General features: G+C 43.4%; 3 protein-coding genes across 16 annotated transcripts in view; 1 reads left to right on the top strand and 2 right to left on the bottom strand.

Moving 5' to 3' along the window:
* Nucleotides 1-34,446, bottom strand: part of PLEKHD1 (pleckstrin homology and coiled-coil domain containing D1) — a 47,620-nt gene extending 13,174 nt beyond the window's left edge. The window contains exons 1-6 of one of the 2 annotated variants that reach the window (XM_005561609.5): nucleotides 34,061-34,446; nucleotides 17,860-17,953; nucleotides 17,402-17,491; nucleotides 17,154-17,230; nucleotides 16,270-16,361; nucleotides 15,183-15,235 (exon numbers count right to left, since the gene is read on the bottom strand). In XM_005561609.5, coding sequence (XP_005561666.1) covers nucleotides 15,183-15,235; nucleotides 16,270-16,361; nucleotides 17,154-17,230; nucleotides 17,402-17,491; nucleotides 17,860-17,953; nucleotides 34,061-34,209 — 555 coding nt within the window. In that variant the 5' untranslated portion in view covers nucleotides 34,210-34,446. Of the gene's footprint in view, nucleotides 1-15,182; nucleotides 15,236-16,269; nucleotides 16,362-16,470; nucleotides 16,554-17,153; nucleotides 17,231-17,401; nucleotides 17,492-17,859; nucleotides 17,954-34,060 lie in introns of those variants that run through there. The other variant, XM_073997625.1, reaches the window with a different exon arrangement.
* A 23,020-nt stretch (nucleotides 34,447-57,466) lies between these two features.
* SLC39A9 (solute carrier family 39 member 9) lies at nucleotides 57,467-121,717 on the bottom strand. Of its 13 annotated transcripts, XR_012415896.1 has the most exons (10): nucleotides 120,259-121,037; nucleotides 94,613-94,721; nucleotides 93,908-93,999; nucleotides 79,058-79,198; nucleotides 78,764-78,961; nucleotides 67,258-67,326; nucleotides 65,276-65,361; nucleotides 64,318-64,452; nucleotides 61,111-61,476; nucleotides 57,467-58,174 (listed from the first exon to the last, which is right to left on the bottom strand). XR_012415896.1 is itself a non-coding variant. In XM_073997623.1 (9 exons), the coding sequence occupies exons 5-9, from the start codon at nucleotides 78,810-78,812 to the stop codon at nucleotides 61,246-61,248; spliced, it is 570 nt and encodes a 189-aa protein (XP_073853724.1). In that variant the 5' UTR covers nucleotides 78,813-78,961; nucleotides 79,058-79,198; nucleotides 93,908-93,999; nucleotides 94,613-94,721; nucleotides 120,259-121,037; the 3' UTR covers nucleotides 57,467-61,245. The 13 variants fall into 13 exon arrangements, 9 of the variants coding, with proteins under 9 accessions (XP_073853724.1, XP_065405029.1, XP_065405028.1 ...); XR_012415895.1 differs by lacking the exon at nucleotides 79,058-79,198; XM_073997623.1 differs by having other exon boundaries at nucleotides 57,467-61,476.
* On the top strand, nucleotides 121,412-139,755 carry ERH (ERH mRNA splicing and mitosis factor). Its single transcript, XM_005561608.4, has 4 exons — nucleotides 121,412-121,493; nucleotides 124,806-124,893; nucleotides 132,410-132,530; nucleotides 139,244-139,755. The coding sequence occupies exons 1-4, from the start codon at nucleotides 121,491-121,493 to the stop codon at nucleotides 139,344-139,346; spliced, it is 315 nt and encodes a 104-aa protein (XP_005561665.1). The 5' UTR covers nucleotides 121,412-121,490; the 3' UTR covers nucleotides 139,347-139,755.
* Nucleotides 139,756-144,179: the final 4,424 nt, after the last annotated feature.

The raw sequence follows: 144,179 nt of genomic DNA, 5'->3' as shown, positions 1-144,179 counted from the left end.
ACGCCACTGCACTCCAGCCTGGGTGACAAAGTGATGGATGCCCTGTCTCAAATAGATAGATAGATAGATAAATAAATAAATAAATAAATAAATAAATAAATAAATACATACATACATACATAAATACATAAATAAAATAAAATCAGACCAGGATTTTAGATCAAACTCAAACATCAAATATTACCAAAATAATCAGATACATTAGAGTAGCATTACAAACCAAGATACATGATATGCAGGGCAGGGACATGGTTCTATGTGGAGCTACCCTGATGGGCGCGAGGCAGGTATGCCATGTGAGGTTTGGGAAGATCAGATGATTCTTCAGCTGACAGATGAAGGTGAATCAATAGAAGGAAAAAGAAGGAGCATTCCAGGCAGAAGGAAAGGTAGGTACAAAGGCCCTGTGGAAACCTGCTGCCCTGAAAGAACCAAGACTGGCCCACATTGCTGGGCCCAGAGTGAGAGTGAACAGGATGCGAGGGAAGCTGGATGGACTGACAGTGGCTGTCATTTATTAAGCACTTCCTATGTTGCAAGCAGTATGTATGCAACCCTCCCAACAGCCCTACCATGAAGTACTCCCTCAGTTCAGAGAGTGCTGCCCGTGCCTTCTGTCTGTCTGCACTAGATCCAAGGCAATCTAGACCACTCCCACTCCCCTGCCCCTCCCTGCTTCATTTGCCATTTATGTGCAAACAACTCCCATGTTGATACCTGTAGTCCCTACTCTTGGTTGAGCTCCATCCTCTTATATCCAACTGTTGGCTTCACATCTCCAGCCAGATATCCAAAGATATCACAAACACATGTCCAAGAACAAATTCATGATCTTCCCCACCAGAGCTTGTGATCTTCCAGTGCACCCTGTCTCAGGGAATGCACCACCATCCACTGTTTATGCAGGTGAGAAACTTGGGAGTCATGCTTCACCCCGTCCTTCCCCTCTCTAGTCTTTCTCATTCCACCCTCAAGTCCAGTTCGTATTACCCCCCACCCCAACCCCCACTCTAGAACCCGCCAGGCAACTTCTCTTCATCTCACTGCCCTGCTCTGGTTCACACTGCTATTAGGTCTTGCCTGGACTAATGCAGTGGCCTCCCACCTGGGCTCTTTGCACTCTTTCTGGCCCCTCTTCATCCTTTTCTCCATATTGCAGCCAACATCACTATTTAAAATAGAAATCACTGTAATCCCAGCACTTTGGGAGGCCAAGGCAGGTGGATCGCCTGAGCTCAGGAGTTCGAGGCCAGCCCGGGTAACATGATGAAACCCCATCTCTACAAACAATACAAAAAATTAGCTGGGCGTGGTAGTATACACCTGTGGTCCCAGTTACTTGGGAGGCTAAGGCAGGAGGATCACTTGAGCCCAGGAGGTCGAGGCTGCAGTGAACTGAGATTGTGTCATTGCACTCCAGCCTGGGTGATAGAGGGAGACAGCCCTCCCCCTCAAAAAGGAAATCAAATCACGTTACCCACCCTTTTTCCTTACTCCCTGCTCAAAACCTTCATTGCTTCTTCTTGGTCAGTAAGAAGGATCAAAAATAGAAGATTATTTAAATAAAACATCACATATAATGAATCAGTACATTGCCATTAAAATTGATGTTTTCAAAGATATTGAATGACATGAAAAATGTATAATGTTAATGAAAGTATGATGAAAAGTATAATGAAAAGGCAGTCCATAAAACTAAATATCCAATATGCTCATAATTATATTTAAAATATACCATATATAAGAATAGTACATAGGGGAAAAAAAGACTAAAATGAAAAACATCGAAAAGTTTGGTGACAGTTGTCTGTCAATTATGGGATAAAGGATAAATTTTATTTTCTTGGCCGGGCGCGGTGGCTCAAGCCTGTAATCCCAGCACTTTGGGAGGCCGAGACGGGCGGATCAGGAGGTCAGGAGATCGAGACCATCCTGGCTAACACGGTGAAACCCCGTCTCTACTAAAAAATACAAAAAACTAGCCGGGCGAGGTGGCGGGCGCCTGTAGTCCCAGCTACTCGGGAGGCTGAGGCAGGAGAATGGTCTAAACCCGGGAGGCGGAGCTTGCAGTGAGCTGAGATCCGGCCACTGCACCCCAGCCTGGGTGACAGAGCAAGACTCTGTCTCAAAAAAAAAAAAAAAAAAAAATTTTATTTTCTTATTCATGTTTTACAAATTTTCTACAAAGAGCATGATATCTACAATTAAGGGAAAAGTTATATATTAAGGAGGAAAAAGAAAGGGAATTGAAGAACTTCAGTTTCCAGCTCAGCATGTAAGGAATTTAGAAGTTGTCACTTCATTCTAATAAGTAAAAAGCTGAACAAGCCAGATGCAGTGGCTCACGCCTGTAATCCCAACACTTTGGGAGATGGATCACTTGAGCCCAGGAGTCTGAGACCATCCTGGGCAATATAGTGAGACTTGTCTCTAAATAAAATAAATTTAAAAACCAAACAAACTGAAAAATCAGCAAGTCTTCTTACATCATCAGAGAAGTGAGGTCTTAAGAAGGAATTACCCAGTCTCAGGTATTCCTTTATAGCAATGCAAGAATGGCCTAAGACACAGACACAGAGAGTCACACTAATGAGGCAGAAACTACCAGCAGAAACCTCCATGGGAACCAGTACTGGAGTAGGAAAACCTGAACTGTAATTGACAAATTGCTGGAGGTTCAGTTTGAAGAGTTAAAACTCCAGTGGGCGCCAATCTTAGGGAGGTCTCCTCCCTTCTGTGAGTTATAACTCCAGGAGCCCTACCAGGTTCTCAGTGAATGTAAAGGGAAAGCAGCCATTTGGAAATGCAACACAGCATTCTGTTTTTTTGTTTTTTTGTTTGTTTGTTTTTTGAGACAGAGTCTTGCTCTGTCACCCAGGCCGGAGTGCAGTGGCGTGATCTTGGCTCACTGCAACCTCTGCCTCACGGGTTCAAGCGATTCTCCTGTCTCAATCTTCCATGTAGCTGGGTCTACAGGCATGCACCACCATACCCAGCTGATTTTTGTATTTTTAGTAGAGACGGGATTTTGCCATGTCGCCCAGGCTGGTCTTGAATTCCTGACCTCAGGTGATCCACCCACCTTGGCCTTTCAAAGTGCTGGGATTACACTGTGCCTGAGCCCATTCTGTTCTTCTTTACAAAGCCTGCCATACATAAACTATTATATCAGAGCCTAACCTGTTTTATCAGAATGTAACCTACTTGGGAGAAGGGAAATACCAAATTCCAGCCCACTGTACTCATGCTGTTCTGCCTAAGGTGGAGGAAAGCACTGAGAAGCACATTAGGTTCACAGTCCAAAGGCGCAACTCACCAAAAAGCTAAGATCTAATCATAGGACTGTAGAATGCTTCCCCTCCCACTGCAGCTCACCACCACATCACTAAAGGTCTATTTACACACACAACTCCTTTTACCCAGTACATCATGGCTGGGGGAAAAATAAAGGGCATTCAACAAAAAATCACAAGGCATACTAGAAGGCAAAAAACACAATTCAAAGAGGTAGAGCAAGCATCAGAACCAGGTCAGATATGGTAGGAATGCTGGTATTATCAGACCAGGAATTTAAACACAAACTATGATTAATATGTAAAGAGCTTGAATGACAAAAGTAGACAACATGCAAGAACAGATGGATAGCATAAGTAGAGAGATGAAAATTCTAAGAATAAAAAAGAAATGCAAGAGATCATAAACACTGTAAAAGAGTGAAGAACACCTACGATGGGATCATTGTGAGACTGGACATGGCCAAGGAAAAAAATCTCTGAGCTTGAGGCTATGACAATAGAAATTTCCAAAACTGAAAAGCAAAGAGAAAAAAGGCTGGGGAAAAAAAAAAAAAACCTCAGAACAGAATATCGAAGAACTGTGTGACAACTGCAAAAGGTGCAACATGTATAATGAGAATAATCAGAATAAGGACTAGAAGCAATATTTGAAGCAATGACTGAGAGTTTTCCCATATTAATGTCAGACATCAAACCACAGATCCAGGAAGCTAAGAGAACACCAAGTGAATAAATGCCCCAAACAAACCATACCTAAAAATTTCATATTTAAACTTCAAAAAATCAAAGATGAGGAAAAATACCTTAAGAAGCCAGAAGAAGAAAAAATTACATATTGAAGAAAGAAGATAAGAATTACATCTGATTTTTCCTCAGAAACCATGAAAGCAAGAAGAGAATGGAGTGAAATATTTAAAGTATTGAGAGAATAAAACACCAACTTAGAATTCTGTACCCTGTAAAATCATCCTTCAAAAGTGAAGGAGAAATACTTTCTCAGACAAACAAAAACAGAGGGAATTTGTTGCCAGTAGACCTGCCTTGCAAGAAATGTTAAAAGAAGTCCACAGGGAGAAGGAAAATGATATAGGTCAGAAACTCATATCTATATAAGGAAAGGAAGAGCATCAGAGAGTGAATAAGTGTGGGAAAGCAAAATAAATATGGCCTGGGAAGGATTCCATACTTTCATATTTGAGTCCTTGTGGATGAACTGTAACCCAGCTTAATAGACAAAATTGAAAACCTAACTTAATAGTATGCAGCTGTAACAATAGCGGAGCGTTGCCAATCCCAGCGACCATACTTCAACCACTCATAGACTGCTGAATGTCCAAACTGCATTCAAATAAAGCAAATGCCAAGCTGTAACCAATCTTGCTGCTTCTGTACCTCACTTCTGATTTCTGTATGTCACTTTACCTTTTTTGTCTATAAATTTGTTCTGATCACAGGCACCCCTGGAGTCTCTGTCAATCTGCTGTGATTCTGGGGGCTGCCTGATTCACGAATCTTTCATTGCTCAATTAAACCCTTTTATTTTTTATTTTTATTTTTATTTATTTTATTTTATTATTTTTGAGATGGAGTCTTCCTCTGCAACCCAGGCTGGAGTACGGTGGCACGATCTTGGCTCACTGCAACTTTCGCCTCCTAGGTTCAAGTGATTCTCCTGCCTCAGTCTCCTGAGTGGCTGAGACTACAGACATGCACCACTACGCCCAGGGTCTTGCTGTCACCCAGGCTGAAGTGCAGTGGTACAATCATAGCTCACTGTAACTCCTGGGTTCAAGTAATCCTCTGCCTCAGCCTCCTGAGTGGCGAGGACTACAGGCATATGCCACTATCCCTGGTGAAATTTTTTCTTTCTCTCTCTCTTTTTTTTTTTTTTTTTGGTAGAGACTGGGCCTTGCTGTGTTGCCCAGGCTTGCCACGAACTCCTGGCCTTAATCAATCCTCCTGCCTTGGCTTCCCAAAGTGCTGGGATTACAGGCATGCACCACTGTGCCCAGACCCCAAATATAAAAGAATAGAAATCATGTAATGTCTGCTCCTAAACCAAAGTGGAATTGTGCTAGAAATCAACAACAGAAAGTTAGCTGGAAAATCCGCAAAATACTTGAATATTAAAAAACACATTTCTAAATAACACGTGTGTCAAAGAAGAAATATCAAGAGAAATGTAAAGATACTTTGAACTAAATGAAAATACAACTCATCAAAATTTGTGGAATGTAACAAAAGCAGTGCTTTGAGAGAAATGCATAGCTCCAGATTAATATATTAGAAAAGAAGAAATATCTAAAATCAATAATCTAAGCTTCCACATTAGGAAACTAGAAAAAAAAAGAGAAAATTAAATCAAAGGTAATCAGAAAAAAAGAAATAAAACTTAGAGCAGAAATCAATGAAATTGAAAACAGGAAATCAACAGAGAAAACAAAATCAAAAGCCAGTTCTTTGAAGAGATAAATAAAATTCGTAAGACTCTAGCTACACTAAGTAAAAAGAAAGAAGACACAAATTATTAATATCAGAAATGAAAGAGGGGACATAACTACAGATACCACAGACATTAAAAGGATAATAAAGAACTATGATGAATAACTCTATGCCAACAAATTTGATAACTCAGATGAAGTGGACCAACTCCTTGAAAGACACAATCTGTCAAAACTTACACAAGAAGAAACAGACAATTTGAATAGGCCTATATCTACTAAATAAATTGAACCAATAATTAATACCCTTCCAAAACAGAAAGCACCAGGCCCAGAGGGGCTCACTGATGAATTCTACCAAACATTTAAGAAACTATACCAATTCTCTACAATCTTTTTTTCTGAAGATAGAAGCCAAGGGAATACTTCCTAATCCATTCAATGAGGCTAAAATTACCTTACCAAAACCTAATAGAGACATTATAAGAAAACTACAGCCTGGCCAGGCACAGAGGCTCATACCTGTAATCCCAGCACTTTGGGAGGCCAAGGTAGGCAGATCACTTGAGGCCAGGAGTTTGAGACCAGCCTGACCAACATGGCAAAACCATGTCTCTAATAAAAAATACAAAAATTAGCCAGGTATGGTGGCACACACCTGTAATCCCAGCTACCTGGGAAACTAAGGCACAAGATCCCTTGAACCTGGGAGGAGGAGTTTGCAGTGAGCCGAGATGGTGCCACTGCACTTGAACCTGGGTGACAGAGCAAGACTCTGTCTCAAAAAAAGAAAAAAAGAAAGAAAAGGAGAAAAAGAAAACTACAGACCAATATCTTTCATGAACACAGATGCAAAAATTTTCAACAAAATATTAGCAAATCAAATCCAGCAATGGGCTAGGTGAGGTGGTTCATGCCTGTAATCCCAGCACTTTGGGAGGCTGAGGCAGGTGGATTACCTGAGGTCAGGAGTTTGAAATCAGCCTGACCAACATGGTGAAACTCCGTCTCTACTAAAAATACAAAATTAGCCGGGCATAGTGGCTTATACCTGTAATCCCAGTTACTTGGTAGGCTGAGGCAGGAGAATCGCTTGAACACAGGAGGCAGAGGTAACAGTGAGCCAAGATGGCACTACTGCAACTCTAGCCTAGACAACAAGACTGAAACTCTGTTTCAAAACAAACAAACAAACAACAACAACAACAAACAAAACCAAATCCAAACGAATAATACATCACAACTAAGTGGAATTTATTCCCACGTTTACAAGCTTGGTTCAATATTTGAAAATCAATTAATATAATCCAGCATATCAACAGGCTAAAGAAGAGGAAAAAAAATCATATGGAAAAAGCATTTGACAAAATCCAACACCAATTGGTGACAAAAACTCTCAGCAAACTAGTAATAGAGGGGAACTTCCTCAATGTAATAGAGAACATCTGCAAAAACCTATAGCTAGCATCATACTAAATGGTAAGAAACTAGAAACTTGCCTGATAAAATCAGAAAGGAAGAAGATAAGGATGTACCCTCTCACCAGCGCTTTTCAACATTGTACTGGAAGTCCTTACTAATGCAGTAAGACAAGAAAAAGAAATAGAAGGTATACAGATTACAAAGAAATAAATAATACTGTCTTTGTTCACAGATGACATGATTATCTATATAGAAAATCTGGAAGAATTGACCCCAAAAATTCCTGGAATTAATAAGTTATTGTAGCAAGATTGCAGGATACAAGATTAATGTACAAAAGTCAATTATTTTCCTATATACTGGCAATAAAAAGGTGGAATTTGAGATTTTTATTTTCTTTTGAAGATAGGGTCTTGCTCTGTCAACCAGCTGGAGTGCAGTGGAAATTTGAAATTTAACAACACATTACCATTGACATTAGCACCCTCCAAAATGAAATACTTATGTATAAATCTAAAAAAAGTACAAACTCTATATGTAGAAAACTACAAAATGCAATAAAAGATATCAAAGAACTAAAATGAAGAGATATTCCATGTTCATAAATAGGATGATTCAATATTCAGAAGATATTCTTTCCCAACTTGATCTACAGATTCAGTACAGTCTCAATTAAAATCCCAGCATGTTGTTTTGTGGAGACTGACAAACTGATTCTAAAGTTTATATGAAGAGGGAAAAGACCTATAATAGCCAACTCAATATTGAAGGAGAAAATTGGAAGACTGACACTACCCAACTTTAAGACTTACTCTAAAGTTACAGCAATCAAGACATTGTGGTATTGATGAAAGAATAAACAGATATATAAATAGAACAGAATAGAGAGCTCGGAAACATACATAAATATAGTCAATTCAACTCTGACAATGGGGCAAAGGCAGTACAATAGTATTGCAAAAGATAGTCTTTTTTTTTTTTTTCTTTTCGAGATGGAGTCTCGCTCTGTATCCCAGGCTGGGGTGCAGTGGCGTGATCTCAGCTCACTGCAACCTCTGCCTCCTGGGTTCAAGTGATTCTCCTGCCTCAACCTCCTGAGTAGCTGGGATTACAGGCATGCACCACCATGCCTGGCAAATTTTTGTATTTTTAGTAGAGATAGGGTTTCACCATGTTGGCCAGGCTGGTTTCGAACTCCTGAACTCACGTGATCCGCCCACCTCGACCTCCCAAAGTGCTGGGATTACAGGCATGAGCCACCACACCTGGCCTAAGATACTCTTTTCAACATATGGTATTTGAACAACTGGACAGCCACTTGAAAAAGAAAAAAAGATTCTATTCACAGACCTTAAACACCTTTCACAAAAATTAAATCACAATGGATCATAGAGCTAAATGCAAAACACAAAAGTATAGAACTCCTAGAAGATAACATAGGAGACAACCTAGGTGATGTCTACAGAAAGTTTTTCATCAAGGTGATGAAAATCTATGGTGCTGACTTTTTTAGACATAACACAAAATGCATGAGCTTCGAAGGAAACAATTGATAAGATGGATTTCATTAAAATTTAAATTTGGTGCTCTGTGAATGACATCAAGAGAATGAGAAAACAAGTCACAAACTAGGAGAAAACATTTCCAGACACATCTAATAAACGACTGTTATGCAAAATATACAAAGAACTCATAAAACTCAACAATTAAAACAATGGGCAAAAGACCCAGACATCTTAGCAAAGAAGATACAAAGATGGCAGGCCAGGCACAGTGGCTCACATCTGTAATCCCAGCATTTTGGGAGGCCAAAGTGGGAGGATCACTTGTGTTCAGGAATTCAAGACCTGCCTGGGCAGTAGAGCAAGACCACATCTCTACAAAATGTTGGGAGCTGAACAGGCCAAAGGGAGCGTGACCAACTCAGCATTCCACCGGAGGCTGTATGATCAAGCAGCAAACTGTTTATCGTGAATGCAGGATGTGAGCAAACTCACACTGTGCCTGCCACCGAAAGGTTTGCTGAGGGACATCACTCCCTGGCCGTGGTTCCTTGAAGTTATCTATTGAGAAATCTAGCACCTATTGTTCAAAGGATGCAGTCTTGCAAGCCTGCTGTGAACCAAACAGCCAACTGACAATTACCCGACAGTCACCCCCACTTTCTCGCTATCTCTTTTGCCTAATAAATATGGAGGGCTGTGTAAAGCTCAGGGCCCTTGTCCGCTAGAGGCAAGGTGCCCCCTGAGCCCTTCTTCCAAATATACTCTTTTGTCTCTTGTCTTTTATTCCCACGTTCGCCCCACTTTGTTCATACCTCCAGGAATCGTGGCAGGCTACAATAAAAAATAAAAAATTAGCCATGTGTGGTGATGCATGCCTGTAGTCCAGCAATTTGGGAGGCTGAGGCAGGTGGATCACTTTAGCATGTGAGGCTGCAGTTAACCATGATCATGCCACCGCACTTAACCTGGGAGACAGTGTGGGTCCCTGACTCAAAAATACGTGTGTGTGTGTGTGTGTGTGTATATATATATGTTTTTTGGGATGGAATCTTGCTCTGTCACCCAGGCTGGAGTGCAGTGGCACGATCTCGGCTCACTGTAACCTCCGCCTCCCGGGTTCAAGCAATTCTCTGGCCTCAGCCTCCCGAGTAGCTGGGCTTACAGGCACACACCACTATGCCTGGCTAATTTTTGTATTTTTAGTAGAGACAGGGTTTCACCATGTTGGCCAGGCTGGTCTCAAACTCCTCACCTCATGATCCACCTGCCTCAGTTTCCCAAAGTTCTGGGATTACAGGCGTGAGCCACCATGCCTGGCCTAAAAAAATAAATAAAATTTTTAAAGATGGCAAATAAGCATATAAAAGGATGTCCAACATCATATATGATTAGGTAACTGCAAATTAAAGTAACAATGAGCTACCGCTAAACACATATGAAAATGGCCAAAATCAGCCAGGCACAGTGCTATGCCTGTAATCTCAGCACTTTAGGAGGCCAGGAGGGGAGATCACTTGATCTCAGGAGTTCAAGAGAAGCCTGGGCAACATAGGCAAACCCCGTCTCTATAGAAATAAAAACAAAAATAAAAATAATTAGCCAAGTGTGCTGGAGTGCACCTGTAGTCCCAGCTACTCAGGAGGCTGAGGTGAGAGGATCTCTCAAACCCAAGAAGTCAAGGCTGCAATGAGCTGCACTCCACTGCACTACAGTCTGGGCAACAGAGCAAGACTCTGTCTCAAGAACTAAAAACTGAAATAAAAAATAGAATAGCCAAAATCCAAATATCTGACAACACCAAATGCTGGCAAGGATATGGAGCAACAGGAACTCTCATTCATTGCTACTGCAAATACAAAATGGTACAGCTACTTTGGAAGACAGTTTGGCAACTTCTTACAAAACTGAACACACTTTCATCATGCAGTCCAACAATCACACTCCTTGTTACTTTTCCAAATAAACTGAAAATATATGTCCACACAAAAACCTGCACATGGATGTTTATAGCAATTTTATCCATAATTGTCAAAACTTGGAGGCAACCAAGATGTCTTTAAGTAGGGAGATAGATAAACAAACTGTAGGACATGGGGATAATGTAATATTCAGCACTAAAAAGAAATGAGCTATCAAGCCATAAAAAGACACGGAGGAAATCTGAATGCACATTACTAAGTGAAAGAAGCCAATCTGAAAAAGCTACATACCATATGATTCCAACTATATGACATTCTGGTAAAGGCAAAACTATGGACACAGTAAAAAGACCAGCAGTGGCCAGGCACAGTGGCTCATGCCTGTAATCCCAGCACTTTGGGAGGCTGAGGCATTGGGGTCACGAGGTCAGGAGTTTGAGACCATCCTGGCTAACATGGTGAAGCCCTGTCCCTTCCAAAAATACAAAAAATTAGCCAGGTATGGTGGCATACGCCTGTAGTCCCAGCTACTCGGGAGGCTGAGGCAAGAGAATTGCTTGAACCCAGGAGGCGGAGCTTGCAGTGAGCCGAGATCACGCCACTGCCCTGCAGCCTGGGCAACAGAGCGAGACACCGTCTTAAAAAAAAAAGAAAGAAAGAAAGAAAAAAAATCAGCAGTTACCAGGATTTTTAGGGCAGTGAAACACAGCATTTATAGGGCAGTGAAACTATTCTGTATGATACTACAGTGGTAGATACATGTTGTTATACATTTGCCAAAATCCATAGAATGCACAACACCAAGAGTGAACCCTAATGTATGCTATGAACTTTGGGTGACAGTGTGTCAATGTTGAGTCATTGATTGTAACAAATGTATCACTGTGGTGCCGGATATTGACAATGGGGAAGCCTGTGGGAGAACAAGTGTTACGTGGAAAATCTCTGCACTTGCTTCGTAGTTTTGCTGTGAATCTAAACTGCTCCAAAAAATAAAGTTTATTAAGGAAAGAGAAATTCTCACTTCCTTGCTCATTTCTTTTCCACTTTCCATTTCACCTGCATGTTTCTTAAATGAAGCCAGTGTCCAAGTGTAGCCTGAGAATGCTGATAAGAGTGGAAGTTACCACTTACAAACCTGGAGCAGCCAGAGCTTTCTGTTCCTGAAGCCCAACATGGCTTGAGTGTTTCTAGCAGCCCCATTAGAGACTGAGTTGTCAGCTAAGCCCTGCCACGATCCAAACCTTTCTCCACCATATCGTGTGTTCTGCTGACTCGGCTCTGACTGAAGTTGCAGGAGTATAAGGGTGGGAAAAAGTCACTAGAAGGCACATTTCAGCTCAATGAAAGGAAGAGCTTTCAAATAACTGAGGAATCATGCAAAGGACACCTCTGGAAGTAGTGAGTCATTCATCACAGAACCAGGAACAATGTCCACCAGAAAGGTTGACAAAGAGCTTCAGTCGTAGTGGCACATTTTTCCCAACTCAGAGTCTGTATTCTGACTGTGAGCACTCCAGGTGGCAAGAACCTTGCCAGAAACCCTGCCCTACCCTGGGCATTTCTGGTTTTTCCCCTGCACCTGCTCATATGCATGGCTAAGCTCTCACAGCTCAGTCAGAAGGGGAAAGGTGGGCAGGCTGCCCTCCTCCAGGGGTGAGAGGGATAAGGCCAGAGGGAGCCAAAGACCAGGAACCCAGGGAAGGGCATGGTCTTCCGGCTCTGGCAAGATGAGTCAAGAGGGTTCCCCCTGCATGCTCTGCCCATTCTCCCAGAGTCCAGGCCTTTTCTGCTGCATGGAGGATGTCGGGACTGTACATCACACAGTGCACAAGGGCCTTTCCAGTTCACAAATCACTTCCCCGCATTCTACTTCATTGAGCCTCGCAGCAAACTTAGAAGTAGGCAGCAGCCAGCATAACTCTGATCAGACATCCCAGATGGGGAAATTGAAACTCAGAGAGGGTAACTGACATGCCCAACATCACACGATCAGTGATAGAGTTGAGACTCCAATCCAGGTCTCCTGGTTCCATATCTTCTTTAGGCCAGGCTGTCTCAAAGAGACTATGGGAATCAACAGGAGAACCTTCATCTTACCACTGGGCCATTACATCAATTGCCTCAGTGACTCAAGGCACATCCAGACAATCACTGACCTGAGTGCAGATGGGAAAGGTGCAGGAGACAGGCGGGCCCATCCAATGCATGAGAAAGTTAAGGAAGAAGAAACTTTGACCAAATGACTCAGTGGCAAAGACTAGAACCTGAGCTCTATTCCAGATCTAGAGCATGCAGCTGACAAAAAAATAAGAACTGAGGCACAGTTCTCTCCCTGCCCAGAACAGCCTTCATTGTGGCTGGGCCTGAGTCTCATTCATATTTTATACCAGAAAGTCAGGGAGTTCACAGCTGACAGGCCTCCCTCCTTCACTGGGCTGCGGCATTAAGGGAGGCCTGTGTGCAGTGGGTCTCCGCTGTCCTAATTTCCTGGCTAAAGACCTAGATAGAGTGTCTAAATTTTCCTCCAGCCAACTGCTGCCCCAGATTTAGCCTCTCTGATGGATAAGTCTGTCTCTCTCCCTGCCAGTGGCTGTATCTGCCACTCCATCCCATCCCTGGGCACCTGTTTTTAATTTGCTGACAATACAGAAGCCTCGCTTGAAATGTATAGAATTGTATGCAGAAAATGCCAAAACCCTAACAAAGGACCTAGAGGAGAGCCTGGAGACACAGAGGCCCAACCTGAGTGGTGGAAGAAGACTCGGTGCCCTCATGATGCCAATCCTCAAATCCATGCCATCCAAATACAAATCCCCAATCTTTTTTATTTTATCTTTAATCAACAAAATGATTCTGAAGTCCAGCTGAAAGGATAAATGAGCAAGAATAACCAATACAATTTTAGAAGAAGAAAAATGAGGGTGGATTGTCCTGTTGGATTAAAATCAAGATGTAAAGTTGCAAAAATCAATCCCACTCATTTACTAATTCATTCCACAAACATTTATCGAGAACTCATCTTGACCAAATGACTCAGTGGCAAAGACTAGAGAGACTGTGTAGTCTGCAGAGCCCAGGGAGTGCTCGCAGAGCCCAGGGAGTGCTCGCAGAACCCAGGGAGTGCTCGCAGAACCCAGGGAGTGCTCGCAGAGCCCAGGGAGTGCTCGCAGAGCCCAGGGAGTGCTCGCAGAGCCCAGGGAGTGCTCGCAGAGCCCAGGGAGGGCTGGTTGGGAAAGATGAGGACTTCCCAAGAGTCAAGTTAGAGGGTCTGAGCCAAGGCTGATAGCCCCTGCCCTGTGACTTGCCTGGGAGAGGAAAAGGACAAGTGACTAGGCAAAGAGAAATGGACTAAATCCGGCCCTCCCTCTGCAGGCTGCTCTGGTCACATCACTCTGCCGCTTTAGGGCTCAGACAGTTCACTCGCAGCATGGGCCTATATTAATAATATGATCATAATGCTAACAAACACAGATATTCTTTAAGCATGTACTATGTGCCAAGCACTTTATATGCAACATCTCACTAAATTCTCACAACATCCCTAAGATGGATTCTATTATCATCTGCATTTTTCAGATAAGAATATTTGGAGAAGTTAAATAACTCGCCTGAGGTCGCAAAACTAGAAGTAGTGAAGGTCAAATACAAATACAGGCAGCCTGGCTCCAGAATCCACGGTGCTACCCACTACCGCCCCCTGCCTTTCAGATGTGATAATGACTCCTCAGAACCGGCAAGGCCCAGTGCTGCACGGAGATTCTATTTTTTTTTTTTTTTTGAGACGGTGTCTCGCTCTGTCGCCCAGGCTGAAATGCAATGGCGCAGTCTCAGCTCACTGCAACCTCCGCCTCCCGGGTTCAAGCGATTCTCCTGCCTCAGCTGCCCGAGAAGCTGGGACTACAGGCACACGCTACCATGTCCGGCTTATTTTTTTTTTTTTTTTTAGTAGAGACGGGGTTTCACCATGTTGGCCAGGCTGGTCTTGAATTCCCGACCTCAGGTGATCCCCCCTGCCTTGGCCTCCCACAGTGCTGGGATTACAGGCATGAGCCACTGCACCCGGCCTGCACTGAGATTCTAAATGAAGAAGAGGGCTTCGATGGCTCCCCACCTTCAGACAAGGCAAGAGTCTCCTTTAACCCTCCAGGCTGCCTCAAGCCAGTGCTTAGCCTGCTCTGGACTTTTGACTTTCGGAGAATGAAGGAACTTCTGAGATCATCAAGCCCAATTACCCTCAGGTGCCAGATGCCCCTCTAGGGATAACAGAGGGCATTATAGCCCCCTGTGAACATCATTGACAAGCAGCTCATTACCTACTGATGCAGCTGATGACATTTTGGATGGCTCTTTCTCTAGAAGGTGATCACCCACCCTTTTCACTTTACTCCCAGGTGTTGGTAAGGAGAAAGACGCTTCTTGCCAATAAGCTACAGCAAGTCCCAAGCAAGCACTGTGATCCCACTTGGCCTCCCTGCCCTGCCCCATCTGATCTTCTAGCAAGTCCTCTGTGCACCTAGCTCCCCCGCATCACACCCTAATGCTAGAAACATGAGCCATTACACCACGGCTGCTGAGGGCCCCTGGGTGTGCACCTACCTCTCTCTGCTCCCTCTGAAGGCAGAGTTCTTCGGTCTCTTCCATCAGTTTGTCTGCCAAAACAAGCACACACACACACACACACACACACACACACACACACACACACACAATCAGGAAAGTGCTCTGAGGTCCTGAGGGAGTTGGTGCCTGAGGTGATCGCTGTCACCCCCAGCATCTCCCAAGGAAGGGGCCTGCAACCCTGCCAGCCAGAGGGTGGACCATCTCCTGGTGATGGAAGCTGCCACTCTCCTTCCCCATCATCATCCTGCTTTTTCTATTCACAGGGTTATGAGGGGCCTCATCCTTGGAAGTTCAAAATGGTCTCTGCATCCCCCAGGGCTGCTGCATCTGGGCTAGTCCCACACCCACCTTCCACCTGCACTAATGTCTGGCTAGTAGGGAGGGCAGAGTCCTGGGGCAGGGGAGGTTCTGAAGCAGGCATAGGGGAGCCAGTGCTGGGGCCCCAAGTGTCTAAGCAGACAGAGGGGAGAGGGTCCCAGGCTGAGGGCAAACCCTCAGTCTCATCTTCTCCCCCAAACAGTGCACATTTACCAACCACTCAGGGGCACAAGGACCTGGAATGCGGTGGCAAGGTTTAAAATGGTCTGGGGCAAGGGAGCTGGGGACAAGCCAGACCCTGGGGACCCAGGATAGGATAACGACATCAGCTCCACTTATGGAGCCCTTACTGCATGTCTGGCTCAAGCACTTACAGACATTTTCTCATTTAACCCAATCCTCTAAAAGCTAGAGACTATTTTTAACTCGATTTTAAGGATGAGGAAATTGAGGCTTACAGAGGCTGAGCTGCCTAAAGATATACACAGTTGATAGATGGGTGACAAGTGATGAAACTGGATCCAGAGCCTGGGCTCTTAACCACCAGATGCTCCTGCCTTTGGTCATGCTGGCCAAAAGGATGCATACTGCACCAGAAAGCCCTCCAGGTGCCGAACCTGGTCTCTGTCCCCCCATAGCCCCACCTGAGAGACCCTCACCCCTGCTGGGTCCTTTACCAAGCCCCTGGCTATAGCCCCTGGTCCCCACGTGCTGCTACCATTAGGGAACCACCCCTCCAGCCAACCTAAATACTCCTGCTTTTCCTTAGCCAACTGCAGCCCCTGGGCCTCCAGGCTTTTGATCATGGCTTCTCCCAGCTGGGCATTCTTCCAGGTCCTGGGGAGGGAGGGCAGATGGGATAGAGGAGGGAAGAGGAAGAAACAGAAAATCATTAAAACGGAAGGGTAGAGGGGAAAGAGAAGGCATACGTTTTGTACTCGCCCACCCTTTCTCCTCCAGAATCTCAGCTTGCGTTCACTCTGGCACCCATAGCTCTGGGCATGCCACCAGCATGGATCCATTACAGTCGCTGGAGGCTGGCCCAGGCTGCAAAGTGGGCCACTGGGGGCTGGGCCAACAGCACTTTTAGAGCAGGGAAGAAATTGCTTCCTGGGTGGCTTTTTACGTCACTGAATGTCCACTACCCAGTGCAAGGCCTGCCACAGAGCACACAGTCGGTGTTGTTTGTTGAACTAAAAGCATGACTTAGCCTGACTAGGCAGGTGTCAGGACAGTGGTTTACATGCAAATGGACTGGGTTAGCTGGGGATTTCTGTGATCTTGACCCTAATTTACAAAGCATTAGCTCTAGTCCTTGCTAGAATTAATTATGGACCTGGGGAGGTGAGATGGGTATCAGGAGGCATCAAATACAACTCCCAAGAGTTGGAGACAAATGGTACCTACACCTGCCACCTGTGACCTAGACACTTTCCAAGCTCACTCAGGGGACCCCTCACAGATGCTCTAAAACCTGGCCTGTCTGCTCTCACCCACCCTAGCCATCTCCCACAGCCCTGGCCCTGTCCCCACCAGGATCCCAGCAGAGAGGCAGGGAGTTCGGGGCAGCCCTGCCCACCCCGTCCTGGATCCGCAGGATCAGCCACCCTGCTGGCTGTGAGCACTTACACCTTCCCAGATTCTTGCAGCATCTCCAGCCACTGGGTCTGCTCAAACTCCGACTCAGCCGCAAGCAGGATGTTCCCCTGCCAGGAAGAGGAGCCATGGGCATGCCTGAGAGGCAGCCACGCTGAGGTTGATGGAGGCCCAGTTCTGCCCTGTCACCCACCCCACATCCCTGGGTGCTGATGCCTCTCTCCCAGGCCAGGACATGGGGGGTTTCTCCTGAAGGGGCCCGAGGAAAGAGCTTTACTCACATGGAAGTCCTGGTGTGAGATCTTCATGGCATAGGGCATGCTGGGCTCTTCCTTGGGCTCCACCAGGCAACCCCCAAGAGGGATGACGCCCTGAGGAAGAACCAGAACAGGCAGCCCCCACCCCACCCAATTGGGATCACTCAGGGGTTCTGGGGGCCCCTGGACAAAGCCACATCCTGCCAAGTGCTCCAGGATGGAAGCTAGACCCTGGGGCTACAGGACAGAGGCCAGAACTGATGTCCAGAGAGAAGAGGAAGGGCTGGGGAAGGGTCTGGGGCACAGAAGGGTGGGGATCCAGCCCAGGACAGGGGCAGGAGGTCTTTTTCCCCAAGAGGATTTGCCCTCCAGACTGTCTGCTAGGCCAGAGCAAGACAGCAGTCCCATCCCCTCACAAGATGCAAGCCCTGATGCCCACACTGGGCCCTCCCCTGCTGTGGCTCTGGCAGGGGCCGCCTCACCTTAGGATGTATATTGAAGTATTTATTGGTTTCAAAGCTCTTTTTTTCGCTCTCAGAGTAGTAAAGCAGAAAGCTCTCTTTGATGATGAAAAACCTATAGTGGGTGGTGAGGAAGGAAGGGCAACCAGGAGAGAAGGGGTAAGGTTTCTTGGGACAACAAGAGCACCCTTGGGGGCCCCGGACTCACATGGGAGCCCACGGGGACACCAGCTCAGACATCCTTACCAACTCAAGCTCCACATCCTCACAAAGGCCTCAGCTGGCCGGTGGCCTCCCCACAGGCAGCTGGGCCCCTGCACAGGTGGCCAGCTGGAGCGGGAGCCCCACTACTGGCTTCCAGGTCTGGCTGCCTCTGTCTCCCTGAACCACCACCTGGGTCAGCACAGCAGGACAGCTGTGGTTCATCCCCTGGGGTACCTTCAGCCCCTTCAGCTCTCATCTCCAGCCACTTAGAGTCTCCTCTAGGAGGAGAAGGAAGGTAAGACGATGCAAGATGCTAAGATGGGTCTTTGGCAAGTAACATGAAAGCTGGCAATCTGCAGCCCCGAACACCCCAGTGTGACGTTGGCATTCCCTTTGTCTCAGACTGCTCCTCGTCTCCTTCTGGGACTTAGGTCTAACTGAGGGGCTCTGTGACTTTGGTGCTTTTGGACTGCTGGGGAGGCCACGCCCTCGATGTCAACGTGTGGAGCATTTGGACCCGCCCCAAGGGTTCTCCCAGGACTCATGTTTGGAGCTGTGATGAGCCACCAAGCACCCTCTAGGGGAAGGTCCGATTGGGACTCAAAGCCCAGAGGCTGAGGGATATCCAGAGTGTGGGCTCCTTCCTCCAGGGCCCCTGCTAGTAAGTGCTGTTATAGTGACGGGGTGTGAGTAGAATGTGGTGGTGATTCTGAAAGTTGGTGGAGCATGTGTGTATGTGTGTGTGCATGCACACATATGAGAGTTTAAAGTTTACATGCAGGGAGAGTTGGAGCCAGCTCAGATGGGCTCATAAGAGCCCACAGTGTCAATCTCTTCCCTGCTCTGTGTTTGGTCACATGGTGTTGGTAGCTTGATAGTGGCTGTGATGGGAGTATTTACACCATACAAGTCAAATCCTACAGAATTGCCTCAGCTTCCTCCCCCAAGAGCCCAGTGTAAGCATTTGCCAGCACACCACTGGTTGAATGGGCCCTCAAGTGAGGGGCTTGAAAACTTGCTGGTGAGGCTGCGCTCTGTGGCTCACACCAGTAATCAATCCCAGCACTTTGGGAGGCTGAGGAGGGCAGATCACTTGAAGTCAGGAGTTCGAGACCAGTCTGGCCAACATGGTGAAACCCCGTCTCTACTAAAAGTACAGAAATTAACTGGGTGTGGTGGAGCACACCTGTAGCCCCAGCTACTTGGGAGGCTGAGACATGAGAATCACTTGAACCTGGGATGCGGAGGTTGCAGTGAGCCAAGATTGTGCCACTGAACTCCAGCCTGGGCAACAAGAGTGAGACTCCATCTCAAAAGAAAAGAGAAGAAAAGAAGAAAAAAGAAAAGAAAAGAAAAGAAAAAAAGATAAAGAAACCTTGCTGGTGAGCATGACAAAGTCAGACACTCTCTGAGGGTCCTACCAGCCACATGACCTTTCCTAAGGCCTCAGCTGTTGCGGCGAGGCAAGCCTGGGACTACTGGCAGCTGCCATCTGAGGGAAGTGAAGCTCAGCTCTGTGCTTTGGTGTGAGCCTCATGCCAACCCGTTTTCTTTTCTTTTTTTTTTTTTTGAGACGGAGTCTCGCTCTGTCGCCCAGGCTGGAGTGCAGTGGTTGGATCTCAGCTCACTGCAAGCTCCACCTCCTGGGTTCACGCCATTCTCCTGCCTCAGCCTCCCGAGTAGGTGGGACTACAGGCCCCCGCCACCTCGCCCGGCTAGTTTTTTGTATTTTTTTAGTAGAGACGGGGTTTCACCGTGTTAGCCAGGATGGTCTTGATCTCCTGACCTTGTGATCCGCCCGTCTCGGCCTCCCAAAGTGCTGGGATTACAGGCTGAGCCACTGCACCCAGTCCCATTTTCTTTACCTGAACCTACCCTCTCTAGCTGGCCACATAACAAACACAGCCCTGTGGACCCTGCTCAGGTTGATACCCTACTAACGCCAACTCTCTCCCTAGGCCTTCCTGCCCCCACTACAGAAAGAGCACACGAATACCACCTGCTGCAGAACCTCAGTGACATTCCAGACCTGCCAGCACCTGACCTCCGCCCACCCCTCAGCTTTCCTGCCACATCTGCCCTTCAGCCTTCTGTCCTCCAGCAACTGCCGAGCTCACTGTCCCCTGCCTGCTACACTTGCGTGGTCCTGCACATGGAGATTGTGCGGCTTGGCCTGAAACGCCCTCCCTCTTGCTCTTCAGCCAGCGGGACCCTTCCCACCCTTGGTGACCCGCCCAGCCCACACTGATGTCTGGGCTCCTTCTGCACTTGTTAGCAGAGCCTGCACTTGGCACTTAGGCCCACTCCACATCCCATGTGTGCATCTTGCCCCAGCGGGGCATCAGGCTCCTGGAGGGCAGGTCCATCCCACTTCAGTCCCATGGGCCCAGGTCGGTGTCCCCTGGCTGTTCCAAGGGAATTTCACAGAGTAGTTGAGAGCATATAGGCTTTGGAATCAGAGAGACCTGACACTTTCCAGCTGGGGTTGGGGGTCCTTGGCCAAGTCAGCTCTCCTTTCTGAGCCTTAGTTTCTCTACCTGTAGAACGGGGATAATAACAACTACCTTATGCGGTTATTTTGAGGGTCAAATGAGATTGTGCTCATCATCTCACCAATCTGCAGAGGACTCAGGACAGGGCTGAGTGATGCATTCCATGGTCTGAATACAATCACTGCAGGGAGCAGCACACGACTCTCTCCAGGGCCACCGCCTCCTCTTGATGGCTTTGGAAATACTGCTATGGACTCGGTATGTCTCCTCAATGTTCATATGTTCAAGCCCTAACCCCACATGTGACTGTATTTGGAGATAAGGTCTTTAGGGGGTAACTAATGTTAAGGAAGGTCATAAGAGCAGGGCCCTAATCCAATAGGACTGTGGCCTTCTAAGAAGAGCTCTCTTTCCTGGCTGAGTGCAATGGCTCATATCTGTAATCACGGCATTTTGGGAGGCTGAAGCAGGGGGATTAGTTGAGCCCAGGAGTTCAAGACCAGCCTAGGCAACATAGCAAGGCCTTGACTCTACATTTAAAAAAATTAGCTGGGCCGGGCGCGGTGGCTCAAGCCTGTAATCCCAGCACTTTGGGAGGCCGAGACGGGCGGATCACGAGGTCAGGAGTTCGAGACCATCCTGGCTAACACGGTGAAACCCCGTCTCTACTAAAAAATACAAAAAACTAGCCGGGCGAGGTGGCGGGCGCCTGTAGTCCCGGCTACTCGGGAGGCTGAGGCAGGAGAATGGCGTAAAAACCCGGGAGGCAGAGCTTGCAGTGAGCTGAGATCCGGCCACTGCACTCCAGCCTGGGCGACAGAGCGAGACTCCGTCTCAAAAAAAAAAAAAAAAAAAAAAAATTAGCTGGGCATGGTGGTACATGCCTGTAGTTCTAGCTACTCAGGAGGCTGAGTGACAGGATCACTTGAGTCCAGGAATTCAAGGCTGCAGTGAGCCGTGATCGCACCACCACTGCACTCCAGGGTGGCCTCCAGCCTGGGTGACAGATCAAGACCCTGTTGCAAAAATAAATAAATCAAACCTCTCCCATCCTCTTTTTCCTCTTCCTCCACCATGTGGGGACATATTGAGAAGGTGGCCATCTGCAAGCCAGGAACAGGTGCCCTCATCAGAACCTGATCATGCTGGCAACTTGATCTCAGACTCTCAGCCTGCAGAACTGTGACCAAATACACTTCCAGGGTTTAAGCCACCCAGTCTACGGCATTTTGTTATAGTAGCCCAAGCTGACTGAAACACATAAATACCTTCATGCCTTCCTGCCACTTCTGGAGCCCCTCCCACTTAAGGCAAAGCACTGTGCCAGGGCAGGGAAGTGGGTGGGCAGATGATCATTAGACACATGGCAAGGAGGCCACACAGCTTAGACACACAGTGCAGGGCCGTGGGGTCCACCAACTCCCATCCTTCAAGTTGCAGCCTCAGGCAAACTCCCAGCCTTACTAAGCCTCCCTTTCTTCCTCTATAAAATGGGGGTACAAATAACTGTCTCTTAGGGCTGTTGTAAAGATTCCTCCATTGATTCAAAAATTACTGAGTTGCCACTGTGTGCCAAGCACTGCTCTGGGTGTTGGAGATACAGTTGTGAACAAGACAGGCAAAAATCGCTGTCTCCATAGAGCTTACACTACTTGCATGTAGTGGGTGTCAGATGGTGAATACATGAGACATAGAGATGTCATGTGCCAGATGCTGATATGTGCTATGGAGGAAAATGAAGCAGGTTAGGGGGCATTGGAAGTGGGCACGGATGCATGTTAAAGAGGGTGGGCAGGGACAGCCTAATTAAGAAGGTGATCTTTGAGGAGAGGTAAGGTGTTTCCAGCACAGGAGCTGCAGGTGCAAAGGTCCTGAGGCGGGAAGTGTGCCCAGCTCTTGAGCGAAATGCAAGGCAGCAGCACTTGGGCCAGATTGCAGAGGGCTCTATGGCTATGGTAATGACAATAATGATCAAGCTAACATTTATTTAGTACTTTCCACACACCACATCTCATTCCAAGCAGTTACTGCTGTTAATGCACTTAACACCACTCACAATGATGCTAAGAGAGAAATGCTCCCTGCATTTTACATGGGCAGAAATGAAGCAGAGAGGAGGCGTGATTTGCTGAAGGTCACAGCACTAGTTGGTAGAGGCTGGCATTTTCTCTGAGAAAGAGAGGCAGCCACTGGAAGGCTTTGAGCAGGAGTGACCTGGCTTACATTGCAAAAGGCTCATCCTAGCTGCTGTGTTGAGAGCAGACTGTCAGGGTAAAGGCAGGGAGATTCATTAGGGGATATTGCCACATATCGTTAGGGGGCAAGAGAGGATCCAGTGGATGGAGGCATGTAAAGTCCTCAGCACTTGCCTGGCACACAGAAGGTAGCCCCTAATGTCATGTCCCTTCTTCTCCTCCTGCTTCTGAAGGACAGCATAGAGAGGGGCAGGGGAAGGAAAGTGGATGTTCAGGGTAGCCTTTGCTCTGTGAGGGCCAGAGTTCAGTAGGGATTGTGAAGGGCCCACACATCACACATGCCACACCCGGCCTGACTGCACCTGTCCCCAGGTTGGCTTGGGTGGAGGTGGGGGTTAAGGGAGGTGAGCCAGCGTGGACCTGGAGGAGGAGGAGGATGGCCTGGCAGGCAGGAATGAGCTCTGCCCAACGAAGGCCTCACCTGGCAAGCACATTTCTAGGACCCAAAGGTCTGGCCTTGCTTATAAACCTGAGTCAGTGACAGCCCTGCTATTCTAGCTGCCCCTTCTCAGCATCTTCTCAGCAGGCGGGGGCTCAGAACCCCAGTCCCTGCACAGAGGAACACTTCCTCTTCCCACCCCTTATTCCAAAGTCCCCTTGTTCCCCGACACTCTCATTCGGACTGCAAGCCAGGGGCCACATCTTCCCAGGCCCTGTGCAGTTGGTCTGGCTAGAGACGGCCCAAGGGCTAGAGATGGCTGCCCTTTCTGCAGCTGTTCTAATGCGTTGGCTCCTGTGCTAAGGGTTCCACATGTATTTGATCCACGTCACAATCGTGGAGGGTTAGACATATTATTCTCATTTCACAGATGAGGAAACTGAGGCTTAGGGGCAAAATAGTGTATGCAAAGCCACACTCCTAGGGCAGAGGTGGAGCTGGGATTGGAACCCATAGACAATAGTCCCTATACCTACTTCCCACAGCCACTGCCTAAGAAGCTGCTCCATCCAGCTCCTGGCCAAGAAACAGATGGGTCAGAGGCTGTCAGTTTCAAGGTTGGGGCAGCCAACGTTAGAGTTCTGCCACTGACTGGCAATGTGACCGGGGCAAGTTACCTAATATATTTAGGTCTCAGGTCCCTCCCACCGTACAACTTGAGGATAATAGTAATAACAGCTATATCTCACAGGGCTGTCAGGATAATGTTCCCCTAAAGACTTAGAACATGGTGGTAAATATGTAATAAATGATTGCTTTTATGATTATAATGATTATTTACTATGATTGGGTTCAGACTCTGCAATAATAAGCTGCACTCTCCCCTGACCTCCTTTTCCATTTGTGCTCACACGGCTGCTACTGGAGGGAGCTCTTGGCTCCAGCCCAGCTGGCCAGCTCCCTGTCCTCCCAACACATGGCTTATCCCTGCATCTGCTGCTTCCCCCTACCCCCCGTGTGCAGCCCATCCCTCCTTCCAGACCCAACATCAGTCCTGGGAGAAGCTCTGCCCACCAGCTGTGGCCCTTGTCTGTCCCCATGTGTTGGGATGAAGCCCAGAGCGTGGGTGAGGTAAGGGGCTTGTGTCAACTCTGGCTGCCTCTCTCTCCCATCATAAAGAATAGTATTTTCATATCCAGATTAAAGAGCATTCGCAAGGTGCCTGGACACTCGCCTTGCTAAGACAGTGACCAGGGAGAGCCTAGTTAAGAAGGTAATCTTTGAGGAGAGGTAAAGTGTTTCCAGCAGAGGAGCTGTATGTGCAAAGGCCCTGATGCTAAGTGTTTTATTGACTTTATCTTATTTAAATTTCTCATAACAACTCTAAGAGAGTTTAATATGCCCCAGATCACACAACTCAGAATGGGGGAGCTAGGATCATTGTAAAGGTGCTTGTTTTTTTCTATTTCACTAGTGAGGAAACCGAAGCACAGAGAGATTAAGCAACTAGTAAGTGGCAAACTCAGAACGCAGTTATCTCTGCTGACAAAGCCCAAGTTCTCACCTGCTGTGCTCTGTGATGCCCGGTCCTCCTCATTACATGTGACTGGAATCGGTTCTCCTCCTAGGGCTTATCTCTGCTACCTCTGCAGAGTGACTGCAAGCTGCTGGTCAGCTCAGGTCAGAGAGCATGAATGAGTCCCCTGGTATACCCAGGTACTATGCTAGGCTCTGGAGCTTGATGATTTGCTGACCTCAGGGAGCTGATAGTCAAAAGCAGGAGAAAGAGTGTAGAAAACAATAATTTTAAAAATAGCTAATATTGGGCCCAGCACGGTGGCTCGCGCCTGTAATCCCAGCACTTTGGGAGGCCAAGGTGGGCGGATCACAAGGTCAGGAGTTCGAGACCATCCTGCCTAATACAGTGAAACCCTGTCTCTACTAAAAATACAAAAAAATTAGCCGGGCATGGTGGTGAGCACCTGTCGTCCCAGCTACTCAGGAGGCTGAGGCAGGAGAATGGCATGAACCTGGGAGGCAGAGCTTGCAGTGAGCTGAGATCGAGCCACTGCACTCCAGCCTGGGAGGACAGAGCAAGACTTTGTCTAAAAATAATAATAATAATAAAAAAAGCTAATATTGGCCGAGTGTGGTGGCTCATGCCTGTAATCCCAGTACTTTGCAGGGCCAAGACAGAAGGTTCATTTGAGCCCAGGAGTCCATACCAGCCTGGGCAACATAGGGAGACTCTGTCTCAACAAAAAATTAAAAAATTATCTGGGTATAGTAGCTTGTGCCTGTGGTCCCAGCTACTTGGGAGGCTGAGGTAGGAGTATTGCTTGAGACCAGGAGGTTGAGGCTACAGTGAGCCATGATCATGCCACTACCCTCCAGCCTGGGCCACAAAGGCAGACCTTGTCTCAAAAGACTATAAAAAACAAAAACAAAACACCTAATGTTTATCAAGCTCCTCCTTTGTGCTAGGTGCTAAACACTGTTCTAGTAACAGTATTGTGCTAACTCATTCAACTCCTCACATGAGGTAGGTGAGGAAACTGGGGCATAGAGAAATTAAATAATGTGCCCCAGATCACACAACTGGGAATGGGAGAGCTAGGATAGTTGTAAAGCATCAAGAGGATACACCACAACACTGTAAAGCATCAGGGTAGGCTTTAACTTTGTAACATACCAGGGAAGTACTCTGCAACATTGTAACACACCACAGTACACTGTAACTTTACAACACACCAGGAGAGTACACTGCAACATTCTAATGTGCCAGAATCTATTGCAACATTGTAAGTGTATATTAGGTACAGGAAGAGTGAAGACCAGGAGGAATCAAGGGTTTAGGGGTCCAGCCAAGGGAGATGGGACAACGAAGCAGGGCTTTGAAGAATGAATAGGAGTATCTTGGGAATTTGGGAGGAAATGGAAGGGGGAGAGATCCATTCCAGACAAAGAGAACAGCATAGGCAGATAATAGTGTGTTCAAAGTTATAAAAATATATCTGGTATTATTGGCAGAAAGTGCAAAGGGTGGGCAGTGGTGCAGGGGAGTAAGTAAGGAGTGAGTTAAGGTCAGAGAGCAGGGACAAAGCGGGGCAGAGTGAGTAGTCCTTGTGAAGATGCTGGACTTCTTCCTGCAGACAAGGGGAGCTGCCAGCAAGTTTCAAACAGGGCACTTGTAAGGTCATATTGTAGTTTTAGCCATGGGGAAGTCCATAACCAGGCAAAGGGAAAATTAAAGTTATTGGGAGGTACAAATCAGCAAGGTTCATTGAAATGTTCAACAAGGGCAGGGTGACATGATGACCAGGACGCTAGCTTGGGTCACAGAGTGGTACAGGTGCCATCCAACATGAATTAGGGAATCCAAGAAGGGTTTTCTTAAGCTTCAGCTTTGTCCCCATCTTCTGCTCTCCTCCCCAGTGCTCTGAATGCAACAAGGGCTCAACCAGAGCTTGATGGTCACCACTGCCTCATGATAAGTCCAGCTGGAGCCAAGGAAAATGTTATCTAGAACCGCAAGTATCTTCTATGTTGGCCAGGTCCTGTTAAACAAAGGCCTATCCACTCTCTGTCCACTCTGGTGAGCTTCCTAATGTTTGGAGATACAAATGCCACTGAGTTTAGGAGTAGGAGCTGGAAAGGGCTTTGCATAACAGAGTGAAAGAAATTTGAATTTGGGGAAAATCCTGTAGGACAATGGAGAGGAGGAGTGATGGGAGAGTGCAGAGCAGAGAGGATCCTGGGAGGATCCAAGAGTCGAGAGAGAGAGTGAGGTGACCATCTCTGACGACAGCGAGGTAGGGTGCCTACCAGGGAGCTAACGCTCAATTTGAAGATGTTTGCACTTCTGTAATTTAAATACCTCCTCTGCCCTCCTCTTTGCCACAGCTTCCCTGCAGGATAGGCTGCCAGACTCATAAATACCTTGATGAGAGGCTGCTGTGTTTATGCAGCAGTGTGGAAGGCTGGAGAAACTGAGAAATAAAAGCTGAGTTCCTTTACAAATTTACAAGAAAAAAATCAACCCCATCAAAAAGTGGGCAAAGGATATGAACAGACGCTTCTCAAAAGAAGACATGTATGCAGCCAACAGACACATGAAAAAAATGCTCGTCATCACTGGTCATCAGAGAAATGCAAACCAAAACCACAATGAGATACCATCTCACACCAGTTAGAATGGTGATCATTAAAAAGTCAGGAAACAACAGATGCTGGAGAGCATGTGGAGAAATAGGAACACTTTTACACTGTTGGTGGGAGTGTAAACTAGTTCAACCATTGTGGAAAACAGTGTGGTGATTCCTTAAGTATCTAGAACTAGAAATACCATTTAACCCAGCCATCCCATTACTGGGTATATACCAGAAGGATTATAAATCATGCTGCTATAAAGACACATGCACATGTATGTTTATTGTGGCACTATTTACAATAGCAAAGACTTGGAACCAACCCAAATGTCCATCAATGATAGACTGGATTAAGAAAATGTGGCACATATACACCATGGAATACTATGCAGCCATAAAAAAGTATGAGTTCATGTCCTTTGTGGGGACATGCATGAAGCTGGAAACCATCATTCTGAGCAAACTATGGCAAGGACAGAAAACCAAACACCGCATGTGCTCACTCACAGGTGGGAATTGAACAATGAGAACACTTGGACACAGGAAGGGGAACATCACACACCGGGACCTGTCATGGGGTCGGGGTATGGGGGAGAGATAATATTAGGAGATATACCTAATATAAATGATGAGTTAATGGGTGCAGCACACCAACATGGCACATGTATACACATGTACCAAACCTGCACATTGTGCACATGTACCCTGGAACTTAAAGTATAATAATAATTAAAAAAAAAAAAAAAAAAAAGCTGAGTTCCGCCTCTGGTTGTGCAACAAGGACCGTGTACATTGGTCAGCAAATTAATCCATCAACAAAAAAACTAGTTTAGAGCCTCTTGGGGATTAATAGAAACCTTGGTACAGATTTTAGACTTCCTTTAGATATGGGATTTGGTCTTGGGATCAAATTTATCTCACTCTCAAGAGGGCAGCAAGAGCCCAGTGTATGTGTGGGTTACACATGAGTTACATTTCCCGGGAAGGCGAACATCCAGACTCGCTTCCCCTCTTCCCCAGGCACAAACTTCCGGAATAGGCCCAGCAGCCAGTCTCCTGCCTCTCTGAGCCTCCTGGATACTGAGAATGGCTATGTAGGGGGTGGAGCTGGAGAAGGACTGCCCTCAGAAGTATCCTTTTCAGAACTGGCAGAAGGAAGGTGGAAATGACACAGCCCCCAGTATGTGTCCCTTGTGTCCATTCTGGGTGGCCTGCTGTGCTCAGGAAAAGGTCATCCTGGCCGGTGCTTCTCATCTGGCATCCAGTCTAAGATGGCAGAACAGCAGGAATCCTATCTGTGAAATGCGTGAGTCATGACACATTAGAGTTCAGAGAGATTATCAAGTCCAAGGGGGCTCAAAAAACTTAGCCCAACTATTCCAACAACAGTAAGACAACCATAATGTGTAAAACAGGGGTCCTCAACCCCTGGGCCCTGGACCAGTACCAGTCCATGGCCTGTTAGGAACTGAGCCACACAGCAGGAGATGAGCAGGTGAAGCTTCATCTGTTTTTACAGCTTCTCCCCGTGGCTGGCATTACCGCCTGAGCTCTGCCTCCTGTCAGATCAGTGGCGGCATTAGATTCTCATAGGAGCATGAACCCTACTGTAAACTGTGCATGGCAAGGGATCTAGGTTGCACAGTCATTATGAGAATCTAATGCCTAAAGAAACCACCCCCACACCCACCCCTGTCCTTGGAAAAATTGTCTTCCATGAAACCAGTCATGGCACCTGGTGCCAAAAATGTTGGGAACTGCTGGTGTAAAACATGTAACAGGTGGCTCATGTCTGTAAACCCAGCACTTTGGGAGGCTGAGGCAGGCAGATCACCTGAGGTTAGGAGTTCGAGACCAGCCTGGCCAACATGGCGAAACCCCATCTCTACTAGAAAATACAAAAATTAGCCGGGCATGGTGGTATGTGCCTGTAATCCCAGCTAATCAGGAGGCTGAGACATGAGAATTCCTTGAACCTGGGAGGCGGAGGTTGCAGTGAGCTGAGATCGTGATGCTGCACTCCAGCCTTGGTGACAGGAGACTCTGTCTCAAACAAACAAACAAACAAACAAACAAACCAGAAAACATAACAGTGCAGAGGTACTGCTTGAAGTGGGCAGGGAGACTTGGAGCTGGACCCCTGTTCCCCATTCCCTTGTAGTAGACTCAAGGCACCTCTGGGGTCACCTGTGGCACACTATTTGACCCATCCCACTCCCACTCTATAGATGAGATACTGCTGGCCAATGGGGTGAAATGCCACAGTCTGGATCATGCAGCTGGTTACTGGCAGAGCTGGGGGTAGAACTTGGAGCACCTGCCTCTAAGCCTAGATTCACTTCCTTTTCTTTTTTTTGGCGGAGTATCGTTCTGTCCCCCAGGCTGGAGTTGCAGTGGCTTGATTTCGGCTCATTGCAACCTCCGCCTTCTAGGTTCAAGCAATTCTCCTGCCTCAGCCTCCTGAGTAGCTGAGATTACAGGCACCCACCACCACGCCTGGCTAAACTTTGTATTTTTAGTAGAGACAGGGTTTCGCCACGTTGGCCAGGCTGGTCTCCAACTCCTGACCTCAAGTGATCCGCCCCGCTTGGCCTCCTAAAGTGCTGGAATTACCAGCCACCACACCCGGCCTTAGATGCACTTTCTACCACACCCACAGCTGTTCTCAGAAGCAATTACTTTGTTATTTTTAAGACTTGGGGATAAGGAAGCTGAATGGTCTGCAAGCTGGAGGTCTGACCCTCACACAGGTGAGACTCATTTTCAAATAGGACATCAACAGCCACTGAGTGCAGTTCCTTGCGGAGTGGGTGAGAAAGAAATGTCACTTGTTTGCACAATTAACTCACTTAACTTTGGCAGACCTGGTCTGGGTAAATGATCACATGACCACAGTGAAGCCTGACCTGATGTGTATCATTTCGTTTATGGCTGTGTGATCCAGAGAGTGCGCCCATCTCCCTAACCCAAGCATTCATTGTAACCTGGATGTGACCAGCACAGAAAGGGGAGAGGGTGATGGGTAAAGGAATCTGAGGAGACTCAGAAAAGCACCTTCCCCCTGCCTCTGTGCCTCAGTTTCCTATCAGTGGGCTTGGGGGGAACAGCTCTGGAACAAGGAGCCAGAGAGTGAAAAACACTATGAAATCTCCAGAATAAAGTAATTTGGTCACTACTTTTTTTTCTGGAGGCACAGACACTATTCTCCAAGTCCTTCTTCTTCATCAATGCTGAAAGAGCCTCCTCAACTTCCCACACACATCAGTAGAAGATCCTGTCCCTCAACCGCTGCTGGCTACTGTTCCCCACACCCTATGTTGCCACTCTGGTAGAATTTTGAAGAATAGAAGTTTATTTTTTAAAGGGGGTCCTGCAGGCACCCTCCACGGCAGAAATGTTACAACTGTGCTTGTGGGATACCTCACACAGCCAGCTGAGGGGAATGCCAGGGGTGCCAGAAAGTGAGACCAAACCCCAGCGTCACTAGGGTGAGACTGAGCTTAGTGCGGTGAAGTTGGCATGATAGGCTCTTCTCTTTGCTCTGAAAAAGCTCAGCATTTGTGTCACCTCTGGGAAGCAGTGCTGAGAGCCAAAGTCAAAACCCTGGGCTCCAAATCCCTGTGGGAAGAAAGTCTCCTCGAGTCTTTTTGGTATGGTGACCCTCATCTGCGCAGATAATCTTTACACACCGCATAGGTTGTGGCCTGAGATTTGGGACACATGGCCACTGTCTCCATGGCTCGCTCCCCTGGCACCAGGTGGACACCATGAATCTTAGCTCCCCTGAGTCAGGGACCCACCAACGTTCTGCAAGAGTAAACTGCGGAGCTGGGTTCAGGCCCTCCTGGCTACCTGGCCCCTGGGGAGAAGGAGGGGTGAGGAGGAGTATAGATGCTCCTGTTGCAGGAAGGAAGTGGGTGGGTCCTCCTCCTCAGGGGTTCTGGCCTTGAGAGGTGTTCAGGAGGGATTTGGGAAGAAGAATAGAACGCTGGAAAAAGCATTCAGTCTCAGGAAAGAATTAGCCTAGGCCAAGCCCTCACAGTGTGACACTGGCTAAGGCGGAGACCTCCCACTCCTTTCCTCTTTGTTTTGGCGCTGCCCAGATCTTTGCCAGGTCTTGGCACTTCCATCTCCACCACTCACAGACCAAGGTGAGGACACAGTCAACAGCCTTCCCTTCTAGACACCTCTCCCAGATTATCTAATCTCTGCTAATTAATGCTTTTGATTCCCTTCCCCTTTTGTTGCCCCCAGGAAAGAAATTGACCCTTCAGCTCAAGGGCACCTTCCCACCCCAGGCTGGCAGGGCTGCTTGGGCAGTGGAAGTTGGAGGCACAAGTCCTAAGACAGACCCTGAGTGGAAAAGGTTTTATAGAACTCAGCTGGCCACAGCTAGTTCTATCCAGCCCATTCTTTATTAATGTAGCACTGAGCCTTTCCAGGCCCCCTCCCTTTAGCTGCCCCAGCCAGGGCATCGATCGCCCTAATGGCAAGGCTCTGCAGTGGCAGCCCTGAGCTGCTCTGTCCCCAAGTCTTCCTGTGGCTGCTAATTAGAACCCACAGACTCTACTTTACAAATGGGAAGCTGAGGCCCAGGGGGCCCTGATGGGAAGTGAGAGGGGGCTGAGCTGAGCGTCATTCTCCCCAACACCCAGGCCCTCTCTGGCTGGCTCTGTCACTGACCCAAGACTAAATAGTGTGTGTGTGTGTGTGTGTTTGTGTGTGTGTGTGTGTGTGTGTGTTGTGTATTCCCAGAACCGAGAACACAGAGGCCTAGAGTGGGCAGGTGGGATGTTAGTTCTTTCTTGAGCCCCAGGTAGTCTTTGCACAGTGGCAGCTCCAGAATTCCTACAAAGGAAGGGAACCCAGGTAACAATCTCCTTGGAAGGGGGCTGAAGGACTTGACTTTTAGTTGTATTAGCTGAGCATACATACTGTTCAGACTCTGATTGGATAGTTTTGGGTGGCTGTGGGGACCACAGTAGTGGAGGGAGTACAAGATGGAATCTCTGGGCGGGGGTGGGGGGGATGCTAAGCCTCTCCAAGCCTCCTTGGCACCACCACTGTGCTTTTAGCTGGGGACCTATGCCCTGTCCTCCTGACACTTCCCAGCCCTTGAATCAACTGTGGGTGCAGGGACTATGTTCCCAATATACCTGCAGTGGTGAAGGGGAGGACCAGGGGACATACCCTGGGGGTTATGGGCACCTAGCATTTTCTAGGGATGCAGTTAGGTGAAAATGTCTGGCAAGAGAAGTGTCGGTTGACAGGACCCTGAGCAGCAGCCAGACCCAATAGAAAAGAAAGATTGACTATCTGGAGCTGCTGAGGCAGAAGAGAGATGGGGAGTGGGGGGGGAGATATTCTGCTAATTGTGCTTGAATCTACACACAGCCTTTCCACCCCAGCTCTCCTGGCCCCAGGGGCTGTAGCTCACATAGCTCAACACTGGAAGCTCCCCCAAATACTTTCCATGTTGCTCCAAGCCTCCATTTAGGGGGTCAGAGATAAGCTCAACTTTGGAGGAACTCAAAAAGCCAGTATCCTATTAAATCCCAGAGAGAAAACTGTCAGAAGTAACAAAACAACATGAAACCAGAGAGGTAAAATGTGGGATATTGTCCACAGCTCCATTTGTTCTGCGGTCTTATAGAGACATTAAATTATTCATCAGAACAGAACATCAGCACCCACCACTACCACATCCACATGATCTGTGGTCCTGGGAACATTGGAGGCCCCCTCTGCTCAGGGGCAGACCGGTAGTGTGGGATGGGGAAGGGGCATCTGGATACCCCTGGTTTCCTGGAAGGGTCATACCTCCAGGGAAGGGCTGGACAGGGTCTGCGTTCTCCGGGCCACACCAGTAGTGACTCTCAGAACTGAAATTGACTAGAGAGTGGAAACTGTCCAGAAGTTGGGAGCTTCCTGCAGTCCAGGGCTGTGAATTCCCTCTTCCCTCAATACCTCCCAGGCTCCTTTGTAAGTGGAGAGTGGCTACTGATGTCCGGGGAGTCGAGTCTGACTTGGGGACCAGGCAGCTGGGGCTGAAGGATGGCTGGGACTACCCCGTCTCTTCCCACCACCTCTTTCAAAGGATCAGTCCTTGTCAGGACCAATCTATCCCCTTCCTCACTCCAGCTGCCTCCCTCCTTTCCAGCTCCTCTGCGTGAAGCACTGGAATCTCTCTTCCCTGTGCTCACTTTAAAAAAAATTATTTCCAGGGACAGTTGGAGGGGTTGCCAAGGTCACTTCCCCATGGACAAGCACCCTTCCTCATCATTCCTCCCTCCCTGGCCTGAGCCTTTCAGAAGAGCCAGGTCCCTCTCCATCTAAGCGGGGGTGGTTGGCGGGAGGCAGGCACTCTGGGCCCGGTGCTCGCGGCCTGGGTGAGGGGTTGTGAAGAGGAAGGAGTTTCTCCCTCGCCTCAGTCTGGCCTGACCTGACCTAGCTGGATCCCACCCGGACCATGGTCTCTTCTGCCCATACCCAACATTCCCACTCGAGGGTCAGGTTCATTCCACAGAGAATTCGCCACCGCCCCAGGGCAGGGGTTCCCATCCCCGTTTTCCTGTCCCAGACTAAGGTCCACATTTTCCCGCGGGAGCCACTGTAGAGTGAAGGGGTGACGCCAAGGTCACACAGGAAGGCAGAGGCATGACGGAGACTGGAGGGGTCGGGAGGGGTGCCGAGGCCCAGGCTCTCTCCCTGGCCGTTCCCCTCGGGGTGCGGGGGCGCACTCACCGCCGGGACCACTTGGCGGACGGCCTCCCGAAAGGCCGCTTCCACAACACGCCGTAGAGCTGCACTTTGGTGCTGATGTCCAGCGCGTCCGAGTCGGCCTGCTCCAGAGACGGTGAGGGCGACACCGAGTTGGACTTGGACGTGAACATCCTGCCTCAGCGGGGCTGTGCCCGGCCCGGACCCCACCTCCCGGGGTCAGCAGGGACGCAGGGCGAGGGGCGAGGACGGAGCCGTCGGGGGGGGTCCCACCGAGCAGAGAAGCGGAGCGGCCCCGGCCCGGAGCTGCAGCATCAAAGCGCGCTGGGCACTGGACGCGGCGCGAAGGGGGCGCGGGGCGCGCAGCCGGCGGCTGGCGCTGGGGATTGCAGAGGGCCGGGCGGGAACTTGGCGGGGAGGGCCGCTCAGCCTCCGGCCGGCAGCATCTTCCCCTCCCCCCGGCGACAGCCCCAATTCTGGTGGCCCCGATTGGCTGGGAGTGGCAGGTGAGCCGGCTGGAGGCCGGCCTCGGGCGCCAATCAGGGCGGGCGCTGGCTGAAGGGCCGGGCTCCGTGCGTCCGGAAGGTCCCTGCGGGTCGCAGGGTCCGGGGACTCGGTCGCAGCGCGTCCCTGCCGCCGCCCTCGCGCCCAACACCACCCCGGGGTCCCTCTCGGCGTGCAGCGCCGACATCGAGACGGGGGCCACGTCCGCTTTGCGATGGGCTTGGAGGCACTCTGCAGACACCTGCTCGCCTCAGGATGGAGGAGAGGACAGAGCGAGGGCGTGGGGTCCCACACCCCGGCCTGAAATTCCACCGCAGTCCCTATGGCTCCGCGAACTGCGGCGGCCTGGCTTTTCTCCCCCTTGAAGAGGCGATTCCTGATGCTGGTGCCTACCCGGGCTGGCGGGTGGCCAGGTACGACTTCGGGAAGTGCCCGAAGTGCCCGCCCGGGGAGGGGCTCCATCAAGGTTGGGTGCCCCCCTTCCCCTGTCAGGTGGGTGTCGCTGTGCTCCCTGCCGCCTCGGGCGCATCGGATCGGATTTCTCTTCCTGGAACTTGACCGGGTCTGTATCGGCATTTGGCACTCAACGCCAGTCTGGAGCTATCAGTGCAGTGTGTGTCCGTGATTTATCTGCGTGCCTGGCCCGCGCTCCCTGGAGCCGGCTGCTCCGTCCGCTTCCGCTCCTTTCGGAGTTGGCGTTTGGGGTGACCCGCTCATTTTCAGGCCAGAGAGACGCCGGCCGGCCCCAGGGGATCGCCTCCTCCCGGCGGGTGGAAATGCTAGGTTGGCACAGCTGCCTGCCCCGCGCCACCTGCCAGGCGTGGAGACCGCGCAGTGAGCGGCTGCCAGCCAGACCACGCCGCAGTCGCGCTTTTCCTGTATGAGGAGCCAAGGCCGCCTCTGGAAGTCGGATTGCAACAGAAGTTTGCAAATGGCTAGCCCGAGAGCCAGATCAGTTTACAGACAGGCTTTATGAATTTGCCCCAAGTTTTAAAATTGAGGTATACTTCATGGTAAAAAGCACAAATCTAAGTTATTTCTTTGATGAAGGTATATACGATGTAACCCTACCCAAAGCAACATACAGAACACTTGCATCACCTGTACAAAGTTTCTTCATGCCCCTTTGTAGCTGATCAGCCCCCCAACAACAACCACTTGTATCATTCCTATCACCTCTGCACAGTAGACTTAAGTTTTTGAATGTAATGCCTAAAGGGGCATCCCCACAGGCCCCATCATCCCCTATGTCTGACCTGCCTGGCCCCTCTCTGCAGGCATTTGGATGCCTGACGCCCACTAGATGTTCCCCAAGGCCATCCTAGATCTCCCATTTTATGACTGTAGCTAATCGTCACCCTGCTACTCTTCCCTTAACCCCCTCTGGGGTTCCCAAGCCCAGGCAGCACCCCCTTGTTGCTCACTGTCCTGAGGTGCCCATCTGAATTCCTTGCACTTCTCTTATGGCTCAGGCCCCCATGCGAAACATCTCAAGCCAAACCTTAACACAGGGCCCTGGGCGTGAGTCCATCAGGTGGGAGGAGATGGGACTGGGAAGACGATGAGAGCCTGAGGCCAGAGTACAAAGTGGACATTTTCTGTATATATTTTTTCTATTTCTGACACATGGTCTAATGCTTGCAAATCTTCCCACTTTAGGAACCCTGCTTTTCTTTTCTTTCTTTTTCCTTTTTCTTTTCTTTTCTTTCCTTCCTTCCTTCCTTCTTTCCTTCCTTCCTTCCTTCCTTCCTTCCTTCCTTCCTTCCTTCCTTCCTTCCTTCTTCCCTCCCTCCCTCCCATCTGTCTGTCTGTCTGTCTCTCTCTCTCTCTCTCTCTCTCTCTCCCCCTCTCACCCAGGCTGGAGTCCAGTGGCACAATCTCTGCTCACTGCAAACTCCACCTCCCAGGTTCACACATTCTCCTGCCTCAGCCTCCTGAGTAGCTAGGACTACAGGCGCCCACCACCATGTCCGGCTAATTTTTTGTAGTTTTAGTAGAGACCAGGTTTCACCGTGTTAGCCAGGATGGTCTCGATCTCCTGACATCATGATCTGCCCACCTCGGCCTCCTGAAGTGCTGGGATTACAGGCATGAGCCACCGTGCCCGGCCCTTTTTTTTTTTTTTTTTTTAGAGAGATGGGGGTCTCGCTATGTTGCCCAGGTTGGTCTTGGGCCACAAGTGATCCTCCCACCTCGGCCTCCAAAAATGCTAGGATTACAGGTGTCCTGCTTTTCTAAGATGAAAGCTAGAAAACTTGTATTAGAAGCCTGTGGTATGGAGTTCACCAGTAAGGGACACCTGACTTTGAGTTGCAGGTAACAAATATGAGGAAAAAGCATATACAGGCATGTACTTTTCAAGGGAACATGGCGGCACATGCATCTGACATGCCTTGCGTGACAGCTGTGTTCTCCTGGGGCGGCAGCAGCATGCAGGGTGGGTGCTGCAGCAGCACGCGGGGTGGGGGCTGCAGCAGTCACCGGGAGGTGGGCTCCTAGCAGTGCACAAAACAGCAGCAGCAAGAACTCGGGGGCAGCTGCAGCATTCTCATCCAACAGCTTCTGCAGTTCACCTTAGGTGTGGTTCCTGGAAGCTTTGCCTCAGGCCTGGCTCCCTGGTTCTCCCAATATCCTTTTAATACATCCATTTCTTTTCTGCTGAATCAGGTCAGTTGCAGTTTTGGCTGCTGGTGATGAGGACTAGTGGTGAGCTTGTGAGCCATGGGCCAGAAAGGCAGGATACCTGCAATCATTCAAAAGAAGTCCTGCACAGAAGGGCCCAGTGAGCCCAGATAATACTGGGGAAGGCTGATTCCTTCAACAGGAGAAGGGGAGCATTGGTTTCTTCAATGACAAAGAGCAACCAATCTTCACCTATTTGGCTCTGCATACAGGACATGTGAATAGACCTTAGATAACAGCAGTTAAGGCTGGGTGGAAGGAAGGCTCTGAGGCAAACAGCAGGAGTTTGATCAACCACTAGATACTTGAGTGGCTTCTGTTCCCCTTGCCTAACCAGCGCAGACTGCACCAGGTCAGCCTTGGGAGAAGCCGTTTCTGCTTCCATTGTGTTCTCTACCCCAGCTGGTAGGAGTGCTGAATGCCTGGATGAGTTCTGCAGCAGACAGAACAAGCCAGGTGCCAATCCAGTACCCTAGACCAAGTGGGTCAGGACTGCCCAGTCTTGTCAGGAAGTAAGTGAGACCAGTCAGGGGTGAAAACTCAGGATCCCTAAGTGCCCTACACTGCTCAGACACAGAGCTGATGTTCTAATACATTATTTACAACAGACGCATTTCATTTAATTTTTACAATAGACCCATGAGGTATATACATACTATTTTTAGTTTTCCAGATGAGAAAAATAAAGTTCAACGGAGCTGTCTACCTAAGTCACATAGCTAGTAATTTCCTAGAACATGATACAGGTCCTAAATATGTGTTGAATGAGGGAAAGTGACAGGCTGAAGTTTGATGTGAGTCCTTAGCCCTTCCCCTTCACCCTGCAGCACACTGTCATGTGAAGTAAAGTGCAGTCTAGGAAATACTAGACCACTTTCAGTCTTTCCTCTCTTTTCAGGAATTTTTCTCAATTGCCAACTCACCTAGGGCTCAACTTCTGTAGAACTGATGATGCAATTCTACGAGTGCTACAAAATTTTAGCTGTGCTCAGGGATAGACTCCCAATAATGAACATACATTTTTGTTAGAGACAGGGTATCACCCTCACCCAGGCTGGAGTACAGTGGTGTGACCACAGCTTGCTGCAGCCTCAACCTCCTGAGCTCAAGTGATCCTCCTATCTCAGCCTCCTGAGTAGCTGGGACTACAGATGCATGCCACCACATCCTGCTATTTTTTTTTTTTTTTTTTTTTTTTGAGACAGAGTCTTGCTCTGTCGCCCAGGCTGGAGTGCAGCGGCGCCACCTTGGCTCACTGCAAGCTCCGCCTCCCGGGTTCATGCCATTCTCCTGCCTTAGCCTCCCCAGTAGCTGGGACTACAGGCGCCCACCACCACGCCCAGCTAATTTTTTGTATTTTTAGTAGAAAAGGGGTTTCACCGTGTTAGCCAGGATAGTCTCAATCTCCTGACCTCGTCATCCACCCGCCTCAGCCTCCCAAAGTGCTGGGATTACAGGCATGAGCCACTGCGCCCGGCCACATTTTGCTATTATTTATTTATTTATTTATTTTAAGAGATAAGGTCTCACTATCTTGCCCAGGCTTGAACATACATTTTTATAATGTTGCTTTTATCCATAGTCTGCAGGCAGATGTGACAGTCACCACTGTTCCATAAAACAAGTATTAGCATGGCCATTTTAAGTGACTAGCCCATGGTAAGGAAATGTGTGAATACTGTGGGGAATCCATCTCTTCAATCTTATACTTCAGGCTGGGCACAGTGGCCCAAGCCTGTAATTCCAGCACTTTGGGAGGCCAAGATGGGTGGATCACTTCAGGTCGGGAGTTTGAGACCAGCCTGGCCAACATGGCGAAATCCCATCTCTACTGAAAATACAGAAATTAGCCAGGCATAGTGGTGCATGCCTGTAGTCCCAGCTACTCAGGAGGCTGAGGCAGGAGAATCGCTTGAGCCTGAGAGGTGGAGGTTGCGGTGAGCCAAGATTGTGCCATTGCACTCCAGCCTGGGAGACAAGAGTGAGACTCTGTCTCAAAAAAAAAAAAAAAAAAAAAAAATCTTACAAGCGTATTACTTAGCCCACTAAAACCAGCAATGGGGCAGGAAACGTGGCCTAATAGAAAATGGTGACAAAAGTCACCTGGAGTCACATCATTGGACTACCATGAGCCACAGAAGCTCCCAGTAACCTGGACAGAAGTGGCTCTTCCCATAGTGCCACCTCCTCAGCTCCTTGCCCCTCTGTCCCTGACCCCACCCTCAGGCAGGCCACACCGTGTCTACTTGTTCCCAGGCTTGTGCCAAGTGAAGGACCCAGGAATGCTGAGACTCTGTCTTCAGCACCGGCATCTGTCTGTCAACTGGACCCAGCCCAAGTATCCCTGAGGGACCAAGAAGCAGAAGAGGCAGAAAGACCTGGGCTCCAGGCCAGGCCCTGCCGCAAAATCAAGTGTCGTCCATGGAACCCCTTTCCCTCCTCCAAGCCTCATTCCACCATTCAGCCTCCTGCCCTAGATTCCACAAGCCTGTGGAATTTCAGCTGAAACCATACCCTCCTCTGGCTTCCTGTGGATCCTTGTCCATCGCCCATTCTAACACACGTCTGTCTGCCTTGTTTGGAGTTTTTCTGTATATGTTTGCTTCCCTTTCACACTCGGAGGTCCTTGAAGACATAGTTCAGAGCATGTGGTGGGTGCTCAGCAAATGCTTACTGAACCGATTTGTCCTCGCTTAGCCTCTGGTCAACTGCTGCCATTTTCTGTTTCAATTTGCCAACCAAATAGAGACTGACCTCTCGGGTCCTCAGCTTCCCCTCCTCTATAAAACAGTCCGTGTGTGTGTGTGCTGAGGGGGTTGGGAATGTATGTGAAAGCAGTCTCTAGACGGCAGATTGGTCACCTGATTCTAGTGTTAATGTAAGTTTAAGTCCAGGCTCTGCCACCAGCTGTATGAACTAAAGACAATCACTGGGCTTCTCTGGGCTTTCATGTTCTGAAGGAACTCCTCCTTCCTCCCCTCCTTCTACTCTCAACTTGCTTCATGTCTAACTTCTTTTGTTATTATTTTTTTTTTAGAGATGGGGTCTTCCTGTGTTGCCCAGGCTGGCCTCTAACTCCTAGGCTCAAGCGATCCTCCTGCTCTGGCCTCCTGAGGAGCTGGGACCACAGGTCCACACCACCATGCCTGGCTCATATTCACCTTTCTCACTAGGACTGTGCAATAGCATTTTCTGGTGACTCTCCCCACCAACAGCTGACTCCCTAAAGAATACAGCTCCCCACCATCATGTGTGCTCTTTTCAAGGCTGCAAGCTGATCCTGCAAGTCTCTTGTGTAAAGCCCCCTGCTGGGTCCCATTCCCTTGACCCCAGCTCCCTAGCTCCTGACTTTGGCTCTAACGCTGATATGGTTTGGCTGTGTCCCCACCCAAATATTATATTGAATTCCCATGTGTTGTAGGTAGTTGAATCGTGGAAGAAGGTCTTTCCGGTGCTATTCTTGTGATAGTGAATAAGTCTCACAAGATCTGATGGCTTTAAAAAGGGGAGTTTCCCTGCACAAGCTCTCTTCTCTCATCTGTCACCACGTGATACATGCCTTTCACCTTCTACCATGATTGTGAGGCCTCCCCAGTCACATGGAACTGTAAGTCCAATAAACCTCTTTCTTTTGTAAATTTCCCAGTCTCAGGTATGTCTTTATCAGCAGCGTAAAAACAGACTAATGCAAACACCCTTCACAGTCTAGACCCTGGCCCCGTCCACACTCAAAAGTTGGTACCAGTAGAGTGAGGCACCACTGGAAAGTTACCCCAAAATGTGGATGTGACTTTGGAACTGGGTAACAGAGGTTGGAACAGTTTGGAGGGCTCAGAAGAAGACAGGAAAATGTGGGAACGTTTGGAAGTTCCTAGAAACTTGCTGAATGACTTTGACAAAAATGCTGATAGTGATATGAACAATAAGGTCCAGGCCGACCGAGGTGGTCTCAGATGGAGATGAGGAACTTGTTGGGAACTGGAGCAAAGGTGACTCTTGTTATGTTTTAACAAAGAAACTGATAGCATTTTGCCCCTGCCCTAGAGATGTGTGGAACTTTGAACTTGAAAGAGATGATTTAGGGTATCTGGTGGAAGAAATCTCTAAGTAGCAAAGCATTCAAGAGGTGACTTAGGTGCTGTTAAAGATATTCAGTTCTATAAGGGAAGCAGAGCATAAAAGTTCAGAAAATTTGCAGCCTGATAATGTGATAGAAAAGAAAATCCAAGCTAGCTATGGAGATTTGCATAAGTAATGAGGAGCCAAATGTTAATCCCCAAGATAATGGGGAAAATGTCTCCAGGGCATGTCAGAGGTCTTTACGGCAGCCCCTCTCACCACAGGCCCAGAGGCCTAGGAGGAAAAAGTGGTTTCATGGGCCGGGCCCAGGGTCTCCATGCTGTGTGCAGCCTAGGGACTTGGTGCCCTGCATCTCAACCACTCCAGCTGGGACTGAAAGGGGACAACGTAGAGCTTGGGCCATGGTTTCAGAGGGCACAATCTCAGTCCTTGGCAACTTCCAGGTGGTGTTGAGCCTGCAAGTGCAGAGAAGTCAAGAATTGAGGTTTGGGAACCTCTGCCTACATTTCAGAAGATGTATGGAAACACCTGGATACCCAGGCAGAAGTTTGCTGCAGGGGCAGGGTCCTCATGGAGAACTTCTGCTAGGGCAGTGTAGAAGGGGAATGTAGGGTGGGAGTCCCCACATAGAGTCCCTACTGGGACATTGCCTAGCGGAGCTGTGAGAAGAGGGTCAGACCCCAGAATAGTAGATCCACTGACAGCTTGCACTATGCACCAGGAAAAGCTACAGATGCTCAACACCAGCAAGTGAAGGCAGCCAGGAGAGGGGCTGTACCCTGAGAGCCACAGGGGTGGAGCTGCCTAAGACTATGGGAACCTACCTCTTGCATCAGCATGACCTGGATGCAAGACATGGAGTCAAAGGAGATCATTTTGGAGCTCTAATATTTGACTGCACTGCTGGATTTCAGACTTGCATGGGGCCTGTAGCCCCTTTGTTTTGGCCAATTTCTCCCTTTGAAATGGCTGTATTTACCCAATGCCTGTATCCCCATTGTATCTAGGAAATAACTAACCTGCTTTTGATTTTACAGGCTCATAAGTGGAAGGGACTTGCCTTGTCTCAGATGAGATTTTGGACTGTGGACTTCTGAGTTAATGCTGAAATGAGTTAAGACTTGGGGGACTGTTGGGAAGGCATGTTTGGTTTTGAAATGTGAGTACAGAGATTTAGGAGGGGGCAGGTGCAAAATGATATGGTTTGGCTGTGTCCCCACCCAAATCTCATCTTGAATTCCCATGTGTTGTGGGAGGGACCCAGTGGGAGGTGGTTGAATCATGGGAGTGGGTCTTTCCTGTGCTGTTCTTGTGATAGTGAATAAGTCTCATAAGATCTGATGATTTAAAAAGGGCCAACCTGACCAATATGGTGAAACCCCATCTCTACTAAAAATACAAAAATTAACCGGGCTGTGGCACCACGTGCCTATAATCCCAGCTACTCAGTAGGCTGAGGCGGGAGAATTGCTTGAACCTGAGAGGCAGAGGTTGCAGTGAGCTTAGACTGTGCCACTGCACTCCAGCCTGGGTGACAGCAGAGGGAGACACTGTCTCTAAATAAATAAATAAATAAATAAAATAAAGGGGAGTTTCCCTGCACAAGCCCTCTTCTCTTGTCTGCTGCCATATGAGATGTGCCTTTCACCTTCTGCCATCATTGTGAGGCCTCCCCAGCCACATGGAACTGTAAGCCCAATAAACCTCTTTCTTTTGTAAATTTCCCAGTCTCAGGTATGTCTTTATCAGCAGTGTAAAAACAGGCTAATACAAACACCCTTCACAGTCTAGTCCCTGGCCCCTGTCTGCGCTCACGCACGGTCATTCCCCTGGCCCTCTGCTCCAGCCACGCGGGTTCTGCTAGCCTGGGAAGGCACCATGCTCTTCACATCTTCTCACTTGCCATCTCCTCAGTCTAGAATGCTTCTCTTATTCCCCAAGCCCCTCTTCAACATTCAGCCCAAAGACTTCTTTAGTGATGTCTTTTATTTTTCTTTTAAAACATTATTATTATTATGTTAAGACATAGGGTTGCTCAGGCTGGAGTGCAGTGATGCCATCTTAGCTCACTGAGCCTCAAACTCCTGAGCTCAAGCAATCCTCTCTCCTTGGCCTCCCAAGTAGCTGGGATTACAGGCACATGCCAAAAAATCTGACTAATAATTTTTTTTTTTTTTTTTTTTTAGAAATAGGACCTAGGGATCTTGCTATGTTGGCCATGCTGGCCTTGAACTACTGGGCTCAAAAGATCCTCCTGTTGCTGGTATTACAGGCATGATCCACTACACCCAGCAGTGATGCCTTTTTTTTTTTTTTTGAGACAGAGTCTCACTCTGTCACCCAGGCTGGAGTACAGTGGCTCGATCTCGGCTCACCGCAACTTCCACCTCCTGGGTTCAGGTGATTCTCATGCCTCAGCCTCCGGAGTAGTTGGGATTATAGGCATACACCACCACACCCAGCTAATTTTTGTATTTTTAGTAGAGACAGGATTTCATCACGTTGTCCAGGCTGGTCTTGAACTCCCGACCTCAAGTGATCCGCCTGCCTCAGCCCCCAAAATGCTGGGATTCTAGGTGTGAGCCACTGCACCCACCAGTGATGCCTTTTCTGATGTCACTTCCTCCTCCCCTTGGCTGAATTATATTCCTACTTTGATTGTGTTTCCTAAGGCCACAATGGGCCTTAGGCTCCTCTATCTGTGCAGGGCTAGGTTTCCCCCAGGGCAACCCAGGAGAGAGTTGAGGTGGAGTACAAGGCACCACATGAAGGTGCGAAGCCAGTAGGCCAAAGGACTATGGGGGAGGGAGAGCCACGAGGGCATGTGGGCACAGAAGACTAGTTGACCCCTCTCTGGGTGTGCTGGGGAGCAGGGTACCCCAGGGCCCCTGTGGGAAGTCTCGCCTGCCTGTGGGGAAGCACAGCCTGAAGCCACATAAGAAGGCCCCCACTTCAAAGTCTCTCTCCACTTCAGCTCCCTGGCACTAGACTAGATAGGCTCTGTTCTCATCAGCAGGGCCAGCCTCTTGCTAGGCTTCTACCCTCCCCACTGTCTCACTGCCCAGTAATCACTCACTCCCAATGTTGCCAATGCAGAAGTGTTTTGGGGAGTGGCTGGAAAACCATGCCATCCTGTCAGCCTGCCAGCTACTCTACAGCACTAACATTGGCTCTTAGTACCCACTGGCATCGCTGTGGGCAGCACACTCAGCAGACACCCTGAAGGTATTCAGTGCTCCCTCTTGTGGGTGATGAATGGATTAGAACATACATTAATTTGGCCTCTAAGAGCAAGTATATTTTGGGAACTGTAAGAGGCAGATATGCTGAGTCTGGCCAGTAAGCCCATAGCCATTTATTGCTATGATCTCACACACTCTCCGAGAACATCTAAGGGAGAGCCAAGGTGCTGGCCCCTCATCTAGAACAGAATTAGCAATTCACTGGACTGGGTGCCATAGTCTGGTCACCGGCGTTAGCTCCATCTTTACTCAACGAGAAGACTTTGGGCAAGTTACTTTAAAACACTCTTGTCTTCATGTATCAAAAGGGAGTTAACCAGGCACAGTGGCTCACACCTATAATCCCAGAGCTTTAGGAGGCTGAGGTGGGAGGATCAACTGAGCCCAGGAACTCGAGGTTGCATTGAGCTGTGATTACACCACCACGCTCCAGCCTGAATGACAGAATGAGATCTCCAATCTCTTTTTTAAAAAAGAAGGGGGTGGCCAGGACATCTAACTCTCTGCATCATACTTTCTTGGAATTGTTTTTCCAGATTCAATAGCATGTTCTTTTCTGGCTTTGTTACTAAACTGAATTTGTGTCCGCACACCCAGCGGAGCAAAGCCAAACACTGCCATGGGGATTGCAGTCAGAGAAAGTGAGGCATTTATTGCAGGGTGCCAAGGAAGGAGAATCTGGCAGCTCATGCTTTAAACCAGAACTCCCAGACAGCTTACAGGCAAGACTTTCTAACAGCAGAGGTTACAAGCAAAGTCATAAACCATAAATTAATCCATGGAGGCTATACATTGGTTTGACTTAAAAGGTGGACATCTCAAGGTGGATGGGGCACAGGTCACAGGTGAATTCACAAAGATTTTCTGATTTTCATTTGGTAAAGGAGGCAAAACTTTGTCTAAAAATTTGGTATTAGCAGAAAAGGATGTTAGCTCTGACCCATGAGTGTGAACAGGTGGTCAGAGTTCAGTCCTCATCTCCCCCTGTCTGAGGTCTACGTGCCAGCAGATCATTTGGTGTGGTTCTGGGTTTGTGAAAAGCAACTCAGGAAAATATGGTAAGGTATTATCTTTAGTTTCTAAAGGGAACCAAACCTTCTGAGACTCTAACTTCCTTGGTTATCGTTTTAGGCTACTTTTGCCTTCTTTCTTATGAAGTTGCTCACCTACTTCTCAGGGCTAGCTAGGTGCCTGGAATTTCCCTTGAAATAACTCAGCTTTTCCTTTATTTCCATGCTGAGTGGGTGGGGAGGGTGCCTGGCCGGCTCCAAAGAGGAGTCCCTGCTCCTCTCATTTTCTCAGGTACTGAGCAGGGCGAAGACAGGGACAGAGGAAAATACAACATAGGTTCTACTGCTGTTCCCACCCTCTGCCCCTAGCCTAGTGAACACCCAATTCAGATGGGGGCTGGAGGGCTGGAAGGAAACAAGAGGTCAGGAGTGGAAGCTTCGGTGAGACAGTAGTTGAAGTATCTGAAGATGGTTATCAAATTCTGCCCTCAAGAGCATTCCAGACATAGGCAAGCAATCCAGTTCCTTCTAGCTTCCTCAAAGGCCCCAATCTCCCTCTTGATCCCCTTCTCCACTGGGCTCCCTCCTCTGATGGCTCCTGAATTTGTCAGGATCCCTCCATTCTGGTGGCAACAAGAGTGGGACACAAACTTTTACTCACATTCCTATCCAAATATTACAAAATTGGGCAGTGGCTAACATCGTAACAAAAATCAGTGGCTGAACCAGTACTAGGATCTGGGTTTTCTGATTCCTAAATCAGCTCCTTGCTGTGGTTGGTCAGTACTGAGTTAGTAACCTGAACCCAGTTAATTTCCCACCTGTACACTCAGTTCCATGCCCTTTCTGACACTGCTAACTCCCAAGCAACCCTCACCAAGTGTGAGGCAGAGGTGGAGCTACCCACACACAGAGTCAGTGGCTGGTCCTGCCAGGGATCAGGGCTGCAGCTGGGGCGCGGGAAGGGAGGGCTGGTGGGAGGGTGGGGTGGGGAAACATGTCCTTAGGCAATTTTGTCCATGTTTGGACACCATAGAGCAGTGATCCCCAACTTTTTTGGCACCAGGAACCAGTTTCATGGAAGACAATTTTTATCACACACAGGGGTTCGGGGGGAGATGGTTTCAGAATGATTTAAGTGCAATACATTTATTGTGCACTCTATTTCTATTATTACATTGTAACATATAATGAAATAATTTTACAACTTACCGTAATGTAGAATCAGTGGGACCCCTGAGCTTGTTTTCCTGCAACTAAACAGTCTCATCTAGGGGTGATGGGCGACAGTGACGGATCATCAGGCATTAGATTCTCATAAGGAGTGCACAACCTAGATCCCTCGTGGGTGCAGTTCACAGTAGGGTTCATGTTCCTGTGAGAATCTAACGCTGCCGCTGATCTGACTGGAGGCAGAACTCAGGCAGTAATGCTTCTTCACCTGCCGCTCATCTCCTGCTGTGTGGCCCAGTTCCTAACAGGCCAAGGACCAGTCCTGGTCTGTGGCCTGGGGTTGGGGACCCCCGCCATAGAGGGCACTTACACAAACCTAGATGGCATAGCCTACTGCACACCTAGGCTGTATGGTACAGCCTTTTGCTCTTAGGCTACAAACCTATGCAGCACATTACTGTTCTGAACACTGTAACCAACTGCAATGCAATGGTAAGTATTTGTGTGTCTAACCATAGAAAAAGGTAGAGTAAAAATGCAGGATTATGATCTTATACGACCACCGTTATAAACGTGGCCCGTCACTGGCCGAAACATCGCTCTGTGGTGCATGGCTGCTTTATAAAGCACATTACACGGTGATCAACGCTGCAGAAAAAGAAGTAGAGCAGCATACGGAACATGGGGGTGGGGACAGATTACAGTTTTAACTCCTGTGGTCCTGGTAAGCCTAATGGAAGGAGACATTGCATCCAGAGTTGAAGGAGGGGGAAGAGCATTCCAGACACAAGGACAAAGACTCAAGGTTGCTTACTTCTTACATTATAAACAGTTTATCGGAGGATGCAGCTCTAGCTTTGAAGAATTAAAGACAGACATACATACATGTGTAGGCTGGTGGGAGGTGGGTGTTTGATTCCCTGGGTTGCTGCTTGAAGGGCTGTGGTGTTGGGTGTGCCGCCTGTATGTGGTTCTCTCTGGCTGTGGGTGAGAGACCGAGTGGGCAAGAGACCGAGTGGGCAAGTGACCGAGTGGGCAAGTGACCATCGCTGTGCGTGGTGATTGTTGTGATGGTGTGTGGTGTTTGTTTCTGACTCAGTGCGGGTCGTTGAGTGTGTGGCTGGGACCATTTAGAAGTGGATACACACTTATCTGTGACTGTGTAAAAGTGTGTGAAACATTTTCTCACCGTTTCCACGGAGCAACCATTTTACCAGGTTTGGAAGGAAGATTAAAGTTTGGAAGCCTAAGAGTTATCTGGTAATTAATTTTAAACATTATATCTGTGGTAAAATAAATGTGGATTATGAAGGAGAAGACAAAGTCAGCAAAAGTGCGATATCAAGGAGCTTCTGGTGTATGGGTTGACATCTCTCGGCTAAATACTAGACCACCACGGGTGGCGGTTCTTTCTCCTTTACTTTTAGGCACCTTTGGCGTGGGAAAGTGCGGGGAGTCCAGGACTCGACACATCCTGAGGCAGCGTGATTCTGATGACTGGGACTCTGAGGTCCTGGATGCTGGTCACCCCCTGCGATGCCCAGTCCTGAATGAGAAAACCGTCCCTATTCAAGGTGGTACAGTTTGTCCTTGGGCCAGGTCTAGACTCCAGAGCTACTCTCTCTTGGTTTGATCCAGTTTCTCTCAGACCTTGTGACCTCTATAGTGTAGTTAAGTGTGTGGACTCAGGAGCCAGAACGCCTAAGCTCCAGCTTCAGAGATGTGCCTTGGTTTCCACATTTGAAAGTGGGGATAAGCCAGGCAAGGTGGCTCATGCCTGTGATCCCAGCTCTTTGGGAGGCCGAGATGGGAGGATCCCTTGAGCCCAGGAGTTTGAGATCAGCCTAGGCAACATAGGGAGACCCCATCTCTACAAAAATAAAAATTTACAAATTAGTCGGGAGTGGTGGCATGTGCCTGTGGTCCCAGCTACTCAGGAGGCTGAGGTGGGAAGATTGCTTGAGCCCAGAGTAGAGGCTGCCGTGAGCCATGATCACACCACTGCATTCCCAGCCTGGGCAACAGAGTAAGACCCTGTCTCAAAAAAAAAAAAAAAAAAAAAAAAAAAAGACAAGAAAGAAGAAAGAGAGAGAATTATAGCACATAGCTCATTGAGTTACTGGGGAGGACTACATGTAAAATAATGCTACTACTGCTGCTTCTGATAAGGATGATCATGTGCAAGGAGTTAATGCTTTCTTTCTTCAAAGATGCTTTTTCCATGAAATATACCACATTGCCTCTTTCTTTCTACATTCTTCAGGAGAGGGCAGAGGCAGCATTTCCCTTGTAGACACAGTGATGTTGTAGGATTGCACACACTGTAAAGTCAGACAGACGTGAATTCAAATACCAACTCAGCCATTTACTAGTTTCTTTTTCTTTTTTTTTTTTTTTTTTTCTGTTTTGAGACAGAGCCTTGCTCTTTCACCCAGGGTGGAGTGCAGTGGTGCAATCTCAGCTCACTGCAACCTTTGCCTCCTGGGTTTAAGCAATTCTCATGCCTCAGTCTCCCAAGTAGCTGGGACTACAGGCGTGCACCACTACGCCTGGCTAATTTTTGTAGTTTTAGTAGAGATGGGGTTTCACCATGTTGCCCAGGTTGGTCTTGAACTCCTGACCTCAAGTGATCTGCCCGCCTCCGCCTCCCAAAGTGTTGCGATTACAGGCGTGAGCCACCGTGCCCGGCCATTTAGTAGTTTCTTAACGCCTGTCTTAGTTTACTTTGTTCATTTAAAAAAAAAATGTTAATACTGGGCTTGCAGCTTGGTGCTGAGGATCAAATGAAAAACTGTAATTAAAGGAAACCTCAGACCTTAGTTACTGATTACTGATATTAAGAGACAACTTGGCAGGGCATGGTGGCTCACGCCTATAATCCCAGCACTTTGGGAGGCCGAGGCAGGTGGATCACCTGGGGTCAGGAGTTCGAGATCAGCCTGGCCAACATGATGAAACCCCCGTCCCTACTAAAAATACAAAAATATAGGCATGGAGGTGGGTGCCTGTAATCCCAGCCGCTAGGGAGTCTGAGGCAGGAGAACCGTTTGAACCTGGGAGGCGGAGGTTGCAGTGAGCCGAGATCATGCCACTGTGCTCCAGCCTGGACAACAGAATGAGACTCCATCTCAAAAAAAAAATAAAAAAAAAAGATAACTTAAGGCTGGGAGTGGTGATTCACACCAGTCAGCTCAGCACTTTGGAAGGGTGAGGTGGGAGGATTGCTTAAGGCCAATAATTCTGTGTTGCCTAGGCAACAGAGTGAGACCCTGTCTACACAAAATAAAAATTTAAAAATTATCCAGGCATGCTGGCGTGCACCTGTGGTCCCAGCTACTCAGAAGTCTGAGGCAGGAGGATCCCAAGAGTTCGAAGCTGCAGTGAGCTACATTATTAATCTTGCCACTTCACTCCAGCCTGGGCGATAGAGTGAGAGAGACCCTGTCTCTTAAAAAAAAAAAAAGAGAGCGAGCGAGCGAGAAACAACTTAAGCAAGAATGGTTGAATGTTAAGCTTGTGAGCCTATAGTTCAAGGAGACAGTTGTAAATGTATCCAACCTGATGTTATTCATGGTCAGGACAGTGTTGTGAGTTCAAGAATAGAGAGTAGCTGGCAAAAATAATGATCTTTTCTGTGTTCTTTGATCCTGGGAAGGGGTGAGGGACTCTAGTTTCCCTCTAACATCCCCCCCTCTCTCTGTGTGTGTGTACACGTGTGAGTGTTTGCTTATGTAAGAAAGGAAGGAAGAGGATGGAGCTGGTGCAAAGCCAGCCTTCTCTCAGGGTGTCTTTCTTCCATACCATCTCTACTTCCTCAGAATCCTTGACCTGCCAAAGAGAAATTTGGAATATGATGAAATGGCCATCTCACTTCTATGTGTTTTGAATGCAAACATGCACATTTTGAATGTAAAATAAAAGTTCTCTTTCTAAGTTGAAAAAAAATTCCATTTAACAAATTACTTAAAAAAAAAAAAAACCCTAATTCTATAGAAATAAATGATGATTGTCAGGTGGGGCACAATGGCTCATGCCTGTAATCCCAGCACTTTGGGAAGCCGAGGCAGGAGGATGGCTTGAGGTCAGGAGTTTGAGACCAACCTGGGCAATGTAGTGAGACTCCATCTCTACAAAACATTAAAAACTCAGCCGGGCATGGTGGCATGCACCTGTAGTCCTGGCTGCTAAGAAGGATGAGGTGGGAGGATCACTTGAGCCCAGGAGTTTGAGGCTGCAGTGAGCTATGGGCTTATGATTGCACCACTGCCCCTCCAACCTGGGTGACCAAGCAAGACCCAGAAAGAAAAGAAAGAAAGAATTAAAGAAAGGAGGCCAGGTGCGGTGGCTGACGACTGTAATCCCAGCAGTTTGGAAGGCCGAGGTGGGCAGATCACGAGGTCAGGAGATCGAGACCATCCTGGCTAACACGGAGAAACCCCGTCTCTACCAAAAATACAAAAAAAATTAGCCAGGTGCGGTGGTGGGCGCTTGCGGTCCCAGCTACTCAGGAGGCTGAGGCAGGATAATGGCGTCAACCCAGGAGGCAGAGCTTGCAGTGAGCCGAGATCGCACCACTGTACTCTAGCCTGGGTGGCGACAGAGTGAGACTCCATCTCAAAAAAAAAACAAAAAGAAAGAAAGAAAAAAGGAAATACATGGTGATTGTCGACAAATGTGAAAGTACTTATAATAAAAAGAATAAATCAAACATTATTCACAACCCCACAATCCAGAGATAATTACAGTTGAAATTTGAGGGTATAATTTTCTGAACTAGTTGTATTCATTTATCTTTGCCCTTCTTTTTCACTATCCTTATATTACACTTTTTGAAAGGAGTATCTGCCACATGCAGTCTGGTAAACTGCTTTTCATACCTGAAATTAATCATGAACATATTTGTAATTACATTTTTGATCACATAGTATTCCATTGTATTGCTTTTCCATAATTTAATCAATCTGGTATTGTTTAAGTCAGGGCTCTGAACACTGGATAAAACCATGGTCCTATCCATGAGCTATCTCCCTTGTCTTAACTAACTCCACAAGTCCTCCCAGAACGTGTGAATGCCTGACCTCTTCGTGAATAACTGTGTTTATTTCTTGGCCTAGTGATATTCAAGAATGTGGCTTTTATTTCTGTAACGAGTGGGGTTGATCGAAACCAGCACAGAAGGCTGTGTATCAAGATGAGGCATTGGAGAACTACAGGAATTTGGCTCACTGGATAGACATCGTTCCACCATGGTTGAAGATGTAACTCCTGTTCAGAAATCATTTATTAGTGGTGAAATTCCAAGGAGCTTCTGAGGTGCCTCCTGTTCACAAATAGTTCAGATTTGAGGGCTGATAATAAGCAGCTCTACTGACCCTCACCTGAAACTCCATCTCCCCCACCCCCCATCTCTTTTTGAGACAGAGTCTGGCTCTGTCACTCAGGCTGGAGTGCAGTGGCACAATCTCAGCTCACTGCAAACTCTGCCTCCTGGGCTGAAGCCATCTTCCCAACTCAGCCTCCTGAGTAGCTGGGACTACAGGCATGTGCCACCATGCCTGGCTTTCTTTCTTTTCTTCTCTTTCTTTCCTTCCTTCCTTTCCTTCCCTTCCTTCCTTCCTTTCCTTCCTTTTTCTTCTTTTCTTTCTTCTTTCTTTTCTTTTTCTTTCTTTCCTTTCTTTTCTTGTCTTTCTTTTCTTCCCTTCATTTCCTTTCCTTTTCTTTTTTTTTTTTTGAGACGGAGTCTCGCTCTGTTGCCCAGGCTGGAGTGCAGTGGCGCGATCTCGGCTCACTGCAACCTCCGCCCCTCCAGGTTTAAGCAATTCTCTGCCTCAGCCTCTGGAGTAGCTGGGATTACAGGCGCGTGCCACCACACCCAGCTAATTTTTTTGTACTTTTAGTACAGACGGGGTTTCACCATCTTGGCCAGGCCGGTCTCGTGATCCACCTGCCTCGGCCTCCCAAAGTGCTGGGATTACAGGCATGAGCCACCTTGCCTTGCCCTGCCTTGCCCTGCCCTGCCCTGGCCTTGCCTTCCCTTCCCTTGCCTTCCCTTCCCTTGCCTTCCCTTCCCTTGCCTTCCCTTGCCTTGCCTTCCCTTCCCTTGCCTTCCCTTGCCTTGCCTTGCCTTCCCTTCCCTTCCCTTGCCTTCTCTTCCCTTGCCTTGCCTTCCCTTCCCTTGCCTTGCCTTCCCTTCCCTTGCCTTGCCTTCCCTTGCCTTGCCTTGCCTTCCCTTCCCTTGCCTTGCCTTGCCTTGCCTTCCCTTGCCTTGCCTTCCCTTCCCTTGCCTTCCCTTCCCTTGCCTTGCCTTCCCTTGCCTTCCCTTCCCTTGCCTTGCCTTCCCTTCCCTTGCCTTGCCTTCCCTTCCCTTGCCTTGCCTTCCCTTCCCTTGCCTTGCCTTCCCTTGCCTTCCCTTCCCTTGCCTTGCCTTCCCTTCCCTTGCCTTGCCTTGCCTTGCCTTCCCTTCCCTTGCCTTTCCTTGCCTTCCCTTCCCTTCCCTTTTTTTCTTTCTTTCTTCCTTCTTTTTTCTTTCTTTCTTTACAGAGTCTCGCTGTGTTGCCCAGGCAGTTCTCCACCTCCTAGCCTCAAGTGGTGTTCTTGCCTCAGTATCCCAAAATGCTGGGATTACAGGCATGAGACACCACATGGGGCCTTATCTTCCCCTTTCACCAGATTGACTATCCCACCTACATTTCTGGCTATGCAGTGATTGCTCTAAGGGGCAGTGTTTGAACCCTTAAACCAAGTCTTTCATTTCCTCCTGGAGGAGTTTGTATTTCTGTCATTTGTACATAATATATTGGTATATAAGAAACAGCCCTGGGTGATAGGAAGTGAAGTGACATTTTGGTGCCGGGGGATAGAACCATGTTAGGAGGAGGCTTTGCATGAGAAATCCTGCTTTTCCTGAGGAGTTACTGCCTTGCTCTCAAAGAGGGTAATTAATAATATCCAGGGGCCAGAAAGTTAGAGGGGAATGACAACCTAGAAAAGACCTTTTGAGTTGGAAACAGGAATCTTAAGTTTCAGTAGAGTGGGATGAACTCGGTTTAGTGAGGGCTTAAGTAGAAAGATTTCCTTCTCTGAGATACGAAAAAATTTTATGAATAAAAAATATGGGACATGGCAGCATGGCTCATGCCTGTAATCCCAGCATTTTTGGAGGCCAGAGCAGAACTGCTCGAGCCAAGGGGTGCGAGACTAGCCCAGGCAACATAGTGAGACCTCATCTCTGCATAAGAAAAATAGAATAAAATGATTAGCTGAGCCTGGTGGTGTCCCCCTGGAGTCCTGACTACAGGCTGAGGCTGAGGCACGGGAGGGTTGCTTGAGCCCAGTAGTTCAAGGTTCCAGTGAGCTGTGATCCTACCACTGCAACCCAGCCTGGGCGACCCTGTCTCTAAAAAAAAAAAGTTACAAAGCGGCATAATCACAAATATATGCCATTTAGTAACAAGAAAATAAGTTACTCATAACTGAAAGTCCTTATCACTCAATTTATGTATTTTTACTAGAGTATATTAACACAGGTAAATATTTCTAACTATAAACAAAATTTTGTTCCAGCTTTCAGTCACATAAGATTACATCATATTTTTTCCTCTGCTGGCATAATCTCAATGAGATATATGATTGTATATTTAGGCTAATTCCAATTTTATGCTATTAAAAATACATTTCCCATAAATATTTCTAGGCATGTAATTGCTTATAATCAATTCCAAAGGTGGAAGACCTGGGATAAAAAGCATAAATAAATTCAAACTCTTGATATGCCCTTTAGAAATGTAGTATCACTTTACACTGACTTCCATTTTATCCATTTTTCTTCTTTTACCATTTCACTATTTTGTCTAGCTACCATTTACTGCATATATAGTATAAACCTAGCATTTAATCTGATTGCTTTTCTTAACATTTCCAACGTTTACCATTGTGTTTTTCTATGCTGTGGCTTTTTCTTTTTTCCTTAAGTCATCTTTAGCCATATTTTAGATTCCTAAATAATTCCGCTTCTTACTGCTGGACTCTTTCATTCCACTATCGCTGTGTCAGTGCTTGCATTGAGACTTTGTCAGTTTAATTAGGCCCTCCACGTGTCTTCCTTTTCAACTATTCTTTCCTCACTCCATTCCAGCTGCACTTGTCTTTTTGCTTTTTCTTGAACAAGCCAAGTAAGCTCTAATGTTAGGACCTGTGCTCTAGCTATTTGCTGTGCCTGGAATATTCTCCTCCCAGGTATCTACTTGGCTCACTTCTTTCAAGTCTTGGTTCAGGTTTCACTTTTTTTTTTTTTTTTCAGACAGAATCTCGTTCTGTCACCCAGGCTAGAGTGCAGTGGTGCGATCTCAGCTCACCGCAAACTCTGCCTCCTGGGCCTCAGCCACCCGAGTAGCTGGGATTACAGGCGTGTACCACCACTCCTGGCCAATTTTTGTATTTTTAGTAGAGACAGAGATTTGCCATGTTGGCCAAGCTGGTCTTGAACTCCTGGCCTCAAGTGATCCACCCACCTCGGCCTCCCAAAGTGCTGGGATTACAGGTATGAACCACCACACCTGGCCAGGTTTCATCTTAAAAGTGTCCAGCTCTGACCATCTGTGTAGTAAAGAATTAGGCAGCCTTTGTCTTTGGTTTCTGGGAAGTAACCCCTAATCCTTTGGAATTTCCTGAGTGATAGGAGTATTCATTATTCATGGTAGACCCCTGGGATCCCACTTGATAGTTTCTGCTAACACAGTGACTCATGGAGGACCCCTGGATAGTTTGTTTGCAAGAGACAGGCTGAGAGCTGGCCACACGGAAAAGCCAACCATGTAGTTAGAGTTGGGGCTTTTGAGTCATGTGATACCAGTCCAACTTCCAGGAAGGAAAAGGGGGCTAGAGGGTGAGTTCAACCACATAGCCAGTGATTCAATCATGCCTAAATAACGAAGCCTCAATAAAAACTCTTGATACCAAAGCTCAGAAGAGGTCCCTGGTCAGAGTATTGTCATGCTTTGACACTGCGAGGGCAATGTGTCCCTGAGAATGAGGGAAGCTTCACATTTGGAACCCTCCCAGACTTTGCCCCAGGCACCTCTTGTTTCTGGTTTGTCCTTTTTGCTATAATAGAACTGCAATCGTAACATAGCTTTTTCTGGAGTTCTGTGAGTTGTTCTAACAAATTACTGAGCAGAGAGAGGCTGTGGGAAACTCCAAATTTGCAGCCAGCTAGTTAGAAGTAAGGATGGCCTGGGGACCCCTGAACTTGCTGCTGGTGTCTGAGGGCAGTTTTGTGGAGGAATGTGCCCTTAATGTTGAGTTCCCATTTGTTAAGTGTACAATTCAAGAGTTTTTGGTAGGTTCACAGAACTGTGCAGCTGTCATCCCCAACATGTTTTTTGAACTTTCAAATTTCTGATCTGGTTCAATCAAAAAGGAACCTCCAATCCAGGTTCATGCACTGGATTTGATTATTTCATTTAGAACACAATTTTTTTTTTAATTTTAATATTAGTGACTTTTTTTTTTTGAGACAGGGTCTTGCTTACTTCTGTTGCCCAGGCTGGAGTGCAGTGGTGCGATCACAGTTCACTGCAGCCTCAACCTCCTGGGGTCAAGTAATCCTCCCACCTCAGCTTCCCAAGCAGCTGGGACCACAGGTGCGCATCACCACGTCCAGCTAATTAAAAAAAAATTTTTTTTGTAGAGATGGGGGTCTCACTATGTTGCTCAGGCTGGTTGCAAACTCCTGGGCTCAAGCAATCCTCCCACCTCAGTTGCTCAAAGTGCTGGGATTACAGGCGTGAACCATCACAACTGGTGACATTGATTTTTAAAGACTTTTTATTGAGCTATTACATAAGGTAAAAAGCACAAATCATGTTCACTGCTTTTTCACCTGGTATAACCCTGTAACCAGCACCCAGATTAAAAAAAGATAATGTGAGCAAGAAAAAAATAAAATAAAAATGACACTAAACAGAAAAGGATTGGTGGCTATTTTGGCTAAGCCCAGGTGTGTATTGCAGGTGCGTGTGTGTTTTGATCTCAGGGAAGCCTCCCGAGTAGCTGGGATTTACAGGTACCCCCTACCACACCTGGCTAATTTCTGTATTTTTAGTAGAGATGGGGTTTCACCATGCTGGTCAGGGTGGTCTCAAACTCCTGACTTCAGGTGATCTGCCAGCTTCGGCCTCCCAAAGTGCTGGGATTACAGGCGTGAGCACAATCTTGGTAACTAGCTACATAGGTAATACATATAGGAAACCAGCACAAAGTGGACCAGTATTTAATGAAATCTAATGACTAAACAAGTCCACAGAGGGAGAAAAACATTTACCAAAATCACAAGTCACACTTCTAATCAAATCTCTTTAATTTCCAGGGTCAGTTGCTCATAGCATCTACCTACTCATATAACAACTCCGCCCTTTGAAATGAATCCACTGTGGTTTGGATCTGTTACCTGTTTCTCTTTTCTGAGAGTAAAGAGAGCTACCTTCATAAATAATATTTGCTAAAAACAGCAAGGCAAAAAAAATTATCAATGCATTTGTGTCTTTCAGGGCAGACTGGTCTATCAAGTCCTTAATTTCCCCTCTCTCCTTTCTCCCTCCCTTCCCTAAAGGATATGCCTGTGGTAGGTGGATCTTTCTACCGCCCATCACAACCTTTCATTCCCTTTTCTGATGTTCAAATATAGGTCAATTCTGGTCATCAAACAAACTGCCAACAGGATAAGTAATGAGCCACTCAGATTAAGGTATGCACTAATAAAAATTTAATATCAGAAAACAGCATTTTTTTTTAACCATTCACAATTAAAGTGGAAAGAGACAAAATTATAAGGCAGCCATCCATGGAATGATTTCATGTTTACAAGGGATCCAGAAAAAGGGACATTTAAAATCGCTGTTCCAGCTACTGAACCTGGGGAACTGAAGTCTTATCCCATGAGACTTCTAACTTGCTGGAAGATACCACAAGAAAAAAAGATCAAAGCCAGTCTCCTTGTGTTAAGCCACTGGGTTAGGCTGAGTATATCTAGAGAATTCCTAAATGGTTGTCTAGTTCTTTCCCACAAGTCACACATTTCCTTCAGGTCTCCTGAGGTGAATCTAGATGTCTCAGGTACAAAGAGGTTACATCACTGGTTTTAATTTCACAGCATCTCCAACAGCGCACTTTGGGTGATGTGAACCATTCTGTATTGAGCAGAAATTTTCTAATGCAAGGAAGGTTCCCCTGTTGAACAACTACAGAGGATTTTCACTTAACATTGCAGCAGTTCTGGATGAATCTGGTCATTATTCTCAGTCTCCCAAGGGGCTCAGGGGCCCACAAGGCAGGAAGGTTCTTTGGGGGTTTGTGCTGCTGTCATACAGTTCCCGTGTTCAGTCCCTAGCTACCATGTGTTTCAGGGGCTTACTACACTCCGATGCTGGTGTGTCCTCTTACTTCTAATCCTTGAAAAAGAGAAAAACCAGGCAGTGACACTTAGAAGTAGGCTGGTAAAAAAACACAATCACATTTTCTCCTTTCTGCAAAGAAAGGACAACTCAAAACAGCCACTCCCTTTCTTTTTTCTAATGATTCAAAATACCAGAACAGGGCTCACTTGGCTGTTTTGAATTGGGAAAGAAAGAGGTGAAAGGGGGGAGAAAGAGAAAACACATAGCCTCTGTAGGTGGTACTGTTTCCAACTATCTACATTCCAGTGCAGAATCTTTGCTAAAAAAAAAAAAATTTGGCAACAGTGCGCACAGGAAAACTGAATCAAACCTGGAACGTCACTGCTTTCGTGAAATGAGAACTGACAAGCAATTAACTGGAGAATAAGTGAGGGGAATGGAGCAGTAGTATTCTTTAACTTAATTTGCCATTTAAGAGTACTTGGAATCTGAAGAAAGTCTATCCCTACCAAGGAAAGGGAGTCAAATTGCAATTAAGATTAACTTTGGTTATATGGAAGAATCATGCTTTTCATCATCAATTGCATCTCTTTGGTAGCCAATAATTCCATCTGTAATCACAGCAGCAACTTAAGTATTGCCAATGTTTTCAAATGTGTTACAGCATTAAGGCATCCACATCTAAAGAGGCAGTTTTAAATAAGAGGAAAATGGAACTGAAATGTGCCAAGAAGTAAACACGGACACGGCCTCTCCTGGAACACTGCCCACCACATCAGCAAGCTCTTCCTCCAGTGAAGAAGGCCTGTGCCATGCTGCTTGGTTCCCTGCTGCCTGAAGATGCATTTGAGCCCTATGAGATTAGTATGGCTATTTCTGCCTGCTGACCAGGAGAGAAATGAGTAGTTCTCAAGGCAGCAGCTTTAAAATCTGGGAAAGCCCATACATAGCTTCTGAGAGCTAAGAGGGCCCTGAAAGGTTTGCTTGTTAATAGTGAGGTCCAGAGGGGAAGGCAAATTTGGAAGTCAGATGGTTCAATGCTTGCCAGAGTTCAAGGCTCCATCCAGCAAGATATACTAGCCAAACTTTTAAGCATGATGGCAAGGCACTGCTGAAAGAGGCTTTGGCCAGTAGAACAAATTACTGACCATTGCACACAACAATATGATAGAAAGCACTACTGTCCAAACCAAACCAGACACTACAATCTGCTATTTATTTGACAAAGTCAGTTTCCAGAGAGAATCTAGGCAACCACAGAGTTCTGAAGGACGAGATGAAACCTCAAGTCTCTCACAAGTCATCTGTTAACATCCAATCAAGGAAGTCATTTGGACTTTCCATACTATACCTTCTCTTCGTGGTAAAATTGTATGCAATTGTTGCCAGTGACTACATATAACTGTATCCTATTTGTGCTACTTTCCTCACTGTGGCCAGCAGAGGGCTCACAAGCTTTATTTCCACAGCTGCTGATCCAGGGACAAATTCACGAAGGAAATAAATCATAGGCATGCTGGCTTATGCGTCATAAAAAACGTTTTTACAAACTACTACGTCCACTGCCCTGAAGAAACTAGTCTTGGTTCCCCCTTAGTGTAATGTGTTTTGAAATGGTACAGAAAGTAAAAATAAATTAATAATACAATATTATACACTTATTTGACAAGACAGGGTTTACACAAATTTTGGCAAATATGAAAAAAAATTATCCTAGTTTGTTAAACACTTTTGCTATCTCAATTGTTTAAATTACCAGAATATTAGTGATTGTGTCAATTCACACATGAGGAGGTGGTATTTGAAGGGCTTAACAAAGCGGCATTTGACACAAAGTTAACTTCTTTGAAGGGGATAAAGAATAAAGATATTATTATCTTCATTATAACAGTTCGAGAAGTGGTTGTCCTCACACAAATATTAACACCAGCAGTAAGCAGCAAATTGTGGGGAGGAAAGGCTAGAGGGAAAAGTTAGGAGAAAAGCATGGAAAAGACGAAGAGACAAGAGACATGATTCCAATGAGCTTTAAATCAATAGGCAAACACTTCTCATTTATGATCCATCTTGCTACAGGTGGTTATGTGAGAAGACACAGTGTCCCCTAACCTGACCTAGTATTTAGGTCCCTAGAGGGATTGCTGATCTGCTAAGAGTAATACCAAAAAAAAAAAAAAAAGGACAAACATACATTTTGGTAGTCTTTTAAAAAAGCCTACTACAAAGATATCAATAACCATCCAAAAATCACTTAAAATTTAATATCCCTTAATTTCCAAAGATACTTTGTGATCTGACTGTTCTTGAAGGAAAGCCTAGAACTGAAGCTACTAGAACTTGGCTCCTCTCTAAGAATGTGGAGACAGGTATCCTGCAAAGGAGCACTTGAAAAGGAATGCTGCAAAACACCAGTCGCCTCTTTAGAAGCTGCTCCCACCTCTCCTGCTCCATTTGATGGAATGGCAGGCTGGATTCAGAGAGGCACATGCCAAAGGAGCTGTTTAAGCCCCTCTAGACATCCCCTTTCAGTGGACATCTCTTTTGAGTATAAAGTGAGCTTTCAATGTATCTTGCTGTAATTTTCCTGACCCTAATCCCAAATTAACCATAATCACCTTTAGCATCTAAGTGAGTGGGTGCTATGACCTTCCATCAAGGCATGTGGCATAGATGCTAAAGCACCAGTCTTACATGGTGGGAACCATGTTAAAAATCAATGAATAAAGTGGCAGAACCTCTAAACTAAGAAGACAGAGACATAGCTAAATTACAGAACACTGTATTTTCATAATTACTATTTCATTGTGAGTATGAAGTTCTCCTCTTTTCCTTAAAACTAAATTCCATCTTCCCTGAGAATAGGGTTAAGAGAAACACTAAAACTCAAAATGTCAGGGGCCTTTTAAAAGATAACACAATGGGATGTCTATAGCTAACTGCAATGTGTTTCTACTCCAAAAGCTTTTCCATTACTCAGGTTTTAACCTCACCTCCCTCTGGACTCTAGGAATACATGTGGAGATGCGCAAGGCGAGACAAGAGACTGAGGAAGTGAGGAGCTGTCACGCGCCGGCTGTTCTCACTGGATGGCAAACGGCCCTGGACCGAGGCTGGACCTTAAACATTTAATGCTGGTGTCCTACTGACAGGATGAGGGGGATGAGGCAACCCAGAACCAGGGCTGCCACCTCCAGGCGGCTGAGGCCTCTCCCTCCCGTGGCATCAGGCTTGTGGCTGTGCCCTATTCCGCCCACCTCAGGGAGCACATGTACTGTGGCAACGTAAAGAAATGTCCCGGCAGAGAAAAGCATGGCCATTCCCGTGGCGTTCACCTCGGAAAGGGCTTCTTTACTGCTCTGTGAATTAGAAGAGAGAAAGAGGAAAAACTAAGTCAAGTAAAATTCAGGGTCAGGAAGAAGTCCCAATTAAAAAGCACTTACTATTCTTAACTGGTGCTGTCTAGGACACTGGGGACATCTAGAGAACAGAGCAATTTTAAGCTCTTCATGGGAAGCTTCCAAATAAGGGTTTAAGAATATCAGTGATGTATGCATTGATTTTTTTTAAAACGTATTGTAAATCATCAATTCATAATTATACATATTTATAGGGTATAAAGTGACATTATGATTCATGAATGTGGAATAATTAAATAAAACTAACATCTGTTATCTCAAATATTTATCATTTTTTGTGGTGAGAACATCTGAAATTTACTCTTAGCAATTTTGAAATGTACCACACGCTATTATTAAATATATTCACCACAGTTCCATCATTCTGTCCATCCATTCATCAACTGTATCTGTCGTTAGAGATGAGGTCTCGCTATGTTGCCCAGGCTGGAGTTGAGTGGCTATTCACAGGCACAATCATAATACATTACAGCCTGGAGCTCCCAGGCTCAAGCAATCCTCCTGTCTCAGCTTCCCAAGTAGCTGAGACTACAGATGTGCGCCACTGCTCCTGGCTCACGATTGCTTTATAAAACGAACTTTAAGTGCTGGTTCAACAGGTTTGGCTTGTATTATTCTTGAGATAGAATCGACAACATATTATTGCAGATATTAAATTTCGGACATGAATGTATTTATTCTACTAATATTTAACAAGCATCATCTATGCACCAGGCTCTGTACCAGGTGCTTGAGATACAGTGGTAATCAAGATGCAGTAGTTGCCCTCATAGAGCTTAGAAATATCTCGTAAGTGGCCGGGCGCAGTGGCTCATGCCTGTAATCCCAGCACTTTGGGAGGCCAAGGTGGGCGGATCATGAGGTCAGGAGTTTGAAACCAGCCTGGCAAACATGGTGAAACCCCGCCTCTACTAAAAATACAAAAATTAGCTGGGTGTGGTGGCAGGCGCCTGTAATCCCAGCTACTCAGGAAGCTGGGGCAGGAGAATCGTCTGAACTTGGGAGGCAGAGGTTGCAGTGAGCCAAGACTGCGCCACTGCACTCCAACCTGGGTGACAGGGCAAGACTCCACCTCAAAAAAAAAAAAATATATATATATATACACACACACACACACACACACACACACACACACACACACACATATATGTGTATCTCATAAGCTAATCTTTATAAAACTAATTTCAACCTTTTCTATTAAAAAAGTAGACCTATAGACTAAGACAATTAATTAAAATTTTAAGAAAAGGACACGCCATAGATGCAGCAAGTAACTCCATGTCTCCAGAATTATCAGTATCTTCCTGTCAAAAGTTAAACTGACATTAATTATTGAAGTAATTGAGTAATCTGTTAAAGGGAACAACATACTGCTCACTGAAAGAAGAGAAGGCTCTTCAGGTAAATGGAAAGGGTTTGTTTTTATTGTTGTTGTTGTTGTTGTTTTTGAGACGGAGTCTTGCTCTGTCGCCCAGGCTGGAGTGCAGTGGCGCAATCTCAGCTCACTGCAAGCTCTGCCTCCCGGGTTCATGCCACTCTCCTGCCTCAGTCTCCCAAGTAGCTGGGACTATAGGCACCCGCCACCATGCCTGGCTCATTTTTTGTGTTTTTAGTAGAGACGGGCTTTCACTGTGTTAGCCAGGATGGTCTCGATCTCCTGACCTCGTGATCCACCCGCCTTGGCCTCCCAAAGCGCTGGGATTATAGGCGTGAGCCACCGTGCCCAGTGGAAAGGGTTTTTATAACACACTGTTAGCAACTAAGATCAACAAACCCTTGCTTAACAGGAAGTTAGCCATTTTTTATCTCATTTTTCACATGTTCCTATTAATATGGGTTTTACTGCCAAATACTGAATTGACTGACACTCAGAAGAATCAATGACCTTTAGAGAGGGCGTTGGGGAAAGCAGTTCCCATCAACTAGCCCTGAGTCAGCTTGTTTCTAAGATTTTCCTCTAGTTGCCTGCCAGTTGACATTTGGGTAAAATGTGGAGGGTTATTGCTAAGAATTACAGCCCAGACAGGATTATAAGGCATGGAAAGGTCCAGCTTGGAGACGGAAGAGCACATGTTACCTCAGGTCTGAAGCTATGTTCAATACAAAGTATTCAATAGAAAGTACTGTACAGTTGCTATCTGGGGACATGAGAGCTGGGAGAAGAGGAACATGTGAAAAATGAGACCAAGAATGGCTAAGTTCCTGTTAAGCAAGGGTTTGATGATCTTGGTTGCTAACAGTGTGTTATAAAAACCCTTTCCATTTACCTGAAGAGCCTTCTGTTCTTTCAGTGAGCAGTATGTTGTTCCCTTTAACAGATTACTCTATCACTTCAGTAATCAATGTCAGTTTTTTAAACTTTTGACAGCAATCTCTGCCCAGCTGCTGCTCTTCTCAAAGCTGCTACATCGCTTGTTACTCATGCTTCATGTGTCTACCTCACATTAAATATGGACAGATTTGACTTATTAGATATCTGTCAAATGAAACTAGCATGGCTGGTTAAGTTACACTATTTTAAATATTGAAGGGCTATCATATTTATGCTAATATTCTTGGAACTGATTAACAGGGAAGAAGTTTTCAAACCAAATGAATAAGGAAATGCTAAATTTACAAAGAGGAAAATTGGAATTAAGATATTTACCCTGTACAGTTTTTACTCCTAATTTTATCTTTAGTTTGAGAGAGTAATGTATTGGAAAAATTCAATCCAAGAAACTGTAAGTTCTAAGAGATCACAAGACACTTGTTTAGATAGCTGGGAATAGATTAGCTTACCTTACTCAGTCCTAAGTATGTCACCATGGACATAACTGGTGCGGCCAGTGAAAAGACCAGCAAGTGCTTTCTGATTCGATTCCGCTCTAAGCCAGCATGCATCAAGAAGGAAACCAGACCAAAAGCAGCTGGTGCCTGGAAATAAAAAATCATCTCTTATTATCACTCTAGAAGTATGGATTGCTTCTGTATCAAGAAGTATATGCCATTTGACTATGAGTTCTCACACAAAGAAAAACTCACAAAAGGCCAGGCACAGTGGCTCACGCCTGTAATCCTAGCACCTTGGGAGGTCGAGGTGGGCGGATCACTTAAGGTCAGGAGTTCGAGACCAGCCTGGCCAACATGGTGAAACCCCGTTTCTACTAAAAATACAAAAATGTGTGGTGGTGGGCACCTGTAATCCCAGCTACTTGGAAGGCTGAGACAGGAGAATCACTTGAACCCAAGAGGCGGAGGTTGCAGTGAGCCGAGATCATGCCATTGCACTCCAGCCAGGGTGACGAGCAAAACTCCATCGCAAAAACAAAAAACAAAAAACCCACAAAAAAACCAAAAAACAAAACCAGGCAGAATACCAATGCTGAGCTATGCCTCTTAGGAATTAACGTTCTAAGCCAACAAAAGATCCTATTTGTGTGTTTCTTGGATAGTAAAAAAGAGAAACAGTCAAGAAAAGAAAAATACTTTTGAACAAAAATTATTACTATGAAATATAAAAGTCTGAGGAGAATTTGACAGTTTGTGTATATGACTACACACAAAAAAAGAAACCCCTCAAGTAAATGCTTAAGAAAATGGGAACAAGAAGCTATGAACAAATGTATTCAATTCTCCAAAACGAATAGCAATTATGAAATGAAGAAAATGTTCCCGTTCCAGAAAAAACACAACAACCATGAGAAATTTTAATTATGAATACACTCAATACCAAACCTTACACCAAAATTTTGCTCACCTTATGTAGCATGATTGCCACAAACACAATTAACTGGACACTAGTCTGTGAAGTAGACGCTGCTGCTCCCAAAGCAACACCATCAGCTATATTTGGAAACAAGGAAACATAAAATACTATAAACAACAACAACAGTAACAGTGTAGTGGTTGAGTGTGTGAGCTTTATATAGTCAGGTCCAGCTGGATCTAGTAAGGTTACTTAACCTTTCTAAACGTCAGCCTTATCTTTAAATAATGTGTTCAATAAAGTATGTATTTCTCAGGGTTTTCATGAGGATTAAATGAGATAACTTAGATAAAGAGCTTAGCATCTGGCCCAGAGTATTCAGTGTTAGTTATTTTGGTTGTTGTTGTTGTTATCGGAAAACTGACATTCAATTTTCCAACTAATCAAAAATCCATTGATTAGTTAATCAAATTGTAACAACAGAAATACCAAAGAAGAATTTCAAAGGAAGCAACTCTTAATCTTATAGGTAAAGCAAGACAATAGTCCCAGCTACAAGGGAGGCTGAGGCAGGAGGATTGCTTAAACCCAGGAGGCGGAGCTTGCAGTGAGCCGAGATCGTGCCACCGCACTCCAGCCTGGGCGACAGAGCAAGACAGACAAGAAAGACAGACAGACAGAAAGACAAGAAGGAAGGAAGGAAGGAAGGAAGGAAGGAAGGAAGGAAGGAAGGAAGGAAGGAAGGAAGGAAGGAAGGAAGGAAGGAAGGAAGGAAGGAAGGAAGGAAGGAAGGAAGGAAGGAAGGAAGGAAGGAAGGAAGGGAGGGAAGGAGGGAGGGAGGGAGGGAGGGAGGGAGGGAGGGGAGGGGAGGGGAGGAGAGGTAGGAAGGAAGGAAGGAGAAAAGAAAAGGAGGAGAAGGAAAGGAGAAAAGGGAAGGAGAAAAGGGAAAGAGAAAAGGGAAGGAGAAGGGAAGGGAAGGGACGAGACAGGACAGGAAAGGAAAGGAAAAAGAAAAGGAAGAAAGGAAGAACGAAAGAATGAAAGAAAAAGAAACAAAGAAATAAAATAAAGATATTAGAACTCTATATAGATGATTACTACATAATGAGTAAACGTTGGTTGAATGAATGAAATTTGTTAGAAAAGAATATTACACTTAGAAAGGGCCAGGTAACAGTGTACCACCTTTCACATGCCTTTCTTTGCCACTGACAGAATTCTATTACTAGGACTAGGTTTGGGTTATGATTCTAAGGTGTACCCTGTCAGCCATGCTGAGACCTCTGCATTCCACTGCATACCACTTCTGCTTAAACAGTGCTTTGTGTATAAACAGGTAACAGAGCTGTTCAGGACAAAAGTGCCACGGCTCTTTTACAGATGACATTCTAGAGCCAAGAATGAAAAGAGCAAACTTTTTCTTAAGAGCTAGACAGTAAATATTTCAGGCTTTGCAGTTATTTGGTCTCTTGCAACTGTTCAATTCTGCCACTGTTGCACAAAAACAAAGGGATGGATAATTGTCATTATCTATCTCTTCCTCAGCTTCCTGCAACTTTATCTTCATTCTAACATCAGTCACATTTGCCTTTCTCCATTTTTTACTGCCATCACCCTAATCTAAATTTTCATCACTCAAACAAACCTAAATTAGCAATAGGTTCCCTACTCTCATTTTTCCCTAATCGAATTCATTGTCACAGATAATACACAAATAACATGGGCAAGGCTGTGTTCCAATAAAACTTCCTTAATTTGAATTATATAATTCTCAAGTGCTACAGTATGTTCCTCTTTTTTTTTTTTTTTTAAACCATTAAAAAGTATAGACACCATTCTTAGCTTGCAAACCCGTGACACTGAGCACACCAGGCTTGTGCTTGTGTCAGAGGACTTCATTAAGAAATGCTTTCCTCAGAGGCCAGTCCAAGAGCATTCAATGAGGACAGTCCCTGAAATATAAACACTAAGGTCTCCCCTGTGTGACCTCAGTGTTTAGAAAACAAAGAAGTTCCACTGCAATCCAACCCTACCTGCAGCATGGACGACCAGACCCAGCGTGGTGGTGATTTTGGAATTGCTAGATCTTGCTGCTTCTGGATCTAAAGTGAAAATGAGAAAGACAGCGTTAAGCTATGTGAGACAGAAACTGTTCAAACACTGGTCTAGAGGTGAAAGAATTTTACCTCCAGAACAGAAAGTGAAAGCTCTTAAAGTAGATTATTATTTTCCTCACTGCTATCTTTTTTCTAATTTTTTTTTTTCTTTTTTTTTTTTAAGATGGAGTCTCACTCTGTCACCCAGGCCGGATGGAGTACAGTGGCTTGATCACAGCTCACTGCAACTTCCACCTCCTGAATCATCTCCAGTGATTCTCCTGCCTCAGCCTCCCCAGTAGCTGGGATTACAGGCAGGCACCACCATGCCCAGCTATTTTTTGTATTTTTAGTAGAGACAGGGTTTCACTAACATTGGTCAGGCTGGTCTCGAACTCCTGACCTCCAATGATCTGCCCGCCTCACCCTCCCAAAGTGTTGAGATTATAGGCGTGAGCCACCGCACTGAGCCACTATCTTTTTTCTTTCTGCTTCAAACCCTTAGAAGATTTCCCTGTCCTGAAGAGGTGGCTAAGAGGGAACTCTTGATCTGACTCAGCCTTACCTTAACAGAAAAATCACTGAAATGTGTAACCCCCAACGGCCCCAACTTCCTCCTATTCCTTAATCCTCTTCCTCTACTATTCCAAGGCAAGTGCTCCATGGCCTCTGATCATTTATTTCCAGACCTATCTAACTGTCATTATCTATCTCTTTCCTGGCATCCTGCAACTTTATCTTCATTCTAACATCTGTCACATTTGTATTGCCATCACCCTAACCTAAATTTTCAGCACTCAAACCTAAATTAGCAACAGGTTCTCTACTCTCATTTTTCCCTAATATAATTCATCCTACACATCTGTGTCAGACTCATCTTTTGAAAACACCATCCTTGGCCGGGCACAGTGGCTCACACCTATAATCCCAGCACTTTAGGAGGCTGAGGCGGGTGGATCACCTGAGGTCAGGAGTTTGAGACCAGCCTGACCAACATGGGGAAACCCCGTTTCTACTAAAAACTACAAAAAGTAGCTGAGTGTGGTGGCAGGAGCCTGTAATCTTAGCTACTTGGGAGGCTGAGGCAGGAGAACTGCTTGAACCCAGGAGGCAGAGGTTGCAATGAGCCGAGATCATGCCATTGCCCTCCAGCCTTGGCAACAAGCGTGAAACTCCGTCTCAAAAACAAACAAACAAAAAAACCCACCACCTTTCTGATGTATCAGTTACCAGTTAAGAATCTGCTGCTTTTCAAATTCAGGGCAAACTGCTATATTAGGTAGGTTCTTAAGCCCTTTATCAACTAGTTCCAACTTATTTCTCAACGTCCCGTCTAGTTAAACCAGTTTGCTTAACACCATCAAACAAAACATTCTTATTCTCCTTTCCCCAAGTCTCCTCACCTGTAATTCTTGGCACATACTGAACTTACCAGCTTGTTAACCCAAAACTTGGACACCATTCAAAGTCTAACTACAGAACTTCAAGAAAGAATAAAAAATTGAAGACTAAGCATGGTGGCTTACACCTGTAATCTCAGCAGCTTGGGAAGTTGAGGTAGGAGGATCTCTTGAGGCCAGGAGTTTGAGACCAGCCTGGGCAAAATCACAAGACCCTATCTCTACAAAATTTTTAAAATTTAGCCAAGTGTGGTGGTGCATGCCTGTAGTCCCAGGTATCTAGGAGGTTAAGGCAGAAGGATCACTTGTGCCTAGGAGTTTAAGGCTGCAACATGTTATGCTCATGCCACTGGACTCCAGCCTGGGTGACAGAGCAACACCTTGTCTCAAGACAAATTCAAAATAAAAATAAAAAATAAATTTAAAAAACTGATTCCAGCTCAAAGCAACTCTCCCCTTGCCTAGACCTAGTGATCTATGCGGGCAGTCTCCACACGCTACTTCAAAGGTTCTTCTATATTACCACCTCAGATATAGAAAGCCATTTTCACCTAAATGTTTTATATCCCCAGATGGACTGTAAACGCTAAAGCATTAAATTTTCTACCTCTCTTTTCCTTTAACATGTCTGACAGAATGTAGCACAGCACTAGGCACCTAATAGTTACTTAATAAATCCTTGCTGAAGAGTGAGAAAAGTATTTGTGTGTATTAAATAAAGATGTTAGTGCTATTATAGGAAACATATAAATAAGTAAAGTTAAAAGATGCAGACATCAGAATGCCAGGTAAAATGACAGATGAACATCAGTCAAGTAAGTTATAGGGGATTTAATCTTCTTAGGAGTCCAGCACACAAAAGGAAGGGGTTTACAATGGAAAAAGTACACAAGTAAAGTGACATATTACCTCTTATTAATAAATGATATTTTCTTATTAAAACACTGCAAAGAAGGGAAGCTAAAGACCCTAGTCACTCTGAGCCAGCAAACAGCTCAATGTTACCCTGAACTGGAAGGAACAGTCAAATTACACTGTGTGCAAGCTGGCTCTGGCCTTTTCTTTATACAAAGCCTTATCGTCCAGTTACACTTAGGATCTTCAACAATTAGAGGCTTTAAAATTAGAAAGCTTTTATAAACCTATAAAGACGGTCACTTAGCATAAATTTAATAAATATACTTTCATTGACATTTTATAATCCATAAAACTCTGCAGAAAATAGGTAAAACCAGGTCATCACACATGAAAGCCAGCAAAAACAATGACTTCAGAGATAAAACAGAAAGAAGGATAAAGGAACACAAGCTACATTTAATTCTCTGTATAGGATTACAGGGCACTACTGGGCCCATACATTTTACTTTTTTAGAGACAGAGTCTTGCTCTGTTGCCCAGGCTGGAGTGACATGGTGCGATCATAGCTCACTGCTGCCTCGAAATGAAGTGATTCTCCCTCCCACCTCAGTCACCTGAGTAGCTGTGACTACAGGCAAGTGCCACTATGCCCTGGCTAATTTTTAAAGTACTTTTTTGTAGAGATGGGTCTCGCTGTGTTGTCCAGGCTGGTCTCAAACTCCTGACCTCAAGTCATCTTCCCACTTTGGCTTCCCAAAGTGCTGGAATTACAGGCCTGCGCCATTGTGCCTGGCCCACCAATCACCATATATATCTTTAGAATCAGGTTTTTTTAAAAAAAAATCATTTGTTAAATGGAAATTTCTTTCAACTTACTGAGGAGGAAAAATTTTATTTTACATATTTAACATGTTTACATTTACATACATGTTTCGAAACACATAGAAGTGAAGTGACCATTTCATTATTTTCCACATTTCTCTTTGGCAGATCAAGGATTCTGAGAAAGTACAGATGGCTCAGGATATCTTTCTTCCTTCCTTCCTTCTTTTTTTTTTGAGACGGAATTTTGCATTGTCACCTGCCCTGGAGTGCAGTGGCTCGATCTTGGCTCACTGCAACCTCTGCCTCCCAGGTTCAGGTGATTCTCCTTGCCTCAGCCTCCCAAGTAGCTGGGATTACAGGCACCCGCCACCACGCCCAGCTAATTTTTTTTTTGTATTTTTAGTACAGACAAGGTTTCACCATGTTGGCCAGGCTGGTCTCAAACTCCAGACCTCATGATCCACCTGCCTTGGCCTCCCAGTGCTGGGATTACAGGTGTGAGCCACTGTGCCCAGTCCCCTTCCTTTCCCGCATAAGCAAACATTCACATATGTACACACACACATACACACACACACACACAAAACCAGGATGTCAGAGGGAAACTAGAGCCACTCACCCCTTCCCAGGATCAGAAAACAGAAAAGGTCATTACCTTCTGCAGTTACTGTCTGTTCTTGAACTCACAACACTGTCCTGACCATGAATAAGGTCAGGTAGGAGAAACTTACAACTCCCTCAACTATAGGTTCACAAGTGTGAAATTCGACCATCCTTGTTTCTCTTTCTCTCTCTCTTTTTTTTTTTTTGAGACGGAGTCTCACTCTGTCGCCCAGGCTGGAGTGCAGTGGCCGGATCTCTGCTCACGGCAAGCTCCGCCTCCCCGGTTTACGCCATTCTCCTGCCTCAGCCTCCCGAGTAGCTGGAACTACAGGAGCCCGCCACCTCGCCCAGCTAGTTTTTTGTATTTTTTAGTAGAGACAGGGTTTCACCATGTTAGCCAGGATGGTCTCGATCTCCTGACCTCGTGATCCGCCCATCTCGGCCTCCCAAAGTGCTGGGATTACAGGCTTGAGCCACCGCGCCCAGCCTCTCTCTCTTTTTTTAAGACACAGGGTCTTCCTCTGTCACCCAGGCTGAAGTACAGTGGCACAATCATAGCTCACTGCAGTTTTGAATTCTTGGGCTCAAGCAATCCTCCCATCTCAGCCTCCCAAGTAACTGGGATTACAGGCACATGCCACCGTGCCCAGCTAATTTTTAAGATTTTTGTAGAGACGGGGTCTTGCTTTGTTGTCCAGGCTGGTCTCAAACTCCTGGGCTGAAGCAATCTTCCCGTCTTGGCCTCTCAAATCGCTTGGAATTACAGGCATGAGTCACCACGCCCAGCCTACTTTAAATTGAAACTGGCAAGAATCACAAGAAAAATGTCTTGGAGCCCAGTGTGGCCAACTATGTAATACAGCCAGAGTCCAATACCACCCAACGGTGCTTCTCATCTGCTGTTTGGAATAAGGCATGTGAATAAAACCACTTATTCCTACATCAACTTTCCAAGATAAGATTTTATTAAAAAATATAACTCTATGGAAAAAAATATTAACACATAGTAAATACAAGGAGATTAAAAACCCTTCTAGACCAAAAATAGTTTGTTTTGTTTTAAGCTCAATCCCATAATTTGTTTAAACCCTAATTTGGAAATAATTTTAAACCTTCGGTAAAGTTGCAAGAATAGTTATAAAAAATTCATACATCCTTTTCTCAGATGGACCTAATGACTAACATTTTGCCCCATTTGCTTCATCATTTATACTCATGCTCTCTGTACACACACACATTCTTTTTCTGTAACATTTAAAAGTAAGTAGCACACACACATCAAAAACCCTTTATCCCCAGATACTTCAATGTGTATTTTCTAAGAGAAAAGATACTTTCTTACATAATCACAGTACAGTTATCAACATTGACACTTTTTCTAATTTTCTTGCATGTTGTAATTTTGTCAACTGCTCAATAAGCACTTACTTCAGCGCATGTTTCCTTTCCAGGAAGGCTCCGGTAGAGAATTACACATTTCACTGAGTTGTAACTCTTTAGTCTCTTTTCATCTGGAACATTTTCTCTCCCTTTGACTTTTATGACATTGCCATTTTTGGATAATATATTCTCTTCCTTTCTTGTTTTTTTAGTAATAAAAAACTTTTGTGTGTATGTCCTTAGACTATGGGTTCCTGGATGAACTGTTATAAAGGTGATGATGCTTCTCAGGGTATCACATCTAGAGGTGCAGGATGTACATCTGCTGCTCACTGGTGGTGTTAATTTTGAATTATATCCTGGACATTGCCAACATTATCTCGTGGCTAGTCAGACTTTGTTATATTCCTCCAAAGAGTGACTTTTTTGTTTGTTTTGCTTTAAGTAATTTGGTTGGATTAAAACTGCAAACTGTCCTTTTGGGTTGCTGCTCAATTTTCAGTTTAATTTTGTGTGTGTGTGTGTGTGCGTGTGTGTGTGTGTGTGTGTGTGTGTGTTTTGTTTGGTTTTTGTTTTTTGAGACAGGGCCTCCCTCTGTTGCCCAGTCTGGAGTGCGGTGGCACAATCTTGGCTCGTTGGCTCACTGCAACCTCCCTGTCCTGGGCTCAAGCTACCCTCCCACCTTAGTCTCCTAAGTGGCTGGGACTACAAACACAGGTCGCCACACCCAGCTAATTTTTGTATTTGTTGTAGAAAAAACGTCTTGCCATGTTGACCAGGCTGGTCTCAAACTCCTGGGCTTAACCCATTCACCCACCTTGGCCTCCCAAAGTCCTGGGATTACAGGCATGAGCCACTGCAGCCAGCCCAGTTTAGTTCATAATTATCTTCAGTTGAGTTACCTGGAGTTTGCCCATGAAAGCATGGTTCAGGGTCAGCTAGAGACCGAGGCAGTTCATATACAGAATTTGGGGGTGAGTTTCTCTTCTTTCTAGGATTCTCCCTTATTTTCAGTGCTGTAACCACTGAAGCTCCTGAACTCTGTCCTCTGGTTCTTCAGTCTAGAAAGATTGAGTTTTCTATCAGAGATTTAGCTGTCCACAGGGTGCTGACTACTAAAAGCAGTAAAAATAGGAAATGCACCCTGTTCCAAGTGCTGACTCCCCTCCAGAATTTGCTTGCTTTGGGTCGCTCTCCACTGTCTTTAGCTTGTGGTTTTTTGAATTCTGTCCAGTGTTTTTAGTTACCTGTAAGGAGGCTGATCTGAGAGCTTACTTGGCCGTATCAAAAGCAGAATGCTTGTGACCTTGATTTTGACTATCCAATCAAGGTATCACCTGATTTCTTCATTTAGCTACTTCTTTCCCCTTGAAGCCAATAAGGAAATAAAAATTTCCCCCTACATTTAACATTCATTGATGATGTGTGCCTGAGTCAACCTTTACTGAGGGTTGCAAAAGTGAGCATTTTTCCAACTCCAGCACTCTTTCTACATTTAACAATTGGCATTAAGCATTCTACTATAAGCAAATGCATGCTCTCTCTTTCCCCATATATAATATATACATAAAAATATATTATATATAACATTATATATTATATGTATATTATATATTATATTAAAATAATTAATATACAATATAATACATATAATATATAATATATATTATATATGTATTGTTAATTATATTATTAATTATATATTATATATTATATAATATATAACATATATATGATATCAGGTGGGCTCATGGATTCCCATTTTCTTTTTTTTTGAGATGGAGTTTCGTTCTTGTCTCCCAGGATGGAGTGCAACGGCACAATCTTGGCTCAATGCAACCTCCACCTCCCAGGTTCAAGCAATTCTCCTGTCTCAGCTTCCCTAGTAGCTAGAATTACAGGTGTGTGCCACCATACCTGGTGAATTTTTTATTTTTAGTAGAGATGGGGTTTCACCATGTTGGTCAGGCTGGTCTTGAACTCCTAACCTCAGGTGATCCACCCGCCTTGGCCTCCCAAAGCGCTGGGATTACAGGTGTGAGCCACCGCGCCCGGCCAGATTCCCATTTTTTGAATGGTTTATGCTTTATTACTGTTCTTAATTATGTTGGTGCTCAACTTATCCCAGATGTGGCCAGTGGGAACTCTTTTAAGAGGGTTCCTATATCCTATGACATGCTCCCATCTTCTTCCTTCCTTCTGTTTTTTTTAGTACTAGATGTTCCAAGCTCACTTGTACTTACCCTGCCCCTGTCCTAGAATCAGTCCTGATTCTTCTCTGAAGAGCCCCGGCATGCTCATGATAGTGGGATGTCTTTAGTTCTAGGCCCCATCTCCAGACACAGCTAGGACATATATATGTACATATATGTATATACAAATATATATACATAAACAAATACATTTAGAAATCCTGAGTCCAATACCTCCAATTCCAATCCATCCCTATAGGGGTTCTTTCTTGCCTTGCTCCACTCCATACTTGTGTGTTCCTTCTTCCACACTTAGAACCCTGACTCCACCAACATCAACACGACCCATTTACTCAATCCTATAAAACATCTAAAGCAGCTTCAGAACAGTTTTGCCCATTCCATTACAAAACAACAATAACAACAACAACGAGTTCAGTATTTGTTTATAGTTTTCTCCCAGCTCTACCCAAGACTAAACATATACAGTCAAATACTACACTCATAATTTACTTGAATTAGTTTTTTAAAAATCCCTTCAGTGTGACTGTATTATTCATTTGAAATACAATTCATCTGTTGTATGGGAGTTAGTGCTCCCATCTGTATTGGTTTCATTCTATTTTTTGAATATGTAGAATATTAACATGTTTCCAAAAGTCAGAACTATACCAAAAAGGCATGCTCAGGGGAATATCATGTGCTCCCTAAACCTTCTGCCCTCTCATACCCTCCAGCCTACCCCATGCAGTTAATAAGTATCTTTTGTTTGCTAGCCAGTTCTTCTGTCTCTTTTTTGTAAAGCTAAGGAGATACAGTTGACCACTGCACTGAACAATGTGGAGGCTGGAGTGCTGACCCCTACACAGTCAAAAATCCACATATAACTTTTCACTACCCAAAAACTTAACTACTAATAGCCTACTGATGATCAGAAGTCTTAATGATAACAAAGTCGATTAATATATATTTTGTTATATGTGTTAATACTCTATTTTTACCAAAAAGTAAGCTAGGTAAACGTTATTTAAAAATCATAAGCAAGAGAAAATATATTTACTATTAAGTAGAAGTGGATCATCATAAAGGTTTTCATCCTCATCATCTTCACACTGAGTAGGCTGAGGAGGAGGACAAGGAGGAAGAGGAGGGGTCGGTCTTTCTGTCTCAAGGGAGGCAGAGGTAGAAGAGGTGAAGGAGGTGGAAGGGGAGGCAGGAGAGGCAGGTACACTCGGTGTAACTTTTATTGAAAGAAAATCCATGTATAAATGGACTCACACAGTTCAAACCCATATTGTTCAAGGGTCAACTGTATGTTTTTCTTATTTCCCCTTCTTTCTTACACAAAACATAATATACGCTAGATGATCATTACATTTTTTGCTTTTTTTTTTCCATTTAACAATACCTCCTGGGAATCTCTCCCTATCAGTTCACAGATACCTGAATCTTTATTCTTTTATTATTTTTTTTTAGAGCGACAGGGTTTCACACTGTCACCCAGGCTGGAGTGAAGTTATGCGATCATAGCTCATTGCAGCCTTGAATTCCAGTTTCAAGTAATCAACCTACCTCAGCCTCTCAAAATGCTGGGATTAAAGGGGTGAGCCTCTGTGCTCCGCCTGAATCTTTATTCTTTTCTACAGCTACATGGTACTCCATTATGGTACATACCATAGTTCATTCAGCCAATCTCCATGACCGAACATTTAAGTATTTTCCAATGATAAATAATGCTGCATTGAATAATCTTGTGCATATGTATTTTCATATTGGAGCTGTATTTGAGTAAATCCCTAGAAGTGGGATTTTTGGTCAAAGGGTAAATACATATGTGGTTTTGTTAGATATTGCCAAATTCCTCTCCATGGGTATTGTACCATTTTGCATTGGCACCCCAATATATGAGTGCCTATTCTATCACAGCTTTGCCAGTCAGGTGTACTGTTAAGCTTCTGAACTTTTGCCTGACAGGTAAGAAATGGTATCTCAGCATAGCTCTGATTTGTATTCAAGTGAAACTGAACATTTTTTTTATACGTTTAAGGGCCATTTTAATATCTTATTGTGATCATCTGTTCATGTTTTTTGCCTGCTTTTCTGCAGATTTTTCTGTCGACCAAAGATTCTTAGCCTGGGGTCTATAGAGGTGAGTACAGGTAGAATTCAGGGGATGTCTGTGACTTTAACTTGAAAAAAATGCGTTTTTATTTTTACTAACCTCTGAAATTTAGCATTTCCTTTATCTTTTTTTTTTTTTTTTTTTTTTGAGATGGGATCTTGTTCTCCTGCTCAGGCTGAACTGGAATGCATTGGTGTGATCGTGGCTCAATGTAGCCTCAACCTCCTGGGCTCAAGTAATCTTACCACCTAAGCCTCCTGAGTAGCTGCAACTACAGGCATGCCCCATCGTGCCTGGGTAATTTTTTTTTTTTGTAGAGATGGGGTCTCACCACGTCTCCCAGGCTGGTCTTGAACTCCTGATCTCAAGTGATCCTTCCCCCTCAGCCTCTCAAAGTCCTGGGATTATAGGCATGAGCCATCACGCCTGGCCACATTTCCTTTACTTTTATTATCATTATTATTTTTGAGACAGGATCTCACTTTGTCACCCAGGCTGGAGTACAGTGGCGTGACCTCGGCTCACTGTAGCCTCAACCTCCTGGGCTTAAGCATTCCTCCCGCCTCAGTCCCCCTAGTAGTGGGGACTACAGGTGCGCACCACTGTGCTCAGCTAATTTTTGTATTTTTTGTAGAGATGGGGTTTTGCCATGTTGCCCAGGCTGGTCTCAAACTCCTGAACTCAAAAGGATCTGCCCATCCTGGCCTCCCAAAGTGCTAGGATTACAGGTGAGTCACTGCAACTGGCCCTGCATTTCCTTTAGTTATGAATGTAGACAATAAACCATAAGCAGTATCAGCACTATCTTTACTGCCCAGTAGAAATCAGACTAATCAGGTTATTTTACGGTTGTAGATTATCTTTAAATTATCGTTTTCACTCATCACTACTTTAAGGACTTAGAGAACTGCTGCCACACTGCATGACTACAGCTTTCCTGTCTGCAGATGCTCATGTGGCAGAGCTGGACAACGATCAAGTAGCTCTGCATCTAACAGCCACTCAGCCACCAAACAGCGACAGTCACAGGGCTCTCCCACTGGGACCAAGATATTTATGTCGCTTTCCAATATTTCCTACCTGCAAAATTCCCTGCTGACATATCTGAAAAAAGATGTCTACAAATCAATCCTTGGAGAAGTTTTATAACTCTCAAATTTATTTCTATCACCATGGGATCAATGTGTATCATGTATCAGAATCCTTTATTAATATAAATTGTACAAAAAATGTTGACCTAGCCAAAGATGAATTCATTGATCTTAAAACAAAATAGTAACTATGACTGGAGTTAAATTTGAAAAGTCTTGGGGAATTCTAGCTGTCCTTTAGAGAAGCTTATGATTCCTTAAAAAGCAAGCTACAAATGCATTTAGGTACATTTGTAAGAAAATACCTTTGTAAATCCAAGATTTTCTACACCAATAACCAACAAAACAAAAACTCAAAATCAACTAGATGTTTAACTTGACATACATGTTGCCTTGTTACAGACTACCTCATAATTTAATGTTCTTAAGCCAAGCATATTATTATGTAATAGCTAGCATACTAATGTCCTAGAAAATAAAATTCAACTCTAACTTGTTTAGGATTTAAATGTATTATCTCATTATTTAATGCACTGATAAAGATATACATTACTATATCACAAATTTGTTCTGTTGTTTTAGTAACTGTATTTCAACATAGGTGGTTTTCTCTGTGATCCTATGTACTATGTTTTACACATTTAAAAACAATATTCCAATAAAAGGTCCACAGTCTTTAGACTTCCTAAGGGCTCCATAGCAAAAAACTAAGTTAAGAACTTCTGCCCTAGACTCTCAACCAAATGTGGCAGCTTTAAGACAAGCAAAGTAATAAACCAATAAACACTTATTTGTGCCACATGCCACAACTCACTAGCTCTCCCCACTTAGTTAAATGTTCACTAGAACCCAAGGAAGACAAGAGTTTTAGCACTAAATACGGCCACTGATACAGACTAAAATATTTGATCATTTTTAACTTTCTAAACTGCAAATGTATTGCACTGCCCAGAAAGCCTTGGAGCCACTCACCGTCAGTAGGATGCACATGGGAGTTACCAATCTGGTCCACCAGCAACATGAAAACGAAGCCCAGTACGAGGGAAACACCAATATAGGCATGCAGCTGTGTGTGGTCGTGGCTGTGCTCATGTTCATGGACAACTGATTTTTCTGCTGCTTTGTCTGATGCAATCACATCATGTGTTTCACTCGCTTGGTGGTGTTTTCCTAGAGCAGAATAAACCATAAAGAGCAAATATGTTTTTCCCCTAAAAACATTTTCATGTAGGAGTTTCTATTCTTTGTATTTCAAGCTCTACTTACTTTACTGTAAAGACATCCACTTTCTATATTGTAATCCAGCCAATCATTAACTCCTTCAACTTAAAGTTCATGATGAAAAAATTCCCAAATGTCTTCTGCCTTTGGCATGCAGACCTTCTGACTGCCTATTATTCTCAAAACCTGGGAAGTGGAAGCAAATCACCATGCAAGAAAGCAATCATATTCCCAAAGGGACACCATCCCCAAATATTCCTCTGAGAAATTCACGCCAATCTCACCAGAAAATACACTGTTTTATTCTGATGAAAATAGGCAAATGAAGAGCAGTAACAATGAAAATAATTGCAATCAAATTCATCTAGTTTATACCTAGGTTGATATAAAAATTTCAAATAAGGAACAAATTGAGTAGAAAATTTTTAGCTTTATAAAATATCAGCAGACAATTGCCAGCAAGAAACCAAAAGGGCAGAGCAGTTTAAGAGGCACATCCTTCAGTCTAAATTCAGTTCTAGAAATATGGAGGCTGGGAGACTCTGAATTGCAGCAAATGATACTTGGCCAGTTGATAATCCCAGTTTACAGTAACATATTTGTCACTTAAAACATAATGCTTCAAGGCCAAAATGCTTACCTTTGCTATATTTCATGTATAGAGAATAACATACTAGATATTTATAATTTATAATCAGATTAAGCAGTTTAACCCTTTTTAAAAAAATTGAGACAAGGTCTTATCTTTCACCCAGGCTGGAGTGCAACAGTGGTGCAAATTATAGCTCACTGTACCCTCCACCTCCCGGGCTCAAGCAATTCTCCTACCTCAGCCTCCCAAGTAACTGGGAAACCACAGGCAAGTACCACCATAACCAGCTAATTTGAAAAATTTTTTGTAGAAATGGGGTCTCCCCATGTTGCCTAGGCTGGTCTTGAAATCTGGGGCTCAGATGATCCTCCCACCTCGACCTCCCAAAGTGGTGGGATTACAAGTATGAGCCACTGTGCCCAGCCTAGAGACCCTCTCTCTTAAAAACAAAACAGGCCAGGTGCAATGGCTCATGCCTGTAATCGCAGCACTTTGGGAGGCCAAGGCAGGCAGATCACGAGGTCAGGAGATCAATGCCAACATGGTGAAACCCCATCTCTACTAAAAATACAAAAATTAGCTGGGCATGGTGGCACATGCCTATAATCCCAGCTACTCAGGAGGCTGAGGCAAAAGAATTGCTTGAACCAGGGAGTCGGAGGTTGCAGTGAGCCGAGATCGCGTCACTGCCCTCCAGCCTGGCAACAGAGCGAGACTCTGTCTCAAAAAAATAAAACAAACAAAACAAAACAAAACAGTTTCACAAAATAATATCCAACCTTACAACAGTTACAACGCACTCTCCTGTTTCTTTCTTTCTCTCTCTCTCTCTCTTTTTGAGACAGCGTATGGCCCTTTCACCCAGGCTAGACTACAGTAGTGCAATCTCAGCTCACAGTAACCTCCATTCCCTGGACTCAAGTCATCCTCCTGCCTCGGTCTCCTGAGAAGCTGGACTACAGATGTGAGCTACCAAATCCTGCTAATTTTTATATTGTTTTTGTGGAGATGGAGTTTTGCCATGTTGCCCAGGCTGGTCTCAAACTCCTGAGCTCGAGTGATCCGCCCACCTTGACCTCCCAAAGCGCTGGGATTACAGACTTAAGCCACCATGCCTGACACTATTCTTTTCTTTTTGAGACAGAGTCTCGCTCTATACCCAGGTCGGAGTGCAATGGCATGATCTCAGCTCACTGCAATCCTGTGCCTCCAGGGTTCAAGTGGTTCTCATGCTTCAGCCTCCCGAGTAGCTGGGTTTACAGGTGTGCTACATGGTGAGTTCTTGCGAGATCTGATGGTTTTTAAGGGGCCCTTCCCCTCTTCACTCAGCACTTTTCCTTCCCACCACCTTGTGAAGAAGGTGCCTTGCTTTCCCTTGGCTTTCTGCCATGATTTTAAGTTTCCTGAGGCCTCCCCAGCCATGCTGAACTGTGAGCCAATTAAACCTCTTTAATGACCTTTATAAATTACCCAGACTTCAGGGCCTTTTGTGGTTGCATATGAATTTTTAGGATCGTTCTTTCTATTAAGGTTTATTTGGCTTACAGTTCTGCAGGCTGTCCAAGAAGCATGAATCTGAGGATCTCAGGAAGCTTCCAATCACTGCAGAAGGGGAAGAGGAGTCACATGTCACAAGACAAGAGAGGGGAGGGGTGCCATGCTCTTTTAAACAACTAGTTCTCCAGTTGAATTATAGAGAGAGAACTCATTAGCAAGGGGACACACCAGTATGTGCATGAGGGATCCACCCTCCTGACCCAAACACCTCGCGCCAGGCCCCGCCTCCAACACTGGGATCACGTTTCAACACGAGATGTGGAGGGGACAAATGCCCAAACCATAGCAAATGCCACTGGAATTATGATAGGGATTGCATTAAATCTGTAGATCACTTTGGGTAGCATGGATATTTTAACAATGTTAATTCTTTCAATTCATGAACACAGAATACCTTACTTATATCTTCTTCAATTTCTTTAATCAATGTTTTATAGTTTTCAGCACATAGATCTTTTACCTCCGTGGTTAAATTTATGCCCAAGTATTTTATTTTATTTTATTTTCTGATGCTATTTTGAATGACATTGTTTTCATAGTTCCTTTTTCAAATAGTTCATTGTTAGTGTATAAAAATGCAACTGATACTTATATGCTGATTTTGTATCCTGCAACTTCACTGCATTTGTTTATTAGTTCTAATAATTTTTTGATGGAGTCCTTAGGTATTTCTATGTATAAGATCATCTCATCTGAAAACAGAGACAACTTTACTTCTTCCTTTCCAATCTGAACGCCTTCTATCTTCTTTGTCTGCCTGATTGTTCTGGCTAGGGCCCCCTACATTTTATTTAAATGTAGAGTAAAGTGATAGACAAAGCCACAGATAATCATACCTCTATAAAGAATCTGACACATGGCATTCCTACAGAAGAGATAAAAATGAGTGAGATAATCTATATTGAGCCATGCCTGACAATAGCAGTTTTGACAATACATCACATTTATATTTTCATCTTTGACCCAATAGTCTACCTTCCTAAAAGCACCAATTCTAACAGTCCAAAGAATTTTGAGATGTTTTCAGATTTTGGCTCCACAGTAAACTGCTGCATTACCCAATAATCTTTGAAGTTCTTAAAACTTGTTTCTATAGTTTTTTTTTCACATGAAAGCTGATAATCATCTAATTCCAGTGATTTTAGAGCTATAATTACATATGAGTAAGAGGTTCCTTTTTACATTAATTAGTATTTAATAATGCTTATTAAAGCATCAGAGCACTTAGTTAACATGATATACTGAGTTCTGAAAACAATATATTATCATAATTATAAGGTCCACAGAAGAATGAAACCATAGGCTGTAGTAACATGTATACAAACTTCTTTCTTGAAGTATGAAGAAAAGTTGGTTTGGTCTACAATAAAGAAAGAGGGCGGCTGGGCGCAGTGGCTCATGCCTGTAATCCCAGCACTTTGGGCGGCCAAGGCAGGCAGATCACCTAAGGTCAGGCATTCAAGACCAGCCTGGCCAACATGGCAAAACCCTGTCTCTGCTAAAAATACAAAAATTAGTTATGCATGGTGGCAGGTGCCTGAAATCCCAGCTACTAGGGAGGTTGAGGCAGGAGAATCACTTCAACCCAGGAGGTGGAGGTTGCAGTGAGCCAAGGTGGTGTCACTGCACTCCAGTTTGGGTGACAAGAGCAAAACGCTGTCTAAAAAAAAAAAAAAAAAAAAAAAGGAGTAAGGGAAGAGGGTAAGAAAAGAGAGAGTACAGCAGCAAAAACAAAATTACAATGATATGTCTAAACTCATCAGTATGAAGATGTAAAATATTTGGAGACAGCTTAGCTGAAAGGTAATATCATGGTTAGGTAGGTTACCTCACATATTTGTTTTGGGTTACTCTTCCCAGCACTTTGGGAGGTTGAGGTGGGTGGATCACGACATGAGGAGTTCAAGACCAGCCTGGCCAAGATGGTGAAACCCCATCTCTACTAAAAATACAAAAATTAGCTGGGCATGGTGGCAGGTGCCTATAATCCCAGCTATTCAGGAGGCTGAGGCAGAGAATTGCTTGAACCTGGGAGGTGGAGGGTGCAGTGAGCTGAGATCATGCCACTGCACTCCAGCCTGGGTGACAGAGTGAGCCTCTGTCTCAAAAAAACAACAAAAAATTTCTTTAACAGGGGTATTAACATTTTAAATTTTAAAAGGAATGTTGGAGACATCTGATGCTGGCCATGTTAGAGTAAGTGCATTTTGACGTCGATCACCCACTGATTACAACAAAAACTGAACAAAACACACCAAAAAACAGCTACTTCAGGACTACAAAACGTAAACAACAGCAAGTGAACGGAAAGCAGCAAAAACTTCTAGAGAGATCCTGTCCTTCTGGCCAGAGGACCAGGAAAAGAGGCTGCTAAGATGTAGTGAAGTACAGGAAAGTCTCCCCTTTTTTTCTTTACCTCCTCTTTTTCTGGGAGGCAGAGGTTGCAGCAAACCCAGTTGCAGAACTGCATGGTAGCAACAAAGGCAGTTAAAACCCTATCTTTCCAGCCAGAGCAAATAGAAAAAGGGACTCCAGTGGTCTGAAGTGTATAGGGGGAAACCTGGTTATGCTGTTCTGCCTTTTCTGCTCTTACTTTCCTTTGACAGAAGCCCAAGTTACACAGAACTATGTGGTGGCAACACATGCAGTGTTGCAGGCAGCCACATATGCAACACATGCAGCCAAAACTCTAGAGAAACCTTGTCTTTCTTGACAAAGGACCAGGAAAAGGGGGTCTGTTTGCAAGAGAATGTGAAAGGAACACTGGAGAGGAAAGAGCTGAGGGAGGTGTTAATCCTATGTATAAATGGCACAAGTCCCAGGCTCACCCCTGAACTCAGTATACACAGGATATAGCCAAAGCAGCATTGTAAAGGCTTTGAAAACTCAGCTAAAATGAGAACCATCAGCAAAAAACAAAACAACAACAAAAAACAGAACTTTCAGACTGAATCTAAATAGGTTAACCTTCTGCTAAAACAAAAGAAACAAACATTCTTCAGAAATTTTGACAGGACTCAGATTCTCAAGTTATAATATTCAAAATGTCCAGCATACAACCAAATTTTATGACATACAAAGAAACAGAAAGTTCTGACCAATTACCAAGGGAAAAGACAATCAACCCAACCCACAGATCACTCAGATACTGGAACATTCAAAGACTTATTTAAGGCAGCTACTCTAACTATGTTCTCTAAGCTAAAGATAACATACTTTTTGAAAAATAATTTTTAAAAAATAGAGATAGGGTCTTGCTATGTTGCCCAGGCTGGTCTGGAAATCCTAGGCTCAAGTGATCCTCCCACCTGGGCTTCCCAAAGTGCTGGGATTATAGGCATGACCCGCTGTGCCTGGCCTAAAGGTAAAAAATCCTCAAATAAATGAATGTCCTCAGCAGAGAAACAGAAACTGTAAAAAGAAACCAACTGGAAATTTTAGAACTGAAAAATATAATATCTAAAGTAGTAAATTCACTGGATGGGATCAACAATAGATTGGAAATGGCCAGACACAGTGGCTCACGCCTATAATCCCAGAATTTTCAGAGGCCAAGGCACGTGGATCACCTGAAGTACCAGACCAGCTTGGACAACATGGTGAAATCCCGTCTCTACTGAAAATGCAAAAATTAGCCAGGCGTGGTGGCACACCCCTGTAATCTCAGCCACTTGGGAGGCTGAGGCAGGAGCATTGCTTGAACTGGGGAGGCAGAGGTTGCAGCAAACCCAGATCACGCCACTGCATTCCAGACTGGGCAAAAGAGCAAGACCTTGTCTCAAAAAATAAATAAATAAATAAAATAAAAGAAAGAAAATAGTAGACTGCAAAGGACAGAGGAATGGATCAGAGAATCTGGCTACAATGGCAGAGGTAAGAAGTACAAATGAAGATCACATGGCTCACAAAGCCTAAAATATGTACTACTCGATGCTTTACAGAAAAAGTTTGCTAATCCCTGGTCTAAACACACCAATTAGAAGACAGAGGTTGTCAAACTAGAGTTTTTAAAAAAGATACAACTATATGCCATCTGTAAGAAGTCCACTTTAAATGAATGACACAGGCTAAAACTAAAAGGATAGAGCGGAAAGATACAACCATGGAAACACTGATCAAGAGAAAACTGAATGGTTATATTAAAATTAGATGAAGTAGACTTGAGAACAAGAAATATTATCAGGAATAAAGAGGGATATTACACAATGATTAAAAAGGCCAATTCACCATGGCATAGCACTCCTAAACATGTAGGTACCTAACCAAAGAGCTTCAACATACATAAAGCAAAAGCTAATAGAAATGAAGAGAAACAGAAAAATCCACGATCATATTTGAAGACTTCAATACTCCTGTCTTAGTAACAGATAGAAGCAAAAAATCAGTAAAGATATAGAAGACTAATATTATCAAACAACTTGACCTGAAATTTACAGAACAAGAGAATGTACATTCTTTTCAAGTGTACATGGAACATTCCACAAGATAAACCATATTCTGGACCATTAAAAAAGCATTTACAAATTTGTAAGTTTTCAAATCATACTAAGTATATTCTCTTACCATAATAAAGTTAAACTCGAAATCAGTAACAGAATCAGGGGCAAAACAAAGCAACCAACCAAATTTTAAAAAAACACCACTCAAAAATTTGGAAATTAAATCACACAATTCTAAGTAACACATGGGTAAAAGAGGAAGTTGCATGAGAAATTAGAAAATATTTCAAACTAAATAAAGATAAAAATATAGCACACTAAAATTTTGAGATGCAAATAAAGCAGTGCTTAGAAAGAAATTTATAGCATTAAATTCTTTTTTCAGAGAGGATCTTGTTCTTTCACCCAGCCTAGAGTGCAGTGGCATAATCATGGCTCACTGCAGCCTCAACCTCCTGCTATGTGTGTCACTGCGGCCACCTAATTTTTTTGTAGTCATTGCGCTCACCTCATTTTTAAATTTTTTTTGTAAATAGAGGGTCTTGATATGTAGCTCAGGTTAATCTCAAACTCCTGGTCTGAAGTTATCCTCCTGCCTTAGCTTCCCAAATTACTGGGATTACAGGTGTGAGCCACGATGCCTAGCCTAAATTCTTAGAAAAGAACAGGCCAGGTGCGGTGGCTCACACCTGTAATCCCAGTACTCTGGGAGGCCGAGGCAGGTGGATCACCTGAGTTCAGAAGTTCAAGACCAACCTGACCAATATGGTGAAACCCTGTCTCCACTAAAAATACAAAAATTAGCCAGACGCGGTGGTGGGCGCCTGTAATCCCAGCTACTTGCAAGGCTGAGACAGGAGAATTGCTTGAACCCGGAAGATGGAGGTTGCAGTGAGCCAAGATCATACCACTGCACTCCAGTCTAGACAACAGAGCGAGACTCTGTTCCCCCCCAAAAAAAAAGAAAAAAAGAAAAGAATTACATGCCTGTAATCTCAGCACTTTGGGAGGCCGAGGTGGGAGGATTACTTGAGGTCAGGAGCTTGAGACCAGCCTGGCCAACATGAGAGAAAAAGGGAATCCATAAAAAACCTATATCTAACCTCATATTTAATGGTGAAAGACTGAATGAAAGTAAGGCAAGAATGCTCATTTTCATTCCTAATCAATCTCATAATGGATAGTCTAGTCAATGCAATAAGGAAGGTTACAAACAAACAAACAAACAAAAAGGCAGCTAGGAAAGGAAAAGGTTAAGCTGTCCCTATTCACAGATGACATGATTATTTATGTAGCAAATCCCAAGGAATCTACAAAAAAGCGCCTATACGAAATGAAATTTCTTATACTAGAACTTCCTATATACTAGAATACTAAACATTGAAAACATTATAAAAGTAATATTTACAATTACTAAAAACCTGAAATATTTAGGCATAAATCAATAAACGATCTGCCAATCTGTATGCTAAAATTACAACACTGATGAAATAAATCAAAGAAGATCTAAATAAACGGAGAGATATACAGGGCTCATGGACTGGAAAATACAATATTCTTAAGATGTCTATTCTCCCCCAAATTTATAGATTCAACTCAATTTCAGTTGGAATCCCAGCATGATTTATTCTATAGATATTTGACAAGCTGATTTTAAAATGTTTATCGAAAGGCAAAGAAGTTTATGGAAAGCCAAAACAATCTTGAAAAATAAGAACAAAGTGGGCTGGGTGGGGTGGCTCATGCCTATAACCCCAGCCAAGGTAGGAGGGTCGCTTGAGGCCAGGAGTTCAAGACCAGCCTGGGCAACAGAGTGAGGCTGTCTCTATGAAAAGTTTAAATAATTAGCCAGACATGGTGCATGCACCCGTAGTCCTAGCTGCTGGAGAGGCTGAAGTGGGAGGATTGTTTGAGCACAGGAGTTCAAGGTTACAGTGAGCTATGATCATGCCACTGCACACTCCAGCCTGGGTGACAGAGTGAGACCCTGTCTCAAAAAAAAAAAAAAAAAAAAAAAGAGAAAACTAAGAACAAAGAAGGACTCCACTACTTGATTTCAAGATTCACTATAAAGCTACATCAAGACAACGTAGTGCCGGTAAAAGCTAAACATACAGACCAATAAAACAGAATAGAGAATCCAGAAATAGACCAACATGAATACAGTTAATTGATTTTTGACAAAAGTGCAAAGACAATTCAATAGAGAAGGGATGTTTTTTTCAATAAATGGTGTTGAACTACTGAACATCCACCCATATGCCAAAAAATGAACTTTCACCTGCATTCAAAATTATATCAAAATAAATCATAGAATTAAATGTAAAACTGAAAATCATAAAAGTTTTAGAAGAAAACAAAAGAGATAGTATCTTTGTGAATTTGGGCTCAGCAAAGAGTTTTAGATATGACACCAAAAGCAAAATCTCAAAAGAAGTAACTGATAAACTGAACTTCATCAGAATTAAAAACTGCTAAAAGTTACTGTTAAGAGAATGAAAAGATAAGCCACGAACTAGGAGAAAATATTTGTAGAACACATATCTGATAAAGGACTTGTATCTAGAATATATAAAGGATTCTCAAAACTCAATAATAAGAAAACTCAATTTTTAAAATGAACAAAATGTTTGATATCACCACAGAAGCTGTAACAATGGCAATTAAGCATATGAAAAGATGTTCAGCATCATCACAGGCAAATGCAAATTAAAACCACACTGAGATATCACTACGCTGCTATTAGAATGGCTAAAATAAAAAACTAAAACAAAACAGACAACACTAAGTGTTGACAAGGAAGGGGAGAACTAGAACTCTCACCTATTATTGATGAGAATGCAAAATATTTCAGTCATTTAAGAAAGAGTTTGTCAGTTTCTTTATGAAATTAAACACATATTTGTCATGTGACCCAGCAATCCTACTTGTAAGTATTCTTTCGTCTTGCTCTGTTGCCAAGGCTGGAGTGCAGTGGCACAATCTCAGCTCACTGCAACCTCTACCTCCCAGCCTCATGCAATCCTCCCACCTCAGTCTCCCAAGTAGCTGGGACTACAGGTGTGCAGCACCATGCATGTCTAATTTTTTGTAAGGACAGGGTTTCACTATATTGCCCAGGCTGATGTTTGTAAGTATGCAAGAAGAATAAAAACTCATGTTCATACAAAAACCTGTACATTAATAGTTACTTTATTCATAGTCACCCAAACCAGGAACCACCCATATATATGTCTTCCAACTGGTGAAAGAATAGACAAATATGGTTCATGCAAACAACGAAATATTACTCAGAAAAAAAAGGTACAAACTATTGATACACAGAACAAGATACGGGGACTTCAAAAAGCTTGTGGAAAAATGGAATTAAAAGATTAAAAAATTTAAAACTACAAACTTTATTACTGAACATAAGCTCTATCAAGTGTGAGACACTTTTGTAAGTGATGATGATACCAGCTATTTAGTTCACCGCTAAATAACTGAGGGTCCTGGAAATTTAACCATGTCAATGTAATCTTTTTTACATTATTAACTGAAGAAAAATGGGTACCCTTTATAGATTTTAAGATTAGGAAACAAAAAGAAGTCGGAAGGAGCCAACTTAGGACTATAAAGAGGGTGCCCAAAAGTTTCCTGTTGAAAATCTCACAAAATTGCCCTTGTCTGATGAGAGCAATGAGCAGGAACATTGTCGTAGTGAAGGACTCTCTGATCAAGCATTCCTGGGCATTCTTCTGCTAACGCTTTGGCTAACTTTTTAAAAACACTCTTATAATACGCAGATGTCATGGTTCATTGGCACTCTAGAAAATCAACAAGTAAAATGCCTTGCACGTCCCCAAATACTGTTGCCAGTGACCTTTGCTCTTAACCGATCCACTTTTGCTTTCACTGACCACTTCCACTTCTCAGTGGCCATTGCTTTGAATGTGGTTTGCCTTCAGGATCGTACTGGTAAAGCCATGTTTCATCTTCTGCTACAATTCTTCGAAAAAAATGCTCCAGGATCTTGATCCCACTTGGGTCCCATTTCCATTCAAAGCTCTGCTCTTGTCTACAGCTGATCTGGCCACAACCGTTTTGGCATCTACTGAGTGATAAGTTTGTTCAATGTAAAATTTTCAGGCAGAATTGTGTAAGCTGAACCAATTTACAGGGCTATGGGGCTGGCTAATTTTTGTGCTGTTAATTGTTGGTCTTCTTTAGTTAAGGCATGAACAAAATTAATTTTTTCTTTGAAAATAGGTGTAGGCCGGGCGTGGTGGCTCAAGCCTGTAATCCCAGCACTTTGGGAGGCTGAGGTGGGCGGATCACGAGGTCAGGAGCTCGAGACCATCCTAGCTAACACAGTGAAACCCCGTCTCTACTAAAAAATACAAAAAACTAGCCAGGCGAGGTGGTGGGCGCCTGTAGTCCCAGCTACTTGGGAGGCTGAGGCAGAAGAATGGTGTAAACCCAGGAGGCGGAGCTTGCAGTGAGCCGAGATCCGGCCACTGCACTCTAGCCTGGGCGATAGAGCAAGACTCCGTCTCAAAAAAAAAAAGAAAATAGGTGTGGATGGTCTGCTGCTGCAGGCTTCATCTTCAACATCATCTTGTCCCTTCTTAAAACAAGTTAGCCATTTGTAAACTGCTGAATTCTTTGGGGCACTGTCCCCATAAACCTTTTTTTTTTTGAGACAGAATCTTGCTCTGTCGCCAGGATGGAGTGCAGTGACGTGATCTCGGCTCACTGCAACCTCCGCTTCGCGGGTTCAAGCGATTCTCCTGCCTCAGCCTCCCAAGTAGCTGGGATTACAGACATGCGCCAGCACACCCAGCTAATTTTTATCTTTTTAGTAGAGATGGGGTTTCACCACATTGGCCAGGATGGTCTCGATCTCTTGACCTCGTGATCCACCCGCCTTGACACCCAAAGTGCTGGGATTATGGGCGTGAGCCACCGCACTCGGTCCCCATAAACTTTTTGTAAACCATCAGTGATTTTACCATTCTTACACCCAACCTTCCCCATAAATTTGATGTTTGTTCTTGTTTCAATCTGAGCAGAATCCATGTTGCTCTGATATGGGCTCTTTTCAAACTGCTGCCTTAACCTTCTTAGTGTAAGTAGATCCTGTTCAGACATGTTATAAAAAGTTAGCGCAAGCTTATTTTAGTGCAAAAAAGTTTTTTGAAATCCATGCATAGTTTTTCCATAATACACATTTTCCCTTCATATACTGACCCTCAAATGCATTATGCTAAGAAGCCAGACCCAAAGGTTACATGATTCCATTTATGACATTCTGAAAAGGCAAAACTATATAGACAGAGATCAGTGGTTGCCAGGAGTTGGGAGTGGAGAAAAGATTTTATTACAAATGGACAGCACAAGCATATTTTTTGGGGTGACAAAACTATTCTGTATCTTGATTGCAGTGGTGATAACATCACTCTCTATGCATCTGTCAAAACTTGTAGATGTGTACACCAAAAGAGTGAATATAAAATATATAAATGAAAATATTTTTTAAAAAATTTAAATGACTTAGGGCTAGAAATTAATCTATGATGAAAGGTTAAAGAGAATGTTTATTTTCAGAAAAGACCTACAAAGCACTTTGTAATCTGTTTTCAAATGACACCATAAAATTATTCTGGCTGGGTACAGTGGCTCACACCTGTAATCCCAGCACTTTGGAAGGCTGAGGTGGGCGGATCACTCAAGCCCAGGGGTTCGAGACCAGCCTGGGCAATATAGTGAAATCCTGTCTCTATTAAAAAATCTGAAAACTACCTGGGTGTGGTGTCATGCGCCTGCAGTCCCAGCTACTTGGGAGGCTGAGGTAGGAGGGTCACCTGAGTCTGGGGAAGTCAGGGCTGCAGTGATCACACCACTGCACTCCAGCGTGGAAGACAGAGTGAGCCCCTGTCTGGAAAAAAAAAAAATTATTTTGGGTCAAAAATCAGGAAAACTGAAAATAAGGGAATGCAACCTATGGTGTTATTTTATGTGTGTGTGTACTTATGTGTATATATGTAAACACATGTATACAAGTATATATAAGTATATACACTACACACACATATACATATACATACACACACACAAATGTATGTTATATATTGGTTTTTGTCCACAGTTCCTGGTTCATAACTTACATAGCCCTTGTTGCAGTCTTTTGTTATACTGTTGGGTGTGTTAGGCCTCAAGACCAGGCTTCCGACCTTCTCCTGCCCTCTTTTCACCTGCCCCAAGGCAGGACTTGGGGTCTTAAGCTCCCATGAGAGGGTACGATCCTAAACCCTGACGGGAGGAATGCTAACATCTTGAAGTTTCCATAAAAACCCAAGAGGACAGGGTTTAGGGAACTTCTGGCTAGCTGAACACATATCAGGGCTAACAGAAAGGTGAAGAACTCATCCATGTGCCAGGAGGGTGGTGCACCCCAACTCCACAGGGTCAGAAGCTCTAGCACCCAGGACCCTTCCATACCTTAGTCTTTGTATTTCTTCATCTGGCTGTTTGGCTGTTTATCTGTATCCTTTAAAATATCATTCTTAGTAAACTGGTAAACGTAAGTGTTTCTCTGAGTTCTGTGACCCACTCTCACAAATTAACCCAAAGACGGGGTTGTGGGAACCCTAACTTTAAGCCAGTTGGTCAGTTCCAGAGGCCCAGGCTTGCAATTGATGGGTGAAGAAGGGAGCGGTCTTGGGGACTGAGTCCTCTATCTGTGGGATCTGACACTGCCTCCAGGTAGACAGCATCAGAATTACATTAAATTGGAGGACACCTGGCTGGTGTCCACTGCCTGGTAGTGGGGAGATATCTCACGCATCTGGTCACAGATATCTTCTTCTGTGTTTATGATTGTTGTCATGTGAGAGCAGAGGGAAAATATGGTTAGAGAGAGTTTTTCTTTACATACAACCTAACACATGGTAGATAATTTTAGTCTTAAACTACACCTGGGGTGGGTGTGGTGGCTCACACCTGTAATCCCAGCACTTTGGGAGACCAATGTGGGAGGACCGCTTGAGTCCTGGAATTGGTGGCCAGCCTAGGCAACAAAGGGAGACTCTATTGCTCCAAAAAAAATTAAACATTAGCCGGGCATAGCAGTGTCTGTCTATAGACCCAGCTACAGAGGCAGGAGGATAGCTTAAACCCAAGAGATTTGAGCTGTGATCGCAAAACTGGACTATAGCCTCGGCGACAAAGTGAGACCCTGTCTCAAAACAAACAAATAAAAAAAACCCAAAAAACCCCCAACTATATCTGAAACATAGTTTGTAAATTATATCTCAAATTGATATTAAAAATAACACAAAGAAACTATACTTGAAGCACTTCTTTCCTCTACTCCAGTGTTTCTAAAACTTGTTTCATAAGAATTGCAGACAACTTGTTAAAAATAGATATTACCTTTGTGAGGCCAAGGAGGGCAGATCACCAGGTCAGGAGATTGAGACCATCCTGGCCAACATGGTGAAATCCTGTCTCTACTAAAAATTCCAAATAATTAGCTGGGTGTGGGGGCGGACGCCTGTAGTCCCAGCTACTCAGGAGGCTGAGGCAGGAGAATGGTGTGAACCCGGGAGGCGGAGCTTGCAGTGAGCCGAGATTGCACCACTGCACTCCAGCCTGGTTGACAGAGCGAGACTCCGTCTCAAAAAAAAAAAAAAAAAAAAAAAAAAAGATATTCCCAGGATCCTTCCAGGAGATTAAGGAACCTAGGCTGGAAGTCAGGAAATTATACTTTTAAAATGTACCTCTTCCTCAAGGAATTTTCATTATCAGACAACTTTAGAAAACAAAGTTCCATTCATAAAAGGACAAATACTAGGATAGTGATTTCTATAGTGGAATCATATCCCAGAAAAATTCAAGATGACCCACTAGAATATGAAAGAAAATATTGTTCTTCTATGTATATTTACTTTAAATCTCAGGCCTCAAAAACGTTCCTATTTTAGGAGTGTATTTTATAATGTACACATTAAATCAGTGCAACAGTGCATGTAAATCATTCCCCACTCCCCCTGTAGGATGTGTGACCATAAAAAAGCAGAGACCACTGCTGTAAGGTAGAGACCACTGATTTATTATTGTTACCCAATACAGCTGACCACTCCTCAGCCCCGTCCTATCTTGCAACACTTCTGCAATCCTCATTTATATCTGCCAAAACTCTTTGTCTATCAAACCCCGGCCTAAAAGCATCATCATTCTGGATGAAGGACACAGTTCTCTTCCTCTACCAAGATGTGAAAAAGTATTTATTATATTGTATCTAGTAAGAAATTTGGAAGTGCCTACCTCTTTATACTATTCTTAACATCCGGTAGACTTGGTGCTTGAGGATTCAGTTCACGGATTTAACAGCTGTGGTGTCAATCCTTCACAGGAAACTGTGAAGTTTCATGACATGTAGTAATCAGATTTTGCTAAGTCACAAATGTGAATCAAGTATGCTTTTCAGCTGTGTGAAGGACCAAATTACTTTGCTGGTGAGTGAACCAAGCTGACCACCAAGCATTTACTCTCACACAGCTCTACCGTTCCCTCTGCTTGTTGCTATTAAGGTCAGGAAAGGCCTCTTTAATTTTTCAGTTATCCGTTACTGCATGGGTCCTCACCAATTATCTATAAAGTTTACTGTAAAGGGTCCTTAAATTTAAATATTTATATCTATATATTTTTAAATTAGCAAAAATGCAGCCACTATCATGTGGGATTTGGGAAGTGTTTGAGTAAGCATTAAAAAAGAACTGTCATAACTTAAAATGACTCATATTCATGCACTATGGCAAATAAACATTAAGTGGTATTCATGATTTGGGGCATTCAGTTCACAAACTGCTAAGGATGTGTTCAATATCAAAGATATCAAGATATCTCTCAACAATTCTTCTCAAGGTAGAACTCTATGGTAAACATGAACTGTGCTCAGAAAACTAAGCTTCATCCTGCTAATCCTCCAAGTCAATAACATATCTCAAATAAGGTTCTTCTCTTTCTCACCCTCAAGAATATCTTCATAAAGGGCATGTACTCCTTCAGGCACAATGACCGCCAGAGCAGTTCCACAGAGAAGGCCAGCACCCAGAACAGTCACCAGCTTCAGTCGTTCCTGGGGAGAAAACAAATCATTGCGAACTTTGATTAATGAATGGGGAAAAGTTTCTGAAGTATCTGTAATCAAGACTGTGAGCTGCTCATTTGTGAGACCAACATCTACAATAGACGGTGAGGCTAAAAAATGATCAATTTCATGAGTAATGCCAATGAAAACAAAGAGATGAATTTTTTTTTTTTTTTTTGAGACAGAGTTTTGCTCTGTTGCCCAGGCTTGAGCACAGTGGCGTGGTCTCAGCTCACTGCAGCCTTTGTCTCCCAGGTTCCAGCAATTATCCTGCCTCAGCCTCCCGAGCAGCTGGGATTACAGGCGTGCACCACTACATCCAGCTAATTTTTGTATTTTCAGTAGAGACGGGGTTTCACCATGTTGGCCAGGCTGGTCTCCAACTCCTGACCTCAGGTGATCCGCCTGCTTTGGTCTCCCAGAGTGCTGGGATTACAAGCGTGAGCCATTATGCCCGACTGAGATGAAATTTTTTAAATGACCAGGTTAACAATGATTTGGGAAAATGTCTACTATCCATGATAGGGAGAATGAATACACTTTAATACTGGAAGGAATGTGAATTGCTACAACTTTTGGAGACCAAAATTTGGCATTTAGATTTAAAGCCTCAAAAATGTGAACTCTTTGATCCAGAAATTTTACTTCTAGAAATTCACCCTAAGAAAGAATCGTGTAAAGATGACCACTGTGCTTATTACTAATGCAAATCTGAAAATAAATGTCCAATAAAGGAGACTGGCTAAATAAACTATAAATTTCATCAAGAGTACCACACCACTCAGCCATTAAAAATTAAGAAATAAATATGTTAATAGATATAGGAAGTCATGATATGCTGCTATGAGGAAAAGGCTGATGGCAATCAGTATGTATTGATAATCTCATATTTATAAAAAATATATACGTAAGTAGAACAAATTACATTAAACATTAACAATTTTTTACTTAAAATTTATAATTTGCAATATATAAATACATAACTTATAAAACATAATTTATCTACAATAAACATGTATTACTCATACAATGAAAAAAATGTATTTAGATATCAATGCTAAAATTCTTCTGTGGTTTTAATCCAACTTAATCCCAATTGTTGTCTTTTTACCCAAGTTTGAGAGACTCCGTCTTGTCATACAAAAAGATTAGGTTTCAAAGTTTCTTGAAGCAGCAGTATACCCTAATATGACTTCCTGGGATCTTAGAAGTATGAAAAATGATCTTAAAAACTACAACTAGGTGGGTGGATCACCTGAGGTCAGGAGTTCAAGACCAGCCTGGCCAACATGGTGAAACCCCGTCTCTACAAAAATACAAAAATTAGCCAGGCATGGTGGTGTGTGCCTGTAATCCCAGCTACTTGGGAGTCTGAGACCGGAGAATCACTTGAACCCAGAAGGTGAAGGTCGCAGTAAGCAGAGATTGTGCCACTGCACTCCAGCTTGGGTGACAGAGCAAGACTCCATCTCAAAACAAAACAAAACAAAACAAAAACACCTGAGAAGAGAGCCAGGCACGGTGGTGTGCACCTGTAGTCTCAGCTGCTCGGGTGGTGGAAGCAGAGGATCATTTAAACCCAGGAGTTCAAGGCTATAGTGTGCTATAACCACATCTGCTACAATCACTGCACTCCAGGCTGGGCAACATAATAAGCGCTGTCTTTAAAAAAATAAAAAATAATAAAAAACTACAAGAAGCCAGACATAGTAGTACACACTTGTTGTCCCAGATATGGGGAGGCTGAGGCTGTAGTGAGCTATGATCTTGCTGAATTATACTCAAGCCTGGACAACATAAAGAGACTCCATTTTTCAAAACAAAACCACAAGGGAATAATTATATATGTTGCTTATGAAAAAGTTTCAATAATTTAATGGTACATCATGTACTTTATCTATTTGTTTAAGAGCTTAGTTAGCAAGCAAGTGGTCTGTTCCAAGATGGCCAAATAGGAACAGCTCTGGTCTGCAGCTTGCAGCATAATCGACACAGAAGACAGGAGATTTCTGCACTTCCAACTGAGATACCAGGTTCACCTTATTGGGACTGGCTGGACAGTGGGTGCAGCCCATGGAGGGTGAGCTGAAGCAGGGTGGGGCATCACCTCACCTGGGAAGCACAAGGGGTCAGGAGATTTCCCTTTCCTAGCCAAGGGAAGCCATGACAGACTGTACCTGGAAAATCAGGAGACTGCCACCCAAATACTGTGCTTTTCCAACGGTCTTAACAAACAGCACACCAGGAGATTATATCCCGCTCCTGGCTTAGTGAGTCTCATGCCCATGGAGCCTTGTTCACTGCTAGCACAGCAGCCCAAGATCGAACTTTGAGGAGGCAACCTGGCTGGGGGAGGGGTGTCTGCCATTGCTGAGGCTGGAGTAGGTAAACAAAGAGGCCAGGAAGTTCGAACTGGGTGGAGCCCACCACAGCTCAGCGAGGCCTACCTGCTTCTGTAGACTCCACCTCTGGGGGCAGGGCAGAGCTGAACAAAAGGCAGCAGAAACTTTGGCAGACTTAAGTGTTCCTGTCTGACAGCTCTGAAGAGAGCAGTGGTTCTCCCAGCATGGTATTTGAGCTCTGAGAACGGACAGACCGCCTCCTCAGACTCCCTCCACAAGTGGTTCCCTGACCCCCGTGTAGCCTAACTGGGAGATACCTCCCAGTAGGGGCCAACTGACATCTCATACAGCCAGGTGCTCCTCTGAGATGAAGCTTCCAAAGGAAGGATCAGGCAGCAATATTTGCTTTTCTGCAATATTTGCTGTTCTGCAATATTTGCTGTTCTGCAGCCTCTGCTGGTGATACCCAGGCAAACAGGGTCTGGAGTGGATCTCCAGCAAACTCCAGCAAACCTGCAGCTGAGGGACCTGACTGTTAGAAGGAAAACTGTTAACAAACAGAAAGGAATTGCATCAACATCAACAAAAAGGACATCCACACCAAAACCCCATCTGTAGGTGACCGTCATCAAAGACCACAGGTAGATAAAAACCACAAAGATGGGGAGAAACCAGAGCAGAAAAGCTGAAAATTCTAAAAACCAGAGCGCCCCTTCTCCTCCAAAGGATTGCAGCTCCTTGCCAGCAATGGAATAAAGCTAGATGGAGAATGACTTTGACGAGTTGACAGAAGTAGGCTTCAGAAGGCCGGTAATAACAAACTTCTCCGAGCCAAAGGAGGATGTTCGAACCCGTCGCAAGGAAGCTAAAAACCTTGAAAAAAGATTAGACGAATGGCTAATGAGAATAAACAACATAGAGAAGACCTTAAATGACCTGATGGAGCTGAAAACCATGGCACGAGAACTATACGACACATGCACAAGCTTCAGTAGCTGATTTGATCAGTGGAAGAAAGCGTATCAGTGATTGAAGAGCAAATTAATGAAATGAAGCGAGAAGAGAAGTTTAGAGAAAAAAGGAGTAAAAAGAAATGAACAAAGCCTCCAAGAAATATGGGACTATGTGAAAAGACCAAATGTACGTTTGATTGGTGTACCTGAAAGTGATGGGGAGAATGGAACCAAGTTGGAAAACACTCTTCAGGATATTATCCGGGAGAACTTCCCCAACCCAGCAAGGCAGGACAACATTCAAATTCAGGAAATACAGAGAGCACCACAAAGGCACTCCTCGAGAAGAGCAACCTCAAGACACATAATTGTCAGATTCACCAAGATTGAAATGAAGGAAAAAATGTTAAGGGCAGCCAGAGAGAAAGCTCAGGTTACCCACAAAGGGAAGCCCATTAGACTAACAGCAGATCTCTCAGCAGAAACTCTACAAGCCAGAAGAGAGTGGGGGTCAATATTCAACATTCTCAAAGAAAAGAAATTTCAACCCAGAATTTAATATCCAGCCAAACTAAGCTTCATAAGTGAAGGAGAAATAAAATCCTTTACAGACAAGCAAACGCAGAGAGATTTTGTCACCACCAGGCCTGCCCTACAAGAGCTCCTGAAGGACGCACTAAACATGGAAAGGAACAACTGGTACCAGTCACTGCAAAAACATGCCAAATTGCAAAGACCATCAATGCTAGGAAGAAACTGCATCAACTAACGGGCAAAACAACCAGCTAACATCATAATGACAGGATCAAATCCACACATAAGAATATTAATCTTAAATGTAAATGGGCTAAATGCCCCAATTAAAAGACACAGACTGGCAAATTGGATAAAGAGTCAAGACCCATCAGTGTGCTGTATTCAGGAGCCCCATCTCACGTGCAGAGACACACACAGGCTCAAAATAAAGGGATGGAGGAAGATCTACCAAGCAAATGGAAAGCAAAAAAAAAAGCAGGGGTTGCAATCCTAGTCTCTGATAAAACAGACTTTAAACCAACAAAGATCAAAAGAGACAAAGAAGGCCATTACATAACAGTAAAGGGATCAATTCAACAAGAAGAGCTAACTATCCTAAATATATATGTACCCAATGCAGGAGCACCCAGATTCATAGAGCAAGTCCTTAGAGACCTACAAAGAGACTGAGACTTCCACACAATAATAATGGGAGATTTTAACACTCCACTGTCAATACTAGATCAACAAGACAGAAGGTTAACAAAGATATCTAGGACTTGAACTCAACTCTGCACCAAGCAGACCTAATAGACATCTACAGAACTCTCCACCCCAAATCAACAGAAAATATATTATTCTCAGCACCACATCGCACTTATTCCAAAATTGACCACATAGTTCGAAGTAAAGCACTCCTCAGCAAATGTAAAAGAACAGAAATCACAACAAACTGTCTCTCAGACCACAGTACAATCAAACTAGAACTCTAAGAAACTCACTCAAAATCGCTCAACTACATGGAAACTGAACAACCTGCTCCTGAATGACTACTGGGTAAATAACAAAATGAAGGCAGAAATAAAGATGTTCTTTGACACCAATGAGAACAAAGATACAATGTACCAGAATCTCTTGGACACATTTAAAGCAGTGTGTAGAGGGAAATTTATAGCACTAAATGCCCACAAGAGAAAGCAAGAAAGATCTAAAATCAACACCTAACATTGCAAAAGAACTACAGAAGCAAGAACAAACACATTCAAAAGTTAGCAGAAGGTAAGAAATAACTAAGATCAGAGCAGAACTGAAGGACATAGAGATGCAAAAAACCCTTCAAAAAAATCAATGAATCCAGGAGCTGGTTTTTTGAAAAGATCAACAAAATTGATAGACTACTAGAGCAAGCTAATAAAGAAGACAGATGAATCAAATACACACAATAAAAAATGATAAAGGGGATATCACCACTGGTCCCACAGAAATACAAATTACCATCAGAGAATACTATAAACACTCTAAGCAAATAAACTAGAAAATCTAGAAGAAATGGATAAATTCCTGGACACATACGCCTTCCCAAGACTAAACCAGAAGTTGAATCCCTGAATAGACAAATAACAGGCTCTGAAATTGAGGCAATAATTAATAGCCTACCAACCAAAAACAGTCCAGGAACAGACAGATTCACAGCCGAGTTCTACCAGAGGTACAAAGGGGAGCTGGTACCATTCCTTCTGAAACTATTCCAATCAATAGAAAAAGAGGGAATCCTCTCTAACTCATTTTACGAGGCCAGCATCATCCTGATACCAAAGCCTGGCAGAGACATAACAAAGTAAAAAGAGAATTTTAGAAAAATATTCCTGATGAACATTGATGCGAAAATCCTCAGTAAAATACTGGCAAACTGAATCCAGCAGCACATCAAAAAGCTTATCCACCAAGATCAAGTTGGCTTTATCCCTGGGATGCAAGTCTGGTTCAACATATGCAAATCAATAAACATAATCCATCACATAGACAGAACCAAAGACAAAAACCACATGATTATCTCAATAGATGCTGAAGAGGCCTTCGACAAAATTCAACAGCCCTTCATGCTAAAAACTTTCAATAAACTAGTATTGATGGGACGTATCTCAAAATAATAAGTTATTTATGACAAATCCACAGCCAATACCATACTGAATGGGCAAAAACTGGAAGCATTTCCTCTGAAAACTGGCACAAGACAGGGATGCCCTCTCTCACCACTCCTATTCAACATAGTGTTGGAAGTTCTGGCCAGGGCTATCAGGCAAGAGAAATAAATAAAGGGTATTCAATTAGGAAAAGAGGAAGTCAAATTGTCCTGTCTGCGGATGACATGATTGTATATTTAGAAAATCCCATCGTCTCAGCCCAAAATTTCCTTAAGCTGATAAGCAACTTCAGCAAAGTCTCAGGACACAAAATCAATGTGCAAAAATCACAAGCATTCCTCTAAACCAATAACAGAGAGCCAAATCATGAGTGAACTCTCATTCACAATGGCTACAAAGAGAATAAAATACCTAGGAATCCAACTTATAAGGGATATGAAGGACCTCTTCAAGGAGAACTACAAACCACTGCTCAACGAAATATAAGAGGACACAAACAAATGAAAGAACATCCCATGCGCATGGATAGGAAGAATTAATATCGGGAAAATGGCCATACTGCCCAAGGTAACTTAGAGATTCACTGCCATCCCCATCAAGCTACCAATGACTTTCTTCACAGAATTGGAAAAAACTACTTTAAAGTTCATATGGAACCAAAAAAGAGCCCACATTGCCAAGACAATCCTAAGCCAAAAGAATAAAGCTGAAGGCATCATGCTACCTGACTTCAAACTACGCTACAAGGCTATAGTAACCAAAACAGCATGGTATTGGTACCAAAACAGAGAGACAGACCAATGGAACAGAACAGAGGCCTCAGAAATAACACCACACATCTACAACCATCTGATCTTTGACAAACCTGACAAAAACAAGAAATGGGGAAAGGATTCCCTATTTAATAAATGGTGCTGGGAAAACTGGCTAGCCATACATAGAGAGCTGAAACTGGATCCCTGCCTTACACCTTATACAAAAATTAATTCAAGATGGATTAAAGACTTAAATGTTAGACCTAAAACCATAAAAACCCTAGAAGAAAACCTAGGCAGTACCATTCAGGACACAGGCATGAACAAGGACTTCATGACTAAAACACCAAAAGCAATGGCAACAAAAGTCAAAATAGACAAATGGGATCTAATTAAACTAAAGAGCTTCTGAGCAGCAAAAGAAACTACCATCAGAGTGAACAGGCAACCCACAGAATGGGAGAAAATTTTTGCATCTACCCATCTGACAAAGGGCTAATATCCAGAATCTACAAAGAACTTAAACAAATGTACAAGAAAAAATGAAACAACCCCATCAAAAAGTGGGCCAAGGATATGAACAGACACTTCTCAAAAGAAGACATTTATGCAGCCAACAGACACATGAAAAAATGCTCATCATCACTGGTCATCAGAGAAATGCAAATCTAAACCACAATGAGATACCATCTCACACCATTTAGAGTGGCGATCATTAAAAAGTCAGGAAACAACAGATGCTGGAGAGGATGTGGAGAAACAGGAACGCTTTTACACTGTTGGTGGAAGTGTAAACTAGTTCAACCATTGTGGAAGACAGTGTGATGATTCCTCAAGGATCTAGAACTAGAAATACCATTTGACCCAGCCATTCCATTACTGGGTATATACCCAAAGGATTATAAATCATGTGAGTGTAAAGATACATGCACATGTATGTTTGCTGCAGCACTATTCACAACAGCAAAGACTTGGAACCAACCCAAATGTCCATCAACGATAGACTGGATTAAGAAAATGTGGCACATATACACCATGGAATACTAGGCAGCCATAAAAAAGGATAAGTTCATGTCCTTTATAGGGACATGGATGAAGCTGGAAACCATCATTCTGAGCAAACTATTGCAAGGACAGAAAACCAAACATTGCATATTCTCACTCATAGGTGGGAATTGAACAATGAGAACACTTGGACACAGGGTGGGGAACATCACACACCAGGGCCTGTCATGGGGTGGGGGCTGAGGGAGGGATAGCATTAGGAGAAACACCTAATGTAAATGACGAGTTAATGGGTGCAGCAAACCAACATAGCACATGTATACATATGTAACAAACCTGCACGTTATGCACATGTACCCTAGAACTTAAAGTACAATAACAATAAAAAAGAGGTTAGTTAGCAAAAACAGTAGCTCTATTATCTCTGATATATTACTGAACTTCTGACTGAGAGGCTGGGAGCCTAACTAGCTTTTGTAAATATTATCTCTATGGGAAAATAGTTTTTTAGCTGAAAGCCTGGTTGAAACATTACTCCCTCCTTGTTTGGAGGGGAAGAAAGGGATCTATGTATCTATTGAAAAAGGGGGAACTAAAGCTGCAATGTCAACACCAACCAATATGTGCCATATAGCAAGAGGAGAATCCCCCTGATCTCCAGCACACAGCCAAGTCAACCCTTATACATTCAGAATGGCTATTGGGTACTTGTAAACTGAGAGTATTCTAGTGGTTGGAGTACTGGCTTGGGAGGCAGAACAGACTCCATGACAAAGACAAAGGATTTGTATTTGAAGTAGAAAGAACTTCTACAACTCAATAATAAAAGACAAACAACCAATTAAAAAATGGGTAAAGCACTGAACAGACACTTCACAAAAGATGTATGAATGGCTAATAAGCTCATGAAAAGGTGCTCAACACCACTTAGTCATCAGAAAAAATGTAAATCAAAACTATGCAAGATATCTTTTCATACTCATTAAAATGGCCAAAATTGAAAAGACTGACAACTCTAAATAATTACAAGATATACAGCAACTGGAAAACTCACACATTGCTGGTGGCAGCATAAAATGGTACAACCACTTTGGAAAATCAGCAGTCTCTTATAAAGTTAAACTAGCATTCCCCTTTTGAGTATTTACTCAAAAGAAATGAAAACATATGTCCACAAAAAACTTGTACAAGAATATTCATAGAAGCTACATCAAGAATAGCCACAATCTGGAGGAGATGTCCATTGACAGGAGAATGGATAAACAAATTGTGGTATATTTAAACAATGGACTACCACTTGGCAATAAAAAGGAATAAACTACGGCTACATATAGCACATAAATGAATAAATCTCATAAACATTTTCCTGATGTTTGCGTGAAAGAAGCCTTACACAAAAGAATATGTACTGTATGAATTAATGTATATGAAGTTTAAAAACAGGCCAAACTAATCTATAACAATTGAAATCAGACCAGTGACTGCCTCTGGTGACCAGGGATGAGAGGGTGGCCACACAGTGGGGATTCACTGGAAAGTGGCATCAGGTTACTTTCAAAAATAATAGATATGTTCTAAATCTTGATTGGGATGTGAGTTACATTTGTAAACATTTGCTAAAATTCATCAAACTATATTAAGATCTGTACTTTTCACTCTATAAAATTATCTATTTATAAAAAAAATTAACTGGGTAGTAATATACTCAGCCAGGATTTCTGAAAGGATTCATTTTAGAACCATTCAGTTTTAACAAGGCTTCTTTCTTCATGGCAGGTCTCTGAAATCAAGTTCAGAGATCTAATTCGAACACTAAAAGGCACTTCCAAAAATTTTCCTTAAACAATCTCATCTGCCATTCAGATATTTCTTAAAAATAATTCACCACAATTTTATATCAATAACATCATGGGGAAACCAGTGGTGTCCACAATTCTGGATCAACCCACAATTTACTAGGCACTTACCAACTGCTTCATAATACTCTACTCTGGGGTCACATGAAAAACTACATTGAGGTAAGTTTTAAAAGCAGGAAGTGTTCGAGACCAGCCTGGCCAGCATGGCAAAACCCTGTCTCTACTGAAAATACAAAAATTAGCCAGGTATGATGGTACACAACTGTAGTCCCAGCTACTCATGAGGCTGAGAGAGCAGAATCGCTTGAACACAGGAGGCGGAGGTTGCAGTGAGCTGAGACTGTGCCACTGCACTCCAGCCTGGGTGACAGACCCTGTCTCAAAACAAACAAACAAAAAGAATATGAAATATAAACAGGAGTTTGGTGGAAATTTTTAGAGAGCCACAGTAAAGATTTTTATTAATCTTTAGACCCATGTTTTAAAAATAGGGATATCAGCTACCAAAGTTATCAATTCAAATTAAAGAATGGAAGAAAACATAAAAAATTATTTTCTCTCAGTATATAGATGGAGAATCGAAGGCCAAAGATGAGAAGTGATTTGCCCAAGATCACATGACTAAGCTAGTTACTGGTTACAGGGATGATTAGATTCGGCATTGCACTCCATGACAATGTTCATTGCATAGCGTAATACATACAATCCACTGTAAAAAAATTTATCTCCAAAAAAGATGACACTCATGCAACCTTCCAAAATAGTATGAATCAGCAAAATCCCTCAGCAACATCAAGAGAAGAAACAAAATTATAAATAGTTATAATTCTTCTCTATTGACAATTTCTAATGGTCCACGACAAAATAAAATAAGGACAATACAGTGAGCACATCATAAAGCTTTATTTCTTCAATGTAAAGAACTATTTTTTATTCTGAGATTATGTCCTACCTAATTTTGGTTAAAATGTCCTTTTTTTAAAGAAATTATGGTGACCAGTTTTTGTTATTTTTAGTGTCCTTACACGGCAAAATTAAAAGGAGGTAATCCTGTGTCGATTCTTTGAAAAAAAAATTTTTTTTTTGAGATGGAGTCTCACTCTGTAGCCCAGGCTAGAGTGCAGTGGCATGATCTCAGCTCACTGCAAGCTCTGCCTCCCAGGTTCACACCATTCTCCTGCCTCAGCTTCCAGAGTAGTTGGGACTACAGGTGCCTGCCACCACGCCCGGCTTATTTTTTGTGTTTTTAGTAGAGACGGGGGTTTCACCGTGTTAGCCAGGATGGTCTCGATCTCCTGACCTCATGATCCGCCTGCCTTGGCCTCCCAAAGTGCTGGGATTACAGGTGTGAGCCACCGCGTCTGGCCGATTCTTTGAAATTTTAAATATATGACTGATCTATGAAACCCAAAAGCTGGAAAATCCTGATCTAAGTGCAAACATGAAATTATAATACCATCAAACATTCAGAAACAAAGAATTTCAGTTTGTAGGAAGAGACCATCAAGGTAAATCTGAATGAATCATCTAGCTTTGTAGTATTTCCTCCGAAGAAAGGCAGCCTGAGGTAAAACTACTGTATTGTTTTCAGTTCACTTTGAAATTAAGTGCATTTATTTACCAAATGAAGTTAAACATCCACTCAACACTATGTTTATTGTTTGTCCCTGTAACCCCTTCCCCACAAAATTACCAATTCTGTCAGGGCAGAGATCTTTAATTTACCTGCTGAATTCTCAATTTATAAGGAAGTATCTGGCACACAGCAGTTTCCCCTAAATATTTATTGAAAGAAGGAATTAAATGCCCACCACCATGCAAAGCACTAGGGACTTGGTACCGGCCACTGGGCTCTGATATAAACAATTACACAAATGTAGCGGAGTATCTTTAGAATATTTGTGCCAGGAAATAGACCTCATATATTCCTTGTAAGTGTAACTATATCAAGAATTTTCAGTGATTAGTTTATTCAGAATTGATAGTTTCACTCAAGGGGCATGCAAATACACTTAACAAAGGGCCATAGGCCGGGCGCAGTGGCTCATGCCTGTAATCCCAGCACTATGGGAGGCTGAGGCAGGCAGATCACGAGGTCAAGAGATCAAGACCATCCTGGCCAACATGGTGAGACCCCGTCTCTACTAAAAATACAAAAATGAGATGGGCGTGGTGGCGTGTGCCGGTAGTCCCAGCTACTCAGGAGGCTGAGGCAGGAGAATCGCTTGGACCCGGGAGGTAGAGGTTGCGATGAGCCGAGATCGTGCCACTGCACTCCAGCCTGGTGACAGAGCGAGACTCCATCTCAGAAATAAAATAAAATAAAAGCCCATAATACAATTTCATATAAATACATTTAATTAAGAAACATAACTGGGCGCAGTGGCTCACGCCTGTAATCCCAGCACTTTGGGAGGCCGAGGTGGGCGGATCACAAGGTCAGGAGATTGAGACCATCCTAGTTAACACAGTGAAACCCCATCTCTACTAAATACACAAAAAAATTAGCCAGGCGTGGTGGCGGGCGCCTGTTGTCCCAATCTTGGAAAATAAGATTAATTTATTTTTCTTTTTGCATAAAATTCCTTTCTAAACATAAAAGAACTAAATATAAATCCCATAAGATTGTTTGATGTAACTACAAAGTCAAAACAAATAAAAATCCATTGAAAAATAACGTGGAAAAGCATTGCCAATAAATATATCATTGATACATAAGAAGTTCAACTGAACTGAGCAGACTAAAATAGTAAATATACCTTTTCCTCTATGAAATTAGTAGTTTTAAAAATGAATAATGATAAAGTTTGTGAGAATACAGTGTTATTTGCAATTGTTGGAAAAATGCATTTTTAAAAACTGGTAATATAGATTGAGAACCTTCTGAAGAACATTCATGCCCTTTAGCTCTATCATTCTATTCCTGAAAAAATAATCTGAAATATGGTCAATACTTGAGACAAAAAAATATTCGTGCAACACTATTATCATGACAAAAATGTAAAAACAAATTAAATGCATATTAAGAATTTCTGTACGTAATTAAATGTAATGACGACATTTTAAAAAAATGCCCAAGGCTTGGCACAGTGTCCCCTACCTGCAATCCCAGCACTTTGGGAGGCCAAGGCAAGAGGATTGATTACTTGAGTTCAGGAGTTCGAGACCAGCTTGGGCAACATAGTGAGACCTCACCTCTACAAAAAATACAAAAATTAGCTAGGCCTGGTGGCACATGCCTGAGTCCCAGCTACCAAGGTGCTGGTATGAGTCCCAGCTACCAAGGTTACAGGTATGAGCCACCATGCCCAGATTCCTTTTGTAGGTATTCTTTATGTTAAACTTTCTCTCTTCAAATTACTTTATGCTTTCTCTTTCATGAAAGGACCCTGACTGATACAGGTAGGTAATGGAGGCTGAGGTAGAAGGATGGCTTGAGCCCAGGGGGTGGAGGTTGCAGTGAGCCAAAACAAACATGCCACTGCACTCCAGCCTGGGTGACAAAGTGAGACCTTGCCTTAACAACAACAACAACAACAAATGCCTAGAACAAGTTTTTAAGAACAAAGGAAAATGCTTATGATATACTACCAGGTTATAAAAGGGAGAATGTAAATTACACATATCAACCATAATCAACTATGTTAAAAATGCAAACAAACAGAAAAAAAAAAGAAACAAAAATGTTATTAGTGATTTTTTTTTTTTTTTTTTTTTTGAGACGGAGTCTGGCTCTGTCGCCCAGGCTGGAGTGCAGTGGCGCGATCTCGGCTCACTGCAAGCTCCGCCTCCCGGGTTCACGCCATTCTCCTGCCTCAGCCTCCCTAGTAGCTGGGACTACAGGCGCCCACAACCGCTCCCGGCTAATTTTTTGTATTTTTTAGTAGAGACGGGGTTTCACCGTGGTCTCGATCTCCTGACCTTGTGATCCGCCCGCCTCGGCCTCCCAAAGTGCTGGGATTACAGGCGTGAGCCACCGCGCCCGGCCTAGTGATTCTAATTGAACAGTAGGATAATACTTTTATTTTCCTTTTATACATTACCATATTTTCTAAATTTTCCACAGTGTCTTTTAAAAAATTGTTAATTTAATTAGAGGCTATATAAATAGGGGCTTTGTACTTACTAAACTTGAGGCCCACTTTCCTTATCTACAAGTGGGACAAGAATTCTTCCCTTTCCAGGTTACTGTTAAAATTAACGTAGAACCTGACATATCAGTTGACAAGTAGTCATTATTATACTACAGTCAAATTAAAGAACACAGTGTCTTTAATGTGAACATAGACATGTTTTCCCCTCTAGCAAGCGGTTCTAAACAACTGCCCTTCAACATTGTGTAATAATTCAAAATTTTTTTCAGTCTCTCCCACCCCCACTACCATGCTATAACTTATTTCCTTTACTTGCTTGCCCACCCCTTCTACATGCAGAGAGTTTAGAAATCAGGCAGTCCAGAGGCTTGTCGACTCACAAACATGGGTTGTTTGGCCCACGCACTGATGCAATATTTGAGTAAGTAGCCAAAGGGTAAAATTCAAGAGACTTAATATAAAAATCCAGATTTCCAGCTTTGGAAAAATAGGAAGACTTGGTGTTGTCAAATGATATGTGCTCTTTAGATGCCCACAGTTCCCACTTCTCCCTAATGACTCCCAGGCACTGACAGTGAAGGTCAGCTGCCATATATCATGACACCGGGGCTGTCTTATTTTACTCTGGCTTAATTCTCTGTTCAGCCTTATTTGATTTATGATCCATTACCTACCTGTATCAGTCAGGGTCCTTTCATGAAAGAGAAAGCATAAAGTAATTTGAAGAGAGAAAGTTTAACATAAAGAATACTTACAAAAGGAATCTGGGCATGGTGGCTCATACCTGTAATCCCAGCACTTTGGGAGGCCAAGGTGGGCAGATCAACTGAGGTCAGGAGTTTGAGACCAGCCTGACCAACATGGCGAAACTCTGTCTCCACTAACAATACAAAAATTAGCCGGGCATGGTGGTGGGCAGCCGTAATCTCAGCTACTTGGGAGGCTGAGGCAGGAGAATCGCTTGAACCCAGAGACAGAGGTTGTGGTGAGCCACAATTGTACCACTGCCCTCTAGCCTGGGCAACAGAGCAAGACTCCATCTCAAAAAAAGAAAGAAAGAAAGAAAGAAAAGAATACCTATGAAAGCATAAAAGGGGACTAGAATTATGAGGAATTGACTAAAAGAGAACCATACAGAATATAATAGCAGGGCAGGGCGTGGTGGCTCACGCCTGTAATCCCAGCACTTTGGGAGGCCAAGGAAGATGGATCGCCTGAGGTCGGGAGTTCAAGACTAGCCTGACCAACACGGAAAAACCCTGTCTCTACTAAAAATACAAAATTAGCCAGGCATGGTGGCAGGCATCTGTAATCCCAGCTACTTGGGAAGCTGAGGCAGGAGAATCATTCACTTGAACCTGGGAGGCGAAAGTTGCGGTGAGCCGAGATCGCACCATTGCACTCCAGCCTGGGCAACAAGAGCGAAACTCCATCTCCCTCCCAAAAAAAGAATATAATAGCAGATATATGGGGCAGCTAATATCCTAGCACTGAGATAAGAGTGCTCAAAGAAGAGGCCCCACAAAAACTGAGATCCAAACCCTGGTGAAGAGGGGATGGGTGGGGCTCCGCGAATGGCAGAGAAGTTTCTATAGTGCCGTGCTGGTGGAACCTGCTGGAAATCTGTACTCGAGGTTTTGGGGAAACTGTTCATGGGAAAGCGGCTCACCGGCAAGACTACAAAACCGCCCAAGGGGAGTGCCAGGGGAAACTACCAACTGCTGTGTGCGTGAGGAACTGTGTGTGTAGCAGGAGCCTGGGGCTGGAGAAGCCTTTGGTGGTGCAGGAGCTGGGTCTCAGGGAAGCCTGGCTAGAGGCTGGGAAAGCCACAGTCACATGTGTTGCAGGAACCTGTGCTGAAGAAGCTGGGTGCATCGCAGGAACTGGACACAGGGGAGGGTGCCTGTGCTACAGGAATTGGTGCTGGGCAAGTGTGGCAGAACCAAGAAAGAAAACCACTTCCACTTACAATTTCTCTCCAGTACCCCTTGCAGACAAAGCATAACATTGTGCTAGCTGGTAGAGGAAAAATATTTATGGGGCCCAGATGCGTTTTTGCAGAGTAGTCAGTGAAGACTGAATTTAAAGCTGAGAGGAAATAAATTGATGACTGGCTCACTAGCCTACCAGAATTACATAAAAAAGATACACAGGAGCCAAATGAGAACCAGGAACAGTAGAGAACAAACAAAATCCTTGTTCTTCAGGCTATTTGGCTAATCAGAGACTTTGCTGGTCCTTTAGATTAATGTGGCTTCTGGATGGCCAAGTTCTACACAAGGGAGGTGCTACCAAATTCTTCTCCTTCATCATCATTATAGTAACATTTATTAAGTACTTACTATGCCAGGCATTTCTATTATAGTCACTTTACATATATTAGCTCATTCATCCTCAAAACAATCTTATGAGGTAGGTACTTCTATTATCTCCACTTTACAGAAAAGGAAACAGAGACATAGAAAATTCAATTTGCCCAGGTTTACACAGCCAGCAATGGCAGAGTCATAATCTGAACCTATGTAGTCTAGCTCCAGAATATATAATCTTTTTTTTTTTTTTGAGACAGAGTCTCGCTCTGTTGCCCACGCTGGAGTGCAGTGGTGCAATCTCGGCTCACTGCAACCTCTGCCTCCCAGGTTCAAGTGATTCTCCTGCCTCAGCCTCTCGAGTAGCTGGGACTTCAGGCATGTGCCATCACGCCCAGCTAATTTTTGTATTTTTAGTAAACACGAGGTTTCACCATGTTAGCCAGGATGGTCTTGATCTCCTGACCTCATGATCCGCCCACTTCGGCCTCCCAAAGTGCTGGGATTACAGGCGTGAGCCACTGCCCCGGCCCAGAATATATAATCTTAAACACTATGCTAAATTGCTCCTCTACAAGACATATTTAATTGTTCAGTTTTTGGCTTTTAGGATCTGTCTTCTTTCCCCAATTTGTCTCTGTCAAATGTATAATTAATGAAAGGAGTATACGACAAGGTGCAGGAGTTAGGGTACAATGTTTTGGTTAATAGAAAATTAACCTCAGGCTGGGCGTGGTAGCTCACATCTGTAATCCCAGCACTTTGGGAGGGCAAGGCAGGTGGATCACCCGAGGAGTTCGAGACCAGCCTGGCCAATATGGTGAAACTCTGTCTCTACTAAAAACACAAAAATTAGCTGGGTGTGGTGGCAGGCACCACCCAGCTACTTGGGAGGTTGAGGCAGGAGAATCTCTTGAACATGAGAGGAGGAAGTTGCAGTGAGCCGAGATCGTGCCATTGCACTCCAGCCTGGGCAACAAGAACGAAATTCTGTCTCAAAACAAAAAAAAAAGAAAAAGACAATTGGCCAGGCACGATGGCTCAAGCCTGTAATCCCAACACTTTGGGAGGCCAAGGCAGGCAGACCACCTGAGGTCAGGAGTTTGAGACCAGCCTGACCAACATGGAGAAACCCTGTTTCTACTAAAAATACAAAATTGGTGGGGCATGGCAGTGCATGCCTGTAATTCCAGCTACTCAGGAGGCTGAGGCAGGAGAATCACTTGAACCTCGGAGGCAGAGGTTGCAGTGAACCAAGATTGCAGCCTGGGCAGCAAGAGCAAAACAGGAAAGGGAAAGAGAAAAGGGAAAAGGGAAAGGGAAGGAAAGGAAAAGGAAAAGGAAAAGGTAAAGGAAAAGGAAAAGGAAAAGAATAACCTTAGATAAATACAGAGTTCGCAACAGATAGTTTGATGTAATTATCTATTAGTTACCCTCAAGACCTTTTCATTTAAAAATGAATTTCCATATAGGGATTTCCAGGGCCGGGCGTGGTGGCTCACGTCTGTAATCCCGGAACTTTGGGAGCCCGAGGCAGGTGGATCTCAAGATCAGGAGATCTAGATCATCCTGGCTAACACGGTGAAACCTCATCTCTACTAAAAATACAAAAAATTAGCTGGTTACGGTGGTGCGCACCTGTAATCCTAGCTACTGGCGAGTCTGAGGCAGGAGAATCGCTTGAACCTGGGAGGGGGAGGTTGCAGTGAGCCGAGATTGTGCCACTGCACTCCAGCCTGGGCAACAGAGCAAGACTCTATCTCAAAAAGAAAAAAAAAACAAAGAATTTCCAGCCCAACTAATACTTATTTCCATTTTATTTCAATAAAGTTAAAAATTGAATATTAGTATTTAAGGAGGATTGAGATTTCCATAATTTCATTATAGGTTTTAAGAAATACCAGTACTCATACTTAGTACTATTTTTTTTTTCTAGACAGAGTCTCGTTCTGTTGCCCAGGCTGCAGTGCCATGGTACAATCTCAGCTCACTACAATCTCCGCCTCCAAGGTTCAAGCAATTCTCCTGCCTCAGCCTCCCAAGTAGCTGGGATTACAGGCGTGAGCCACTGCGCCCAGCCAGTACTTGTTACCTGAAATTCCAGACTGAGCTGAAGGGGACCTTGCCATTCAACAAAAGTTTCATCACTAAATTCTTTAATTAGAGGAGAGGTTAAGACTATCATATGCAGAAACATTCTGAATCCATTTCAGGTCATCCTCTCATGAAAAGGATGTCACTTCTTGAACAGCACAATTTATGACTAACCTGTGAAGATGTCAAGTGTGAAATTGATCTTGAATAGTTCACAATGGGAACTACTTCAGATTCAAAATTGGCAGGTGTTAATTTAAAGGGCATCTAAGACATATTAACTTATTTCTTACGGGTTTCAATGGTATTTGGAGATTGTTTACCTCTGGAGTCTCAAGTTCTACTCCACTGACTAGGCAGAAAGCATGAGACATACTGTGGAAGGTATGAAAGATGTTCCTAATTTGGGGAGCTAAAGGCATCAATTTAGATAGATCCTATTTTCATTCCTTCTTCACACAGTGTTCATTCGGAAAGGCAACATTTAGTAGTAAAGTGATTGATTTGGCAAGAGGAATCAAAATGACTTAGTTCCAAATCACACCTCTATCACAGTCTGTGACCTCTCCAAGCCTGAGCTTGTTCATTTGTAAAGTGAGGTTTAACAGTATCTCACAGTCTTGTCCTGAGGATTAATTAGATAGTATACATCAGTGCCGGGTACACAGAAAGAGCTCAATAAACATTATTAATATTATTATGCAGATAGGTCTTAATTACGTTTGTCAATATAGTATCCTGGAGAAAACAAAGTTTTTCAGGAAAACAATATTGAATCATATTGTATCTGGATTTTATTTGATCCAAACTTAGTTTTATCAAAGATCCTTATGAAACAATAATCTGTAGTTCAATCTGAGAAAAGACAAGCTGATGATTTCTTTCCAGATATGATAAATTTACTGAGATTGCAAAGTTTAAAATCTTATAATTTACGTTCATTCTTCTGAGACAGGGTCTCACTTGTTGCCCAGGTTGGTCTCAAGCTCCTGGCCTCAAGCAATCTTCCAACTTCAGCCTCCTAAAGCACTGGAATTACAGGTATAAGCCACTACGCCTGGCCCAAATCTTAGAATTTACAAATGAAATTCCAAACAGGTATAAAATCTCTTGTATTACCATAAGAGGGTAAGAGCAATGTACCAGACAACATAAAAGTCCTTAAAAATGTAATTTTGCTAAATCTACATCAAAGAGAACCTATTGTAGAGGCAGAAGCATACTGAACAAATTTGTTCTTCAGATACAATAAACCTTTGATTTGAGGGTAACTCAAACCCCTAAAGATACTTACTATGAATGAGTCAGTTATTATAATCAGACACTGATATGGTTTGGTTGGGTCCCCACCCAAATCCCATCTTGAGTTGCAGTTCCCATGTGGTGGGAGGTAATTTAATCATGGGGATGGCTACCCTCACGCTGTTCTTGTGATAGTGAGTTCTCATGAGAGCTGATGGTTTTATAAGGGGCTTTCCCTATTTTACTCAGCACTTCTCCATCCTGCCGCCCCATGAAGAAGGATGTGTTTGCCTCCTCTTCTGCCATGATTGTAAGTTTCCTTAGGCCTACCCAGCTATGCTGAATTGTGAGTCAATTAAACCTCTTTCCTTTATAAATTGCCCAGTCTCAGGTATATCTTTATTAGCAGTACGAAAATGGACTAATACAGACACAAAACTTTAAAACATGAAAGAACAAAACAAAGCTTAAAATAAGAGTAAATATAATGAAGAAAAGAAAGTTAAATACTAAGAAAAATACTATAAAGCAGGGAGGGTAGAGGAAAAGCTCTGGCCTCTCCAAATACAATGGTAAATAGTAATGCAAACCAAACCCCAAAAGAAGACCTTCGGATTCCAAATTGCCGAGAAGTTTCCATGACTGAGAAGGGGAGGAGGGGGAGGAGCTTTACCATTATTAAGTCTGTTTCCAAATAAAAGGTTTAACAATTATAAATTAGAACAAAGTTATAAAAATGAAAATCTTTAAAAGTTTTTCTAATCAGTATTGAGAATCTGCCTCAACATTTTTGAAAGTTTTTATTATGTTCTAGACATAGTGTTAACCCTGTGCTTATATTATTTCAACCTCACAACAATTCTAGAAGGTCATTTAACAGAAGAGACTTGGATTTTAATAGCTTGTTCAAGTAGTAACACTGATTTTGAATGATATTGTCTCAGACAGTCCCTTTTGAAATTAGTGCATTATTAATCATATTCAACTGTAAAATCACCCTAAGAATAGCACTACCTTCATCTGCCAACTTACGGATTTATGCTGTTGGTTATTTTAGAGAGTAGGTCTCCCTATGTTGCCAGTGGCTATTCACAGGCACACTCATAGCTCACTGCAACCCTGAACTCCTGGGCTCAAGTGATCCTTCCACATCAGCATTTGGAGTAGCTGGGACTAACCGGTGTGCGCCACTAGCCCCACCTTTGCTGGGTTTTGTTTGTTTGTTTGTTTGTTTTGAGAGGGAGTTTCGCTCTTGCTGCCCAGGCTGGAGTGCAATGGCACAATCTTGGTTCACTGCAACCTCCGCCTCCCAGGTTCAAGTGATTCTCCTGCCTCAGCCTCCTAAGTAGCTGGGATTACAGGCATGCGTCACCATGCCCAACTAATTTTGTATTTTCAGTAGAGACGGGGTTTCTCTGTGTTGGTCAGGCTGGTCTCGAACTCCCGACCTCAGGTGATTTGCCTGCCTCGGCCTCCCAAAGTGCTGGGATTACAGGCGTGAGCCACCATGCCTGGCCTGCTTTACTGTTTTAATACATGAAAAATGTGGCATTATAACTCAGACTGGACTGCAATAAGAAAAGTATGGAAACTGAGATAAAGCCTTCAGAAATTTTTAGAGCAGGCCGGGCGCGGTGGCTCACGCCTGTAATCCCAGCACTTTGGGAGGCCGAGGCGGGCGGATCACAAGGTCAGGAGATCGAGACCACGGTGAAACCCCGTCTCTACTAAAAATACAAAAAATTAGCCGGGCGCGGTTGTGGGCGCCTGTAGTCCCAGCTACTCGGGAGGCTGAGGCAGGAGAATGGCGTGAACCCGGGAGGCGGAGCTTGCAGTGAGCCGAGATCGCGCCACTGCACTCCAGCCTGGGCGACAGAGCGAGACTCCGTCTCAAAAAAAAAAAAAAAAAAAAAAAAAAAAAAAAAAAAAAAAAAAAAGAAATTTTTAGAGCAATATGATTATTACAATAATAGTAGCAATTTTTTATCTGTTGAATTGAACAACAATACATTTGGGCTTGTATTTTCTGTCTTTTTTTTTACTTCATTTTCCTACTATTTCATTTTTATAAGTGTATTGGCATGGATTGAAATAAAAATTAAAAACAAAAACTGATCCTTTACCAGGCAGTTTGAGGAATACTGCTGTAGAGCTCTGAGCCAAAAACAGCTTGCTCTCTGTTACCAGCTCTGTGACAAAGAGGAGACATAGTCAGGTGACTAACAACCCTCAGACAATCAATCTGAAATTCCACTTGGGCCATCCGTTTTTGTATCAGCTCCATTTATCAACTGGAGCAGCACTGAGTTTATAGTAGGTAATATAGGCTCTCAACCTACTTATGTAACATTGTTATTTAGAGCGAAAGAAAACTACTCATTAGCAATTCAATTGAAAAAACATAAGACAGTGTTAACTGTAAACCAGTGTGTCTCACTCCCTTACCAAACGGGACTTAATTTGTGTAAAGTATGCTTTGGCCTCCTTTTTTTTTTTTTTTATTCTTTATTTTTTTATTTTTTTCTGAGATGAAGTTTCGCTCTTGTTCCCCAGGCTGGAGTGCAATGGTGGGATCTCGGCTCACTACAACCTCCACCTCCCGGGTTCAAGCAATTCTCCTGCCTCAGCCTCCTAGGATTACAGGCGTGTGCCACCACGCTCAGCTAATTTTTGTATTTTTAGAAGAGACGGGGTTTCGCCATGTTGGCCAGGCTGGTGTCGAACTCCTGACCTCCGGTGATCCGCCCACCTCAGCCTCCCAAAGTGCTGGGATTACAGGCGTGAGCTACCGCGCCTGGTCGGCCTCCTTTAAAAGTTAAAAGTGTTTCTCTTTCCCGTATACTGAAAAAATTAACATCCTGATTATCATAGTTACTTACAATTGCATTTGAGAATCAGATTTTTTTTCCTTTGTTTTATAAATTTTTAAGGCATGAAGGTACAGTTGCCAGGTCAAAGTGCAAGGAAGAAGGCCACAAAAGTATCAAGAAAGGTAGTTTTGGGATGAAGAGAAACTGACAGAGAAATCAATGTCACATAAACCTCTTGGTGGTCACATCTGGCAGGCAGACCGACCCCACCACTACTGCAATTTCAGACAACCTGATTTTAACTTATTTTTAAATACTAATCTTGCCATAATTGATCATCTGACTTTTATTCCTGTTCTGAGAAATTCTTAAGAAAAAGCATCAAATGAGAAAGCAGCAGCAAGATTAAAAACATGAATAAAAAGCATATCTTTTCATGTAAATCAAGCTTGTCCAACTCATGGCTCGTGGGCCGCAGGCAACCCAGCAGCACTTTGAATGAAGCCTTACACCAATTCATACACTTTCTTAAAACATTATGAGGGTTTTTTGCATTTTTTTTTTTTTTTAAGCTCGTCAGCTCTCTTAGTGTTAAGTGTATTTTATATGTGGTTTGAGATAATTCTTCTTCTGATGTGGCCCAGGGAAGCCAAAAGATTGGACACCGCTGATGTAAATGAAAGTGAACTGTAAAATAATACTAGTCTCTAAGAAAGCCAGACTTCCTTAAAAAGGCAAGTCGTTTATCCAGTGTAGGAGTTTGGGGAATTATTTTCTAAGGAAAGAAATTGTGCTTTCCAGTCCCCCATGAATGAAATTTACTTTTACAAATTTACCAGCTCACTAGTTTCATTATAACATTGGTCCATCATAACGGCATATTTTACCTAGAAAAAATATTTAGTTCCTAGGAGACAGAAATTCTAGTTGAATTCTAAGATGTCTTTAAGTTATATATAACTTTCATTTTTTATTCTAATAGCTCAAAATGCATTGCATCTACTCTAATAATAAACAGATATTATGAATGCTGATTTATAGCATTTTAAGACCTACAGCTGGAAAAGACCACTTGACCGTCAATTTAAGAAAGCCACAAATGACATGACATACTAATTACATTATAATGGCCCAGTTAATAATACCACTCCTGTAAACATTTCCTTCCAGTGAAAAAGGAAATAGTATATATCTGCATATTGCAATAATCATTCAAGGAAGTTTGAAAAAATACTGAAATTGGTAAAGTTATAAGCATTTTATAGAAATAAAAAGTTTTACTGGTTGCTTATCAGAACTATAATTATTCATAAATATTACTTCAATAAGTTTAAAAATATACAAACCAACCCAAATCTCACACATGTTGGCCCTACTAATGTCAATTCAATTCTAATATAATTATAAGAAAATACGATAATGTCAAAGGAAACACGGCAGGTTCACAAAGTACTGGGCAGGCAGGTAACCCAAATAAGTGAAATAGGCTTCAAGGGCAAGGAGGACTGTGCCTAACAGCTGCTACTCAGCCCAACCCAACCTTTGCCTTGAGGAGATACTGGTAAAGAACAACAATAATAAACTTTCTGCTAATAGAACAGCCTGCAGGCTGGATTCCGCACACAGGCTACCATGTATAGGTATCTTGTACCTTTGCCAAAATGCTTAGTGGCGACAAACTGGTATGAGTTAGAAAAGCTAGACTGAAAAAATACCTCTCTTTTGATTCTAATAAACTTCATGAACCTATCCAGTCTCTGTTTCCTCACCTATGTCAATGATTTTTCTTTTCTTTTCTTTTTGTTTTTTTTTTAAGAGAAGGAGTCTCAATGTTGCCCAGGCCAACTCCTGGGTTCAAGCAATCCTCCCACCTTATCCTCTTGAGTAGCTACGACTATAGGCGCGCGCCAACGCACCGAGCTTGAGTTTTTTAAGTGAGGTTAGGTAATGCACATAATTTTTTAAAATGCTATCATTAGATGCGGAGGGGTACAGATCAAAAAGGAAACAGAAAAAGAGCAGCAACAATTTAAGCCTCTGTTCCATCTGGCTATGGGCTTTACTTTTCCTCAAACTGACAACACCTTGTCCCACCTTCTTTCCCACCCACAGGCTATTTTCACCTGTAATGTCTCCTCTTCCTCAGGTTTCTTCAAGGTGTACTTAATGTTTCATTTATACTTCTCCTTTTTACTTCAGGCCTCCTTTGAAAGTACTTTCAGGAATGGCATTGAAACTAGGGCCTATTTTACTGCTGAACTCTAGGACAAACTCATGAAATCTTGTAGTAGATTTTCCCCTAAATCTTTGAACACTGTGCACTTCGTGAATTATTTATGCCTACCTAAAGGGCCTATCGGCATGTTCATTGAACAGTGCTTCTTCTTCCCGGGACTATCTTCCCGGGACCCTCGCTTAATGTTTGTTCAAGGAATGCCAATCAAATTAACGAAAATGTCAAAACATATTAAAAAAAAAATAATTGCTAAGCAAACAGATTTGAAACAACTTCAGAATATCAATTCCAAGGCTCCCCTTCTTTAAAAGGAAATGTGAGTTAAGAACAATCTAATTTAGTTTTTTCTTACATTCATTCTAGTACACGCACCCAAAAAACAAAACAAAACAGCTTTCCTCAGAAAGGTGCGTTTGACTTTCTCAAAAAGAAGTTATATTGATTTCAGTTCATGAGGACAAATAACTTTCTCCATCTTTTTTTTCTTTTTCTTTTCTTTTTTTTTTTTTTTTTGGAGACACGATCTCACTCTGCTGTCCAGGCTGCACTGCAGTGGCCCAAACATGGCTCACTGCAGCCTCAACTACCTGCAGTCAAGGGATCCTCCTGCTTCAGCCTCCCAAGTAGCTGGGACCACAGAAGCACACCACCACTTGGGTAATTCTTAAATTTTTGTAGGGACGGGGTCTTGCCACGTTGCCCAGGCTGGTCTAGAACTCCTGGGCCCAAGCGATCCTTCCACCTCAGCCTCCCAAAGTGCTGAGATTACAGGCGTGAGCCACCGCGCCCAGCCCTCTGTTTATTTTCTTGATAACAATCTGGAATCTTGATTCCATGAAACCTCTGAGAATCAAAAGAAATGTTATGGTGCCGCTCCCCAGGTAAACGCACAGAACCTCAAATTTTTGTAAGCGATTCTAGGGAATTGCTTATGGAATACTCCAGGATCTTCCGTGGAAAAATCTATCCACCCTAAGTTAAGAATTCCACTGCTGAATATGAGGTTTGTTTCTATTATTAAGTGTTACGTATCTTTTTAAAAAGATAGTCTTTCTTAATGAGGCCTTCAGCTTTGAGAGTTAACTAGGGAAGCAGCTTCCCTTTGCAACTAAAACTACTACCTCACAGCCATCCCGACAGCTGACAGAAAGTTGAGAATTTCTTACCTCTGAGAAATTAACAGCCAAGGGAATGATTCCAGCCACGTAACATCCCACCAACATAGCCAAAGACAGTAGGCTAATGGAGATGAAATCATCCATTCTGCCCTTCTTTATTCACCCACCACCACTAGACAACAAATTTCCAGTGGCTTTAAAAGGTGCTTAGGTTCTTTAAACAGGTGTGGTGGTTCCAAGAGAGTGGGCTTTCCAGTTCTTTAGGCCTCCTCACCAGCAGATGTGTTCACGAGGCACCTTCCTCTTGAACGTACCCGGAAACAGACCCTTGTTGCTGATATTAGCACCAGAGAAAGCTTACAGCAATCTAGGGTCCCAGGCTCTGGGTTCTGAGATGCCAGTCATTAGATTCTCGTGGGTTAACAGAGATGGGAAAAGTCAATGGGGAAAATGTGCGAATGATCGATTTCTTCGATTGTCGGAATGAGAGTGGCACAACGTCTTACGCGGCGGCGGGTGACTCAAGCGAACCTGTTCGTTCCCTAGGCGCCCCTGTCTCCAAGAGGCGGCCCCGAAGGTGATCCGCCCCCCACGGCAGGAAACCAGCCCACCAGTCCCAGCAAACTGTCCTCTGAGCCTGGGATGCGGAAAGGAGTCCTGCAGGTCTCTAACGATGGGTCCTAGGGGTTCAGCAGCAAAGTTGACACAAAGCTGTCTCTGCCCTATACCCGGTGCTGCCCATGGTACTGCACTCGGCCGGGCCTTGACCCGGAGTCGCCGATACTACAGCTGCCATGGCCGCCAAGTGGCACCTCTTCATTCCATCCACTTCCGGATTGTCTAACCGCCCCCTCCTTTACAAGGGCACTTCCGGGTTACAACCGACCTCTGGCCCGCGATACTTACGTTGCCGCCATTTTTGAGTAGGGCTAATTAAAGATGTCTGATGTCACTGTCTACACCGGTGCTCACTTGAGCCGTATGTTTAATAACGAAAGTACGGAAGACAGCGTCTTGAAACAAAATAATTCTTCCTAAAGTTCGGAAACTTTCCCTTACTTACCTTTTTGCCTTTATCGAAGATGGCTGAAACAGAGTCAGTATCTGCTCTAGCTGCCGGAAGTGACTGTGCCTCTATGATCCAAAAGGCTCTTTTGCGTTGAATTTTCGACGACTTCCGGCGGCTCCTCTCGCGGGGATTGGCTGTTAGCGGCGTTGTGGCTAAGCTCGTGTAACGGCGGCGGTGTCGGCAGCAGCTGCAGCGAAGAGAGTTTGGCGCGATGGTGAGAAAGGCCCCCGCGGCTACCCGAGTCCGAGTCCCCGGCCTCCAGAGCGACCCCAGCCCTATACATTTTCCTCTCCCCACGAGCCCCATGCAGCGCGGCGTGATGCTCCCCGCCACTCCAGTTGGTGGATGGATCCTTCTTCCCGCCGCAGAGACGCCAGGCCTGACTCTAGGCCCCGGAGCGCCAGTCCGCCCTGCGGTTGCGCGCCCGCCTGCTCGCTCGGGTCAGGCGTGCCTTGGACCTGAGGATGAGCTCTCTCCCGATTGTTACTCGGTAGAGGGAGGCATAGGAACGGTGGTTTTTCTGGTTTGTTTTTTGAGACAGTCTCACTGTATCGCCCAGGCTGGAGTACAGTGGTGTGATCTCGGCTCACTGCAACCTCCGCTTCCTGGGTTCAAGCAATTCTCCTGCCTCAGCTTCCCAAGCTGGGATTACAGGCGCCCACCACCTCGCCCGGCTAATTTTTGTATTTTAGTAGAGATGGAGTTTCATCATGTTGGCCAGGCTGGTCTCGAACTCCTGACCTCAAGCAGTCTACCCGCCTCGGCCTCCCAAAGTGCTGGGATTACAGGCGTGAGCCACCGGGCCCGGCCGGGAATGGTGCTTTTTCCCTCCAAATGCTCTAGCCTGCTGTAGGAACAATGGGCCAGGGTTGTGTAACCTTTTCTGGAAGCTGACAGATCCAGCTTACTATATCCAGCATGTGGGCCAGGAGAGGTCGTATTTACTTTGTAGTGTTTTCTCAGCTTTCGTTTTCCTGTGCTCTGCCTTTTTTTTTTTTTTTTTTTTTTTTTTCCTATTTCTGAGACCTCTAGGTAGTTCATGTGGCGCGTCCCTCAGCCCTCGATCCTGTTCTTATCTGTATTTATATCCTCTTGGGGCTGGAGACTGAAAAGTAGGCTCAGCTCAGAGACCAGCTCTATTAGAATCCAACCAGGATGATCAGTAAGCTCCAATTCGAAGAAAGTGACCAAAACTGGCTTGAGAGGTGGTATAATCTGTAAAGAATTTGAGCAGGAAAGCAATGCCATTTTAAAATGACCACATTTTTTAAAATGTATCATGTTACGTTCTTAGTGGTTTTTAATCCCTGTTTTTGGGCAGTAAGTATTGAAAATAGTAAACTTTGCCCAGTGTTCATTTTAAGACTAGATATAAAAAGCAACATGCTGTATAGCTTATTCCATTGTTACGCTTTCAAATTAGTCCTTTAATTTGCATTAGAATTGGAATACAATTATAGTAGCAGTTGAGATAGCTAGTGTATAGGGGCAAGCTCTGTTGCAAGAATGCACGTGGTTTCTACAAAATTATTTTTTCTTAACAAATGACTCATTGAAACTTTTTGAGTAGCTAGCTTACAAAGACTTCTGTGTAACAAATAATCTAATGCTTTCTGTGGCTTTTAAATCGATTTAACAAAGGCTTTGACTGTTCAGGTTATAGGTGAGAGTTAATCCTTCGTCTCTTGTCACCAAGTTCCGTTTTTATCTCACACCCTCTCAAACTTTTAGTCAAAGTGATTTAATTATTGATGGGGAGAGAAGAGTATAACCCTTTGTTTTGCGTGTCATGTTAAATGTACTATTTTTCCATTGTTTATTCAGCTATTTCAGCTCCAATTTGATGGTTAAAAATTCTGATCATTTTGGCCGGGCGCAGTGGCTCACGCCTGTAATCCCAGCACTTTGGGAGGCCGAGGTGGGCAGATCACCTGAGGTCAGGAGTTCGAGACCAGCCTGACCAACATGGAGAAACCCTGTCTCTACTAAAAAGACAAAATTAGCGAGCGTGATGGCATATGCCTGTAATCCCGGGTATTGGGAGGCTGAAGCAGAAGATTCTCTTGAACCCGGGAAGCAGAGGTTGTGGTGAGCTGAGATCGCGCCATTGCACTCCAGCCTGGGCAACAAGAACTCTGTCTCAAAAAAAAAAAAAAAAAAATTATTTTCATTCCAAAACAGTTAGGGTTCCTGTTGTTAGGAAATTTTTGTTTTCTGGTTTTTGGCTGAAAAATACTAGTACAGCAGAAGAGAAGGAAAAAAGTGAATAGTTTGATTTGGGACTGGGTTTACAGTGGAGTTGCATCATACTTGCATTTAATTAATCAACCTTACACGGGTAGCAAAAAATTGGATGGGTCATATTTTCAACAGACCAGTGAATTCTCAGCTGGATGAGATTTTTTGCTCCCTAAGGGACATTTGTCACAAAGAATCAGCCAGCTCAAAATGTAATAGAGCCCAGGTTGAGAAACACTGAGATTGACTTGTTAGTGACTGAACACTAACAAAAACATGTTCCCCAGTGAGCATGAAGTGGAAGACACGTCTGTCTGCTATTTTTCGGGCATATTTCACATTTCTCATAGTGTGATAACCTAACATTCTGTGTGATTCTAATACCTGGTTTTGGTATGAGAAAGCCCAGTAAGGCAAGTCATCTACTAGGTGAATAGTTCAATGGATTTTTAAGGGTAATTCTTATGATGGTTTATATTGCTAATTTATCTACTCCTTTAATGTTAAGTCTAACCCCTGGATAAAATGTGACTTTGCTCTTATGCTAAGGTTGGCAAAAAAAATTGAACCCATGCTTGTGATTATTACACTATTTCCCCTTTTGTTTCCTTTCATCAGCCCATCTGAGTTTTTATTAATGACTTAAGAGCATTAAAGATGGAAAGTGACCACTGGAGACAGAAAACCTAAGCAGGTTTATAATTTAGTTGGGAAGAAAAGATACAAAAGAAAAAGGAAGACAAGGTAGCTTATACTGATAACTTGTAGGCAGTAAATACAGTAGGACTGGGAGACTTAGGGAGACCTTACAGCAGAGTTGTGAATCCAGCTAGATCCTACACTTGGACTAAGACATAAATATTTTTGTGGGAAAAGTATCCTAATTACTTTTTTTTTTTTTAAGAGAGAGGGTCTCACTCTTCGATGCAATGGTGTGATCATGGTGCACTGCAGTCTCAGCCTCCTGGGCTCAAGGAATCCTTCTGCCTTAGACTTCCAAAGTGCTGGGACAACAGGCATGCACCCAGGAAATTTTATTTTATTTTTTTAGAGACAGGGTCTTGCTGTGTTGCCCAGGCTGGTCTCAGGCTTCTGGCCTCAAGTGATTTTCCACCCCTCAGCCTCCCAGAGGATGAGGATTACAGGCATGGGATGCCATGCCTGGCCTCTCTAATTACATTTTAATAACTAGCAATCATTATTGCATTACAAATGGGGATTTTTTTTTTATCATACTATGAATTTCTCAAATAGAAACTTATATTGAAATCATGTTTCCCCCCTGCAGTCTCACACCATTTTGCTGGTACAGCCTACTAAGAGGCCAGAAGGGAGAACTTATGCTGACTACGAATCTGTGAATGAATGCATGGAAGGTAAGTTGAACACTAATCAAGGGGTAGAAAAATGTCTCATTTAGGAACTGGGTTTTCCCCTACCAAATTTTTTTTTTTTAAAATAGTCCATCCACCCCAGGCCCTGCCTTTTAATCAAGGGTTAGAGAAATGTCTCATTTAGGAACTGGGTTTTCCCCTTCCAAATTTCTTTTTTTTTTTTTAATAGTCCATCCACCCCAGGCCCTGCCTTTATCACTTCCAAACCTCCAAACTTCTTGAATTGCTAATTTTAGGCAGGAAAGCAGATATTTAGGATGGACCATAATTATTGAACATCCTATTTATTTATTTGTTTGTTTATTTATCATTTGAGACAGTCTTGCTCTGTCATCCAGACTGGAGTGCAGTAATGCAATCTCGGCTCATGCAACCTCCACCCCCCAGGTTCAAGCGATTCTTGTGCCACGGCCTCCCTAGTTGCTGGGACTACAGGCATGGGCCACCACAGCCAGCTAATTTTTTATGTGTTTAGTAGAGACAGGGTTTCACCGTGTTGGCCCGGCTGGTCTCAAACTCCTGACCTCAAGTGATCCACCAGTCTTGGCCTGTTGAACATTTTAAACGTTAATTATGTATATACTATCCTCCTTGCTGTAAGTATTAGGTGTTTGTTTTGTTTTGTTTTTTTAAACTAATGTATATAGTGAATGACTTTCCAGAGCTTCTTGTTTTATAAATATTCTGTTGTTATTTGTCACATGTTATTTTGTTATAGTATAGAAATATTTTACAGGTATCCCTTATATATTCTGGTTAAACTCAAGCACTATAGACTTGCGTGTCTGTTTTTAATAGGTTGTTTTAATAGATTTAAGGGATACAAGTGCAGTCTTCTATAGATATATTGCAAAGTAGTAAAGTCTGGACCTTTTTTTTTTCCTTAAGAGACAGGGTCTTGCTCTGTCACCCAGGCTGGGGTGCAGTGGTGATCATGGCCTATTGCAGCCTCAGTTTCTTGGGCTCAAGCAGTCCTCCTGCCTCAGCCTCCCAAATAGCTGGGACTACAGGCACCTGCTGCCACACCTGGCTAATTTTTTGTTTCTTTTTTTTATAGAGATGGGTCACTGTGTTGTACATGTTGGTCTCAGACTTCTAGCCTCAAGCAGTTCTCCTGCCTTAGCCACCCAAAGTTCTGGGATTACAAGTGTGAGCCACCGCGCCCAACCAAGTCTGGGTTTTTAGTGTAACCATCACCTGGTGTACATTGTACACAGTAGTGATTTTTCATCCCTCACCTTTCTCCCACCTTTAGTCTCCAGTGTCAGTTATTCCACTCTGTCCATGTGCACACATTATTTAGCCTCCACTAATAAGTGAGAACATTAGATGTTTGACTTTCTGAGTTACTTCACTTGAGGTAATGACCTCCAGCTCCATCCATGTAGCTACAAAGACATGGTTTTATTTTTTTAATAGCTGAGTAGTAATCCATGGTATGTATATGTATGCGTACTCATACACCACATTTCCTTTATCTAGTCATCCATTGATGGACACTTAGGTGATTCCATGACTTTGCTGTTGTGTATAGTACTGCAGTAAACATACAAGTGCATTTATCTTTGTTTCTTTTTGTTTTTTGAGACAGAGTCTCACTCTGTCACCCAGGCTGGAGTGCAGTGGTGCAGTCTCAGCTCACTGCAACTTCTGCCTCCTAGGTTCAAATGATTCTCCTTCCTCAGCCTGCTGAGTAGCTGGGACTACAGGTGTGTGCCACCACACCCAGCTAATTTTTGTATTTTTAGTAAAGACAGGGTTTCACCGTGTTGACCAGGCTGGTTCCAAACTCCTGACCTCAAGTGATCCACCCACCTCAGCCCCCCAAAGTGTTAGGATTACAGGCGTGAGCCACCACTCCTGGCCGTCTACTCTAATTCTTAAAGAAGAACATGGCATTTTTTCTTCATCTCTTTTCAGATCCATTTCTCTGCTGACATTTCTGCTTGCTATTGATGTAGATTTTGTATGCAAACTCTTAGCAAATTGTTTCCTAACCTGTATTATCATGTTTGGTGTTTGATTCTGCAATACTCTTTATTAACTTTTGCTGATTTTAATAAAGTCTAACTTTAAAAAAAATTAATATACTTTATTTCTCAGGGCAGTTTCAGGGTTGTAGAAAAATTGAACAGAAACTAGAGTTTTCCCATATTACTCTCTTTCTTCACCCCTACACGATTTCCCCTATTTTTAATGAATCTCTTTGGTGTGGTACATTTGTAACAGTGATGAACCAGTATTCATTACTGATACATTATCATTAAGTAAAGTCTGTAGTTTATACTAGGTTTCATTCTTTATGTCCTACATTTCTGTGGATTTTCCCAAATGCGCAGTGTCATTTGTCCGCCATTACAGCGTCACACAGAATGGTTTCACTGCCCTGCCCTAAACATTGCTTGTGCTCTACCTATTCATCCCTTCCTATCCCACCCTCAACCTCTGGGAACCATTGTTCTTCTCACTGTTTCCATAGTTTTGCCTTTTCCAGAATGTCATATAGTTGGAACCATTATCGTGTGTGGCTTTTTCTTACTGGCTTTTTTGACTTAGCAATGTGCATTTAAGTTTCCTCCATGTCTTTTCATGACTTAGTAGCTCTTTTTCTTATTCTAAAAATTAAAAATGGTGATTTATTTCCCATTTAAAAAGCTGAAACAAAAAAAAAGTTAAAATGATTATTAAATAAGTTCTCACATGTTGTGATTGCCAAATGGTAATTTTATTATTCTATTTTTTTTTTTTTTTTTTGGTAGAAAAAAACTTCTGTAGATCGAATCTTTTTTCTCCTCCCCTCTCACTATTTTTTAAGAGCAGTTAAAGACTATTTAAGACCATGTTTTTAGAGCAGTTTTAGGCTTATGGGAAAATTGTTTGGAAAGTACAAAGCTCCAGCATACGCCTTCTTTCTTCCCCTTCTTAGTTTCCCCTATTAGTGTATTTTCTGTTAGTCTGATTACACTTGTTGCGATTGATGAATTAATATTGATAGATGATTATTAACTAAAGTTCACAGTTTGTTAGGGTTTACTGTATGTGTTGAACATTCTGTGGGTTTTGACATGTATAATTACGTGTATCTACTTTTACTGTATCATACAGAGTAGTTTCACTCCCAAAAATCCCCATTGCCCTACCTATACCTCCTTCCTTGCCACCACCCCCAAACCCCTGATCTTTTCACCATCTCTGTAGTTTTGCCTTTTCTGGAATGTCATGTTGGAGTTAGTGGAGTGTGAAGCCTTTTCAAATTGGCTGCTTTGACCTAGCAATATGCTTTTTTTTTTTTTTTTTTTTTTTTTTTTTTTTTTTTTTTAAACTGTCACCCATGCTGGGGTGCTGTGATGCAATCTCAGCTCACTGCAACCTCTGCCTCCCTGGTTCAAGCGATTCTTCTGCCTCAGCCACCCAAGTAGCTGGGATTACAGGCCTGCGCCACCACGCCTGTTGTTTTGTACTTTTAGTAGAGACAGGTTTTACTCTTTGGCCAGGCTGGTCTCAAACTCCTGACCTCAAGTGATCCATCCACCTTGGCCTCCCAAAGTCTGGGGATCACAGGCTTGAGCCCCCACGCGTGGATGACCTAGCAGTATGCTTTTATGGTTCTTTCTTTTTGTGTGTGTGGCTGTATAGCTCATTTCTTTTTATTGCTGGATAATATTCCCTTGAATGAATGTACTACAGTTTGGTTTTCCATTCACTTATTGAAGAACATCTTGTTTGCTTCTATTTTTTGGCAATTACGAATAAAGCTGCTATAAACATTTATGTGTAGGTTTTTGTGTAGACCTAAGTTTTCAGCTCATTTGGGTAAATACGTAGGAGAGTGATTGCTAGATTATGTGGTACGAGTATGTTTAGCTTTGTAAGAAACTGCCGAACTGTCTTCAGACATGGCAGTACCATTTTGCATTCCCACTAGCAGTGAATGAGTTTCTGTTCCACATCCTTACCAGCATTTGGTGTTGTCAGTGTTTTAGATTTTAGCCATTCTAAGGTATCTTATTGTTTTAATTTGCAATTCCCTAATGACATATAATGTCATCTTTTCATATGCTTATTTGCTGTCTACATCTTTATTGAGGTATCCACATCTTCTGCCCATTTTTCATTGATTATGATTGAGTTTTAGGAGTTCTTTGTATATTTTTGGACACTAGTCCTTTATCAGATAGATGTTTTATAAAGGTTTTCTCCCAGTTTGTGGTGTCTTCTCACTTTCCTAATAGTGTCTTTTAGAGCCAAAAGTTCTTTATTTTTATAAATTTTAACTTACACATTTTTCTTTTTGTTGTGCTTTTGGTGTCATATCTAAGAAACCATTGCTTTATCCAAGGTCACAAATATTAATGCCTTTATTTTTTTCTATGGGTCTTATACTTTTAAGTCTCTGGTCTGTTGTAGGGTTGTGTCCAAGTTCATTCTTTCACATGTGACTATCCACTTGTCTGAGCGTCATTTGTTGAAAAGACTGTTCTTTGTGGAATTGTTTTGGCATGCTAGTCAAAAAGCGGTTGACCATAAATCCGAGGGTTTGTTTCTGGGCTCTCATTTCTGTTCCATTGATCTAGATACCTGTCCTCATGCCAATACCATATTGTCTTGATTGCAGTAGTTTCATAGTAAGTCTTGAAATCGGGAAGTTTGAATCCTCCTGTGTTGTTCGTTTTCAAGATTATTTTGGCTGTCTTGGGTCCCCTGCATTTTTGTGTCAAATTTAGGATTAGATTGTTGCCTTCTGCAAAAGCAGCTTGGATTTTTACAGGAATTGCATTGAATCTGTAGATCATTTGGGGGAGTATTGCCATCAGGTCTTCCAACTCATGAACATGGAATGTCTTTCCGTTTATTAAGCATGGCATGGTGGCTCATACCTGTCATCCCAAGACTTTGGGAGGACAAGGCGAGCGGATTGCTTGAGCCTAGGAGTTTTGAGACTAGCCTGGGCAACATGATGAAGCCCCTGCTCTCCAAAAAGTACAAAAATTAGCTTGGCATGGTGGTGCGTACCTGTAGTCCCAGATCCTTGGGAGGATCACTTGAACTTGAGAGGTCAAGGCTGCAGTGAGCTGTAATTGGGCCACTGCACTCCAGCCTGAGCAACAGAATAAAACATTGTCTCAAGGGAAAAAAAAGTCTTTCCATGACATTTTATAGTGTAGTGTACACTTTTTGTACTTCTTTTGTTAGGTTTATTTCTAAGAGTTTTATTCTTTTTTATACTGTTGTAAATGGAGTTTTCTTAATTTTATTTTCAGATTTGTTGTTAAGCCATAGAAATAGAATTTATTTTCATATACTGATCGTATATCCTGCAACCTTGCTGTACTCATTTATTAGTTCTAATAGATTTTTATTGTTTCCTTAGGATTTTCTATCTACAAGATAATGTCATCTGCAAATAATGATAGCTGTATTTCTTCCTTTCCAATCTGAAGGCCTGTAATCTCTTTTTCTTGCCTAATTGCCCTGGCTAGAACTTCTAGTACAATGTTGAATATAAGTAGCAACAGTAAATATTCTGGTATTCTTCGTAATCTTAGCAGAAAAGCATTTCGTCTTTAACCATTAAGTATAATGGAGGCTGGGCGTGGTGGCTCATGCCTGTAATCCCAGCACTTTGGGAGGCCAACCCGGGTGGATCACCTGAGCTCAGGAGTTTGAGACCAGCCTGGGCAACATGGTGAAACCCCATCTCTACTAAAAATACAAAAATTAGCCGGGCTTGGTGGCGTATACCTGTAATCCCAGCTACTCTGGAGGCTGAGGCTGAGGCAAGAGAATCGCTTGAACCTAGGAGGTAGAGGTTGCAGTGAGCCAAGATTGCTCCATTGCACTCTGGCCTGGGTAACAAGAGTGAAAACTCCATCTCAAAAAAAAAAAGTATGGTAACTGTGGGTCAATGCCTTTTTAAGATATATGAATTTATTTTCCTAGTTTTTGTTTTCTTTCCATTCAGTAACTCATGGGTGATATTCTGTGATCACAATGTAGTATGCCAGTAGCAATCAAAAACCCTAAGATAGTTGTTTGGTAGTTCTGTGGTTGAATAGTATTTTTACTAGGAAATTTATAAAGTTAAATTTATAAAGTTAAAAATACATAAGCTAATAAAAGGCTTATGTATACAGTATAGGACATGTTTTTTCTAGATAACTGGCATTTATGTCACTTATCCATTCATTATAATAGTCTTAAAATAGTTGACAGTAGGAGTAGACTGAAAAGGTATATTCTCCTTTTGTGGGAATAAGAAAGGAGAGTATCAGGCCAGGCACGATGGCTCACGCCTGTAATCCCAGCCCCTTGGGAGGCTGAGGCGGGCTGATCACCTGAGGTCAGGAGTTCAAGACCAGCCTGGCCAACATGGTGAAACTGCATCTCTACTAAAAATACAAAAAATTAGCTGGGTGTGGTGGCAGGTGCCTGTAATCCCAGCTACTTGAGGGACTGAGGCAGGAGAATCGCTTGAACCCAGGAGGCAGAGGTTGCAGTGAGCCAAGATCGCATCATTGCACTCCAGCCCGGGCAACAAGAGCAAAACTCTTGTCTCAAAAAAAAAAAGAAAAGAAAGGAGAGTATCATTGATTAAAAACTAAATAGATAATGTATTCGGTAGCTAATTATAATTAGTGATGTGGGCTTGCTATTAATGATTTTGCTTATTATCTTTTTTATTATATTTCAGTACTTACATCCTTGTTCATGTGCTAATGCTTTATATGTATTATTTCAAATAAACTCACAATTCTATGAAGAGGCACTCTTAACTCTGACAGATGTGGTTCAGGGAATGGAGTTGTTTGTCCTCGGTTTGACAAGGGCAGAGCTGGAACTCAAGTCTGTGTGAATCCATAGTCCAGGATCTTAAATACACGTTAGGATAATCTCTTTCCTTGTTGCCAATTTTTAATTTTTAATTTTTTTTTTTTTGGATTTTTTATTTTTTTGCTCTGTGGCTTTAGGAAGAATTACTGAAAAACCTGTTAAGACCCACAGTGATATTTGTTTGAGCCATCAGATGGCAAGTCTTGAAAGTCCCTTAGCTCCAATGGTTTGAAGTAATCATTTTATTATTAAGACACAAAATAGTTACACCAACATTGTGGTGAATTTCTCGGCTGCCCAGACTGGAGTGCAGTGATGCAATCATGGCTCACTGCAGCCAAGTGATTCTCCCACCTCAGTTTCCCAAGTAGCTGGGACCACAGGCACATGCCATCAGGCCTGGCTAATTTTTTAATTTTTGTAGAGATGAGGTCTCCCTGTGTTGCCCAGGCAGGCTGGTCTTAAACTGCGAGGCCGCTGCACCTGACCTGGTGAATTTATAAAATAAAAAAGTATTTGCTAGTGGCAATAATCAAAAGCCATCAATCGATCATCTTTTCCCCAGCCCAACTTTATTAAAGTAAATATGATATCAACATATAGCACTGCTCATATCTAGAAGTGTATACGATTTTAAGATTTTGCTTTTTTTCCTATCCTTTCTTAGGTGTTTGTAAAATGTATGAAGAACATCTGAAAAGAATGAATCCCAACAGTCCCTCTATCACATATGACATCAGTCAGTTGTTTGATTTCATCGATGATCTGGCAGACCTCAGCTGCCTGGTGTAAGTATTGACCAACATGTCTGTTATCTTGTATTTTCTATTGTTTTTCTGTCTCTTTGAGGTGATTTATGATATTGGGAGCTAACTATGTGCCTGACACTGATCTTTGCATTTGCATAGGGTATAGTAATTAATATTTCTCTTACAGAAATAAGAGATTGGCAACATAAAGCCAAAGGCACAGAAAAAAAGAACTTTGCTAATTGATATAGTTAGTATCCAGTAAGGATCCTAATTAAGACGTTCCATGTCCCTGTTCTTTGTTCCTTATACCTAGTATTTTTTTTCCTTTACAGTCTTTGTCCTAAAGCCATTGGTTTGGGATTAAAACTAAGATTATCTTTTTTTCATGACATTTCAAAAACTTAAATATGTGTAGGGCTGAAATTGAATTTAATTTCAATCTTACCCTGTGTAAATATATATTTTTTGGTATGTAATAATGAGATTTTTTAACATATTTGTTATAGTTTGTATTGATAATCTGCTTCTGACAACTGCTAACAAGTAGCATAAAGTATTACTATAGACTTACCTAATCTTTTTTACATTAATGAACAGAAATTGAGGGTAAATACAGCTCATTTAACTAGCACCTTATGATACAATACTCAATCATCAGATACTTGAATACTTATTACATGCCAAGTGCTGTGCTAGAAGTTGAAAGAGCAGTGATGAGAAATATACAAGTCTTACTCATAGGCACTTCCTGGATCACCACTGGAGCCAGTCCTGGAATGTGGCTGCACCATGCTGTCTCCCCAGAAGTTCCAAAACGTGCATTTCCTTGGAATGTTTGAGTTTTGTTTTGTGTACTTCTTCATTGTGTTCCAGTTGTAGCCATTTCACTTTGGTCACTCAGAACATTCAAATGAATATTGCATGGTACTTTAAGCCATCCAGACATCCATAGGAAAAACATACCAGACAGAGGGGATGGTGGACAGCTTGTGTAGAAGTCCTGAAGTACGGGTGCCTGGCATGTTTGAAGTCATTAGGGAAGACTTTGAAGCTGCAGAGGAATGAGTGAAGGAGAGAGTCTTAGGAGATTGGAGGGTAGGGAGCAATGATATCCTGGAAGCCAGTGCAGAAGTGTATCGTATCATCGATAGGTCAGATAAGTAAGGACTGAGAATTTAATTGACCTCTGGATTTCACACTGTGGAAGTATTTGATGGCTTCCAAAACAGTTGTGGTATAGTGCCAGGAGTAAAAATGCTTACAGATTTCAGTGTATGGAAGGGAATGAAAAGAGAGGATTTATAGGTGGCTATTACAGGCTTGCTTTTTTTTTTTTTTTTCCAAAGAATTTTGCTTGAAAGAACAGAAAAATGGGGTTGTAGCTGGAGAAGGAAATTGCTTTTTTTAAGGTGGAGAAAGTAATGGTAAGTTTGTAGGCTGATGGGATGATCTACTAGAGAAGGAGAAACCGATAGCTCAGATTGGTTCTTGGACAGTTCATTCATGAAAAAGGGAGGACAGGCAAATTTGGGAGCTGGGGGGAATTATCTTCTGTATGCTTCAGTTATCTCGGAAAGATAGGGAGCAAGGACACCATTTGAAACAGGTGTTACAGGTTTGTGGAAAAGTAAGAAATAAGCTAGGAAGGTGAAAGAAGTAGGGAACTGCAGTTAATTCAGGGATGTATTAAGTGTCCTCCAATGTACCTATCTGATAATGATTTAAAGTGAAATCAGTCATTGTGATCATGGGATTTTATCCTAGTCTCTTTCACCTGGATGGTTACAGGTGAGGAGTAGGTAGAGAGTAAAGATGTTGCTAAAGGTTGAGGGCATATATGAGGATAACAGCAAGGATTGAATGACCATGAGCTTTAATTGGGTGTGTAGGAGGAGGTGCTGGAAACAGGTAGATAAGTTAATTGTAGGTCCCACTGGATCAAGGATTGCTCACATTAGAGTGTTAGGAAGTGGTGGTCAGAGAATGACATGCTTGAAATTAGGAAATTGAAGTTGTTAGTAATGACAGGGTCTAGGGATCTGGCCAACAGATGGTAGGAGATGAGATCATTAGAGGAAAAGAGTTCATGGAATTGGGAGGCCTAGGTGTTGACAGAATCATCCACTGGATATGAAATTACCAATAATGTGTATATTAATTTATAGAATTTAAGAACAAGTTGCTTTGTTTGTGTTCACTGCTGCATCTCTGGTACATAATTAGGGCTGAGTAAATATTGATTATATAAATGCACGTCATTCATGATGTTGTTTTAGGCATAGCTTTCTAAAATTATTGATAATTTTCTATTTCCCTTATTTGTATTACAGAGCTATATTCTGCATTGATTAAAAATTAATGGTTGTCTTTATGATTTTATAAAAGAACCTTACTGAAACATTCACGATCTAATCCTGATGCTTTTGGGATGTCGTACTTACTCCCAGTAAGTGGGAAGTAAACTTGAAATGAAGGATCATGTTTTACTCGTCTTGGGAGGCTGTGGTTAAGAGCTAGCTGGAGTGGAGAATTAGACATAGCTGGGTTTGAATCCTGTCTCCACCATTTGCTAGCTTCCTTTGACAAGGCCACTTGGTATTGCTAAACTTCAGTTTGCTCATTTGTGAAATTGAGACAAATCTAGTTCACAAGACTCCTTGTGAGGATCAAGTGCTTGCTGAGCACAGCATTATTAGACATGCCGCAACTCCCTTTTCAACTAGATCGAAGAAGTCAGGATAGAGTTTTATTTTTAATTACAAGCATGTTTTTTAAATTTGCCAGGAGTAGAATGATATGAATTTTAATTTCTACAAGTGAGATAAATTATAAATTTCAAGTGAGATTTAAAAGGCGTTCAGGTTTTTTCAACAATATGAAAATTGAACAGAGTAAAACAGTTATAAGTAACATGTTAATAACGTAAAAGTATGTCATTAATGACAGAACATAACTTTTCTAACTTTGTACTAGACTTTATAAAAAGAAAAATTTAGAGACAGGGTCTTGCTATGTTACCCAGGCTGGTCTCAAACTCCTGGGCTCAAGTGATCCTGCTCCCTCAGCCTCCCCAAGGGGTGAGATTACAGGCATGAGCAACTGTGCCTGGCTGTATGGACTTTAAAATGTAAACTAGAAACCATATCTAGCATACTAAACTGATTTTAATACAGTATTTGCTATATTAAAGCAAAATAGGGGGGAAGCTTTATTACCTAGATAATTCTTCCCACCTACAGTTGTTCCAGAAATATAGAAGAGAGGTTAATGATAATTTATGACTTTCAATAGTTTCAGAGAGACTGTTAAAAACCATAAATTATCATAGCTTGAAAACCTGTAACTATTTATGTTTGTTTCTAATGTTGAAAACTTTTTGGCCTCTGAAAAACTTTCAGAATCAAATTTAGGACTTAAAACTACTTTTCCCAGGTGACTTTGGTTATGTCCTTTTTGTTATTTGAATGTTCAGAAGAAATCAGGTATTGTTTCCAAAGAGGTCACCCACTGCCACAGCACATCCTGTAACAGCATGTCCTCTCCTCTGTTTCATCAAGGACTAAGATTTGGGCCGTTACTCCTCAGACCAGAGACTGGGTCCATTTTTGGTTTGTAGATGGTTGTGTGCTCATTGCTTCTATTAAATTGACATGGCAGTGACATAGGACTTTTTTTAAGTAATTTTTTTTTAACAGTTTGTGTGGAAATGGAATAAATAAGAATCTACTTTGTAACATGGCTAAACCCAGAGCAAACTGACCATGTATTAATAATAAAATGTAGGCATGGAAAATTTGTATTTCGTATACTTAAAGTCAGAGTCAAAGTTTTTCAGTTTTCTGATCTGTATGTTTTTTAAAAAAGCTTTTTGTAAGATGAAAATAATATCCTGGCCGGGCGCGGTGGCTCAAGCCTGTAATCCCAGCACTTTGGGAGGCCGAGACGGGCGGATCATGAGGTCAGGAGATCGAGACCATCCTGGCTAATACGGTGAAACCCCGTCTCTACTAAAAAATACAAAAAACTAGCCGGGCGAAGTGGCGGGTGCCTGTAGTCCCAGCTACTCGGGAGGCTGAGGCAGGAGAATGGCGTGAACCCGAGAGGAGGAGCTTGCAGTGAGCTGAGATCCGGCCACTGCACTCCAGCCTGGGTGACAGAGCAAGACTCCGTCTCAAAAAAAAAAAAAAAGAAAATAATATCCTTTTGATGATGCAGTATTTTCTTGTTTGCTTAGAGACAAAGGACATTTTCACCGTCAGTTATTGTAATGACGAGAGGTATTCCTGATCAGTAAGAGAAGTTGGTATCACTGAAGACGCTGCTGATTTCACTGCCCAGACCCACAGCCTCTGTTCTTATATAAACTTACATTCATTGACCATAACAATAGGTTAAAAGATTCATCTGTGCCAATGACTAGGCATTTTATTAAAGTATGTAACATTTAATTGTCTCATTTTCCAGTACCGGTTAACAGCCATCAACCACACAGCTTTCCATAAAGAAGGCATTATTACTTTTTTTTTTTTTTTTTTGGAGATAGAGTCTCGCACTGTCGCCCAGGCTGGAGTGCAGTGGTGCCATGTCGGCTCACTGCAACCCCCGCCTCCTGGGTTCAAGCGATTGTCCTGCCAGCCTCCCGAATAGCTGGGACTACAGGTGCACGCCACCATGCCCAGCTAATTTTTGTATTTTTTTTAGTAGAGACGGGGTTTCACAATGTTGGCCAGGATGGTCTTGACCTCTTGACATAGTGACCCGCCGGCTTTGGCCTCCCAAAGTGCTGGGATTACAGGCATGAGCCGCTGGCACCCAGCCTACTATTTGATGAGTTGGAAAATTGCATGCAAGTTGATGGATTCCTAAATGTTCACAAACCAGAGTGATTTTTGTTGGGGGGGAATGGTATAAACAAAGCCTGTCCCACCCAGATATGATAATTGTGAGAAATTTTATTCCTTTTTAAGTTCTTTTCCAGTGTTAATATAAACGTTATAGTCTCTTCTGCCACATTTTGCAGTAGACTAGCTTAGAGCTTATTTAATTAGGAAGCATGGACAGAGTTTTCAGAAAAAATTACATTTTATAATTTTTTAATTTGGTTAAGCATTTTTAAAAATGGGAATCTTGTACATTTTTAATAAACCAGATTGTGACCATACTGTTCAGAGGAAGAATATGATGTTAATTGTATAAAGCATTCCTACTTTGGAATTTATTTCCTTTGTCAAAAATTGTAGTTTAGGTTTCTAACTTAGTGATTAACAGTGAGGACTCTGGAGTCAGGAGTATTTAAAATCTACCTCCAGTCCAGCATTACCTAGCGAATAAGTTGCTTCACTTTTAAAGCCTTGGTTTCTCATTTATGAAAAAGGGGGCCAGGTGCAGTGGCTCACGTCTGTAATCCCAGCACTTTGGGAGGCCGAGGCGGCTGGATCACTTGAGGTCAGGAGTTCAAGACCAGCCTGGCCAACATAGTGAAACCTCGTCTCTACTAAAAATACAAAAAATTAGCCGGACGTGGTGGCACACGCCTATAGTCTTACCTACTCAGGAGGCTGAGGCAGGAGAATCATGAAAACCCAGGTGGCAGAGGTTGCAGTGAGCCAAGATGGTACCACTGCACTCCAGACTGAGTGACAGAATGAGACTCTGTCTCAAAAAAAAGGAGGTGGGCGGGGAGCAGGGATAATTGTACCTACTCACAGGGTTGTAAGAATGAGTTAATTCAGGTAAGAATTTAAAGCAACCCCAGTACTCTGTGACATCTTACTAGATACTACTCACAGTCTCATTGGAGTTTTACTGCTAATGCTAGTCTGTGTACTCCTTACCCTTCTGATTAGAGATATTTTGGAGCTTACTATGTCTCCTGATAATTCTTCTCCATAGGCCTCTAGCATTATTTATTTTAAAAAGCAAATCCTAAAATATAGGTTTAAGATTTCCTTAATACTTTACAGGGGGAGGGAAATCAGCAAGAAATCTTTGTTGCCAGTACATGTTTTTTAAAGGTTTTTTTAGTTAACTCAGAATAAACTTTGCGAATCTAAAGTTTGTTCTAGTGTTTTTTGTTTCTTTGTTTTTTTGTTTGTTTTTGTTTTTGTTTTTTTGAAATGGAGTCTCACTCGTGGGAGTGCCATGGCACGATCTCGGCTCACTGCAACCTCCACTGGTTGAAGCAATTCTCTTGCCTCAGCCTCCCGAGTAGCCAGGACTACAGATGCGTGCCACCATGCCCAGCTAATTTTTGTACTTTAGTAGAGGCAAGGTTTTACCATGTTGGCCAGGCTGATCTTGAGCTCCTGACCTCAAGTGATCCAGCTGCCTTGGCCTCCCAAAGTGCTGGGATTACAGGCATGAGCCACTGCGCCTGGCCAATTTTTTTGTTGTTGTTTTTTAATCACTAAAGGAACCATAAAAATAGAAACTATGTAGGAGACAGAACACATGGTTTCTGGTCATACTCTGTCATACTCTGTGAAGAAGTAGGTATGTAACATATTGGGCGTTTAGCTTAAAAGTTCTAAGTCATATTTTCTTTTTCCACTGTAAGATTGTACTAGGTGATACGAAGTTCATGTCACTTAAAATTCAACGGCTGTGGAAGTAGCTCTTTCAGCTTTTCATTAAGTTCAGTTTTGGAAATGTGCACATCTGTGCCATCATTGGGCAGTTATAATTTGGGGATTTAAACACCTGACAGTGATTGACCACTGTGACTTTGCTTATTCTTTTTCTCTCCTCAGTTACCGAGCTGATACCCAGACATACCAGCCTTATAACAAAGACTGGATTAAAGAGAAGATCTACGTGCTGCTTCGTCGGCAGGCCCAACAGGCTGGGAAATAATTGTGTTGGAAGCATGGGGGGGGTTGGGGTGGGCTTGGAACACAGGTGTGTACAGCGTGCTGTAGTGGAAGTTTTGTATCATAGTAATCCTGTTTCCACTTTGTTATACTCTAGCCAAGATTGACTGTATTGGATGAAATGTGAGGATCTTGTTCAATCGGAAACCCCCGTTACCCCTTCTTTTTTTCTTTTCTTTTCTTTTTTTTTTTTACTTAAACATTTTTATGATGATTTAGATGAAAGTTGTTCTTCGTCAGTTAATGTTGGTTCCAGTCCTTCAACTGTTCATATCTACTTTATAACATTCATGTACTAACCCTTCTTCAAGATGGGGTGGGGGGTGGAAATGCAGTTTAGCCATGTCCTCAAGATAAAGTCTTGGTAAAAATAAATAAATGTCCTTTAGTTATATTTTCTCCCTGAGTGCTTTTTTTTTTTTTTTTGTCTTTGAACATTGAATTTTCTTGCAAAGCATTTTTTCATTGTAAGTGTAAAAACCAATAGCTGCTACACAAAGAATTTGAAGAAAGTTTAAGTAGTGTGCAACACATTTTGCTGTGATTTATGTGAAGCTAATATACTTTTACCTCACTTTTCCAGCATAATTAAATGAATCTTAATTATAGCTCCAAGGTTTGTACCTACTATTGATGCAAACATTATAAATGACTTTCTGGTGATATAGCTTGTCTGCAGCAGCAGCAGACAGATGAACTTCTTAGTGTTAATCAAATCAAGTATTCTTTCTAGGAGGTCTTTGTGCCCTTTTCAGAGCCTTTAGTTGGATACTAGTTACCCACTACTGTAGAGAAGCTGTAAGGGCAAGGGAAAAACCACAAAAAAGTATAAGATAGTCTTGTCTCTTTTTTTGTTGTTGTTGTTTTTGAGACAGTCTCACTCCATACCCAGGCTGGAGTGTACTTCAATCATGTCAATCGTGTACTTTCAATCAGCAAGTACATGAGCACTCTCTGATTCTGCCATTGTCACTTTACCAACAGCCAGTGATATCTTGACACAGCATAAGACTGAAAGTTTTTTGGAAGGCTCATGATTGGTCTAATATCCCTGTGTTCCTGCCTCTACTTGCACATTAGGGCCTTAACTATTTTGTTGTTTTATGCAAGACAAAATTTTACCTAGAACATACTCATGTGTGCTCAGTTTTTCTATAGAATAACCTGGTTAATGAAATGTTACCACTGTACCAAGAGATTATTACAATTTTAGGGTACCTGACAAAATTAAGTGTAGTTGTAGTTAATGTTTCACTGTGAAACCAACCAAATTTTAAAGCTAAAATAGGCTGGGCGTAGTGGCTCACGCCTGTAATCCCAGCACTTTGGGAGGTTGAGGTGGGCAGATCACTTGAAGTCAGGAGTTTGAGATGAGCCGGACCAGCATGGTGAAACCCTGTCTCCACTAAAAATACGAAAATTAGCCGGGCATGATGGCTCATGCTTCTACTGTCCCAGCTACTTAGGAGGCTGAGCAGGAGAATCCCTTGAACCAGGGAGGCAGAGGTTGCAGTGAGTGAGTGAGCCGAGATCGTACCACTGCACTCCAGCCTGGGTGACAGAAAGAGACTCTGTCTCAAAACAAATAAATAAAATAATCTCACAGAAAAAGAAATAGCTCCAAAAGTAATCTGATTGTCCTGTTTCTCATTTGGCCTGTTGTGCTAAAATAGTTTGATTTCTTTAACAAATAGAGGATCTTTGGCTTCATTTATTTTTATTTTTATTTTTTATTTTTTTAATTCTCTGGAGCAGATCTGAAGGGAATGAGATCCCTTGATTCTCAGATGTAGTACCATTTCTGGTGTTGGGCTTCGAGGAAAATGAGAAAGAATGTGAGAAAGTATCTGGGTCCTAGAGGTTGGGTGATGAGAACTAAAAGAAGGGGAGCAGTGTTTGGAATCATTAAAAGCTTAAGGAAGAATAGAACTGAAATAAATACAGAGAAATATACATTTGTCTATGTCCCAAAATATACAAAGAAAGAGCCTAAAGTAGCCTTTTTGTGAAGGTGACATGTGCAATGAAAGTTTCTGTGGTTTGGCCTAGGTACAACCACTATCCTTGTGTTAGATTTAGAGTGTTGATTGGCCTTTCCCCAACCACAAGTAAAACAGGTTTGATTTCTGCTTATTAAGTGATATTTTATACTGCTACATAAAGGTGAAACCTACCAGACAGATTATAAAATTCCCGATTCTCTAATCCAAATTTATAATCTAAATTTATATACCTGAGAATTTCTAAAATATTTCTTGATAATGGCCATTTCTGTCCTTTAGTGCTTGATTTAAGAGGTCCCAGGAGTATAAAAAGGAGAGTTCAATGATCTCATTTCCCTTCCAGTTCTCTGGCTTAAAATATTTCCAGCAACTCACTAAATGCTTAAACAGGTTATATGTCTTACCTCCCATTGTTGGGATAGAAGTAGTAGTGAACTTTTTTACTTTCAGCAAGAGAATGACTTAAGGGATGAGCAAATAATTTTGTACTGTGCTAAAAGCAGACCAGGCTGGGTTGGGGGAAAGAGGACAGGGTAGTTTTCTTAGTATGATGTCAACTTTACATCAGGATGGTCTTGCTTTATCAAATTGTTTTAACTAATCATTTGAAGGTTGGAATGAAAATCAAGATTAATACATAAATTGATTAATAAATGTTACTATATTTGTAGGGATACCTTTATGTTCATGTTCATTTTATTATTATTTATTTTTTATTTTTTGAGACAGTCTCACTCTGTCACCCAGGCTGTAGTGCAGTGGTGCGATCACGCCTCACTGCAGCCTCAATCTCCCAGGCTCAGGTGATCCACCTTAGCCTCCCGTGTAGCTGGGATTACAGGTGCACACCACCATGGCCAGCTAATTATTTAAATTATTTTTTGTAGAGATGGGGTCTCCTTACGTTGCCCAGGCTGGTCTTGAGATCCTGGACTCAAGTGATCCACCCTCCTTGGCCTCCCAAAGTGTTGGGATTCCAGGCATGAACCACTGCACCCAACCTAGGGATACTATTAGAAGAAATATTAATTTATATGTTAGCATAATGATACTAGTATTGACACTTAGACCTAGCATTTTACTGCCTAGGAAATATTTCTACATCTTTATCATCACAGCAACCCTTTGAGATAGGAAATAATTATATATTAATGGTAAAAAAAAAAAAAAAAAAAGATTTAGATTGCCTAAGTGATTCACCCAGATCCCAAAGCAATACCAAAATTTTGCTAGATGAAAAAGACAAGGTTTTAACCTCAAAAACCTTGAAGGGGAGCCTGATAATATGAATAGCTATGCTAAATAATGGACCTCTAATTCTTGTCAAAGGGACCTTTTTAGGCTCAATCAAATATTTGGATTCACAAGACCTGAAGAGGTCACACTTGGCACCAATTTAATCAAAAGAAAACAGCTTGCGCACCCAGCATCATCAAGGGTTTCTCTTCCATGGGAGAAGTCCTCATGGCAGTTCACAGAGCCATCCAAGTACTATCCCCCAAACACACGGAAACGCACAGTAGCTCAGAAGAAGGAGATAAGACTTAGGTCTAAGTGCAAGAGCTACTCCAACTTAGAAGCTTCATGTACAACAGGAGCCACTAACTCTTGTAATAGCTTCATGGACATAGTTTCTAGGTCCCTGCAAGGAACATGCCCCATTTACAAGAGTCATTGTATTCAGAGAAACACAAGGCCCTGTCTTCCCATCAGGTATTCATTGTTTCTCCCAGTCTAGGTATAATATGCCTTGTAGGGGCCATGTTTCTCATAAACAGTCTTGTCTAGTAATACACTGCACCATTGTGTTTCCTCAGGAACGGAGCTACAATGTTAACCCAAGTTGACCGCGAGTCAGTGTGTTACATAATAGTGCAGTGTATTACTAGACCAGATTGCTTATGAGAAGCATGGCCCCTAAGTGGTTACCTTGGGTTAACTTTCTACCTCTGTTCCTGAAGAAACATAACGGTGCAATGTATTACTGAACAGGATACTGATGGAATGATTAACCTTAGAAGAAAAAGTGACATGGAAAGTTGAAAGGGTTTGTGTTAAATGTTCTTAACTCATTAAATGGGTAAAATGAGTTACTATCTTGGAGGAAAGGAGGCTGGGCATAGAATGGGGAGTCAGAACAATTCTCAGAGCTCATACAGGGTGAGGAAACATAATCTGACCACTAGAGTCCTGTGTCACCAAGGGATTCACTGAAGCCTCCAAAAGTGTTATACTTTTGTAATAAGACCAATGGTCCCTTAAGGCTACTATAGACTTACCATAGCAAAGTTTAAAAATGGATCTTAGGCCAGGCGTGGGGGCTCACACCTGTAATCCCAGCAGTTTGGGAGGCCAAGGCAGGAGGATCACTTTGAGCCCAGGAGTTGGAGGCTGCAGTGAGCTGTGATCATGTCACCGTACTCCAGCCTGGATAGCAGAGTGAGACAGTATCTCAAAAGTAAAAAGTATGACAACAATAGTGTAAAGGACAATGGGAGAAATGGAATACATGGTTGAAATGTTTTTTAACGTTGAAGGTAGACTGAAAAGTTAAAGATGTCTATTTGAGGGCCAAGCATGATGGTTAATGCCAATAATCTCAGCACTTTGGGAGGCCAAGGCAGGAGGATCACTTGATACCAGGAATTCTAGACTGCACTTCAGCAACATAGCAAGACCCTGTCTCTACGAAATAAAAATTTAAAAATTAGCCAGATGTGGTGGCATGTGCCTGTAGTCCTAACTACTCAGGAGACTGAGGCAGGAGGACCACTCAGGCCCAGAAGTTCACAGCAGTGAGCTATGATTGCACT

Source organism: Macaca fascicularis, chromosome 7, assembly GCF_037993035.2.
Source record: "Macaca fascicularis isolate 582-1 chromosome 7, T2T-MFA8v1.1".
NCBI classification, from domain to species: Eukaryota; Metazoa; Chordata; class Mammalia; order Primates; family Cercopithecidae; genus Macaca; species Macaca fascicularis.
This window is presented reverse-complemented; position numbering and strand designations above follow the sequence as displayed.

What these genes read in the sequence shown, in the direction of transcription:
- SLC39A9 (XM_045396611.3), bottom strand. Translation starts at nt 121,585, where the DNA reads ATGGGGCTCGTGGGGAGAGGAAAATGTATAGGGCTGGGGTCGCTCTGG. An exon ending in TCTTCGATAAAGGCAAAAAG is followed by an intron (nt 94,722 to 121,273) that starts GTAAGTAAGGGA and finishes TTTTCTCCCCAG; the next exon opens with GAACGACTGAAGCTGGTGAC. An exon ending in TCTGGTCGTCCATGCTGCAG is followed by an intron (nt 65,362 to 67,257) that starts GTAGGGTTGGAT and finishes TTCCAAATATAG; the next exon opens with CTGATGGTGTTGCTTTGGGA.
- ERH (XM_005561608.4), top strand. An exon ending in TGTGAATGAATGCATGGAAG is followed by an intron (nt 124,894 to 132,409) that starts GTAAGTTGAACA and finishes ATCCTTTCTTAG; the next exon opens with GTGTTTGTAAAATGTATGAA. An exon ending in GCAGACCTCAGCTGCCTGGT is followed by an intron (nt 132,531 to 139,243) that starts GTAAGTATTGAC and finishes TTCTCTCCTCAG; the next exon opens with TTACCGAGCTGATACCCAGA.